At 37.0% G+C, this 144179-nt stretch overlaps 8 protein-coding genes across 9 annotated transcripts; 5 read left to right on the forward strand and 3 right to left on the reverse strand.

Moving 5' to 3' along the window:
- The first annotated feature begins 9293 nt into the window (after window positions 1–9293).
- On the forward strand, window positions 9294–11175 carry LOC111877648 (uncharacterized). The gene is made up of 2 exons (XM_023874195.2): window positions 9294–9628; window positions 10945–11175. The coding sequence occupies exons 1-2, from the start codon at window positions 9476–9478 to the stop codon at window positions 11011–11013; spliced, it is 222 nt and encodes a 73-aa protein (XP_023729963.1). The 5' UTR covers window positions 9294–9475; the 3' UTR covers window positions 11014–11175.
- A 396-nt stretch (window positions 11176–11571) lies between these two features.
- Window positions 11572–14092, reverse strand: LOC111877501 (zinc finger CCCH domain-containing protein ZFN-like). Of its 2 annotated transcripts, none has more exons than XM_023874055.3 (7): window positions 13778–14092; window positions 13439–13614; window positions 13300–13362; window positions 13021–13140; window positions 12659–12931; window positions 12301–12558; window positions 11572–12041 (listed from the first exon to the last, which is right to left on the reverse strand). In XM_023874055.3, the coding sequence occupies exons 1-7, from the start codon at window positions 13860–13862 to the stop codon at window positions 11778–11780; spliced, it is 1239 nt and encodes a 412-aa protein (XP_023729823.1). In that variant the 5' UTR covers window positions 13863–14092; the 3' UTR covers window positions 11572–11777. The 2 variants fall into 2 exon arrangements, with proteins under 2 accessions (XP_023729823.1, XP_023729881.1); XM_023874113.3 differs by having other exon boundaries at window positions 13439–13596; window positions 13778–14091.
- A 33702-nt stretch (window positions 14093–47794) lies between these two features.
- LOC111877416 (uncharacterized) lies at window positions 47795–50484 on the forward strand. The gene is made up of 2 exons (XM_023873968.3): window positions 47795–48065; window positions 49238–50484. The coding sequence occupies exons 1-2, from the start codon at window positions 47814–47816 to the stop codon at window positions 50387–50389; spliced, it is 1404 nt and encodes a 467-aa protein (XP_023729736.1). The 5' UTR covers window positions 47795–47813; the 3' UTR covers window positions 50390–50484.
- A 2353-nt stretch (window positions 50485–52837) lies between these two features.
- Window positions 52838–55221, forward strand: LOC111877326 (GDT1-like protein 4). The gene is made up of 9 exons (XM_023873884.3): window positions 52838–53128; window positions 53235–53303; window positions 53671–53802; window positions 53907–54005; window positions 54116–54188; window positions 54295–54380; window positions 54499–54582; window positions 54749–54808; window positions 54901–55221. Exons 1-9 carry the CDS (start codon window positions 53051–53053, stop codon window positions 55087–55089), a joined length of 870 nt encoding a protein of 289 aa, XP_023729652.1. The 5' UTR covers window positions 52838–53050; the 3' UTR covers window positions 55090–55221.
- Window positions 55222–58056: 2835 nt separating this feature from the next.
- LOC111877231 (flavin mononucleotide hydrolase 1, chloroplatic) lies at window positions 58057–60956 on the forward strand. The gene is made up of 7 exons (XM_023873788.3): window positions 58057–58330; window positions 58726–58801; window positions 58981–59032; window positions 59109–59223; window positions 59548–59618; window positions 59703–59790; window positions 59918–60956. The coding sequence occupies exons 1-7, from the start codon at window positions 58095–58097 to the stop codon at window positions 60066–60068; spliced, it is 789 nt and encodes a 262-aa protein (XP_023729556.1). The 5' UTR covers window positions 58057–58094; the 3' UTR covers window positions 60069–60956.
- On the reverse strand, window positions 60430–64278 carry LOC111877155 (uncharacterized). The gene is made up of 9 exons (XM_023873710.3): window positions 63654–64278; window positions 63299–63390; window positions 62204–62904; window positions 61878–61948; window positions 61689–61778; window positions 61448–61585; window positions 61266–61355; window positions 61066–61150; window positions 60430–60954 (listed from the first exon to the last, which is right to left on the reverse strand). Exons 1-9 carry the CDS (start codon window positions 64023–64025, stop codon window positions 60809–60811), a joined length of 1785 nt encoding a protein of 594 aa, XP_023729478.1. The 5' UTR covers window positions 64026–64278; the 3' UTR covers window positions 60430–60808.
- Window positions 64279–79855: 15577 nt separating this feature from the next.
- LOC111878983 (uncharacterized) lies at window positions 79856–80353 on the forward strand. Its single transcript, XM_023875483.1, has one exon. It carries the CDS (start codon window positions 79856–79858, stop codon window positions 80351–80353), a length of 498 nt encoding a protein of 165 aa, XP_023731251.1.
- Window positions 80354–95186: 14833 nt separating this feature from the next.
- Window positions 95187–95913, reverse strand: LOC111878890 (uncharacterized protein At2g29880-like). The gene is made up of 2 exons (XM_023875405.1): window positions 95791–95913; window positions 95187–95690 (listed from the first exon to the last, which is right to left on the reverse strand). Exons 1-2 carry the CDS (start codon window positions 95911–95913, stop codon window positions 95187–95189), a joined length of 627 nt encoding a protein of 208 aa, XP_023731173.1.
- Between the last annotated feature and the right edge of the window lie 48266 nt (window positions 95914–144179).

The raw sequence follows: 144179 nt of genomic DNA on the forward strand, positions 1-144179 counted from the left end.
CACATATACATACAATCATATAGCAATTCACAGTCAACAAGCAGATCAAACAGATCACATAACATATCATCATCCTAACCAGGATACCGACCTATCAGGTCACTAGCATAGCATCTCCCTATCTCTCAAGATACCGATCTCAATCAGGTCTCTAACATATACCATCCTAGCTCCCAGGATGCAAACATATCAAAGCAATAACATAACAACAACTACCCGGATCTCAATCCGATAAGGGCCGGCCTTGGTGCCTTAGACCCTGTTGATATAGTGAGGATAACTCACCTCGAAACTGCCGGCTGAAAGGATAAGATCCCGCTGCTCAAAACTCCGACACGAACTCCTCCACTGAACACCAAAACACTCAACTCAATAAATACCCTTAATTACCAAAATACCCCTGGAAACCACTGGTCAACCTTTGGTCAAAGACAAGGTCAAAGTCAACCCCTGACTGACTCTACTCGCCGAGTCAACCCGATGACTCGCTGAGTCCCCATACTCAGAACTTCCCTCAATCCGCGACCTAACTCGTCGAGTCACCCCGAGACTCGTCGAGTCCAACAACTCTGAGTCCACTCGCCCACAACTCACCGATTCATCCCTTGACTCGCCGATTCTCGACTCAACCAGAAAATATTGGGACTCTTCGACAAGACTCGCCGCGTCCAAGAACAGACTCGCCGAGTCTAAGGCTATCTTCAACCTACTCGCCGAGTTGTTCATACAACTCGCCGAGTTCCAGGCCATCTTCATCCAACTTGCCGAGTTGTTCTTCCAACTCATCGAGTTCCAGCTCATCTTCAAGCAACTCGTTGAGTTCACCCATGTGACTCGCCGAGTACCACCGGTCTGAATCCATACAGAAGCATTCCAGGCCATGCAATTGATCCAAAACATAGATCTAGCCTCCTACAACCCATCCATCACGTAAAGTGGCAAACTTTACGTGAATCCAAAGAGATCTAGGCCTTTAACACTTTAGGGCTAGGGTTTGGGACATGATAGCTTCACTACACACTCAAACACAGGGACTTTTAGGCATTCCAACCCTTCTCCATTCCAGACCTGAGGTAGCAACCTCAGATCTAACCTCTAAACTCCAAAACACCAAAAGATAAGCTCCCCACAAACCCCATAATGATGAATCCATAAGAATAACAGCCCAAGGACGAGATATTACCTCAAAAGAACGCCCCAACTGCAATGGAACTCGAATCCAAGCAAAGCCCCTTGCTCCAAGCCTCCTACCCTTCAAGATTTCCTCAACAATTGCTTCTCCAAGCTCCCAAATGCAACTTGATCCACTCACATACGAAGGTTAGGGTTTCTGGACTTGAGGATGAGTAAAGAGGCTGGGGGAATGGATGTTATGTTCTTTATATAGGGCTCAACCCCAAGAATCAGGGTTTTCTCCACTCAGCGCCTACTCGTCGAGTCCACCTTACTGACTCGTCGAGTCGGCCACTTAATACGCGACCAAGTCGCGACTCTACTCGCCGAGTCCACCCATGGACTCGCCGAGTTCCCCTTCTAATTTTACTCTTTTAGCCCTTCAACTATACTCTTTGCTATTCCGGGATGTTACAGAGTTTAACCCAGTTGTATGGTTTTCATATTACTACCAAAGGGGACATGTATGTTAGTGATAGTACACTAGTAAATTAGATGAACCTAACAGCTATAAGGAAGCCATGGCAGGCCCAGAGTCTACAAAATGGAAACAGGTGATGGACAGTAAGATTCAATCCATGTATGACAACCAAGTTTGGAATTTGGTTGACCATGTGCCCGTACGTAAGACGGTTGGGTGCAAGTGGATCTTCAAGAAAAAGACCGACATGGATGGGAATGTGCACACGTATAAGGCGCGATTGGTTGCGAAGGGCTTTACTCAAACTCCCGGAGTTAACTATGATGAGACCTTCTCACCAGTTGCTAAAATAAAGTCTATTAGGGTGATGCTAGCCATTGTTGCATTTCATGATTATGAAATATGGAAAATGGATGTCAAAACCTCTTTCCTTAATGGGAAGTTGGTTGAGGATGTTTACATGGTTCAGCCAGAGGGTTTTGTCGATACGAAGCATCCCAATAGAGTGTGCAAGCTTGAGAAGTCCATTTATGGACTTAAGCAAGCATCTCACAGATGGAATCTTTGCTTCGATAAGAAAGTCAAAGAGTTTGGATTTGTACAAAGCGAAGATGAATCATGTGTGTATGTCAAAGCCAGTGGGAGTATAATTAGCTTCCTTGTTTTGTATGTCGATGACATACTACTCATAGGAAACGACATCACGACTTTGCAAGAGGTTAAGTCCTGGCTCGGGAAGTGCTTCGCTATGAAGGACCTCGGAGAGGCTTCCTATATTTTGGGAATAAGGATAGTGAGAGAGCGAAGTAAGAGACTAATAGGACTTAGTCAAAATACTTACTTGAACAAGGTGCTAAAACGTTTTAGTATGGAAAACTCAAAGAAGGGAGAATTACTGATACAAAGTAATGCCGAGTTGAGTAAGACTCGAAGTCCGAGTACCGAAGCCGAGATAGCAGAGATAAGCGAAGTACCTTACACTTCCGCAATTGGCTCAATCATGTATGTTATGACTTGTACTCGCCCTGATGTGGCCTTTGCTTTGAGCATGGTCAGTAGATATCAAGGGAACCCTGGCAGAGCACATTGGACCGCAGTCAAGAATATCCTTAAGTGCCTTCGGAGGACCAAGGAATGGTTTCTAGTCTTGGGAGGGAGTGATGACTTAAATGTGCGAGGGTATAGTGACGCCAGCTTCCAGACCGACAGGGACAACTACCGTTCATAGTCAGGCTGGGTCTTTACCCTTAATGGAGGAGCAGTGACTTGGAAAAGTTCCAAGCAAGAAACCATAGCTAATTCAACGTGCGAATCAGAGTACATTGCAGCGAGCGAAGCGTCAAAGGAGGTGATATGGTTGAAGAACTTCATTGGAGACCTTGGAGTTGTACCTGCCATAAAGGAGACTATGGAAATTTTATGTGATGATGAAGGAGCGGTTGCATTGACCAAGGAACCGAGGGATCATGGTAGATCTCGACATATCGACAAAAAATATCACTTTATTAGACATTGGGTAAAAGAAGGACTCATCTTAGTTAAGCGGATATCGTCGGAGGATAACCCAGCAGATCCGCTTACGAAGGGACTGAGTAGGGTTAAGCACTTGCAGCACGCCAGGAGCATTGGGCTGAAGGACGATGTTAGTTTGGATTAGATAGTTTAGAAACGTGTAATAGATAAATGTAATTGACATTTGATGATTAAATAAAGGAGTATTATTTATTAGTACAGTCACTGTCTTTTGTTGATTGTTTAACAATTATTTTGATTTGCATGTTTTGACTTCCTGAATAATTGAGTTAATTAAGAATAATCGAATTATTCAAACGATCCACAGTCATTCATATGTTGGAAGTAGGTATGAATGAAGACTGTCATGAATTGGTGTGTAGATTGTATGAAAGGTATTAGACATAACAAAGGTTTGTTACAACATTCATGAGTGCTTATAAATGAGTTTTGAGCATTGGAATAAACTCGCGCTTGCTAGAATCACTTTATGGAATTTATCACGAGTGATCGCAAGACGATAATATCATATGGTCTTAAAACCAAAATATATGGTTTATTGTTTGCTAATTGATCGTACATTGATAATGCGAAACCGCATCAGTAAATTGATGTCATAAAACACATTGTTGTGTATAATTTGATTAGTGAGTAGTAAATGCATATAAGTCAAAGTTTATCTGTTTCTTTTATCCTAAGAGGGTAAAAGTGATATCAGGGCCCCTCGATGATTTGATTTGACTTATGTATCGGGCCCGGTCAAGATTGAATTAATGTGTTCAATTAAGTTCTATGTCAAATGAATCCGAGATCGAGAAACAAACTGTTGGACAATAAGTATGACTATATTCCATGAGATTGTCCGCATGATATCTAAAACAGAGGACTGTACGATCCCTTATCTAAAGGACAGGTTACTAATAACATCAGAGTTCGACAACGTCTTTGAGAGCTACGATTTCTAATCGAGTTATACTTGCATTTTTGGTTACTAGACTTATCCAAGTGGGAGACTGTTGGATTAGTTTCTAAGCCCGTAACCATATTTGGTAAGTACTTGACCCGGTTGTGCATGGTCCTTTTGGGTTGCCTTCACCAAAACAACTTAACTGGAGAAATAATAGAGAAAGAGGTTATTATGATTTATTAATATATTATAAGAATAATCTATTAGAGTATAAATCATATTTGTTTAATTAATATTGGTCAATAATTAATTAAGAATTAATTTTGTGATCAAATGTAATTAATTAAACTAGAGGGGTTGAATTGTAATTATGTGATAGTTGCAAATTAGGGCATTGGATGCCCCAAGGAAGGGGTGGACGAATTCAAGGTGATAAGGCCTTAGAATTCGTCCATGATAAGGATTCAAGGCTTATCTTATGGGTTGCTTGGTGGGCAAGCAACTAGATAAGGATAAGGATTGAAACCCTAATCTCTACCCTATATAAAGACCCCTTAGGCCTTAGGAAATCGGCCACTTGATCCCCAGAAGGCTTAGAGCCGATTTCCTGCCTCTCCCCTCTCTCTGTCTCTCTCTCTCTTGCCTCTCCATTTGCTTTGTGGTGTTTGTGAGCCATTAGAGGTACTACACTTGTGGTACTTGCTTTCAAGCTAAGAGATTGAAGATTTTTGTTGTTATTGCAATATAATAACAAGAGGTATGTAATCACTTCTACTACATAGATTTCAAAATACCTAGGTGTATTCTAGGGTTCTTCTTGTGTTCAAAAAGTTGTGTATCTAATAGAGAAAACATAGGTCCAAATCTGGGGTTGCATGCACACATAGGATTGTTTGTATAAAACCCATCAGCTACACCATTCATGAGTACTTCTGAAATAAGATTTGAGTATTGGATCAACCCGCGCTCACTTGAATCACTTCATGGAATTTATATCGAGTGATCGTGAGACGATAATATCATATAAGTCTTCAAACCAAGATATATGAGTTGTTGACTACAAGTTGGTTATGTATTGATGGCACGAAAACGCATCAGTAACTTGATGTAATATAACGTGTCGTTGTGCATGATTTGATAAGTAGTTAGTACAAGCATATAATGTCGAAGTTTATATGTTCCCTTTTATTCTAAGAGGATTGAAAGCGATATCTTGGGCCCCTCGATGATTCTGTTTTAAATATGTGTCAGGATCGGTTAGAACTAAATTGATGTGTTCAGTTATGTTCTATGTCAGACGAATCAGAATCGGGAAACAAACTGCTGGACAATAAGTATGACTTTGTTCCATGTATTTTTCCAGCTGATATCTTGAGAACATAGGATTATATGATCACTTATCTGAAGGACAAGTCACTGACTAGATCAGAGTTCGACAACGGCTTTTGAAAGCTTATGATTGCTAAGTCAGATCCTGAAGTGCATATGCACTAATAGTTATTAGACTTATCCAAGTGGGAGACTGTTGGATTTGGTGTCCAATCCCATAACTATAACTGCTATGTACTTGACCCGATTGTAGCATGGTCCTTTTGGGTTGCCTTCACCAGTGCAATTTGATAGGATGAATTTTGAGAATAAGGTTATTTATGGTTTATTAATATATTACAATTATAATATATTAATACATAATTATTTAATTAGTATTGATCAAGAATTAATTTATTAATTTTGTGATCAAAAGAGACTAATTAAATATATGGGGATTGATTATGTAAATCAATCATTCTTGTAGTGTAGGCTAATGATCCATGATAATGGGATAAACTAATCCATGGATAGTCCATTGAGGTTAAACCCATGGAGCATGAGAATGTGAAAAGTCATGGGTTATTAGGGTTTACCAAGTGTAAACCAAGCATGTCCAACACTATAAATAGAACCCTCCATAGACCAAAATTGGTTGCCTCTTCTCTTTGAGATAAATAGATTATTCTCTTAAATCATCCTCTTGCATATTGGTGTTTGTGAACCATTAGAGGCATCACACTTGAGGTGCTCAAGCTGTCAAGGGTCAAGAACTACAAGTCCTTCAAAAGGTATGTCATCTAACTAGATGTTTTATTTAATTGGCAATTTGTATGCTAGTTAGGACAATGCTTTGGAAAAATTGAAAATATGCATGTATAATAGAGAAAATATAGATCCAAAGCATTTAGGGTTGCATATGCACCATAGGAGTGTTATAGTGCTCAAAACCCAACACGACTAAGTTGGTTTAGTGGAGTAATGGACTTAATGGACTAAGTCCTTAATAGGTTAAGTAGGAACACTTAACCCTAATCGTCATTTGATGTGAAAAATCCTAATTGGGTTTGGGTTCTTATTGGACCATTAATTGGGCTAAGCTGATGTGGGCCTTCGTGGGCCAATTGGGAACATATTTATAGACTAAGGAAATTATTGGGCTTTAGGATAAGACCCATTAGATGGGTTTGGGCCCAATTTGGAAAATTGGGCCATAAGTGGGCCATAATTGGGCCTTGAGGATTATTAGCCATTGGGCAATCAGAATGCCAAGTATTTGGACTAGAATAAATGGTTGGGCCTTAAGATAAGCCCATGTAGAGGTTTGGGCCAAATTTGGAAAATTAGGCCATAAGTTGGGCCTTGGTTGATTATTAGGCTTTTGGGCCTTCAGAGTGTGAGTTTGGGCCTTGGTTTTGAACCAAGCTAGGTTAGGGGTATAATGGTCCATTTACCCCAAGTGTAGATTTATGGTTATGTATTGGAACCCAATTATTAATTGGGTGTCATTTTGATGTTGACAGTTCAGGAATCTGTCAACCAACAATGGGAGTTTTATCTGTGTGACTTCAATAGTGCCAAGTGAGTCTCTTCACCATACCAATGGGTCTAAGGCACCAAGGTCGGCCCATTTATTTAGTTGAGATGATTATTGTGAATGTACTATCAATACATTATGTATTTATGTGAAGACCATGCGGGGGTTCCCATGGCAATTAGTTATATGTGGTATGCTAGTTGATTGTGTGGTATTTGGTATGTTAGTTTTCTTTGTGATACTTGCATGGAAGTGATGGGTTTGAGCCAAAAGAACATCCTATGTGCTCATGCAAACCTTAAAGCGTGGATCTAGGTTTCTCTATTGTACATGCAATTCATCCAAGACTTATGAACCCTAGATCTAGCATACATATTTCGAAATTATTATATGAAAACAGATCTAGATGATTACCTCTTCAACAATGGCTTGAATCTTCTTGTCTTGGAGCTTAGAGTCACAAATGTCACTCCTATAATAGCTTACAAATACCACACAAGCAAGAGGATGATATTGGAGAGAGGGTAGGAATCATAATTTCGGCTATGAACTCTTCTAGGGTTTCAAGTGGCCGAAATCTGATGCCCTAGGGGTCTATTTATATTTGTGCTGCTAGGGTTTCAGTCAAAACCCCAATGGACAGCTTAGGCCTTAAGCAGTCTAAGGAACCTTCTAGAATAGGGCCCTTATGGCTGAAATTAAGATGGACACATCCTTAATTTCATGTGATTACGTGTATAAGACCTTGGAGGGTTTCCATGGCTTCCTTATATGTTTATATGCATGGCTTGTGTAGTTGATTTGATTTATGTGATTACGTGTATAAGATCTTGGAGGGTTTCCATGGCTCCCTTATATAATTAATGTGGCCTATGTGATTGATATGGTTTATGCGGTTATGTGGATTATGTGGGGTATGCTCTGGGGAACTCACTAAGCTTCGTGCTTACAGTTTTATTTATGGTTTCAGGTATCATTGTTTTGGAAAGGAATGGTTCAGCTTGATCGCAGCGCACACGCCCATGTTTTCCGCAATGAATGATTTTGGGATGAACTCTGATAAATATTTTAATTAACAATGTTTGGAATAAATGATATGTATGTTTGGGTTATATTAAAAATGAAATTTTTACCCTTGATTTTTGGGTCATTACAAAATAGAGTTTTCAACTTTTGTTTAAACATTTGATTAAAATATAATTAATTTCATTAACACCACTATTCATCATTTAAAGAATGATCTTCGTCTTCTAAAAAAAACTTAGAAACTTTATGACTACTAAGTTAAAATCTCTCAAATGATTTGAATTTAGAGAACATAGTTTTTTTCCAACTAGTAAGATAATACAAAAACTATTATCAAATCTGGATAGATCAAGGATGATCCACCATTGTTATAGCTCATAAACTTCATCAAAGCCCCATAACATCAAATTTAACCAAATTAGATAATTCAACACATGATTTGGTCTTATAATCACGCATAAATTAATTCTAAAACACAGCTCCAAACTTATTTAATACTCGGAAATCAAATTCCACTAGATCGTGGATGAGTTCACGAAACTCAAGTCTCAAATCTATCATTAGATATTCATAACTTCATTTTTAGTCGAGGACATGAACTTGCATCTTTATATTAGCGTTATAAATTTAGAATTTAACGATAAACTTGATCTAATCGCTATGTCATCATCATTTTCAGATTTTAAGAATATCCAACTTGCTACATAATTAAATGACTATAAAATGAATGAAATAAGTACGCTATGAGCTTCTCTTTATATATTTAGTTTAGAAAACACTATTAGATCTTCACTTTTGCTATCTATTTCATCATTTAAATCCAAAATTTAATCTCTATATGTCCTCGCTCTCGAATGTTTGAATGAGGAAGATACGATGGAATTGGGGTTTTATATTATAATCTTTGACATAATGGCACATTGACTCTATAGACTTTTAACTTTTACATTTGTTTTTGTTTCCCAACTAGTTGTAAGATTTATGTAACATAATACATTATGATAAATGACATGTTAATTTGATATTATTTATTATTACATTTATTACATTCAAGTATTATATGAATCTCAATATAAATAAACCACATGACATGTTAATATAATTTAATATAAAATTATTACAAAATGTCATGTAACATAATACATAATATAATACATGATGAGAAATGACATGTTAATATAATTTAATATAAAATTATTAGAAAATGTTATGAGAAAAGTGACAAGTATTAAAATTATTTTTATTCATTCTAATACATTATTATAATATTTAACCAACAAATCTTAATAATTATACGTCGAGTCTCGAACTTGAACTAAATATATACCCTACAAAAATTTTAACCCACGTGTATTTAATTTTGACAAAAACTTTATTTATTTACTATGAATGCTTAAGAATCACCCTGTCTTTGTCTCTCTTATTTATCGTCTTCGCTTTGATTGTCATGGTCAAGCTTTTCCACCCGTCGTCCGATATTTTGTGAATTATTGTGTTTCCTTTTCCTTGAAAATTGAGTTTGATTCTCCGAAGATCGGCCCTATTTGGTAAACAATCGATTACTCAGAAGATCCGAAGTAAAACAACAAATATGGCGAAGCGATCAGGTCCCGCTAGAAGAAGAGACGACGAATCGTTACTAACTCGGGCTGTTGACTCAGTGTTTACGTTCATTCGATTTGCGGAGTTTGAGATCCTATTCGTTCTCTTCTTTGTCGTCGCTTTCATCATCTTCAAAGATTTGGTTAGTCCTCTGCGTTGATTTCTTCTTTCACACCTCAATTTTATACGCTCGATGGTTATTTTAGGGTTTTATTGAAATAATATGAAATATCAATGAAACCTACCTGATCGAGTTATATTAATGAAACCTAAAGTTAAAACTCTTTATTGGGTCTATTGTGAACAGTTTGCTCTGCAAATTGGACTTTGTTTAGGTGTAGTAGGATTAGGAATAATCAAAATCAAGTTCATTTGATCTTCCGTGGACAGAAATTACAACAAAATATGGCAAATATACGAAGGAATATTAAGAAACATGATCAAAATCTAAACCTAAAACACTAGATGAACCGTTTGAATGATGAAACAAAATCGTAGTGGAGTAATGGACTATCTGCTCTTAGTGATCATGTGAAGAGAGTTTTCAACCTTGCAAATGAAGGCCAAAATGCTTTTTTTTTATGTGCATCATTGCATGTTATGGAACTGTTTCAAGTTCATAGATGACAGTTCTTCCTGAATTTAGTCCAACAGTCCCTTGGGTGCTTCTCCATTTGGTATATAAATGCAACAAGGTTGAAAGATTTGAGCTTCCAGCCCTTTGAAGAGTTTACTATTCATCCATTCTTTTTGACATTCTAAGATTGCACTTTCTAAATATCTTCTCCTTGCATGCTTTCAACATGATGAAGAGAACTTGTTTGGCTTAAAGCAAAACCCAAAATGATGTTTTTGTATACACTAGACTTTCAAGTTTCAACCTGTTCTACCCGTTTCATTTTTAGCCATTTTTTTTTTAATTTTATGCATTTCACCTCACTTGTTGAAGATAATATATAGCCTAACTTAACCCATGTTTAGATAAATAGGTATAAATTTTCAGCTCTACAAAATATGTGAGAAATCCATGTGATGACTCATGAGCCTATGATTTCATTTAATAAAGTTGAGACCAAACTCCACTATTTGAGGTTGGCTTTTCACATTAAAGTACTTGCACAGTTGCACTTTAGAACCACTAGGCTTGGACGAGAATGAGGAAATTGACCTCCATTAACATTTATGTTGTAGTTATTTGGACTTTAGGAGTCCTTTTTGCCCCATGTGTCATAACAGGTTGTACTACATTTTACTGTGTAACATGACATAACATAACAGGTTGTACTATGTTTGACTTGCGTTGGAAAGTGGACAAAGTTTGCAACTTTTTGTCCCACCCAAAAAGTTTGGAGAAAAACTTGTGTCTGTGCAAAAGACATAAATGCCCTTCTTATCTTGTATCATGGAAAGTGCACAAACATTTGTTTGAAACTTTAAGAATGAATGATTGGATTGCAGACATCAAGACCAGAATATAATCAGATCCTTGTGAAGAAGCCTGGAGGACCAGATTGGTGGTTGTCTTAGAAAATGAAGGGAAGAAAAGCCTGCTGACGTGTAGTATTTGAAGGCCATGTAAAGCATTTTCATAAGTGTTGTGATTTTCATGGATTTTGTTAAATGTTTTTGAATTTTCATTTATATTTAAAAAAAAAAAGTGAAAGAATAGTTAATGGTTAAAACAACAAAGCTGCTTTGCATTGTTACAATTTGTTGTCAAGTTTTTTTTGGAGAGAAAGTGAAAGAAATGAGATATATTTGTTTTTCTAAAAAAATTTATAAATAGTTGGATTTGAGTTGTAACTTAATGATGTCCAAACAGAAAAGAGTGAAGAAATTAGCTACAATACAGGACAAACCGTTTGAAATTCATTCAAATTATATTGTAATATTTATAACTATTAAAATACTTTATTCAAAACAACTTAATCATATTATATAAGAAATAATTTTTATAATCATATTGCAACACAACATCCAACTCGCTTACTTGCACAACAAGTGTGTTGAACAAATCTTGACTTGACCTACCATATGTTAATATGCCTTATGTATGTATTAGATAAGTGAGAGGAGAGATGTAAATTAGACAAAAACTTAAAAAAGTTTTTAATCTCACCCAAATGTGTCAAAAAACAGAGCATTATATGGATGTGAAGATAATTAAAGCCTATCGATGGAATTGAATTCCAGAAGAATAGGTTGATTTTTAACATGCATTCTGTACATGAACAACATATAAATGAAGTCAAAGACAGCTTTTTGAATAGGAGGTGTCCTTGTCCTTGTTCTTATTCTTGATGGTCAATGGAATTATCATTTGAAGGCATTTGTATTCTCTCTGATAGTGTAACGGAGACACCCTCCATATTCCCTTGTGATGTAATATTGAGTACCCCGCTTCCACCAGATGCTGATGCTAACATGTTGTGCTGCCGATCAGATGAATTTGGAGATAAATTGTATGTGAACACTCCCATCGGGTGGTCAAACTTGCAACTTGGACCAAATTTGCATATCCCATAACGAGAATAGAAAATGCACAGAGGCTCTCCCTGTTCAATATTCAAAAACAACTTTCTATTACAATCAATCCAATCCTTCACATTAACTTTATCAACAGAGGGAATGGAATCGGGGATTATGTGATTCCTTCTCCTGGTTTTTTTTTTTTTTTTTTAATGGAATGAAATATTAAAATTATATTAATACCCAATAACAATAATAGTTTTTAAAAGTTTCAATACTTCAATGTAATGACCGATTCCATTCCATCATTACCAATAATACTCTTAATATCTATCATCAACTAACCCGACGTAAAGGAAGGCCGATTGGACTGAGTACACAGTCCGGCATCGGAATCACCCTTTCCCTTGGGTGATGGAATCTGCAAACCGCACCAAACTTACAGTCTCCAGTCTTGATGTAAAATTGGCAATCAGGTTGACCAGGTCTCTCAGGGAATACATTCTCCCTTTCCAGTGCATAATAGCCTTGATTGCCTCCAGTTGCTGCTTGATGTTGATGTTGATGTTGACTGTCTATAGATGAAAGAGAACCCATAGAACCCTAAACACAACCATTACCATGTAATTGATATGAATGAAATATTAATTAATTTTCAATTTTTGTGAAATTGTAAATCAACATATGTAAAACCTCAGCTTACTCTGTAGGCATTCCATCCTGGAACTGAAACCACACCCTGTGGTAAAATCATCTGTGCATAATTTGAAGGGGGTTGCCAGCGTGGACTAGGAACAAAGGAAGCTCTGGTCAACGACCATTGTTGACCAGGACTTGTTGGAGATTGTACTGCAGGATAAACAGGTGAACCACTAAATGCAACCATCATGTTAGATGGTTGAGGGTGGTGGAATTTACAAGTGTTTCCAAATTTGCATTGTCCAGTTCTTAAATAGTAAGCACATTCAGCCTCATTCTGCATTAGAGCATTAACAACCAAAATGACTCATGACTTCTTAAAAAAGAAAAGATTTATTTATAGAAATAAGTTTAGAAAATGCAAACCGGGCGAAGGGGATAACCCAAAACATTCAGTGAAACTTGCCCTGCTATTCCAGCTTTCTCTCGGGGATGATGAAACTTGCATGTTGCTCCAAATTTGCAGGTGCCTGTCTTTAAGTAGTACTGAAGTGAAACAAGATTTTCATTAGAATAGATGTTCATCAATTATATCATTAGGAAAATGGTCTCAAAAATTGCTAACATAATAATAAGAAAAACCAGATGCTTATATTAGTATGACAATCACATAGACTAATCTCATCAATGGAGAAAAGCTTGTACCTGGCATTCAGGTTGGCCTGGTCTTTCTGGATATTCTCCTCTCATTTTTGCAGTTGCAATAGCCTGAAACAAATGGTAACATGAACAAGTATCAGTAATTAAATCATCAACAAAGCTTGAATTTATAGCACGGTTTTACCAGTTTTCTGTTAGGAGGATGATTGAAACGACAAGTTGCCCCAAACCTACAAAGGCCTGTTCTGATATAGTACGAACAATCTGGTTCTCCTTCACGAACAGGATAAGGTCCGGACTCCATTGATTCCCTTGATCTCAAGTTCAATTGCCACAATGCATCTGAAATACCATCATAAACTAAACAAACCATAAAAACCATCCATGTACAAAATTAACATCACATTGAGTACTGATGACTCCGATTACGCCAATTTGAGCAATAAAGTCAAAATCAAACTCCGTAAACCATCAATTCTACATCGTTAATCTACAAAAACAAACAGAGAAAGGAAAAAAGGACCTTCGTTTAACGGCGGAGACAAAGACGACGATACTTCGGCGGTGACAGGCGGTCGTGACATCGGAATTCCACTATCGAACTCCATACCACCACCACTGAAACGACGTCATCTCATCCATCAGCAACGGAACTGCTTCTCCGGTAATTTCATATGTACAATTCACCTTTGGTTTTCGATTGTTTCAGATTTCAGTCGCTCGTCGTCTCCGATCAAATGTGTGTGTTTGTGTGTGTGAGAGAGAGAAAGAGAGAGATAAAGAGAGGAGAATTTGGTCGCTGGTTCTCTTCTCTCCACAAACCAGAAGTAAGTAACAACCAACCAAAAACCAAAAAGATTATTGTGTGAAAATCAAAAATGTATTTTGCTTTTTTCACACGCGCGCACCAACAAACGCTCACGCGAGTTACGTGTCGCTTTCAGCATTAACGAAAGGAAAACCCACGTTTTATGGAGTTTGGGGTTTTTTTAGTTTTACAAAACCAACTGCAAAAATCGGTTTATAACTACGATCTTAAAAAAACCGAGCAGACATAAGTTCGTAACCAACTATATATTTGGTTTGGTTTGTTTTGATTTGGATTTTTTTTATTTTTAAGTTTTTAAAAGATCAGTTTTTGGTTTTTAATTTTTGTTTAAATAAGGATCTTCTGTTTTTTGTGCCATAACTAAAACTGAATGGATTTTTTTTTTAAATATGTTTGCTATAAGATAGTTTCAATAAAATGATGAAGACATTTACGTGTTTGTATAAATCAAATATTAAAGGATGAGTCTGTGTTTCAATTTATAGATTATATAAAAATATAGTTGAAGCCTAGCTAATTTAATTTCAAACTTGATACAAAGACATTTAACATTTTATATTTATATTTTTCAAATTAGAAAACCTCAAGCTTATATGTGGTCCGTGATTCTATTTGAGAATGAATAAATATAGATTAGCTTATTTTTTTGTTATATTTTATTATAATTTGTATTTTCTTTTTAACTTTTTTTATTTTTATTTATCTTTTTTTTTGTTTTAGTTCCGTGTCCATCCAATAAACATCCCTCACTAAAGTATATTTTATCCAAATAATGTGAATTAAATGCATGTTATGTAATGTAAATTTCACGTTTTATAATGCTATTTTAAGGTATAATAATAATAATAATAATAATAATAATAATAATAATAATACAATCCTTCTATGAATAGAGATTAGCACTCTAACTTTCATTCATAATGATGTAAAAATTAAATCGATTTTTACTTCCCTAATTAATATTTATTTGTTTTACTTATTAAAGTCATCGTGCATTACTATGAAGAAAATGGTGAAGACAACCATATAGTATGTTTCGCGTCAACATCAATCTTGCCTTAAAGAAAGACAAAGAATTAAGAATTCCAAAACATTTGATTCGGTAAAAAAGTTAAATGAATGTGTATGTTGTTACCGTACATTTCTTTTAAAAAACTCCCATTTATATCTTTAAAAACTTTAAATATTACTTCAATGTACTTATAAACTTTAAAATTACATTCATATCATTCTAAAACTATAAATTTCTCCTTTATATCCAAACTTAAATTTTAATTTGGATCGTATCCATTTAAAACTTAATAACAATTAAAACAGTAATAAAATAAATAAATAATAAAAAGAAATTATCTAAATTTTAAAATTTCATGAGTTTCCGAAATATCATTCTAAATTAAATCTCAGATTAGGCATCATACGTGGTGTGTAAAACAATCTAACTTTTCTCACTAATATTTTGGGGTTTATAACGTCCCAAAAATTCAATAAATTTAAAATTTTTCAAAATAACCCTTTTGTCTAATAGAAGTGTTACAAAATCATTGTTTCAAAACATTATTTAAAATCAAAGTCTCCCAAGATCTATTTAATTGTAAAACCAAAGATGTATACGGTCACGCTTTCGCCTTGTCACGGTCCACTGAAGTACCTGAAACCATAAACCAAAACTGTAAGCATGAAGCTTAGTGAGTTCCCCCAAAATACCACCACACGAACATATAACATATACTAACAAACAACAACATGCATACGAAACCTTCAGTCTAACTGGAACGCCTCGTCGACCTACCGTCTACCTAGTCCACACACACAACCTATAGCATGACTGGTACGCCACACCGGGCCTTCAGCCTATCTGGAACGTTCTCAGGGCCTTCGGCCAAACTGGTATGCCCTACTGGCCTTCAATCCATCTGGGACACCCTAGGTCTGTTGATCTTCAGCACAAAGTAGGACCACCTCAACCCAACCACACACAACATGTCAACATATACATATCCAAACACATATAAGGCCAGTAAATCATAACAACATATCAATATAAACATTATCCGGTTTGTTGACAAACAACACAAAGCAGTACAGTCTCAACCCACCCACATTACGACGACATATACACTGGTAAGCATATAACCAGCAAACAGACAAACAGACAGATCTTACAGAGCACTAAACATAGCATCATCCTATATACCAGGATACAGATCTAACAGATCACTACAGCATACCAACATGCGATAAACCATGATAGCAATCCAATGGGTCGACTGTAACATCCTCAAATTCAGGGTCAGAAAAGATCGATTTGTTTATGCTTTATTTAAAAAACAGAGTATAACTTTTCAAGAAATATGTTGTGGAATTTGTTCCCAAAAATATGATAAGTAAATTATCAAACCATTCCCGAAGGAATAGGTTTTCATTATATTAAAAACACTGGGATGTCATTGTCAATATAGTACATAAGCATAAACAGAAATAATACATGCCTTACAACATTTTATTTATTTCTACTGGCCTATAATCCATAATCTCTCATCAGATCATCATATGTGACAACCTAAAAAATCCTAGAGCAAACTAAGTCAAAACTTTACCAAGATATCAGTAGATTCACAACGCACTTGATGTAATGGAACATTAAAAACCAAGAAAGAGCATACGTATACAAGTTTATATGTATATACACTTTGAAAGCCAAGTTATAATGAACCTTTGAAAGACAAATGAAGTCAAAAAGCTTTAAGGAGTCAACACAAGTCCAAGTAATAAGTTTAAAAGTAAGTTAGTGTATATTACTTAAGGATTCTGATTTTTGAATGTTGGAACACTATCCCTTACTTTTAGAATGATAGATCCGAAATCCCTTCATGAGAAAAGCCTAAGGACTAAAAAAAACATTTTGAGGCCCATTAAAAGATCCGAAACACATACTTTGAAGAGGTTAGATCCGAAAACACCTCCTTTCTAGAAGACCATGACCGAAATCTCTTTTCCCTTTGACTATAGACCCGAAAACTCTTTTCCTTTTGACCTTAGAAACGAAACCTCATTACAAGAACATGCCTAGTCCGAAAAACCCTCTTTAACTATATATAATTCATCCGAATGCCCTTTATAATATCTAGATATTTTAGCCACTTGGCTTGAAGATTACTTTCCTAGGAAGATAAGATACACTTACCAATGCAAACCTTATCACATTCACCCTATTTAATACACGATTTAGGATCCATTTGATACACTACCAATAAACAATTTTCAACAGTCCTCTCTCAAATAAGCAAACCCATTCCTTTCATCTTAAGTGCAAATTAAGCTCCAGGAGATCTTCAAACTAGTTATAATTTGGTAAGTCCTTTTATATTATTTAGTGTTTATGGAATACTTGTGTTATTAAGATGTATTATTCACACACTATTGTGTGTTTAAAACCATTAGGATTATGACATCATTCCCGTACTCTAGCCCGAAGTCACTGTTTCTATCACATTATCTAAACCGCAATCACACACGAGGTGAGTTCATACCCCCATATTTTTCCAAGCTTTTTCAATGTTTTATGGGGGAGGGAGGGGGGAATACAAGTAAAACACAAGAAATCTTGTGTTTAAAAATATAATTTACTTATTATGTTTTCTTACCGTTAATATGTATTTAAACGTGAAATTTATTAAAACATGGAAATAAACTTATAAACTATAATAGGTATAGTTTATGGAACATATGAACTATTTTACAAAGTCCAGTTTAAAACATGGAAATAAACTTATAAACTATAATATGTATAGTTTATGGAACAAAGGGATTATTTTACGAAATTACATGTTATTTACAAAAAGTTTTTTTTTTCGCTTTATTACTAGTAAATTCGTTGAAGCAATTTGTGAGACGCCTTCATGTACTTATCTAAGTACCCATTAAAGTCATGAATTATAACCAGAGTCTCTGGTAGGGAGAGCGAGATATTTGTGTATAGATCTATACGAGACTGACAAATCCCGCACCTGATCTGCTTGCAACAACAAGGCATGTATGTGACAACCCGCAAAAAGTTTTGCTTTGAAAGCTCATTCAGTCAACTCAACTGAGTGTCAGACTCGTTGGTAATGAGTTCTAGCCTTGTTAAAGGTCATTTTAACGAGTTTTATCCTAGTACACTTAAGGAATAAGTGATAGGAAGTACATGCTAAAGCCACTGAGCAACATTCGAGCCTTAATCCTCATCAAAAGGAGTTCACGGCCACAACATGTAACGCCCCATTTCCGGTATGTAATTTAAATAAAGTAATTTTCATTTCTTAAGGGGTACTTGACGAGTCCATAGCCCGACTCGTCGAGTAGAGACGGGATGATCATGCAAATGGAGTTGGCTACTCAACGAGTCCATACACTGGGACTCGGCGAGTCCGACTGTCTGGATGAAGCCCTAATTTCAAGGTTTTGAACCCTATTTAAACGTCATTATAGCCTCCCACCCCAGCCTCCAGCACATTTAGAGCGTTTCCCCTGTAAACCTTAGCCCCCATTGTTGAGTTTGAGTGTGTTTGTGTTAGCTTGGAAGCTTTGGAAGAGAAGGAAGGAGAGAAGGTCCATAAAAGAGAAAGGAGATCCAGGAGTTAGCTTCCATCTGTTTCTCATTCAGGTAATGAAGTTATGACCTTGTGTATTCCTCCATTAAAACCCCTTTTATGCTTGTTATGTCTTCTTTGGAACCTTTTATGATTCAAAACTTGAGATATGGACTTTCCTTTGGATGGAAACCTTAGATCTAGACGTTATTGAACCCCAGGAGCTCATTATAGCCACCTTTATGCAATCTTGGCCTTGTTCCAAACCCTAAGTGCTTAGTATTTGTTGATTTTGGGTATTTTAGCTTCATACTCTTGTGCATGCACGTAAAGTTGGAAACTTTACGTGTAAAACCAGTCCTAGAAGCTCAGATCTATGTTTTGGAAGCACTGAAATCAATTAGAATCGGTCGTGTAGTAATAGCATGCTTGGGACTCGACGAGTTGTTCTTCAACTCGGCAAATTGTTCTTCAGACTCGACAAGTTCATCCGAATCGGCGAGTCTCAGTCTGGACGTGTTCATATGTTGAAGGAGGACTTGACGAGTAGTTCATACAACTCGGCGAGTCGGATGAAGTTAGACTTGATGTTAGCATAGAAGAAGAACTCGTCGAGTTGTTGCCAAACTCGACGAGTAGAAGCGGGTAGAGGACTAGAATGGATGATAGGGACTCGGCGAGTTGACGGCCAACTCGGCGAGTCCAGTCAACTGAAAGTTGACTTTGACCATGGGTAAAATAGTCATTTTACCCTGAGGGAATTTATCAGTACTTGACCTAGTGTTTTTAGGATTTGTAGCCGTACAGTTCCGGAGCAGCAGTCAGCTAGCGTTAGAGTTAGCATCTCAACAGCCAACGTTTCGAGGTGAGTTTCCTTCCAATAGGAACGGGTCTACGACCACAATGTCGACCCGTCTAGCTAGCGGTAGTTTCGGACTTCAGTCCGATGCAGTAGTTCAGTGTGCTTGATGTCTTTGTGATTCAAGCAGGTCCTTGTGTTATGTGTTCCGGACTTCGGTCCGATGCAGTATGCATTATATGTGTTTATGCCAGTTGATATGTTTTGCTATGCTATGTATGCTCAGTCAGTTTCCGGAATTCGGTCTGATGCAGGGGACAAGGTCCCAGTCAGTTCCAGATTTCGGTATGATGCAGTTAGTTTCGGACTTCGGTCCGGTGCAGGGGACAAGGTCCCAGTCAGTTTCGGACTTCGGTCCGATGTAGTTTCCGGACTTCGGTCCGATGCAGAGGGCAAGGCCCTGGGTAGTTCTGGACTTTGGTCTGATGCAGTGGGCAAGGCCCAATAGTTGTTTATGTGTTATTGTATGGTATGTGGTAGTTTGGAGGAGCTCACTAAGCTTCGTGCTTACAGTTTCAGTTTTGGTTTCAGGTACTTCCGCTAGTAAAGGGAAGAGCTCGGGATGATGGCATCGCACACACCACAACTTCAGTTTATCCTGGGAGTCTATATCGGATATTGTTATGACTAATATAGTTTGTTTTGACACAGTACTATGACATTTGAGTTACTTATTCCATGGTTTTTTTATATATGAGATTCGAGGATTTGATTTTTAGTAATATTAAAACAAAAACTTTTGGGTCGTATTTTGGGTCGTTTCACAACACTTGAGTTTACGGCCGTAAACTCAAGGTGGGCCGTATACTCCCTCCTTACAGTCTCATATCCTTCAACTTTCATTCATTAGTTCACTTTCACCTCAAGAACACTTAAGTTTTCTCTCAACTATCTTCCCGATTTTCATCCTTTATCTTCAAAGTTGTAAGTGTTCTTTCCTTGATTTGTTGTTGCACTTCATATCCTAGTTACACTCTTTGATTTCATCCATGGAAATCAAATTTTCTTAGATCTTCAAGAAACACCAAGAACACACACTAGTGTTCTTGGACCAAAATCAACCATTTCAAGCCTCTATATCGTAAGTACTCTTTTCCCTAACTTGTTATCTAGTTGAAACACCTGGTTAGAGCCTTGAAACCATCAAGAATATAAGAACAAAAAGGAGTTTACGGCCAGGCAATCTCCCTTGGCCGTAAACCCCTATAAAGGTGCCATTTTGGCCATAAACACTCCTAGATGCAAAGCTTGTGACCTAGAACCCTTCCTTGATGAAAATAGGACCTTAAACCACTCTCAATTGCATAATGTCCATGAGTTTACGGCCGTAAACTCCTTGCCTGGCCATAAACTCATCAAAAGCCACCATTATGATGGTCTTTATCATCCGTGTGTAGAGCAATGGTCCTTCAAGTTTCCCTAGCCTTCAAACACCCTCTTATGCATGTTTGACCATGAGTTTACGACTGTAAATTCCCTTGTTCGTAAACCCATGGCCGTAAACTCATGATAGTGCCATTCCACTTACCTTTGATGAATCACATGTGATTCTAACACTTGGACAAAGTGTTTCCTAGTCCTGTGAGGTGTTTCTTTGCATTTGGTTGCTTCTAAACACTATATTTATGCCAATATATGCCATTATATGTCATTTAGGACTCGTTAAGTCTCGGGACTTCATTCGTGGAACTTCTCATCCTTACGCGCATAGTCGTTTGAATCACCCACATCAGGTGAGTTCATACCCCGTAATGAATCTTTTAACTGTTTTAAGTGCTTTTAGGGGGGAATACAAGTTGAACACAATGATTATTGTGTAAATGTTTGTTATAAACATATTTCAAAAGATTGTTTATGTATTTTATAAGTGATCAAAACATTTCAAAAACTCTTTTTAAGTTATGTTACTTTATAGTTTAACAAAACTCCGTTTTTAAAGTACAAGCATAACTTAGTAGTAAAATGAGTCTTTTCAATAACAGTTCAAGTACAATACTAGTAAACTATAAGGGGTATAGTTTAGAGGTTCAGTTCATACTAGATACTAGAGCATACTATAAAGAGAAACAGGGAGGTAAATACAATACATCAGAGAGACATACTATACACTATACATGATAACAGAAGGAACATACTAAGATACTATAACATAACAAACTTACTAAGATGCTATAGCATGAGAACAATTACATGATCTAACTATACCAATGAATCACTAACTCATTGTTCTAAACAAAAGGTGATAGTTATATTGGGTATACATGATTATATAACTTTAATGTGGATTACACGGCCTAGCAACCGGTTTGCTAAAAGTCGCGTTTGGTTCCCAAAATCTCTTGACATGGAGAGCGTATAGTATGGGTACTAGCATTCACATTATGAACTTAATAAAACAGACATGTTTTAAGGTAATCAGTACGTCAGGATGTCAATTCAAAAGACAACTGGGTACTTACATTTTCCCATTACTTTCATATTGTGACAGTTCCACTTGAAAGTTAATGCAAACTATTTTCGAGTTAAGATAGTTATAAACTAGGGAAAACTTTCATTTTACAAACAACAAATAGAACAGTCGAGTCTAGTACATTCACTAGAACGGGACCATAATGCTAACCTTATGATTCCTTAATGTATACATCAAGGTATATATACTAATAGGATCCGACAGGTAATAGGATATGTGCTTCCCGCTTCATTTCATGTTTCTTGTTTGGTTGTGGGCTTAGAGCAGATTCACCCAGCCTATTATCCATTTGATCTTAGTAATATATATGTTTATTATACATTAATTCATCACAAGGGGTACCAGGTCTGGGTCAGGTCATAGGACACAAATTCAATGCACGGTTTTCTAGTACAAAACATACTTTTCAAATAGAACATTTGGTAGACAAAACTAGAAACTTACCAGTAAAGGGTTTAATCCATTTTATTAAACTAGTATAACTTAAAGGACCTTAGGTGACTAACTCTATAATACCTTAGTTTATACATCAAGGTTATATATAATTAATACCCAATAGGTAGTTGGATGTGTGCTTTCCACCTTACTTCCTGTTCCTTGTTTGGTTGTGGGCTTAGGGCAGATTCACACAATTAACTATCTATTCGATATTAGATTATATATAACGAGTATAAACTAAGTGATTATAGAAGTAACCACTGTGGTTACCATTTTTATTATAAGAAATAAGGGTTTTCTTAAAGAATCTTTTTATCAGATATAAAGGAACTATTACAATTAACTCCGTGAGTACCAAGTGAATACGCCAAGGTTATATATAACGATGATCTAACAAACAATGGGATGTGTGCCTTCCGCCTCATTTCCTGTCCTTGTTCGGTTGTGCGCTTAGGGAAGATACACGTAATTGATTATTTTTTTACTCTAAGTTATATATAACTTGTATCCATTTAGTACTCATAAAAAGGATTGTAGAGTCATTTTTACTTATCTTTTATCAAAGTAGGAAATATAGGATTTTCTGGAGGAACAGACAAACTTTTCTAAACAAAACGCACAACTTACTACATCTTACTACAACTTTCTACAAAATACTTACATCACTAAAATCGTATTAACTCACCAGCTTAATTGTTGATCAACTCTTTCAAAATAACTTGTTTTCTCAGGAGACTAGTAGACAGGTACTCACGCTGGGAATTCAGAAGATGGAGCATAATAGCTTCAAGTCTTGTTTTGTTATTTGCTTATGTATTCTATGTTTTGTGAACATACACATTGTAAACACTTTCTTTCTAATGAAATGGTTGTTCATTAATTTGATTACTATGATGCATGTCTTGTGATACTAAATATGACGTCCTCCACCCCCGAACGTTTCCGTCGTTCCAGTTTTGGGGTGTGATTTCCGCCTTACTTCCTGCTCCTTATTTGGTTGTGGGCTTAGGGCAGATCCACACATTCAACTTTCCATTCTATATTAGTTTATATACAACTAGTATAAACTAAGTAATCATAGAAGGAACTAGTATGGTCACATTCTTACTAAGAAAATATAGGATTTTCTGAATGAACACACAAACTTTTCCAAAGAACAAAGGATATACTTTCTATAACAAAAATGATTATGAACTCACCAACTTTAATGTTGACACTTTTTCAAACTACTTGTATTCTCAGGAAAGCTAGTAGACAAGTACCCTCTCAGGTGTTGCAAAGACGGACCATAGTAGTACTACGTCTTATCTTTTGCTATAGTTTTAAAGTAAATCAGGCAATGTTTTGAACACAATGTAAACTTTATATTATTAATACAATGGTTGTTTTTGCTTTGATTACTATTATACAATTTTTGTGATACTGTACATAACGCCCTCCGCCCCCGAACATTTCCACTGTTCTGTTTTGGGGGTGTGACATCATATCTATGCTCTTGTACCACTACCTGTAATACAAGAAACTGAGTGCATTAGGCTTGGGGGCCTGGTGAGCACATAGGATTTTCAACCCACGATAATTAAGTTTATTAATTTCATCAATCAATCAACCTGATTACCCATTCCCGTTATCCTCACTTTATGTCCTTAACGCATCTAATTCAAGAGACCTAGTCTAAGGATTTTCATCGGGATGACAACACTACTTAGGGGATTCCTCAGTAAGATATGTTAAATAAGGAAACCATGAGGGGCATAGAGTACACCTGGTGAACACTTAGTTCAAAAACACCTACAGGTTGCGAACCTACCAGCGTTCCACTAGACTGTCTAGAATAGTTTGTGGTCGTTATCTATACTCTGCTAGATGACTGGATCATCTTAAATATCGAGGCCTCTCATCATTTATTTCATCATCTATACCATATACCCATATTTAGCCATCATAACTATATGTACAAAATACATATACAGTTTAAATCAAATAAAACATCTATATGTTGTTCATCCAACATAGATATCAAGAACACAGATAATATGCGCACATAACATGTAATTTATATTAAATATTTCATATCTATGTGTAAGATGAAAGTAATTACGCACTCACTTTATTTAGACTCAGGAAAGTATCTCTGCATAGAAGTTGGTCGAAATATACATCAGGGAGTTTGTGGCATGGCATGGGTGCCGGTTTCTGTGGTTTCTGACAGGGACGTCCAGTTTACTTCCAGATTTTGGAAGTGGTTCCATGATGAGTTGGGTACTCATCTACATTTCAGTATGACCTTCCACCCATAGACTGATGGACAGAGCGAGCGGACTATCCAGACCTTGGAGGATATGCTTCGAGTATGTGTATTGGATTTCGGTGGGAATTGGGACACGTATCTCCTTTTGGCGGATTTTTCATAAAAACAATAGTTATCATGCCATATTGATCAATCTCCTTTTGAGATGATCTATATGAGGAAATGCAGGACCTTGATATGTTGGGGTGAGCTCGGTCAGCGAGTCATGAGGAGTACTAATGTGGTACTCATGACTACCAAGTTGATCCAACAGGTTCGGGGTAGACTCCAGACAACATAGAGTCTAAAGAAGAGCTACGCCAATAAGCACCGATCAGATCTAGAGTTTCAGGTTGGAGATATGGCTCTCCTGAAGTGTCACCTTGGAAAGGTGTCATCCGATTCAAGAAGAGGGGCAAGTTGGGCCCTAGGTACACCGATCCTTTCAGGGTTCTGGCCCGGGTGTGCCGGGTTGCTTATCGCTTGGATCTTCCCAAGGAGCTTAGTTAGATCCATAACACATTCCACGTCTCTCAGTTGTGGAAATGTTTAGTGGATGATTCTGTGGTGGTTCCATTGGAATATATTGGTGGTTGTCGAGGCCAACAAAACTAATAACCCTAAATATTACACACTAAAATAGTGTATAGTGGTAAAGGGATCGAATCCACGGGGATTGGTTCAATTTTATAACTCTATGAAAAATCTTTTTGTAAAAATACTTGTAAAATGACAATAAATTAAAAATGGGGGTTTGGTCTTTTGAAATACTTGAAATAAACTAGAATTAAACTAAGATTTAAATAAACAATTTCAACAAAAATAAGAGTTTGATGTAAAATCAATAAGGGAAGGATGGTTGACTTAAGGTTTCCTCACTTTAACTTTTTGATGAACATATCATTAGAATCCAATGGTGCAATACTTGACTTAAATCCTTAATTTGGCTATAGTAATCCAAGAAGCTTGAGATTACCTAGACTTTTCTTAGTTGTTAAAATAGTTAGAGAAGTTCATAACAATTTCCTTAGTCAAAGTCACAATTTCCATTAAGCATGTAATTAGTGAAAGTCAACTAGCATTAAGAACCAAAAAGTCACCAAATCCAAGAGGGGTCAAATGCTTTCACCACCATGTTGGAGGAAATGTTTCTAAGATCGTGTGAAGCAAAAACAACACAAAAATCATTTGTTGCTTGCTAATTTGAGGATCCTTTACTTAATCAAGAAATTAGCCAACTAATCACCACAAACACATTTAAACTCATGAATAAAAACATACAAGTAGTGATAAGATGTTAAAACACAAAACATTCCCATAAAGATTTAAGAACATGTTCATGGATTCTTCAACATTCAACAAAATTTCAAAGGATTCAACAAAAGTCAACCAAGATTAGTTTAGCCAAGCATGGCTAAACTCAAAGAAACAAAGTTAGAGAAGATTGTACCAAACATTAAACAAGAATCAAGAGGTGAAAAGATGATGTTCTTGAGGTGTTCTTGGCCTTCAAAAATCTTCAAAACTCCAGAGAGAATGCTCAAAAGTCGGATGTCTAAGAGTTTGCAAAAGTGGCACACCAACCTTCCCCATATAGCTCAAAAGAAGAATTTTCGGAATTGCCCTTGCAGGGGGTTGCGCGACCCGCGTGCTGTTGCAGGGTAGCCCGCGTGCTGAGCTGGGTTCTTGTGTAATTTGGGCTCGTTTGTGATTTGGGCCTCCAATGACTTAGCCCACTTGCCCAGAACGAATCCACTAAGCTTGTAACCCAATATTCTTCATGTTTTCTTCAATTTAAGCCCAAGATGACCTTTCCAAATCACCCATAACTCGTAAACTCGCCCGGTTAATAATCTCCACACGCTCGAATATTCTTCCGGTTATTGCAAATTCAAATTTCTTTTTCTCCAAGCCTTCAAATAATCACCAAGCCCGCTCAATGCATCAACTCCATTATCACCAAGCCTATAATTTTCGACGTCCTCTAAGCCCAATCGCTTTCCATACGTCCCGAACCTTCCCGCTCTATTAATCTCCATGAAAACTGCAATAAAGCTCACAAAACTAGAAAGTACCCGGAATAGGCCACAAAATAACAAAAAGGAAAATATGCATGGAAATTATCTAAATTATGAATGAAATATGCTAAAATAAACTATAAAAAGAAGTAAATAAAATAAACTATCAAATCACCCCAAACTTAAACCTTACTTGTCCTCAAATAAGACAAGACTAAAATGAACTTGGGATGAACTATCCTAAGGGAAATAAAAAGAACGGATAGAACCATATAACCTAATCACCGTTAGTCAACATGGTCAGAACTAATCTTGTTATTATCTCATGAATTTTTCATCTGATGACAATGGAACCATAAATCGCAGCGAGGACAACTCCTCTAGGTGAGTAAGGAGGGATGGTCAGTTGCAGCCCTAATAGAACATACATATAATGAAGAACATTTGTAGTAGGGAGAAAGCAGTTGGATGGGCTCGCGTTGAGCTCTTCTTTAAGTACACACTCTTATCACGAAAGTTGTGTGATCTCACGTCTGTTGGCCACTCTCAAATGTGATTAGGTTTCATCGCTCGGGCACCGTTGTAGGAATCAGTTCACTTAGTGTTGGCCCAAACCTCCCGTAGTATCCGACTCGACAGTCTCCATAACATCACTAATTTGTGAAAAACAACTCGATCTATATACAATAAAGTATACCTAAATAAATGAATATCAAACGTCAGGTGACCAAAATGTAGGAAAGTTTGTTCAATAATTGAACCGGTCGCCCATCTAAGATAATCGCCGATTGGAATTTTTTTTTGAAGGTATCAATATGATAACACATACTTGAAGGTAATATACTAACAATCGGAATTTTTTATTTTTTTTTATCAAGAGAACTTTTTGACTCAAAATTTTGGTTCCCAAAAGTATGTAAGTGGAACCGAATGGGTAGCAATAATAATCTGAATGGTCTAAGTGTGAAAATGACCATGTGTGGAGCGTAAATATGCAAGCTCCTTTTCAAACTTTGATTTTCCATAAATAAAGAGAATGCCCTAATGTGGGATAAAAGACTCTAAAATCTAAAAAAAATCGCGAAAAAGATATGGTGATGTAAAGAGACCGGATATGGATTCTACTCGGGGACAAGCACCAGTGCTTCATCCAAACGGTTCAAACATGATCAAGTATGATCCTCTCGGCGGTATTGACCGCAAGGCTAAAAACATCCATTGCTATAGTATATCCTACAGTTGTTAGTATCGCATGCATAATTCTTCATGAAACTACCTGGCCATGATCACTTAGCCCTTTAAGCTTCCAGCATCTAATCCCAAGTATGAAATCCCAACTGCAGCTAGTGGTCTCGGTTTGATGGGTGAGATAGCAACAAGATCCTGGACCAATAATGATACAATAACTATGAACCTATTCCATGGCATCCAAGGATGTGAGAATAAACAGACAACAAAAATGTGTGAATGCTAATGCCTTAAGCTAAATGTTATGCAAAAATAAAAAGTGGAAAAGAAGAAAATAAAATATTTTTTGAATTTTATAAAAAAAAAATTGAATGCAAAATAGCTTAAAACTAAAATGTTGTGCAACCTAATTAAAAAAATGCATGAAAAAGGTAAAAGGAAATACCCCACCACAAGCTTAAGAACAAGCATTGACCTCAATGCTTAAGGTAAGGGAAGAAATGACCTAAATCGGAGGATCGGGTGGCGAAACGTGTCCGTGGCGGTGGTTTCGTGAAATTCCGACCGGTAGAACTCCGACATTCTTGATTTTTTTTGGCGAGGTGGGTATTGGAAGGTTATGTTCTTGAGAGGAATCGAGTGGGAGGTCAAGATGGTCAACTGAAGAAGAAGGGAAGCTAAACATTTTAATCTATGGGTCAACAAGGGTCAATTTCGGTCAATTTTGGTCAAGAAAAGTCAAAACGTCAACTCATTAAAACCTTTGGTCAACACCTGGTCAAATAATAGCCAAAAATAGCCCAAATTGCCCAACACAGTGCGCGGGTCGCGCAGGTCCCCACGCGGGTCGCGCAGACCATGCAGTTAAGTCTTGGGCCAATGTTGCATGCTTGAGTCCGGCCGCGCAGACCAACCGCGCAACAGCACGCGGGTCGCGCAACCTCCTGATCCTGATCTTCATTTTTCTTCGTCTTTCACCCGTTCTTGCTTTGGAAGGCCCCGAACACATAGAAACTCTTGATTTCTTCAAAAACAACTCTTTTGAATCCCAAAAATGTAACACCCCGATTCTCAGGTATTGTTTAAATAAGATTTATTGGGTTAAGCTCTACTCAACGAGTTGGTTGCCCTACTTGTCGAGTAGTAGTGGGGTGGGATCGCGTGTTAAGTGACCTACTCGACGAGTCCATATTAGGACTCGGCGAGTAGGAGCTGGCAGATGAAACCCTAAATCCTGGGGTTTGCACCCCTATTTAAAGGAGCCTCAGCCTCCTTTGGCCTCTTTACAGTCTTTGAGAGCTCCTTAAGACCCTAATTCGTGTGGTATTCCATTTTGGTGTGTCTTAATCTTGGAAGGAAGGTTGGCTAGAAGAGAAAAGCTAGAAGTGCAAGGAATTGAAGCAAGGAAGGTGTGGGAAGCAGAATTTACCTCAGCTATCATCCCTTGGAGGTATCAAGTTGCCATCCTTACTTCCCTTTTTCCTTTTGTTGAGTTTTTTGGGGAGGGGTGTTTATGGATTTTGAGGTTGATAAGGTGGGCTATAGGCTAGATCTAAAGTTGTAACTTCAGATCTGGACCCTCCTCAAGTTTTAGAATCATAAAGTTGTTGTATTGGTCGTGAATGAGGCCCTCCTTGGGCATGAGACCCCATTAAGAGCTTAGATTTGGAATTTAGAACCTTTGTAGCTATGCATGCATGTAAAGTTTGGAACTTTACGTGAAAAGCATGCCCTAAAAGCTTGGATCTGTGATTTGGAGCCGCTGGATTCGGAATTGTCTTTCATTCCAAGGCCTAACTTGTATCCATGCGTTTCATATTCGCCCTGAGTTCGCTCCCAGAAATATAGCCATCCCTGCCCCCTCACGTCAATCCCACGAGCCTCTTATCCATTCTCATTCAATCACGGCGGGGTAGCAAATCAAAATATCAAGTAGCATACTTGGATCAAGCAGCATCTCTTCATGGCTCAAAATAGGTCTGTATGGAAAAAGGACTGAATGGACTCGGCGAGTCGCAAGGTTGACTCAGCGAGTCACATGAAGATGGCCGTGAACTCGACGAGTTGGAGGAACAACTCAGCGAGTCCGATGATGATTGCCATAGACTCGACGAGTTGAAGAACAACTCGGCGAGTCGGATGAGTTTTCTCCAAGATATGTATGTGTGTGTATCCGACGAGTTGCAGGGAGGAAACTCGACGTGTGGCCTTAAAGTTTGATCGAGAATCGAAGGAACTCGACGAGTCACCCCGATGACTCGGCGAGTTGGAATGTGCTTCAAGGAACTCAACGAGTAGCCGAGGGTACTCGACGAGTCGAGGTTAACATGGACTGTTGACCTTGACTGAGGACTTTAACTTTGATCAGGGGTTGACTAGTGGGTTATGAAGTACCTTATAAGGTTAAGGACTTACGAGTATATTGTACTATGACAATAGGTGGTGGAGCCTATGTCAAGTGATCCGAGAGTTGGAGTTTACCTTCTGAGTCGACATCTACGAGGTGAGTTATCCTCACTATATCGATAGGGTCTACGGCACCAAGGCCAGCCCTTTAGTTGTTATTGTTATGGTATGCTACATGTGGTTATGATCTGTTAGATCGAAATCAAGGTAGACAGTATGCTATGCTCTTATGATCTATAGGGATTGGTATGTTAGTGACCTGCTAGGTCGGTACTCTAGTTACGAGAGAATTCTATGATTGATGATCAGTGAGTTAGATATGTTTGATGTTTGTATATGCCAGTATATGATAGTTATGCGCACATGGTTATTTGCTTGTTGGTTGGGTTGAGGCGGTCCTGCTTTATGCTGAAGGCCAACATACCCTATGAGCGGTCCGGGGAGACTGTAGGCCCACATGGCGGACCAGTCATGCCGAAGGCTCGGGATAGATCCAGATAGACTGTAGGCCCTGTAGCGCGGTCCAGTCAGGCCGATGGCCCAATATGCTTGTTGATTGAATGATCATGATTGATATGGTATTGTCAGTGTGGTATTGGTATTTTGGGGGTAGCTCACTAACTTACAGTTTTCAGTTTATTGTTTCAGGTACTTCAGGAGATCATGACAAGGCGAAGGCGTGACCGTACCGCTCCTCATCCTTATGTTATGATTTTGGGACACTCTGATGGATATTGATTTGAAAACATTTTTGTAAACAAACGCTCTTTGATTTTATTTATGATTGAAAAAGTTTAAATTTGGCGTAAAATTTATAGATGTTACAAAAAACATCTTCAAAACTCATTTATTTAAATTAAAAACACAAAAACACATTGCTTTCCAAAAATGTCCTTCTTTAACGTCTTTGGCGAGACGCCTCCGAACTTCACTTTAACACTTTGGGGCATCCAAATGGATGACATCTCGGACATTTGAATCAAAACCTTCATTGAATGGCTTCAATCGATGTCCATTAACCTTGCAAATTTGCCCCGTGTCTACCTTTTTTAATTTCCACACCTCCATTGGGACTCTTTTCTTGTATTTGACTTTCTTTTTACGGGAGAACCATACCGGACTTAAACCTTTAATAATAGCAATCATCCAACCGTATTCTTTCTTGTACTTGTTAAATAAGGTGACCAACTCTTCCCTCTTTGACATGGTGGTTGAGTATGTGACCGGTTGGGCATCTTCTTTCTCGGGATATGTATCCTTTGAAGGGTCTGACAGATTTATCGTTTCCGGATCTTGTGGTTGTTCTACCACTAGATTTAGTTTCTCATTGTTAGTGGGTGGCTCAATCTGTGACATCCCCATTTTCACGGCCAGAAAAGACCGATTTTGTTTATGCTTTATAAAAATCAGAGTACTTCTTTTAATAAAAAATGTTGCGGAATTTGTTCCCAGAAAAACATGATAAATACGTTATTAAAACATTTTTGAAGAAACGTATTTTATTCATTTTAAAACGTTTGGGATGTCATCGTTAATACAGAAACATAAGCATAAACAGAACTTACATTTATTTACACTAGTGATCTACATCTCTTTAAATCTCTCAGTGTACTGTGACTTCATATCAACACCTATGATATAAATAAACGGAGTGGGTCAGGTTGGGAAACCTGGTGAGTACATACGGTTTTCAACACACAATAATATAATTATTATGTTTAAACAATCAAACAATCAACCCAATTACCCATCCCCATTATCTTCTTTATTCTTAGGGATCTACCCTAAGAATCAGCTATTTCTCATTCATTCATTTCTAAGGATCATCCTAAGGAAACAACATGAAGTGCATTGTTGCCAATGACACATTGGTCAAGCGCAGCTGCTAATCTTGTCACTTAGGCACAGCTGCCAGAATTGGGACATTTTCTATGAGGCGCTTCTGCCGGTATTGACCTTTAAACGCTACTGTCATGGTCATAAGGCTCCCTATTAGGCGCAACTGCCGATACTGTCCTTAGAGCGCAGCTGCTAGGATGTTTACCGTAGATCTAAAACATCTACGGGTTGTGGCGTAGCTGCCAGTGCTCATCTATAGGGTACTAGGTCCACTGCTGCCATTGTATACCTATAGGGCACTAGGTCCATGCTACTAATGTTCCTCTATTTCAGCTTTTATCCCTCATCATTCATCTACCCATGTTTTACCCAACATTTTTTGTAGATATAAAATACTTTATACAGTTTACATCATTTAAAACATGATATAAAAATCTTTCACCAGCATAGACAGCAAGTATTCAGACAATATGCACACATAGCACGTAATTTATAATAAAATACTTCATATCTATGTGTAAGATGAAAGGGACCATGCACTCACCTGAAAGGTGGTGATTCAGCACTCGGATAGCACTTCGATACTCTTAAAACAATTTTCCTTCGATAAAACCTAGTAACAATACCACTAGGGTTTAGTCTAACGATAACCGCGACAAATTAATAGTCTAACTATTATTATTATTATATAAGCGTTAATAACACTCAATATAACTCATAATAATAGCCCAAATAATTATTTTAAGGACCTAATAACTTTCCTATAATTATTTGAAAGCTATATTAAAAATTGCGTAAGCGTAGCTCACTTACAGCGAATTTTATCGAAAACCGGAACTATATTTGGAGCTGCGTTTCGAAACCGAAAGACCCTTTTTCTCGGGACTCCGGGAGCCTCGGGGCTTCTCTCGGGAGCTAAGGGGGTTTACCAAGGGTTTTGGGAGGCTTAGGGCACTTAAAGAGAGAAAGATTGTAGAGAGAGAAGTGAAAATGGGTGAGAGAGTGGCTGCCTTCGCAGCCTTTTATAGGCGCTCAGCTTCGGTTACACTGGGCGTTCGGACTCAGCTACGTTGGGCGTAATGCTCGGATACTGTCTCGCATTCGGAAGGGATAAGAACCGAAGTACGTTGGGCGTACCCGGCCTCAGACGCGAGGCGTAGATACGAGGCGACGTGTCAAGATCCGAAGCGAGGCTTTCTTCAGCGATGGACGGTTCAGAAAGCGCCACGTCATCGATCCATGCATCAGCTTCGCAAATTCACTTTCCACCTTTAAAAATTCGTAAATTTAGCGTACGAGCTCCGTTTTTGACGTTCTTTATATCCACGCGGAGGTGAGAATGTACTCTACAACTTTCGTTTAGACTCCGTCGGCTAATTTTGACTCGATTTTAAATTTTATATTATTAACAGGCCGGGACAGGATTGGTCCGTTAAACCCTCCTAACTCCTTCATTCGACGTCCGTTTTCGCCCATCTTTTTCTCGTTACGCTACTCTTAACGAGATCTTCTGTAACACCGAAATTTTCAAAACAAAATTTTCATTTAAAATCGTTTATCTCTTAAACACTTTTCACAAAAATCTCCATTTTGTTTAATTTACAATACATGACTCTTTTGTCCAATCAAATAATAAACCAGGATCCTCAAAATAAACGCTTCCTCTGGTGTGTACAATCGAGCCGGTGCCGTCCCGTGATACTGTGATAACCTGAAACACATAACACAAAACACTGTAAGCACGAAGCTTAGTGAGTTCCCCAAAATACCAGTCTAACACATATTAGCCACTCGAGGCTATAACTCTGTTGACCCTCCGGTCAGTGTGTCTCAGTGGGACCCTCCAGTCCCACCTCTCTGTGGGCCCTCTGGCCCTAACTCTATGGACCCAAGGGTCCTAACTCTGAATCATGCATATCACATATCACAATAAATCTCAACATATAAATGACATACAAATATACTGGCACATAATACGAAAAACACCACATATAGCACATATTAGCCACTCAAGGCTATAACTCTATGGGCCCTTGGACCCTAACTCTGCAGACCCTCTAGTCCTAGCTCTGTGGACCTTCTGGTCCTATCTCTGATATACACACAACATAAATCACATAGAAATGATCCAACCTTCAACTCTAGAAGGCTTAAAACACATGCATGACTCCAAAGTAACATCCAAGATGGGAACTTTATGGCTCTACATCACTAATAACACTGAAAAGGGACAGATCTCGGACCATGGAGTACTTTACAATCATAAAGTCTCCACCTTTGGGGTTTTTAGACCTAAAAAGGACACATACAACAACAACCAAAAGAAGAGGAGAGTTTTGAACTTTATACCTCCAAGAGTAGCTCTTTCCTATGTAGATCTCAGATCCAAAATGGCACCTCTAGCTTTAGCCTCCAAGATCTCCTTTCCTTCTTCTTCACCAAGCCACTAAAGCACCAACGAGCTCAAATCAAAACTCTCACACACTAAGAACGATGGGGCTCTCTTTTAGGGTTTCACTCACTGATATGGAGGCTAAGGAGCCATAAAACCCTTTAAATAGTGCACAAAGAGGATTAGGGTTTTTGAACCTGGGTCGGGTACGCCCGGCGTAACTCCAGGTACGCCCAGCGTACCTTGGCGACTCCGCGTCCAAATTAAGCGCGTGAGTACGTGCAGCGTACCCCTCTGGTACGCCCAGCGTACTCACTTGCTACACATCCTCCACTCAAGGACTAAACATGACAATCCAATGAAAAACAAGGATGAAAGATATGCACCTGAATCTCGGGGTGTTACAATTCTCCCCCACTAGAACTAGACTTCGCCCTCGAAGTCTCATTCCTCGAACAACTCTGGATGTTGCCCTCGCATCTCCGACTCTGACTCCCAAGTCATCTCGGATCCCTTCCGATGTTGCCACTGAACCAAAACCAAAGGCACCTCCTTGTTCCTCAAAACCTTGATCTTCCGATCTCTGATCACCACCGGTCTCTCAGCATAATTCAGGCTCGCATCCACCTGAATATCCCCCAATGGCACCACTGCCGACTCATCGGCTATACACTTCCGCAACTGCGACACGTGAAAGGTGTCATGAATCTGACCCAACTCTGCAGGTAGCTCCAAGCAATACGCTACCCTGCCCACCCTTGCGATCACTCTAAACGGTCCAATAAACCGGGGTCCCAGCTTGCCCCTCTTCCTGAATCGGATCACTCCTTTCCAAAGAGATACCTTCAGGAGCACCAAATCACCGACCTGAAATTCAAGCTTGGACCGACGCCTGTCCGCATAACTCTCCTGGCGACTCTGAGCGGTCAACAACCTCTGTCTGACCTGTTATATCTGCTCTGACGTCTGAAGCACGATCTTTGTACTTCCCATCACACGTTGCTCTACCTATCCCAAGCAAATGGGGTCCGATACCCCCTTCCCTACAACAGCTCAAAGGGTGGCATACTGATGCACTAATGATGGTTGTTGCTGTAGGAAACTCTGCCAAGGGGAAATACGGGCCACAATTTCCCCCCAAAATCTAATACACATGCCCGAAACATACCCTCGAGTGTCTGAATCGTTCGCTTGCTCTGAAGTGTCCACAGACATCACCATGGAAAACTCTAGCTCATTACTCATATTCATCTTCGATACCGAGCACCAGGTCAGCTTTTGGCCCCGCAGCTGAACCCCCAATGGTCACACATAACCTGATCCAAAATATCTCACTAACTTCCTCCCCATGACCACTATCACGACCCAGTGACACGCAAGTCACAAAATTCCCTTTTCCTCATAAAAATACAATCCAATCGAATATCGACTCAGCTCTAACCTCTGGCGTCTGCTGCACCTATTCTCCCGCATCATTACGACAACCTCTGACTAGTGAGTACTACGGCTCCTCGTAGTATCACAACGCTAACTAACTAGTGAGTACTACGGCTCCCCGTAGCATCACAACACCCTCTGACTGGCGAATACTACGGCTCCCCGTAGCATCACGACTCTCTCTCTCTCTGACTGGTGTGTACTACGGCTCCCCGTAGCATCACAACACCCTCTGACTGGCGAATACTACGGCTCCCCGTAGCATCACCCTATACTCTCATTCTCATTACAACACCACACTATGTTCACTAACTCATGCACCGAAGACTATCATAGATAGTTACACACACACTTGTCCCGATATGCATTACAGACTCTGGCGGCAACCGCCATAACACAGAACCTACCTCTGTGGAGATCCACTTCCTTAAATAATCCCTCTTGATGACAATATACGAAGGGCTCCCACTGGAATCGTGGATACATGATACATCACTAGTCATCTTAAACCCAAGACTCTAAATAACTTCCGAAATCGGGACGCTATACGCGGAAACCACGGAACACCCTAACAGAGCATCACAATGTCCTGCCTCTACCACTGATTCCCTTACTCCCAGCACCATACACATACAACAATACATTTCCTCTTTCACTCAATGCGCAACTTCAGTGCATCCAAACACTCAATTGGAATACAAGGAAGGCGCTAACTCTTCAGAACACACTGATGATCCTCCGAAACCCTTTCCACTACTGTTCAAAATCCAAGCAAAAATACACATCCCAGCCCGGGAGTTGGCTACTTAACAATCTTCTACCCATATTTCAACCCAAAAGTTCTCAACTTCCCATACCATCATTACGAGTCTTCCACTTGAAACGATTCTGACCACCACCAGATTCCTGACCATTGACCACTCGCCGTGGAAACACCCATTCTTCTCTCAGACATATACCACATGCATTATCTCGCCCTGCACCTTTCTTTGATCATCAATGACCCTGATCTCATGAATTCAAGCCGCAGGTTTCTGTATCCAACCCCTAACCGCTCTTGCACAAATCTATGGTTCTCTCAATAAACCACCCGGTTCTCCCCCACTTAGGGTTCGAACCATCACTATCTGACACATCAACAACCTCACAAACTATTTTCACCAGCAATAACGCACCTGCCCCTGGAAAGTGCTACACAACGCTCGATAATCCCCGTTAAGGAAATCAATCGATCTCATAACTCTGAACCTCAGACGAATTCCTCAAGAACTTCTCGTCACAACTGCCTCTAGTCATTCCAAGTCTCGTACCAATCCAATTCCAAACAACTCAACTGTCCAATAACATCACTGACTCTGGAACACGAAATCATCGTACTCCCCCACCTCGACTCATCAACTGACGTTCCAACACATGGATCATCCCAAGAACAAGGACCCACTCCTATCTTCAATACCCAACATAGATAGAAAAACCACTGCACTGATTAACTCGACTGGACTCCCCATTGATACCTCTACAATACGCCCTACTATACTCAAATAGGTGCAACGTGGTCCTCGACTATCTCAATCCCAACGGACTATCTGCTCATGGTAAATCACTGTCTCGCGGCACACATGCTACCTGATACTCTGATGGACAACCATCACCAATGACAACCTGCAGGGTTTACCCCCAACCCATAACTTAAACACCATACCCCTAATGTTCCGCACACGAACATAAATTATACCACACAGGTCATAGAAGGTGTCATCTCCTCTATCGACTGATTGCTCAACTCAGACCAAAATTCTCCCCTCCTTCTGACTCCTTACCAAAATTCTCTGAAAGGCTCTCGACCTCCCTCTCAAGGGACGCCTCTTCGAACTCAATCATGGCCCATAGGCCTAAAACCCATAACGTACAATCTCTACCTCATCAATCGCGACCGGACAACCGGAGAACCACAAGTATCATTCACTACGAACCATGGTACTCATCCCATGACATCTCTTCTCAATATGCTCCGGTGTATGGTACCCGAACCACAACGTCACTCCTTCATCTGTTCCGATGTATGGTACCCGAACCATAACATCGCTCTTCAATCCACTCTGATGTATGGCACTCGAACCATAACATCACTCCTCAATCTGCTCCGATGTATGGTACTCGAACCATAACATCACTCCTCAATCCGCTCATTAGAACCTTCAGAATACTCCCTGTATCAAGTATGGGTCCTCTGCTTTCAGTAGTACGGGCCCATACTACCTGCCACATCTACCCATACTTTCCACACAGACTATCCCTGAGCTCCTAAGTAGCTGCTCGACCTTCTAGTTCACTCATTCCGTCGCACGATCGCTCCCCAGCGAAATTCTCTACTCTGCCAACGCACTCATCTGGCTAAGGTTACTCCCTAGGCTCTTCCTAGATTCCCACACTTCTCTGCCATCAACTGCTGAAGAGCTCTTAATGATGCCAGCCATCTACCTCCTGAATATCATCATATTCGCTTGGTAGCTGACTCCCATCATCGAGAGTTCCACAAAGCACGAAGCAAGCAACATTCAGGCATCGAAGAATAAATATGACTCACTCTGGGTGATAACTCCGCTTGCTCTGCTCATCCTCGAAAGTACCACCAAACTCTGCAACTCTACCCCTCGCGGGTTCAGACTATTCTTTCGATAAGCACCACGGTACTCATCTAGGCATCTCCCTTAGATTACTCCCCTACTCAAATCCCCTAAAAGGATTCCAACTGAATATTCTCACTCATCACATACTCAAAAGCACATCACATATAACAGCAACTCCTAGGCTAAGGCATCACAAATCAGGCCACTCTAGTCCTAAGATATGGAATACCTAGCCTGTCTCTAGCATGCAATAATATCTCATAAAGTGCATCATAAATATCTCATAACACAAAAGTAAGGGTATTTTGGGAAATCACCATTCGAGCTCTGGCTGATTATACACACTGCTCTTTCTTGCTTTCTCTTTGAACTCTTATTCGCTTTAGAAAATTATTTCTCTGAAAACTTTTCTTACTTCCTCAGTTTGAGTCCAGATTTACCCGAAGGCGCATCCGAATCCCTCAAACCAAGGCTCTGATACCAACTTGTAACACCGAAATTTTCAAAACAAAATTTTCATTTAAAATCGTTTATCTCTTAAACACTTTTCACAAAAATCTCCATTTTGTTTAATTTACAATACATGACTCTTTTGTCCAATCAAATAATAAACCAGGATCCTCAAAATAAACGCTTCCTCTGGTGTATAAAATCGAGCCGGTGCCGTCCCGTGATACTGTGATAACCTGAAACACATAACACAAAACACTGTAAGCACGAAGCTTAGTGAGTTCCCCAAAATACCAGTCTAACACATATTAGCCACTCGAGACTATAACTCTGTTGACCCTCCGGTCAGTGTGTCTCAGTGGGACCCTCCAGTCCCACCTCTCTGTGGGCCCTTTGGCCCTAACTCTATGGACCCAAGGGTCCTAACTCTGAATCATGCATATCACATATCACAATAAATCTCAACATATAAATGGCATACAAATATACTGGCACATAATACGAAAAATACCACATATAGCACATATTAGCCACTCGAGGCTATAACTCTATGGGCCCTTGGGCCCTAACTCTGCGGACCCTCTGGTCCTAGCTCTGTGGACCTTCTGGTCATATCTCTGATATACACACAACATAAATCACATAGAAATAATTCGGTGCCACACGTCACATACAATAACTTTGTCACATAACTCTGTTACCACTCTAGGTAAAGTATAGTGAGAAGACTCACCTCGGGTATCTTGGTAAATCTTTGACTCGTTAAATGCTGGCCTAGCCTCCGTCTAATCATATAAAATAATACTCCATTTAGTATAACTCTCAAAGGCTAGACTATGTTCTCTTATGACACTCTCAGAAGGGTAAAAGACCATTTTACCCCTCTCATAGCTCAAAGGCCCCACATTAGACCATACCTAAAAGTCAACCAAAAGTCAACTCTCCGGGTTACGCTGCGAGTACCAGATGTGTACGCTGGGCGTACCCGGTTGCACCACAGAATCGGGGAGCGCCACCTAGTACGCGGCGCGTACTAGGGATTACGCCCGGCGTACTCCCATGCTTCAGCCCTTTTGCTCTTGAGGTCGTAAACAGTTAAGACTTACGTCTATATTTTAGATCTGACCCCTTCTAAGACCCTTAATCCATAAAGTTGATGACTTTAAGCCTTTGCATGGTTAAACAAGTCACTAACTCCCAAAATGATCCAACCTTCAACTCTAGAAGGCTTAAAACACATGCATGACTCCAAAGTAACATCCAAGATGGGAACTTTATGGCTCTACATCACTAATAACACTGAAAAGGGGCAGATCTCAGACCATGGAGTACCTTACACTCATAAAGTCTCCACCTTTGGGGTTTTTAGCCCTAAAAAGGACACATACAACAACAACCAAAAGAAGAGGAAAGTTTTGAACTTTATACCTCCAAGAGTAGCTCTTTCCTCTGTAGATCTCAGATCCAAAATGGCACCTCAAGCTTTAGCCTCCAAGATCTCATTTCCTTCTTCTTCACCAAGCCACTAAAGCACCAACGAGCTCAAATCAACACTCTCACACACTAAGAACGATGGGGCTCTCTTTTAGGGTTTCACTTACTGATATGGAGGCTAAGGAATGAGCCATAACACCCTATAAATAGTGCACAAAGAGGATTAGGGTTTTTGCACCTGGGCCGGGTATGCCCGGCGTAACTCCAGGTACGCCCGACGTACCTTGGCGACTCCGCGTCCAAATTAAGTGCGTGAGTACGCGCAACGTACCCCTCTGGTACGCCCATCGTACTCACTTGCTACACATCCTTCACTCAAGGACTAAACATGACAATCCAATAAAGAACAAGGATGAAAGATATGCACCTGAATCTCGGGGTGTTACATCTTCGATTCTTGTTTAGGTCGTGTCGGCTAAAAACCGCTCGATCTAATATTCGAATTTCGGGCTGTACACTGCTAATCCGAAACTTCGAAAAATCATAACTTCTTCATACGAAGTCAGATTTGGGTGTTCTTTTTATGGACGCTCTTAGTTTAACATATTCTGCGACTTTTGTTTAGATTGCTAAGGCTAAATCCTGCTCTATCGTAAATTCACTATTTACGCTTCCCGGTGCCGTGCCGGTTCCTTCGCGAAACTTCGACGGGTCATAGCTTCTTCGTTATAACTCGGATTTCGGCGTTATTTATATGTACGTAAACCTTGTGAAATATTCTACAACTTGGTTAAGATTATTCATTCTAAATAATCTGTTGTCGAAAAGTCATTTTCGACACTTATTGCCTCTAAATTGACTAGCCCGGATCTACGGGCGTTACAAAATCTCTCTTTCGTTAACCCCTATTACTTCCTTTACAGTTTCATTGACAACATTCTCAGTTTCTTCTTCCTCTTTGACAACTTCTTCCACAACTACTTTTTCTTCCTCTTCTTCATATAACACTCTTGGGTTATCAAAAGTTTTCTCTTCTTTCAAAGGAATGCAACATGCGTTATGACATGGGCTCTCTTCAGATGGTAATTTGTGTTGAGCTTCCATTATACTCGATGATTGAGCAATTTGTGTTATTTTTGCTCTAAGCTTTTGAGGCAAGCTTGAGTTGTTTTCTGGAAAATTTGGGTAGAAGTGGCAATGCTTTTCACAATGTCATCTAAGGACATGCTTGGCGTTTCAGTTTTTTGAGGAGGGTAAGGATAGGGTTCTTGGAACATTGGAGTTAGTTGGTATTGGTTATTTCCCCATGCTTGGTATGGGTTTTGGTAATGGTTATTTCCCCAAACTTGGTTGTTGTACCACCATTGATCATGTTGAGGCTGATCATAACTCCATTGGTTTGACTGGTAGTAGCTTCCCTTATCTTGCACTTCTTCCCATTCTCCTTGTAAAAATGGACACGTGTCGGAATGATGTCCATTTTGGGCACAAAAATCGCAAAGAAGAGGTGTGGGCTGCACACTTTGGTCACTTTCAATCATCATAACTAACTGAGCTAGCTCAGAAAGTTGGTCTTCGGTGCAAGGAGTGTTCATTTCCAAAGCATACTTTTTTCTTTAATTTCGGGGTTTTAAATTAGAGTACCTGAACAATGAGATGTAGGCATAGAGAAACAAACCGATTAAATCAAAACCAATCCCCGGCAGCGGCGCCAAAATTTGGTGGTTATTGAGGCCAACAAAATTAATAACCTATATAATGACAGGGAAACAACTCCAAAACCCAACCCTAGGGGTTGTGACTTCCTTGCCATGCGTATGGGTCCTGTGCTTTCAGTAGTACGGGCCCATACTACCTTCCACACCTATCCATATTTGTCTCAAGTATCATCACAACGCCCTAATAATATACATAAATGTAACGAGCGATCGAATCCTCACTCCTAGAGGAATGATAAACATCTCATATCTGGCCTCCCGGCCTCTCACTACCCACCCAATCCATGAAACTTCCACCGACCTGCAATATTAGTGTATACTAGCCACACATAACGTTGGACTCGATAGACTTTCGAATATTCAATTCTACCCTAAGGTCGAATCAAACATTCTCAGGCTATAAGATCTTGATTATGCACAGTCGTGATGCATACACTAAACAACTACAGTAAGGATGTCAATTTCATATAAGGAAAACCATGGGCTAATAGGCATCATGAAATCAGGCAATTCTATCATGCAATTCCTGAAGATCCCTAGCCTTAGTACTAGCATGTTGTTCTAACATATCACATAATCAAATAACTTGTGTGGTATTTTGGGGTCTACTTACTGGCTCTGGCTGATCGTACCCTCTACAACCTCCTTTAATTATTTCGAAAACCTTTTGAAAACCATTTTGTAAATCTCTCCTTGATATGAGACTGGATTCACACGAATGTTCCTCCAATTCACTCAAACCAAGGCTCTGATACCAACTTGTAACGACCAAAGATTTGAGCCAAATTAAAACATTTTAATTCATTCAAAAACCATTATGTTCATACATCTTATTTTTCAAAATAGTTTAAACATCAGAGTATCCCCCAGAACCATATCACATGAATCATAAAACATGAGGAGCGGTATGATCACGCCTTCGCCTTGCCACGTTCTCCTAAAGTACTTGAAACAAAACACTGAACTGTAAGCCCGAAAGCTTAGTGAGTTACCCCCAAAATACCAACCACACACAAACATACTCATAACATATCGCAAATAGAACAACCATGCACATCGGGTCTATAGTGTGATTGGTCCGCCCGCACTGGGCCTTCAATCCACCTGGTCCACTCTCTGAGTCTACAATATGACTGGTCCGCCCACACCGAGCCTTCAGTTGGCCTGGTCCACTCTCCGAGCCTTGGCACATCTGGTCCGCCCTCTTGGGGCCTTCAGCCTATCCGAACCGCTCGCTGGGCCTTTGGAATATCCGGTCCGCCCTGGGTATATTGGCCTACAGCACAAAGCAGGACCCGCCTCAACCCAACCCCCGTCAAACAACCATATGCACAATAAACAATTAATCGCATAATAATCCTTAACCAGACAAATAGTCTAACAGATCACATAACATATCAGTAACATAACAACCATCCTAAACCAGGATGTATCTAGCATATCAGTAACATATCAACCACCCTAAACCAGGATGTATCTAACATATCAATAACATAGCAACCATCCTAAACCAGGATGAAATCTAGCATATCAATAACATAGAAACCATCCTAAACCAGGATGTATCTAGCATATCAATAACATTGCAACCATCCTAAACCAGGATGAAATCTAGCATATCAATAACATAGCAACCATCCTAAACCAGGATGTATCTAGCATATCAATAACATTGCAACATCCTAACCAGGATTCCGACCCAACCAATCACTAGCATAACATTACCTTATATACCGGGTACCGAACTTAACCAGGTCACTAACATAACACCATCCTAAATACCAGGATGCATATCTAGCAAAGCAATAACATAACAAACAATACCCGGATTTCCATCCGATAAAGGGCTGGCCTTGGTGCCGTAGACCCTGTCGATATAGTGAGGAGAACTCACCTGCAATTGCCAACTGGAAAGATAAGACCAAGCTGCTCCGACCACCGACACGATCTTCACCACACAACACTACCAAACAACCAATTCCATAAATACCCAAAATTACCAAAATACCCTTGGAAGTCAAACTGGTAAACTCTTGGTCAAAGTCAAAGTCCTCAGTCAAAGTCAACCTTCCTGACTGATTCTACTCGTCGAGTCACCCCGACGACTCGTCGAGTTCCTATACTCAGAAACTCCCATAATACGACTCAACTCGCCGATTCGCCCCAAGACTCATCGAGTCCAACGATCTTTGAGTCCCATCCTGTTCGGCTCACTGAGTCGCCGACCGACTCACTTAATCCAAGGCTTTAACCAAAAGAGATTGGGCTCTGCGACCAGACTCGCCGAGTCCAAGAACAGACTCGCCGAGTCCAAGGCAATCTTCAACAGACTCACCGAGTTGTTCTTCCACTCGCCGAGTCCATGCTTATGTTCATACAACTCGTCGAGTACACCCATGTGACTCGCCGAGTCTCTCCAGTTCTCAATCCATTCAGAAGCTTTTCTAGCCATGCAGGGGCTCCAATCCATAGATCCACCCTTCTACAATCTAACCCTCACATAAAGTTGCAAACTTTACGTGAAACCAAGGAGATATAGGCCAAAAACATACTAGGGCTTAGGTGTTAGACAAAGGGGCTTCACCAACAACTCAAAGACTGAAGCTTTATGACATTTTAGGCCATCATGAGTCTAGATCTGGAGTAGCAACCCCAGATCTAACTCCAAATCCGAGATAGGTCTCAAAACAAGTTAAAGAACTCCCAAAACAACCACCAAGGATGAACCACAAAGGAAATAACTTAAGATAAGGGCTCCTTACCTCAGAGATGTGCCCAAATTTGATGTAGATCCCAGATCTATACAAACCCCTTGATGCTAGCTTCCAATTTCTCAAGCTCCTTCCAACAATTTCCCCTTCCAAGTCCCAATCTCCTAAACAATGAAGCCTCACACAAAAATAGGGTTTTCTGAAACTCTTAGGGGGAGTAGGAGGTTGGGGGAAGGACATAAAGTCCTTTAAATAGGGTGCAACTCTCGAGATTAGGGTTTTCTCTCTTCAGCACTAACTCGTCGAGTCCAAACTGCTGACTCGGCGAGTTGACCACTTAAACCCGCGATCAATCCCGCTCCGACTCGATGAGTAGCATACCTACTCGTCGAGTAGCTTTCTTAGTTTACACTTAGCACCCTCCAACTTCTTGCTTCTGAACTTGGGATGTTACAATTATGTTTAGGATGCTAGTTGCCTGCGTGATTCTTGCATGTGCTATGTGCTATGTGTTTATCTGTATACCGGGCAGGACCTGATATCGGGCGGGGCTTGATGCCAGACAGGGTTTGATGATTGACAGATTTGTTTCGAGCAGGGCTCGATGCCGGGCGGGGCCCATTATGTGTTTGATATGTATGATATGTGGTATTTTGGGGAACTTACTAAGCTTTGTGCTAACGATTTTCAATTTATGTTTCAGGTACTTCTGGTTCGAAGGGGAAGAGCCCGAGATGATCGTAGTGCTCACACCACATTGTTCCGTATTTTATATTACACTGATGTACTTTGATGATTATTGATACACTGTGATTTATCATGATTTCTATGATGTTGTTTTGGATAATGATTTTATTAATTTAAAAATCAAAATTTTTAGTTTTAATTTTTGGGATGTTACAGTCTCTAAAAGAATTGACTATTTTATCCCCTCTTCTTTTCAATAAATAAACTCAAGAGTAAAGATTTTACCGTTTCCTTAACTTTCTCTCATTAAATAAAACTTTAGAGAAATGTCTTTCTTTCCTTCTCATCCTAAAAAAATCTTAATAACACAACCTTCTTCTAATTTTCTTTCATTTCTTTGCTTAAAAAAAGTCGAGAATAAGACATTAATGATGACCCTTTGCAATATTATCATCCAAGAACTATAAAAATAAGAACTAAAAATGAAAATTAAATCCATCATTTTTTTATAATCACGTAAACGATCTAATATAACTCACTCTAAAGACAAAACTGCAAAATTGGTCCCTGTGGTTTTCAGAAAACTTTGGATAGGGTCCAAAAAGTTTTCAACTTGCATGGACGATCCAAAATCAAGGTTTTTCTGTGTTTTTGGTCCATAATACACTTGAAAAGTCGATTTTACCCTTTTCATTTCTTTTTTCTATTTTCTTTATTTGTTTTGGTATTTAAATAATTAAAAAAAAAACTAAATCTCAACCACCTCCTCTCCACCGTACCCCAATTTCTCTCTCTCTTTCTTTTGACTCTCTTTCCCATCTTCTTCTTCATCACACATCACCTGCAAATCAAAACTCACACAAAATATGAACAAAAAACCCAGAATCTGCAACAACCTTCTTCTTCAATGAGTTTACCATTCATCAAAACGTATAAAATTATTGTAGAAGCAAAGGCCAACAAAAAATCAAATTTATTTGCAATTATGCCTAAAACACTTAAAATTAGAACACCAAAATTCATCCTAATTAAGTGTATTGTAATCCGAAAAATTACAGTGGAGACACCAAAGTCATTAAGGGTCGATTTCTTGATACAATATTGGATTTTTCAGAACAGCCACATAAAGTATTTTTGTAATCAAAACAGGAAGAATAAAATGAAGGTGTTACAATCACAAATTGAGGCAGTTCCCGGATGGACCTCAAGTCAAAGTGCATCCCAACACAAACTCTTCAAGCTCTTGATAACCACAAATTGAGCAACAGTAGCCAAATGATAAAATTTAGCTAAATCCATGTTTAAAAACCATTGAAAAAAACCTGTGATGTCCAAAAAAAATTGACTTAGTGGTTTCTTCCATGAGTAGGCAGAAAACACAAAATCAGTGTGAACACGAATCGTAGAAAATGATCAACACAATGATGAACAAGAATTGCAGAAAATCAAAATACAAATTCTAAACCAACCTAGAAATTTGCAGAAGACACAAAATCAAAATCTGGATTGAAACCCTAAAATATTCTGGCGGCTAAGGGAAAGAGATGAGTATGTCGCCACAAGTTAGAACGTTTCAAGATTTCGGATTTGTTACTAGATTCAACGTTGTCGACTTCATTAAGGTTAAGGCAGGTTTCAAGCTCCAAGATGTAAATCCACTGGCTCAGGAAGGATGAGGAATGGAGGAGATGAGAGGTAAAATACTCACCGACCAGAAGGGGTGGCGACCATTAGGGCTTCTCGACGGGGTGAGAGACATGGAGATGATCTGAAAGTCAATGTCTTTTTGATGAAGAGGGAAAGAACACGAGAAAGAAATATAGGGTGGGGTGGGGTGGGGTTTGTAGGCCCATTTTTTTGCTTTTGCTTTTTTTTTTTTTTTAATTATAAAACAATTAATACAAATAAAGAAAATGTAAAAAAGAAATAATAAGGGCAAAATAGTCTTTTCAAATTTTCAAGGACCAAAACCAAAGAAAATTCTTGATTTTGGACCTTCAATGCAAGTCGAAAACTTTTTGGACCTCATCCAAAGTTTTTTGCAAACCACAAGGACTAATTTTACAGTTTTGTCCACTCTAAATACGTTTAAAATACTCCATAAATAAATGTTTACCCGACCCGTGGATCGTCAACGCTACCCAACAGGCTAGAAATGGATCATGTCATTTCCCTTTCTCTTCGCTTCACAGATGCGCACATTCAACGCACCTGGACGGTTGGATCTTTCCACTGAAATGCTTCTTCTTCCAGCGTGCTTCAGACCTTCACTTCGAATAACCCTTTTCAAACCCTTTCTGTGGACCAACATTGCTGCGAAGAATAAGAGTAGCAGCAGCCTCTCTTTCCCAATTGTTAGGGCATCTTCCGTTTCAACCTTTTCCACTGCAAGCGAGGCCACTGTTATGGCGCAAGATGGACCGATCAATCAGCATCCCTTGCAGGTTCGTTCAAAATACCCACTGATTCTGCGTCTTCGATCCAGCTTTTCGATGTTTTTGATGTCAATTTGTATTTGCTCATCGCTTGTTCTGCATGTGCTTGGTTTAAGGTTTTGCAGAAAATATGAACTTGGAAACGAACAATTCTGTTTAAAATATCAAATAATAAGGTTTTTCGATTGTGTTGTTCCCAAATTGGAAAAGCTAATAATCTTGGAAATAATAAGGTTTTTCGATGTTTTTGATGTCAATTTGTATTTGCTCATCGCTTGTTCTGCATGTGCCTGGTTTAAGGTTTTGCAGAAAAGATGAACCTGGAAAAGAACAATTCTGTTTAAAATATCAAATAATAAGGTTTTGCGATTGTGTTGTTCCCATATTGGAAAAGCTACTAATCTTGGAAATGAAATTGAGGTGTGAAATAACTCATGAAAGTTGATTTGGGGGATTAATGAATTTAGGAGCATTCTTGGTCGTAAATAGATGTTTCTACTTATATATTTTTTAATAATCAGAGTTAGCTAGTTATCTAGACGATGCTTTAAGACATCTATCTTGAATCTTAAATATATTTCTTGAAGAATCATTTAGATACTTGCTGCACAAATTTTATGCAATGACCATAAAATATTCTTTTTTCGCTAATGATAATTTAACTATGCTCATAGATAACTGGTATTTCATGCAGTTTCCTCTGTTATGAGCTATCCTAGATTTTGTGTTTTAATACTTTTGTAAGGAGGTAACCATTGTTGACACCCTGAAAATTGAAAACAGAAGCTTATAAATATAGCTTTAGGACATAATATTAGGTATGGTGTTCTAGGATTATTGTCATGAAAGTAAATATGTATACTGTTTTTCTCTTTTAAGTTTTAACCTAGGCTTCTTCCTCACTAGGTGTAGAAATCACCCTTCATCTCACCATATTTTCTTTTCTCTCTCCCACACACAAATCCAAAGCTAATCCCATGACCCATGCTATGCCATTGATTCCAATTAACCACACATTCTAACCTAGATAGCGTTTGGTTCGAAGGAATGGGAATGGTGGAAATTCGTTCTAGAGGGATTGGAATGGAACTGAAAATGGTCAACAAACACCACCTACAACAACTATACCACATAAGACCTTCCACAAGAAGAAGTAATCATTTATTGTTTTATTTTTACAGGTGGCAAAGCGGTTGGAAAAGTTCAAAACCACAATCTTCACACAAATGAGTTCACTCGCCATCAAACACAACGCGATCAACCTCGGCCAAGGCTTCCCGAATTTCGACGGTCCAGATTTCGTGAAAGACGCGGCAATCCAAGCCATCAAAGACGGTAAAAACCAATACGCACGCGGCTACGGAATCCCCGATCTCAATTCCGCCATCGCTTCTCGATTCCAAAAAGACACCGGAATCACAATCGACCCGGAAACCGAAATCACAGTCACTTCGGGGTGCACCGAAGCAATCGCCGCAACCATCCTCGGCCTAATAAACCCCGGAGACGAAGTCATACTCTTCGCCCCTTTCTACGACTCATACGAAGCTACACTCTCAATGGCTGGAGCTAAAATCACCTGCATCACGCTCCAACCTCCTGATTTCGCCCTCCCTCTCGAGAAACTCAAATCCAAAATCTCGAAAAACACACGTGCGATTCTTCTCAACACCCCGCATAACCCAACCGGAAAAATGTTTACAAAAGAAGAACTCGAACAAATCTCGTTGTTATGCATCGAAAACGATGTTTTGGTTTTTAGTGATGAGGTTTATGATAAGCTTGCGTTTGAAATGGACCACATTTCGATCGCGAGCTTACCCGGGATGTATGAAAGGACCGTGACTATGAATTCCTTGGGGAAGACTTTTTCGTTGACGGGGTGGAAAATCGGGTGGGCGATCGCCCCACCGCACTTACTATGGGGAGTCAAACAAGCACATTCGTATCTTACGTTTGCGACGTCCACCCCGATGCAGTATGCCGCAGCGGTAGCGTTAAATGCCCCGGATTCGTACTATGAGGAGTTGCGAAAGGATTACAAGGGTAAAAAGGAGATTTTGGTGGATGGGTTGAAGGCGGTTGGGTTTAAGGTGTTTCCGTCAAGTGGGACTTATTTTGTGGTGGTGGATCATACTCCTTTTGGGCTTCCGGATGACGTGGCGTTTTGTGAGTATTTGATTAAGGAAGTTGGTGTTGTGGCGATTCCTACGAGTGTTTTTTATTTGGATAAAGAGGAAGGGAAGAATCTTGTGAGGTTTACGTTTTGTAAGGATGAGGGGACGCTTAGGAGTGCGGTTGAGAGAATGAAGGAGCGGTTGGTCAAGAAGTGAGGATGTTATGTTATGTTATGTTATGTACTTTGGGTGACCGATAATTTATGACCTACATTGAAGTTTTATGAATAAAATGTGGTGATTTGAAAATACATCTACTTTTGTTAACTATGGCAGTTATATGATAATACACTTATGACATAAGTTTTTAGATGTTGATTTGAAAATACATCTTAAACAATCTTCTTCATTAATCTTTTTACTTATTTGACTTGTTAGAAATAAACTATAATCAAAACCGACTCATTTATGTAAGCTTGGGAGATCAACGAAACAAGTAAGAGGAGCAAAAGGATTTTGAACTATTTTCGAAAAGTAAGAGGCTCAATTGTAAGAGGGTATTTCTATTAGTGCTAAAAGGGAAAGAAGAGTAGAAGGATAGATGTGAAATTGAAGGTAAAACTTGAGGAAAAATAATCATTACTGCAAATGTGGATTTGGGTTGAGTAGAAGTTGATTAGAAGTATTAAGCAGACTTGATTAAGAAAGATCAAGCTGGTTTAGAATATTTCTTTAAATTTGAGATAAAATCATCTTTTGGGTTTTGTTGTAAAGTTCTGATTTTGATAAACTGTAAATTTACTAGTGTTTTGTTAGCATGATGTTAGATAAGGGTTGCATATCATATCGTGAGTTTGTGCTTAGATTGATAATCTAATTATTGCATTTTGAAATCTTAGTAATCAATTGTTATGTTTGATTAAGGGATAATGTCACCATGACTTATATGAACTTTTAGTTTTGGTTTAAAAAATACATATGTTATTTTTTGGTCTTCTAAAGTAATGAATTTCATTATATTAGAAAGGTCATCCGGTAAATATTTGCATAGTCAGTACAGTAAGGTTGCCTACAATGTCATTTAAAATTGGTTCACAAGATGTTGAGTTAGTGTCCATGTGAATTTTGACTATGCGTTTAGTTGCAGAAAAATGGATAGTTTTCTGAAAAAAATTTCCAAGAAAAATGAGAATTTTGAAAACACGTTTAGTTCGTTTATTTTTCTAAATTTTTCATGGAAAATAAAAATTTACCGTTTTTCTAAAATTACAAAGAAGTTGAATTTTTTTGGAAAACGGATAATCATTATTTTCCATATTTTTCTAATTCCATTTTTTTAAAATATAAACACCCACTCCCATCCCATCTACCTCTACTACCCTCACCTTAACACCCCTAACCCACCACACCCCTACCTACCTACACTCACTCCCAAGCCCACCCCCATAAACACAAACACCAACACCCACCCATACCCCTACAAACACACACACACACACACACACACACACCAACCCCTACAAACACACCCACACCCACCCCCACCCACACCCCCACAAACACACACACTCATACACCCACAAACTCACCCCTTACCCACACCCACACCCACCCACCCAACACCAATACCACAATCACCGACCTACCATCACCATCACCATCACCACCACCACCACAACCACTGTCGTCATCATCAACACCACCACTGCCGCCACCATTGCCAACACTACCACCACCACCGTTGCCATCATTGACACCACCATTGCCCCACGTCGCTAAACTCAACCTAAATGTCTCAACTTTTAGCATTTTCAAAAAATGCCCACCATTTCCGAAATGGCAATCTCGGACTTCAATGATATATAATTTGATTTTTTTCCTCGTATGCATCAATACTTTTTAAAAACATTATTTATCTATTTCGAAAATGTTTAAAATCATTTTTTTTTTCAACAAAAAGTCACATTTTATGCCTTGTACTGTATCTATTTCCAATTCTTTATGTTTCCTTTTTTTGTTAGATTTAAATACAAACGAAATATTTTCTTGAAATTTTGGATTTGTTAATTAGATTTTAGACATTTTCTTGAAAATTTAGAATAGTTTTTCACATGGAATCCGAAATTCGAAATTTTAATCTAAAATGTCCTTTTCATGTCAGAATTATATACTTTTAGTTTGACATATAGTTAGTACAAAATAAGCCTGAAATGCTCTATATTTTCTGACAAAATAATCATCTTGGTAAAACCGAAAACAGTTGGGTTATTTCTTCATATTTGAAAATTTCGATGATCACTTATGTGTAAATAAAAAGCTTTTAAATATAAAGAGTAACATCATCCAACTACCAACTATTAAGGGGGTGTTTGAGAGTGCTTTTGAAAAACATATTTCACTTTTGAAAAAGCCAATAATTTTTGGTTTTTTGGTTAAAAAATGGGGTTGGTTAAAAAGTTAATAACTTAATAAGTTAATAATTTATTTTGAAAAACATACCCAACAACCCCTAAAGAATAACATAAATACGAGTAACATAAGAAGTTGATAGGGGCAACCAAGTCTAATATTTTGGTAGAAGTACAAAACAAAGCAAGTCTTTTCACTTTTCAGCAATCTTTAATTCTTTATCGACAATACGGAGAGTAAAATCCTCAAAGGATCAAAATTCATCAAAGGGGTCAACTTTCCTTCGCATTTCCGTTATGTGGTAATCAACCATACGCGCACACCGACCCAGCTTATATACCTCGCCAACAACTTAACAAATCTCCTCCTCATTCACAGAAATGCAGCACTAGTTGCATTTCTTTCTACTCCGATCTCATCTCTATTTCTTCCTAGATCCCCCTCCGGTCATCCTGTAGTAGACAAATCATGAATCCGCGTGCAAATCATGGTTTTGTCATTCTATTCCTCTTCGTTTTCCTCGTCGCATCTCGCGTTTTCGCTCAGGTATATTCTTTATGTGTTTTCTTGATTCGCAATTGAATAGGATATGAGCCAAAGCTATCCATTGCGGAGAATTGATTTGAATTCTGTTTATTTTTGTTGTTTTCAGGATGTTGCCGGTGATAATGAGAAGGACGACTCAACCGGATCCATTATAGATCTAGGTCGGCGTAGCAAAGTGAGTATACAAAACCCTATTTTTTTTAATATGGTTGTAATTACATTCTACTCATATCACATGCGTCTATCAAAAGACATGATTAAAGTTGAAAAAATTAAGTCACTTCAACATACAGGGAATTTGGGATCTAGAGGTATAACAGTAAATTCAAGGTCATATAGCTATAATATTGTGATTTGTGAACTGACTTTAAACTGTTAAAACCCCTATACACTGGAAACCCTTCTGTTGCGGATGAGCATTTAGACACATATGAACTCTTTCAATACTAATTTATAAGTTTCCTCTTTCCTACGTTGAGGTTTGAATAAGATTCTAATTATTATTCATCATACATCTTAATGCGTGTATTTACTTTAAACAGGTTGTTGTGGAAAGAATTAAAAACAATGTTATAGGTGACAAGATTGATCCAAAAGCTGTACTAAATTTGGATCCTGGTCTTGGTGTTTTGGATGCATTTTTTGCCAGTTTGTCAATGATTCTTGTCAGTGAGGTATGTTCTTTCCCTATCCTTTTTTATAGGCACAAATAAGTTTCCACAAATGTTTATTTCTCAAAATTACATAACCCAATATTCAATTTATTGCTTCCATGTAGATTGGAGATGAAACTTTTATTATAGCAGCTCTTATGGCAATGCGTCATCCAAAGTCAATTGTTCTATCAGGTGCACTCAGTGCTCTGTTTGTAATGACTGTAAGTTTGCTACTTTTCTTGATACCCTTTTCAGAAGATAACATATTTTATCCACAACACTAATTGCAACAATGAAAAATCATATTAGTTTGGTTTTACTTGGTATGTAGATACTTTCTACAGGGCTTGGTAGGATTGTTCCAAATCTGATATCAAGAAAACACACAAACAGTGCTGCTACAGGCATGTATTGACTATTGAGTATTGACCTTTTTTATATATAAAGTTAAAATTTCATATAAAATATAAAGATTGTAAGACATCTAAATTGTTTTTTTCTACAATGCAGTTCTTTATGCCTTCTTTGGGCTGCGTTTGCTCTATATTGCTTGGAGATCAGATTCAAAAGCATCTCAAAAAAAGGAGATGGAGGAAGTATGTTTTCTTTTTCCCCATTAAGGGTTATAGTTTTTATATAAATTTAGGCTTTACCTCATTATTAAATACCCAAAAAACATTCCAGAAATCTGATTCTATTACAAAATATATGCAGGTGGAAGAGAAATTAGAGTCTGGACAAGGCAAAACAGCTGCCCGCAGATTCTTTTCTAGATTCTGTACTCCTATTTTTTTGGAGGTATAATATTGTTTTTTATTTCATCTTTTCATTTAATATAGGAGCTGTTTCTTTTTGACTTAATCTGGATAAAATGACTTAGTGTATTAAGACACTAACCTTTTTACCTATTTATCTTTCTTCTTTTAACTGATGATATTATTTTGACTCTCTTCTGTGGTTGCAGTCATTTATACTGACATTTTTAGCAGAGTGGGGGGACCGAAGCCAGATAGCAACTATTGCTGTAAGATTTTTGTTTTTACCATTAAGTGTTGTCTGGATAAATGATGTTTAAAAAGTATGTGAGAACATGAGTTTTGTGGTTGGAATTTGCAGTTAGCGACACATAAAAATGCAGTTGGTGTTGCATTAGGGGCAACAATAGGTCACACGATCTGTACATCAATAGCAGTAATTGGGGGAAGCATGTTGGCATCAAAAATTTCACAAGGCACGGTTGCGACAGTTGGGGGTTTGTTATTTCTTGGGTTTTCTCTCTCATCTTACTTCTACCCTCCTCTATAACCTCGTGTAATTCACTTTGTTTTATTCTTTTTGTATTAATATTAGTTTATGTAAAACGTTATGTTGATTGATATTTTGACCCATCAATATTCAATATTCAATAGTCAAAACAATACACTTGTGTTGTGTGCATTATATATTGTTGGCACGGGTCTCAGCATACATATGTTCATAACAAAAATCTTGTAACTTATCCTTGCATTGGATCAGTCCCACTAATTGACTTGCAATAAGGCAGACACGGTTTAACTTTAGTATGAATCCGTTTTGCAATTCAAGACCTCAAATCAAACAAAAAGTTGTTAATGAGCTACACAAAGTGTATGGAGAAATGGATATTTGGGATGAAGATGTTCGACTTGAAACATCATGAAACAACAAGCTGAATATTAGAAAATGATATTTTTGATGATGTTTGAAATTGGAAAAATGATAATTTAGTGACTTTTGAAGATAAAATAACGGAATGTCAAAATTGAAAAAAATAATAATGTGGCGACTTTCATGTCAAATTAGCATACCATATCAACACCATTTTCCAACTCAACATGGCAACTGAGTAACTAGAGTCGAAATTGTCAATATTGAACAAAATTATCATTTTCCAACTCAACATAGCAAGAGTTGAAATTGTCAATATTGAATAAAATTAGAAAATGCAATGTTCGATTTAGAACAAAAAAATACAATATCAAACAGAAAGATAAAAAAATACAGTTCATTTTGTTATTTACCTTGCATCAAGTGACAAAATACAAGAAATATTTCTTTTCTTCTCTTTATTATTATTATTATTATTATTATTATTATTATTATTATTATTATTATTATTCTTCTCACCATCTTATGTGTTATTTACAATAAAACCATAAAACTTCTTCCCAACTAATTTGTAGGGCTTTTAAATAACATTAGTCTTTTGGGCTAAATTTCGTAAAGCCAAACATCACCCTTCTTTAATTTAATTCGGCAAAATTACAAACCTTAACTTTTGTCTCTTTTGCTATTCAATATGAACAATAAAGTTTAACTAGCTTTTTTATGTCTTCCAAATCTTATTTTAAGGTCTTACGGTTCTATGCTCCATTTTTATTCTCCTTGTCGGAGTTTAGTTTTCCAATGTAAGTCTTTCTCCGATCACACTGTGTTGATGATTTTCCAGAATAAATTTCATAATTCAAGTTTCTATGGATTTATTTTGGTTTTTCATGTTTGTTGTAATCTGGAAGCAAATGAGTTGGTGGTGGTGGGGAGGAGAATCAAACAGCGGAAGAGAGGATGATGGTGTCGTGGATAGAGCTGGGGAATGCAAAGATTATATAGTTGGTGTTGAATGACAATCAATGAAAATTGGGCGGAGTGTTCACTTTTTGCCGCAATGGTGGTGGTGGTGGTAAACCAGCTAAAATAATTCATGGGTGGTGAAGTGGGTTTTTCCTTAAAATATTACGTAAAATAAATAGAAATCTCCAGAAAAGTTTCATTATTTTAAGAAAATTAACTATTAAATACCAAAAAAAGTTGAATAGAAAGACCTTAGAAACCGACAATTTTCTTCACTTTAACTTATTTTGATCTATAGGTTATGAGACAAAATCGTTAATTTTTCCAAAATAATGAGACTTTTCTGCAGATTTCCTCAAAATTTTTATGTAATGTATTATGTATAAACGTATATATATATATATATATATATATTACGTATTTATGTATTTTTTTAAAGTTTTTTAATGTTTTTATGCATTTTAAGTGTATAAACATATATTTTACGTATTTATATGAATTTTTAAGTATTTTTATGTACTTTTACGAATTTGGTATATTTTTCATGTATTTATATATTTTTTAAGTTTTTATATAGTTTTTTTTTACATATTTTATGTATTTTAAATGTGTAAACGTATTTTTTTTGCGTATTTTTATGTATTTTGATATTTTTTTTACATATTTGTATTTTTTTTTTACTTCAAATTTTATTGTAAGCTAACTATCATACCTTATAAATGAAGATAAAAAGTACTAAAGTACTTAAAAACAAACATTTTTCAAAGACGGTCCTTAGCAATCAATGCCATTTCTACAGATAAATTCTTTCATTTTTCTTGAATTCTTTTTTGTAGATGAATAAAGTTTACGTATATCTTTGTCGTTAATAAAGTTATTCGTAAACTTTGTTCATTTACAAACTGAATTCAAGAAAAATTGAAGACTTTACTTGCAAAATGACGTTGATTAATAATGATGGCTTCTGAAAAATGTTTGTTTTGAAATACTCTAGTGTATTCTTTTTTTTACAAGGTCTTATAGTTAGCTTATAATTAAACTTGAATTATAAAAATACATCAATACGTAAAAAAATTTGCCAATATACTTAAAAATACATATAAATACGTAAAAAAATATAAAAATATTTAGAAAGTACATAAATACATGAAAAAATATACCAAAATACATAAAAATACGTTAAAAATTATACAAATACGTAAAAAAATATATGTTTATACATTTAAAATATATAAACAATGTAAAAAACCATATGAAAAATTAAAAAAATATACATAGTAAAAATATATATAAGAATACTTAAAAATATTTAAAAAATACATAAAAATATGTTTATACATTATAATTTTGAAAAAATCTGTAGAAAAATCTTCTTATATTAGGAAAATTAATGGTTTGTTCCAATAATCTATTAAACAGGTCAAAAGAGATTAAAGTGAAGAAATTTACAGATTTCTTGAGCTTTTTTATTCAATTTTTTTACTTATTGTTAACTTTCTTAAAATAATAAGATTTTTTTAAAGATTTTATTTTTTTAAAATAAAAAAATTTAGATTTATTCATAAAATATAAATCAGTCCAATCCACAACATTTGTCAAATCTGATGGTGCGAAGAGGGCCTTTCTGTAAATTAATTTATAATATTTTCTCCATTTTACTTTTATAAATGTAACAGTAATACCACACGATTTTGCTATGTTCAGAAGTTGCGATATTTTCAATGGCAGCTTTGATACCACCACTGTCATTCAGACCCACTCAAACAATCACCCTGAGCTTTCCTCTCATCTACAGATCCTCCCCCAAATCATTTGCAACAAAAATGGCTTTCCATGTCACGGCCGCTGCCGCCTCTGCTTCCACCATCACTACAAGAAAGCTTCCCGTTTTGCTATTCGACATAATGGACACGATTGTTCGCGACCCTTTTTACCACGACATCCCTGCATTCTTCGGGTACTTTTTTTTTGTTTCACTTTCAGAATTCCCATCATATTTCTAATGAAGATCGATTTAGTCAAGTAATCTTACTGTCTCTATTGCTGGACCTGATCCAACGGAGTATCCCCCTTTGTTATAGTTTGGACTAAGTATCACATGCAATTACATAGATATTTATATTGAATACTAATCTGGAGGAAATTTTCACCTCTTAGGTCAAATATAGTGTGTTTAAATCCACAAATTCTTTATGGGTTCTCGTTACAGTCTGTTAGGGATTACTTATTAGGAATTCTGATTTGGTTAGTAAGATTATATCAATTGACTGTGAAAACTAATTCATATGGTTGATTTTGTTAATTAGGGGTTACTTATTATGCATTTCTTCTGAGATATTTTATGCTCTACAGAATGTCCATGAAGGAACTATTAGACTGCAAACATCCTACAGCGTGGATTGAGTTTGAAAAAGGTCTCATTGATGAGGTATTGTTGGACATTCATCATTCATATTACTAGTTTTTGCAGAATGTCCCATGTAACATTTGATTGATCTTTCCTATTTAAAAGTGGTGTTTATGATTTATTCATAACATATAAGAATCTTGTGGTTCACTTGAAATTTGGCTTCTTTGGCTTACATTATTAAAGAATATCTTCTTCAGATGGAACTAGAAAGAATATTTTTCAAAGATGGAAGACAATTTGACTTGGAAGGTAGGTTACAAAAGATTTAGTAATCAACAGAAATCAGCTTTCAATCAGCATGACTTAATTTGATTTCCTTTTTTAGGTCTCAAAAGCTGTGTAAGACAAGGATACTCATATATTGAAGGTGTTGAAGAACTTCTTAGTACACTGAAAGATAATGGCTATGAGATGCATGCTTTTACAAATTACCCAATATGGTATGACTGAACTGCAAGGTTTGTCACATACTTATTTGTCAAATGAATAAATCCATATTTATTCTTACATATAAAAAAAGACAATTTGCTCAATGATCCTAAATTTCACAACGATAGTGACATTTTATGTTTCAACATTGGAGAAAAACTAAAACATGGTTAACTGAACATGCAACAATGGAACAAAAAAAAAAGTTGAGTGATTAAGCCTTTTGAAGAAAACCCATGGAAAAAAATGCGACACTTGATTACTATTTAGTGACATTGTCCCCTTTTCCATCTCTCACTTTTCATGATGTTTCACTTTTCTTTATTGTTTTATAGGTACAAAATGATAGAGGACAAATTGAAGATTTCCTCCTACTTATCTTGGACATTTTGTTCATGTATAATGGGTACATATAAACATTATTTCCCCTTTGAGAATATAATCCTTTTGAGATAATGCATTATTTTAGTATATACTTCCCTAATTTCAGGAAAAAGAAAGCCTGATCCCCTTTTCTATTCAGAAGTTATAAAGTACCTTGACACTGAGCCACATAATTGTGTCTTTATTGATGACAGGTATTCTAGTTATAAAGGGTCTGAGTGCAATTAAATCTATGTTATATTAAAGTTATATGTTTATCAAATTGAAATATCATTTACGTTGAGAAATAACAGTCCCAACTTTTTTACAAATATGCAACAGGATGAAGAATGTAGAGGCTGCAAAAGAAGCTGGCATCATTGGATTACAGTTCAAGAATGCAGATTTGTTGAAGCAGGATTTATCTCTTTTGGGCATCAAATTTGATAACAAGAACATGAAAAACAAGTTTCAGCAAACACATGGGCTGTGAAACTATGAAACCATCCCCAATAATGGTTCATACATTTTTTAGCATTTCTTTTGTTGTAAGAAATATGAAAAAAAAAGTATGATTCTTTTGATTGAAGTATGTACAGTGTTCCTTGATGAACACATGGTTCGTTTTTTTTTATACATGCTTGATGACAAAAAATAAAAAAGCTATTATAGAATGGCCCCTAGTATGACATACATTCATTTCTTGTCTGATAAAGTTATAAACTTTGTGCTTTATGCCTATAAGATAACTAATTCTTATAGAATGATCCCAAACATGGCATATACATGCTACATTTTTCAAAGTATAATGTTGTAATAATAAGAAATAAAAGCAGGATGCTATAATACACAAATAAATGAAAGTATGTTGTAGCATTTATCCCTTAATCTTTGTTCAAACTTCAAACTATGAGAAAGAATTGCTCATATCCTACAACTAATGCAGCTTACTTGGGATGAGACTATTTCCACAGCCTTATCTACAACAACACTAAACCAAACTTACATTTCAAAGGCAAACAATAAAAAAGTATAAAGCACAAGCCATATACAACTAAAACACCATCATACACTATTCTTTTATGCCCATATCAACTAACAAAACAATTTCATGTGAAATTTCTTCTTTCCTTGTGACCGAGGTGCTATGCTCCTTGCACAACCCCTACAGGTTCCAAGGGTAAAATGGGCTTTTCACTTCTCATACGTAAGCTCATTTGTATGTTATTGATGCTATGATGCAGAAGCTTTCGATGTTAAAGTATGGAGCATCGATTGAGCAACAATCAACTCCTCTCGAAGCATCACATTGTATTCGTATAAGTTTTGAAGGTTTTTCTGGATTTCTGAAGCACTTAATTCTGAACCAGGTTTGATTTCTGCCAACAAGAAGACAAATAAAATCAATGCAACGAACGGATTGATGGGCATAATGGTAATTTTATCATTTCCGACATCATTTTGATTGGAGAGCATTATGGTAATTTTACCTAAAGAAGGTGGCAAAGGTATGTCATTATTGGTAACCTTTTCTTTCTCATATTTCACATCACCTGACCCCTCATTTTGTGCCACCTGTTGAATAAATTAATATAAGTACACAAAATCTTCCAAAAATGCAAGTTTTTTTACTAATGTGACAAAAGGTGATTGGAATATAACAAAAAAATAAATAAATAATGCAACTTACTTGGGATGAGATTCTTTCCACAGGGATTGATCCAGAATTACCAAAACAGCATGCCACTCCTCGGGCTTCACCTTTCTCTTGACTAAACTTCTGTGAAAAAAAACAACATAAATTCAAGAAAACAAAAAAGTTACAAAAACAAACAATTAACCACAAGAAAAAATATATAAAAAAGTCATTACCTTTTCATCGGGTATGCTAACTTTGGTGTTAAAACTGATTGTATCTTTTCTTATATGATGCTTTCGTTTCTTTGATGATCCTTCATTTTCAGGAGGCAATGAACCACGACCCCATGTAAATATTACATATTTCCTCAACTATTTTCAAACATTAAGCAACCAAAAACACATTTGGCATAAAAAAATCAACGAACTTAAAGTAGACATGAGTTGAATTCTTTATAAAAAAATAGAACTTTACCTTGTCCCATCGTTCTTGTGCTTTCCTTTGACTTCTAATCCTTCTCATTATGCTATCTTCATGGCGAAACTTCTTGAATCTGTATTCAAACTACACAGGAATTAACTTAGAAAAACTAAAACATGGTTAAAAACTTAAAATAGATAAAAATTTATGTAACGTAATCTTGGGAAAATAAGAAAAACATACTTGCACCAAAAGGTAGAAAAAAAGGCCGATACTAATACAATACAAGCCACCCAAATCAGCAAGGAAGCCCACTGCATCCTCGGAAAAAAGAAAAAGAATCAAATGACCATTGTACCCTTGTATTCCAGCAAACAATTTTTCACAATATTCATCAATTTTAACGTGAGAGGAAAAAGGACAAATAGGTAACAAGTTGGTGTCCTAATTAAGTCAAAAAGAAACAACCATATAAAGTTTTCAAGAGTAACTGAATAAGTGCTTAACCGATTAAGCACATTAAGTCAAAAACGAAATAGCATAGTCTTGAATCTTGATAAGATACTAACCTGGACCCGAAACATTCTGATTGTCAACTTCAACAATATACGATGAAAGGAAATTCAAATGAAAAGTGATGTTAACAAATCCATCATTAGAACTTTGTAAAGAACCCCTCAACTGATTAATCTCATCAAACGAAGATCCAGGAAGAAACTCATGAAGAAGCGGTTGTATAAGTTTAAGATCACGTTTATTCCGGTAAATCCGTGGAAATAAATTAAATTGCAAAATATTCGGATCCCTACCTCTAAACGTAACAAATTTCCCATTATTTCCGCTTCCATTCTTCAAAATCCCACTCACAAAACTCATATGATGTTCGCGTTCATGGTCTTTTGCAGTTAAATTGAACTCAAATCCAACAGCACTCGCGGGCGTATTTGGAAGATCAAGGAAATGCCACGAAGTGTAAAAATTGTCACGAAGAAGTTGACAATTGTTGCATTTGAGGGTGACTTTTGGGCCCTTTGTAGTGTTTTGACATGAAAAATTTGCAAAAGTGGATAATGGGTTTGTTCTAAAATCCAAAAAACCGGGATTTCCTGTGTATAAAGTGCCAAGACCTCGAATATTTGAACAACTCATGGTGGAAATTGTTGTGATGTTGAATTCCATATCGTTGTGGAATGAAGTTAAATCGGGTGCATTTGCTGCTACAACACTATGCACTTCTATTGTTCTTTTTGATATAATTTGGTAAAGTAACCTGTAATTGTAGCCAAATTAAGTTGTTAGTAGTTATAATCCAAAATGGGCCATTTTTTTACATATGTGGATTGAAATTGTCATAGGAGGAAGACATGAACCATAAAAACAAAGTATTCCATTCATCCCATGAAATTTTGCATTAATTTGGTTTTCACATTTTTTGAAAAGTTTTCAATTAAAGTCGCCAAATTGTCAATTGTCGTTGTTTCAGATAAATTGATTTTGAATTAAATGATTTGGATTCACAAGATTCTTATATGTTTGTCTTTATTAAGTAGTATTTTTAAATAACTGAAAAATATCCCTATATTTTGCTTCAAACTATATATTTTCATAGGATCAAGAATTGATGAAACTGCAGAATGTAGATATAAATAATTTCAATCACTCACGCAGCAAACAAACCAATAAAAAGAATGCAACTTGCAATTGAGAAAGCTCCCCCAAGTTCTGTTTTCCGTTTCTTGAGAACCTTCTGATCATCCTACATAAACAATAAAGTATAAATAAAGATGGTTAAATTTCAAAATTTCAAAGCTCGAATGTCTCTCAAGAACATCAATTCAATTCAATAATTCATTCAAATTAGCTAAATTTAGTAGTCAGGTTTCAAACTAAATACGAACCCTAGATTTTAGACCTTATACGAAAGGGGCATAACCTAAAATCACATCGATTTTGAATTTGAAAAGCTCAACAGCAGCTCAAATCAAAATTTCAAGAACAAAAACGAGCTGGAAAGATTACCAGCCAGTGGCGAGTAGCAAAACAGATATCCAATCTGCTAATCGCCCATCTGATCTTATACCACGGTGTTCTTCCATCACCAAGATCTCCAAACCTCACAAAAAAACAGAACAAGAGCCAAGTCACGATCATCACAAGGGTAGCACCAAGAAACACGCCCTGCGACTGCGTGTACTTCTTGATTGAATCAAATGACAAGATGGTCTCTGGGAAATTGATCGAATAATCAACTCCGGTACCGACTAAGAACTCGTCGGCGCCGGAGACGGTGAAAGGGGAGCATATGTTGGCGGTGGCGTTGTACAAGAACCCTGGATTGCAAGCGCATAAAGAAGAATTGAAACGGAAGGAGTTAGTGCTTGGGCACTGCATTTTTGCAAGATTTGGTTCTGGGTTTAGCGATTACGTATGGACAGAATTGGGGTTTGGGTTTTTGTATTTTGCTGGAGATCTTGGAGAACTTGGGATTTGTTTGTGTAGGTGAAGAAGAAAAGAATTTTTAGAAGTTTGGAAAAACCAACAGACAAAGATTCATTGGTTCGTTTACTTTTTCATTCTTTCTGACAGTTTGTTTCCGGTTGCGTTCGTTTACTCTGTAAACCATATTTTTAAAGAGTTATCTACTAAAAAGACAGGAGGGCCGCAGGTATTGCCACCACGATTTCGTCTAGAGGTGGGCAAAATGGGTCCAAGGCCGGTCTGTCTTTGTTGAGATCGGTTCTTTTTTGAGTCGGGTCTAAAAGTTTTTCGGTCTTTTTTGCCTACTTAAACATGCATACTTAAAGATTCAACGTCGGAAACAAGATGTTTATTGAAATTATTCACAAATCACAATGCTTCAAGTAGTTGAATTGAGGGATCATATTAGCCAAAGGATCATAATTTTAGGATTGAATCTTCAGTCATTCAAACGAATTCAGCAAAATGGAAGCTCCTTCTCCTTCCATGGAAAATTTCTTTTCTCCATGCTGTTCTGAAGCATAGATGATGACCTAGTGAAGATTCATACATTTCCTCATCAATTTCTTTCTATAAGAGCTACTTTTCTTTTCTAATTTCTCTATTCCATTATATAGGGTTTGTGTTATGATGTGGAATCCGAATTCCAATTTTAATTATATGCTCGAATGAAGTTTCTAAACTTTATCCTTCTATTTGATTCAATCCCTAAATAACATTTCCCTTACAGATGTTTGAACGGACTTTTGCATATGGTTTTGGGGGTTTCCTAACCCTCGTTTCTTCATCAAACAATGATTCAGATGAATTTTGAAAGTTAAGAATGTTCTCTAAATCAACATGTGGATTCCATATAATAAATATGTAATACATTGTTTTCCCTTTACATTAGAAATTAATATAAACGTTTTTATAAAATTCAAAGTAGAGATATATTACTTTTTAGCCAAAGTAATCATCATAAACATGTAGAAGACGTCAATACGAATTTTGTAGATATAAAGAACGCTTAAATATGACTTTGTATGAAATAGTTATAATTCTTTGAAGTTTCATGTTCTATCATATACGACAAAGTGTATAGTAAAAAGTGAATATGAGATATGTTGCTTATTAGCCTAAGTAATCTAAAATAAAGTCGTAGTAATCGTAAAAATGAAAGTGTACATGTAAAAAACGTCAAAATTTGACTTCATATGATGAAGTTATGATTTTTTGAATTTTAGCCAAAATAATCATCATAAACAAGTAGAAGACATTAATACGGATTACCGTAGATATAAAACAACGCTTAAATCTGAATTCATATGAAGAAGTTATGATTCTTCGAAGTTTCATGTTCTGCCCTATAAGGCAAAGTGTATAGTAAAAAGTAAATATGAGATATGTTGCTATGTTGCTTATTAGCCTAAGTAATCTAAAAGAAAGTCGTAGTAATCGTAAAAGCGAAAGCTTTCTTGTAGTGCCTTCCATTCCACTATTCTGATCGAGAAAGAATCTCTTCTGAACGACCAAGTCATAATGAGATTAAAAACTGATGCTTCCTTGGCCGTGTGGAACATGGATTAGCATTATGTCATTCCTACAAGTGATCCCCCATCCAGGATTGGAAGAAGTGCTATATGAGGACTTCGAGATCAAATAGAAGATGTTCCTTTCCATTCCTCGTGAGCCACTGATTTCTCCGAAACAAGAGATCAAAGTGATCTTCCTCCTTTTTCCCAATAAGTCGACGGCCTTACACCATTGGGAGACTGGTTCCATCTTCATATAGTCCTGGATTGTTAGAATGTTCTCTACCTCATACAATACTGGCCGTTCACTAGCTGAGGCAACCCAGCCTATACTACGGATCAAACGGATAAAACATTCCATGTTATGAAACCTATCTTTCCAGAACTCAAAGCACAGTTTTGCAATCTGAAAGCACTCCTTCGGTGTCAGGAATCTAGAGAGACTCTCCAGGCTGCAATTTCTTAACTGCCGCAGTTTCTACTCCTGCGAATAGTTTAGCACATTCTTTGTTATTACTATGGGGTCCTGAAGCACAAGGAGATTTTACTCGTTGGTGTCAATTAGGCGGTCTGTGGACTTTTGTTGCTCTCCACGGCGCTTTCGGACTAATAGGTTTCATGTTGCGTCAATTCGAACTTGCGCGATCTGTTCAATTGTGACCTTATAATGCAATCGCATTCTCTGGTCCAATTGCCGTTTTTGTTTCTGTATTCCTGATTTATCCACTAGGTCGCCCTTAGTCCGCCCCTTATGTAGTACATAGAGGCGTCGCGAAGGAGTGAAGAATGCCCCTTTCCTCCCGGAAGAACTGGACGACGATCCGGAATGGATCAGTTAAACATTCCATTAGGGAGCCTGGTCTTGACTTTTCTGTGTGGTATTCATTCTCGTTCGGCTCTTGGAATCACATCCAACGCTCGGTTAAGAGGATTAGGGAATAAACGAAGGAAAGAAAGCTTAACTCGCTCGAACTTCCGAGGGCCAGTGAACTCAATCTTGAACCCCTGTTTAGCTTTCTCTTTAGCCTATGAGGTTTGATGACAGACCGTGGTAACTTCAGAAGCTGAAGAGGAGATGACCTTAGAAGATTCTATTAGAACTAGGTGTGCATGTAAAGAACGTCTAAATCTGACTTCATATGAGGAAGTTATGATTTTTTGAAATTTCGGCGCAGCAGTGTGCGATACATAAATCGAAATTATGATCGGTTGAGTATTAGCCAAAACAATATAAACAAAAATTAAAGATCTCGTAAATACCAATCCGTCGTTATAATGAACATAGAGAACATAGTTCGTATGAAAGAGTTATGAATTTTACATTGTCTTTTGCAGTATAATCTTCTTAGACTGTTAAACTTAAAATGAGATGAGAATTAGCCAACAAAGTCTAAATGAAAGTTGTAGTACTCGTTGATAGCTATGCATAGATATAAATAACGTCGAAAACGAAGCTCGTATGCGAAAGATATGGATTTTTAAAGATTCATGATTTTACCTGGCATGGGAGGCGTAGGATCGAACACGTGGAACTAGTGGTAGCCAACCCTCGCACCTACCAAAAGTCGCGGCAAGCTTGGTAGGTAGGCGTGACACGCCTTGCCCAAATCCTGTCTATAATTAGCAGTCATCCCTTATTCATTCTTCACACCAAAACTCACTTATCGCTCCCTTTCTAATTCAGACTTCTGGAGTTTTTTGGGGTTCTGAGGGATCTCATTTTAGCAAGGCTCCGAGGAAGCAGGGAGTCGGGCAGAAAGAAGTGCTCGGTATCAAGGTTCCATCTGCAACTTTTCAGTTTTTTTTGCTAGAAATCTCTGTAAGTTAAGCAGGAACACCCTGTTTTGGGATGTTTCTTAATCTAGGGTTTGTAGGTTGTAAATCGATCAAGAAAAGGATGTGGGCTTTGTGGAGTTTAAGTTGAGGCCTTATTGAAGGATGATAATATTGGTTATGAGATCTAAGCTCTTGATTCATGTGCTGGAACCAAAGGGTAAATTGAGAAAAGTTAGATGTCGGGCTTCTTGCATGGATTATGGTTTTAGTTTGACATGTGTTAAGCTAAAAGTATCTCGATAGAATTGTGGGGCTCTTCAATACCTTTCTGTGCATATAAAGAATGTCGAAAATAGAGTTGAAACGAAGAAGTTATGGCTGTCTGAAGTTGAATTGGATGTTGGGGGTTTTGCCCTACTCAGGGCGTAGATGTTGAATAAGGAACATGTTTTTATTGATCTACGCATGGCGTAGGTTTTGCTATGTAGGGCGTAGCCACTGCTGACCAAAACCCTAACCCTAAGGGTGTAGAGCTGTTACACATGGCGTAATATGGCAGGATGTTGACTTTTGACTTTTTGACCGTTGACTGTTGGCTTTGACCAAGTTTGACTTTTGGTCAAATGAAGTAATTTGAGTCGTATATTGAGGATTGGTCCTTGTTTAATGTATAAGTGACCTGTAGAGCCGGTATTTAGAGCAGTGGTCAGTTCATTTATCTTTTAGAATTTAAGGTAAATTTTCCTCACTGTACTCGTGGGTCGAGGGCACCAATGTCGGCCCACTAGGTTTTTTTATGAATATTGGTATATAGGATGATATTATGCTGTAGTGCTCTGTTAGATGGGTAGATCTATATGATTACTTGTATTGTTGGTTATATATGTTTATCTATTGCATATGTTGACATATTGTGGTTGTGTTGAGGTGACATTGCTTTTTGCAGAAGCCAACAAACTCGAGAGCAATCCAGACATAAGCTGAGGGCTGGGAGGGAAATCTAGACTTATGTTGTAGGCTCGACAACAATCTAGACATAAGATGAGGGCTCAGAGGGCAATCTAGACTTATGATGTGGGCTCAGGGGTAATCCAGTCTAATGAATGTGGACCCAACATGCATGTTTGTATATATTTTGTTGTGTGGGGTATTTTGGGGGAACTCACTACGCTTCGTGCTTACCTAGTTGTATGTAATTGTTTTCGGTTACCAATGGTGATTGAGAGAAGGTGAAGGCATGATCGTACACATCATACAGTTGATTTATACTTGAGAGATCATTTGATACTCTTATTTTCTGACTATGTCTTGGAAACAATGTTTCGTATGACTTATAGTTTATGAAAAATGTAAATTTTTATGATAATTGTGGGACGTTACACCAGCTGAGTTTATCTCACTATATTGTATACTCTAGTATGTATCCTCTGTATGTTAGGATATAGTTGCAATGTAGTATGCAAATAGGCAATTAGACTAGCTTAGTTAGTGTAACGCCCGTAGATTTGGGCTAATCAATTTAGAGACAATGAACATTAAAAATGAATTTTTGATAGAAGTTTATTTATAGTAAATAATCTTAACCAAGTTATAGTATATATCACAAGGGTTCCGTACATATAAAGAACGCCGAAATCCAAGTTATGACATGTTAAAGTTTCGCGACAAAACCGACACGACGCTGTGTGACATAAAAAGTGAGTTTACGATAAAATAATTTTTAGCCTTAGAGATCTAAAAAAAAGTCGTAGTATACGTTAAACCGAGAGTGTGCATAAAAATAACGTCCAAATCTGACTTCATATAAGGAAGTTATGAATTTTCTAAGATTTTGAATAGCAGTATGCAGCCCGGAGTTCGAATATTAGATCGACCGATTTTTAGCCGACACAACCTAAACAAGAATCGAAGATCTCGTTAATAGAAGCTCAAAAATAAAAAGACAGACGAAAACGGACGTCGGATGACAAAGTTATGAATTTTTAATGGACTTTACTTGGCCTGTTAAAAATATAACTTTAAAAATAAAGTCAAAATTAGTCGACAGAGTCTAAACGAAACCTGTAAAGTACGTCTCTACCTACGTGTAGATATAAATAACGTTGAAAATAGAGCTCATATGCGAAAATTATGAATTTTAGAAGTCGGGAGTGGAAATTGTGAGACTGCCCAAGGAACGAACCACGCAGAGAGAAGGAACGCCCTGTGTTCGCATGCTTGGTCTCGAAGAAGCCACGTCGCCCCAGACAGCTTCGGACACCTGCCCCGCTCCTACGCCCTACGTTTGCATGAACGCGCTGCATCCATCCGAGGAGCGCCATGCGCAACCGAGGCCAGCTCCCCTATAAATATCATGCGAGGCATCCTCATTCTTCACACCTCAAACCCTTTTCTTTCTCTCTCTTCTCTCTCTCTCTCTCTCTCTCTATATATATATATATATATATATATATATATATATATATATATATATATATATATATATATATATATATATATATATATATATATATATATATATATATAGGCCTCCCAAACACCCCCAAGCCCTAGGAAACTTCCCTAGTGCTAGAAGAAAGCCTCGGAGCGCCTGAAGGCTCCAAGAAGAAGAGCTTTTCGGCTCGGAAAGTTCCACCCCCGCAGAGCCCGATTTCTAGCAAACCTCCCGGTAAGTGAGTTATGCTTACCCTGCTTTAAGTATAGCTTAGGTTTAAATTTATTATCGTTATTATAAACTTATATATTATAAAATATGATATAAAATGGTGTTATTATAATATTTTTTTTAACTACTCGCGGTACGGGGAATTTGGTTTAAAGGGCCGCATAAGTTGTTGGATTTTAGAAGTGCTATATGCCAAAATGGTCATGCCCTCCGATATGTTATGTCTGGCTCCTGTTTATACATAGTGGTTGAAAAGTATTGTTTAACACTTATAAACTAATAACGCTCGTAATTAGTGGCAATAAATATTAGACTAAAATCTAGTGGTAATAGTACTAGGTTTCGTCGAAGGAAATCATATTGTGAAGAAGCGAAGCGTTGTCCAAGTTGGAATCATCACTTTAACAAGTGAATGCATAGTTACTTTCATCTTACACATAGATATGAAGTATTTAATATAAATTAAGTGCTATGTGTGCATATTATCTGTGTTCTTGATATCTATGATGAATGAACAAAATATACATGTTTTATTCAATTTAACCTGTACATGTATTTTATACCTATAACTATAATGGGTAAAGATGGGTAGATGATAAATGAGATGAATGATGAAAGATGAAAGATGTTATAAATGAGGAGAAATGAAGAATGATAATGAGAAGTGAGAGACGATGAGAATCCTTGACCCTAGCGTTAACCCAGTCATCTAGCAGAGTATAAATGACAACCACTGACTATTCTAGACAGTCCGATGGAACACTAGCAAGCTCATAACCTGCAGGTATTGTGAATGATGTGTTCACCCGGTGTACTCTAAAAACCCTAGCAGCTATGGACTTAGTGCCTCATACACGAACACTTGGCAGCTATGGACTTAGTGCCTTATAAATGAACCGTTGGTGGTTATGGATTTAGTACCCTACAAATAAACATTGGTAGCTATGGATTTAGTACCCTACAGATGAACATTGGTAGCTATGGATTTAGTACCCTACAGATGAACCTTGGAAGCTATGAACTTAGTGTCTGTTAAATAAACCCTGGAAGCGATGGACTTCGTGCCTATTCCTTAGGACAATCCTTAGGAATGAATGAGTGGATGATATATGATTCTTAGGGTAGATCCTTAAGAACTAAAGAAGATAATGGGGATGGGTAATTGTGTTAATTGTTTGTTGATAAAACATAATAACTTTATTACTGTAGGTTGAAAACCCTATATACTCACCAGGTCTCCCAACACGACCCACTCAATTATTTGTATCACAGGTGTCGATATGAAGCTACATTACACTGAGAGATTAAAGGAGAGATAAATCACTAGTGTAAATGAATGTAAGGTCTGTTTATGCTTATGTTTCTGTATTGACGATAACATCCCAAAGTTTTATATAAAAAATACATTTCTTCGAAAATGCTTTGATAATATATTTATCATGTTTTATGGGAACAAATTCCACAATATTATTCTTTAAAATGAATATTCTGATTTTCAAATAAGCATAAATAAAATTTTTAAAATGACCGTGAATTTGGGGATGTCATAGTTAATTGCCTATTATGTTGGACTGTCTATCTTCTATATATGTGCTGATATATTATGTAGGAGTTGAGGGCGAACCGGCCTCATGCTAAAGGCCAATAGACTCGGGCGGACCAGCATTATGCTAAAGGCCAAGGGGTGGACCAACTTTATGCCAAGGCAAAAGGGATGGACCAACTTTGTGCTGAAGGCCAAGGGGTGGACAACTTTATGCTGAAGGTCATTATATGTATGCATTATATGTGTATTGTGGTGTATGATATTTTGGAGAACTTAATAATCTTCATGCTTACCTAGTTGATTATAAACATTTTTAGGTATTTCTCTGGATTGTGAGAAGGGAATGGATTGGGTGTACTCACACACATTCACATCATGTTTTCTGCATGATGTAATTATACTATGATGTATTTGAATAAATAAATGAAAAATTTTATTGTAAAAATCAGGACGTTACAAGTTGGTATCAGAGCCCTGGTTTGAGAGAATTGGATGAATACTCATGTGATTACAGACTCAAACTAAGGATCTGAATAAATAAAAAATATTTTTAGAAAAAAGAATAACAATAAAAGAAAAGAATGTGATGCGTACGGTCAGTCGAAGGTCAGAAAGGAAAGTGATTCCTAAAATGCCCATATTGTTATGTGTGCTTATATATGAACTGTTAGAAATGCATGCTAGTATGTAGGCTATGGATCTTTTCAGGAATTGCAAGATAGAATTGCCTGATACTTAAGATGCCTTATAGCCAAGATATTTGTTTGTTATTTGCTTCTTAGACCCTATATTGATATTAATTAGTTATTTGAAAAATACATTAGGTTGCATGCTCCCAAAATCAAATAGTTTTAGATTGCTTGATTTGACACTATTGTGCAACTCTTGTGGGAGTCCAACCGTTGTAATGTCAGATCTTTCAGTCAACAAACTATTTTAATTTTAATGGCATGTAATCTTATTCGTCAGATAATTAGTTAATATTGGCAGAAGTTCTTCCTCAGCTCATAGCAAGGTAAAGTAGATGGAATCCTAGAAGGAGAGTCTAGGATATAGATGCAAAGTCCTCGGCTCGGATAATTAGTTAATATTGATAAGGCATATATTTATAAGGTAGGGCGTCGGTAAAGATGCAAAGTCCTAGTGAAGTCTAGTAAAATCTGTTGTATGTACTCGTTGGGACACACACACATACACACACACACACACACATATATATATATATATATATATATATATATATATATATATATATATATATATATATGTGTGTGTGTGTGTGTGTGTGTGTTTAACGATCAACGTGTGTCGTATTGGAAGTGACTTGCCAACTACAATGCATTTCTTGGGACAAGTATGAGTAGGTGTGAAAGGTAGTAGAGACCACTATTACCCGAAGCACATAACTCGCACCTGGATCAAGAAGAGCGACAAAGTTACTAAGCTGCTAGTAGTTGGGTAGATAGTGTGGCTAATACTACATAAATTCATTTTGCATTATTTCCATCATTACCTGTTGTGACAACGAAAATACGTCACCAACCCCCGTTAGAATCTAACGTTGTCAACAATTTGAAATAAGACAACCTTGTATTCATTCGACATATAAATAAATATATCTGATTTTTGTCCTTAATTACGTCAAAAATTAGGCTCAGAAATAAGCGCGTGAAAAATCGTGTCACCTTAAGAGCAGGTTATCATTTTTCGAAAATACCTGTTGCCACGATTACAAAAATATAAACTTCGTAAAAATCCGACTTAGTATGGAAGAGATATGATTTTTATGGTAAATAAAAATCTACCACATACTAAAAGTTACAACGCCAAAAACTACGAGAAGAACGATTGACTTTTGGTAAATGTCGCCAAAAGGATAAACATAATACTACTTAAAATAGGAATTTCTAGATAAAGAGCGCCTAAAAGATACCCATATGAGAGAGTTATGATTTTTATAATATCATAACAGTTATAAAATATAGGCTAGAAACGAAAGTTAGAATTAGCCAAAACGATCAAAAGGAAAGTTGTAGTGTACTTCGAGGCCTACATAGATATATAAGAGTGGTTGGAAACGGAGCTCGTATGCGAGATATACAAACTTTTAAAGTTTAATTTTTACCCACTCGTGCACCTACGCGCAATGCGCAACGCACATCCGACGAACGTATTTGTCAGGATACGGATGACATGACACGAGGAGAGGGGGACGCGTGGTAGCTCCCTATAGTTCACGCGTACTTGCACGACACCTGGTTGATATGGACATATTTAGTCATATACTTCATGCATATCTCTTAATACTTTTAGCTATAATTTTGCTTAATTTTGGACAAAAGGTGCTTATTTTGTTTGAAATTTGTTTTGTAGTAGCAAAGACATGCTTGGGACAAAAAAGAAAGAAACAAGGAGCTGGAAGCAGGAAAAACGGGAGCTAGGACAAAAAGAAGTAAAATAAGACTTGAAGTCAGAAGACCACATTGTGGTGATCCTCCAACAAGGCGTGGTGAACGAAAGATTCTCGACCAATGAGTCGACTTGGAGAATACGGTTTTTCGAAAAGACCATGACGTGGTGGCGGTTGACCACATCGCGGTGACCAGTTTAATGGAAATTATAAATATTTGATTATTAGTTCGAATGGAAAGACTTCCAACCAGTTTTATGAGGAGAATTACGATTAAAAAACATCTGGAAACTTAAGATTGAAAATCAAGTAGAGCTCAAGAGTCGAAGAAGATTTAGAAGATTTCTACATAGATCCATCCGGTTTGCTAAATAAACTCATGTGTAGTTTTAATTGCTTGGATTTTGTGTGTTTTCCTGCTATCATGAGAGGCTAAAAACCTTATACTTCTATTTGGTGATGATGAATATGATCCTATTGTGTTGATTATTGGATGCTTTATATTGATTTTACTTGTGTTTGATATTTTAACCCTAGCATGTTTTAGTTCTAGTTTATATTGCATATTAATCAGGGTTCAGTGTGATAGTTGATCATTCTAATTGCATGAATTTGTCACCTAATTGTTTATCATTATTAAATAATTAGAGTTAGGATTAATCACATGTTAGATAAAGTAATTAAATCTAGTAACTTTAACTGTGTTAGAGAGCATAATTAATATTAATTAGTGCTTGGTTGCTTAACATCAACATAGGAAAATAACTACTATCATTTATAGTCCAATTTGTATTCATTATCGATTTTGTCAGGACTAAATTGATGTGTTCAATTAAGTTCTATGTCAGACGAATCAAAGATCGAGAAACAAACTGCTGGACAATAAGTATGACTATGTTCCATGTAATTTTCCGCACGATATCTTGAGAACGAAGGACTATACAATCCCTTATCTAAACGACATGTCAGAGTTCGACAACGCCTTTTGAGAGCCACGATTGCTAATCAGATTTTGAAGCCGTACTTGCATTTATAGTTATTAGACTTATCCAAGTGGGAGACTATTGAATTAGGTGTCTAAGCCATAACTATATGTGGTATGTACTTGACCCGGTTGTAGTATGGTCCTTTTGGGTTGCCTTCACCAAAGCAACTTGACTAGATGAATAATTGAGAAAGAGGTTATTATGGTTTATTAATATATTATATGAATAATATATTAAAAGAGAAATCATATTATTTAATTAATATTGGTCAAGAATTAATTTAGAATTAATTTTGTGGTCAAAAGAGATTAAATAAATATAAGGGGACTGATATTGTAATTATGTGATAATTGCAATATGGGCTGAGGAACCCTAAAGAAGGGATAGACGAATTCTATGGGGAATCCCACATAGAAATCTTCCATAGGAGGCCTTCTGGAAGGATCGTGTGGACTGTTTAAGGCCTAAGCAATCTGATTAGGGTTTTGACTGAAACCCTAACAGAGCACCTATATAAGGAACCCCCTAGCTTCACAATTTCGGCTACCACAACCCTAGAAGGATTCATTGAGCTGAAAATTACCTGTCCCCTCTCTCTCTAAGATTCTCCAATTGTTTTGCTATTTGTGATCCATTAGAGGCATCACGTTTGAGGTGCTAGATTATCATAAGCTCAAGATCATCAAGCTACAATCAAAGGTAACATTCTTATTAGTTTATTTATGTGGATTTCGATTTTGATATGCTAGATCTAGGGTTTATAAGCTTTGGAAGATTTTTGCATGTACAAATAGAAAAACCTAGATCCAAAGCTTTAGGGTTTGCATGTGCACCATAAGATTGATGTTTTGCTTATAACCTAACATGAGCATCATTTCTAGCCATTTCTGCGTTTGATAAGTCATAATAATTGGATCTTGAGGGTTGTAGTCCATCCATGCATGAGTTGTTGGCCTTTTTATGAATTTATGGACCTAGGTTTAGTTTTGGGTCCTATTAATCCATACCAAAGCTTAAAGTTACCAAATTTATCAGTTAAGACCTTCCCAAGACTTAGATATGTCAAATGGATGTTTGGACTTTAAGCATTAAGAGCTTAATGCTAAGTTTTGGTCAGCAGTGGATTACGCTGGGCATACTCTCTAGGTACGCACGGTGTAACAGGTTTATCCCAATTTCTTTTTCTATTGAAGCTCAGTACGCAGGGCATAATGGGGTGGTACGCATGGCTTACTCACCTAAAGTCCATTTAAGCTATTTTTTTGACCTTGGGTACCACTCCATTATGTTGAAGCTCGAATGCTGTTTGCTTTGTGCTTTTAGGAACCACTATTAATACTAGCTAACTATCAAGCAAATATGCTAAGTTACATGTTACAAAAAATTAGATAATTTTAGAAGGTTACATTTAACTCTATTGCACAACTTTTGTTTGAGTCGTAGGAGGAGGTAGGCCATGCCTTAGGAGGCGAGGCTGTTGAGGCGATGACTTGAGATGATTTTTACGAGGTTCAGAGCTGATTTTGCACCGGTGATCGAGGCCCATCAGCTAGCGAAGGAGTTCCTGAACCTTTGTCAGATTACTAAGTCAGTGGCAGAGATTACCATCATGTTTCGAGAGAGTGTTTTGTTGGTTCCGCAGTATGTGGCGGACAATGAGACGAAGAAGGTCAAGTATCATGATATGTTGAAGGATGAGATACGGGATTTTGTGAACATTTCTAGCTGCAAGACATTGGAGGACATGATAGCTCGGCCTCACGAGTGGGAGATTGATCTGGAGACTATAAGGAAGAGGAAACCAGTTTAGACACAGGTATTATAGGGCTCGGGTAAGAAGCCTAAGGTTATTAATTCATGATGGAGAGGCCAACAGGGTCGGGCCACTGTTGCAAGTGCGGCAAGGCGCACGATGGAGTTTGTAGAACGGGTGGGTCCGACTTCTACAAGTGCAGAAAGACCAGTCACTTTAGTAAGGATTGCCCCACCACCCAAACGTCGAATCTGATTTTCTTTCATTTCAATCAGAGGGGCTACAAGAAGTCCTATTGTCCAAGTTTAGTTGGGAGGAGCAATTGTTGCACCCGCTCTATCTACATTGAGATCACTGATAGTCGCCATGGCAAGGCAGATGTGCCAGTTATGAGGAGCCGAGCTTTCCAACCGTCAGCTGAAAAGGCTCGTGCAACACCTGATGTGGTTAATGATATGTATTTTCTCCCTATTTCATTTATTTCTTTGATGCTTAAGCTTATTATAGTTATGATGATATTTAGGGACGTTCTTAGTGAAAGGTGTTCCAGCTTTGGATCTATTTGATTCAGTCATCACCCGATCGTTTATATATCTTGTGCTCAACAAGAGGTTCGGTGACACTCCAGGGGAGCTTGATTATCCATTAGAGGTAGATATTGTCGAAGATCGTCCAGTGCGGGTATCGAGGGTTCATTGGGGTTATGTTCTATAGCTATTTAGCGAGCAATATTTGATTGATTTGGTTCCTATTCCTTTCTACGAGAGCAAGGTGATAGTGGGAATGGATTGGTTGAGCCCTAATCGGGCGATGATTGATTTTGGGCACCATTTAGTTTGGGTTTGAAACCTAAGTGGGGGAGAACTAGTTATTCATGGCTAGGGTGCTCAGCATGGACCAATTCTCTGTTCAGTTGTGAGAGCTAGGAGATATCTACAACATGGTTTTGTGGCTAATGTATTAGACACCAGGGAGGAGAGAAAGATGACGATTAAGGATGTGCCAGTTGTTCGAGAGTATACAGATGTTGTTCTGGTTTTGTGGCTAATGTATTAGACACCAGGGATGAGAGAAAGATGACGATTAAGGATGTGCCAGTTGTTCGAGAGTATACAGATGTGTTCCCTAAGGACTTGCCCGGAGTGCCTCCTGAGAGGCAGGTGGAGTTATGTATTGATCTGATTCCAGGTGTGACTCCGATAGCCAAGGTACCTTATCGGTTAGCATCGTCGTAGATGCAAGAATTGTCTACACACCTGTAGGAGCTGTTAGACATGGGGTTTATCAGACTGAGTAGCTCACCCTAGGGAGCTTCAACTCTATTTGTGAAAAAAAGATCGCTCCCACAGGATGTGCATTGATTATCGGGAGCTGAACAAGCTAACGGTGAAGAACCATTATCCACTTCTGAGGATTGATGATTTGTTTGACCAGTTGCATGGTGCGTCTTGGTTCTCCAAGATTGATCTACATTCGGGCTAACATCATATGAGGGTTAGGGATGAGGATGTATGGAAGATGGTTTTTAGGACTTGTTATGGTCATTACAAGTTCGTGGTGATGCCTTTTGGGATCACTAATCCCCCAACGACGTTCATGGATCTCATGAATAGAGTTTACAAACCGATGCTAGATCGGTCTATCATTATGTTTATTGATGATATCTTGGACTAGTCTATGACCCAGGAGCAGCATAAGGATCATCTGCAGGAGGTTTTGGAGACTCTAAGGAGGGAGAGGCTATATGCCAAATTCTCAAAGTGTAAGTTCTGGTTACACGAGGTGCAGTTTCTAGGGCATCTTGTCAATCAGAAGGGTATAATGGTTTATCATGTCAAGATCGAGGCCATGATGCAGTGGAAGGTTTTGAGGACTCCATCTGAGATTCACAGTTTTCTTGGTTTTGTTGGGTATTATCGGATATTTATTGATAAGTTCTCTAGGATCACAGTTCTGTTGACCAGGTTAACGAAGAAGTATGTTACTTTCTGTTGGGGGCCTGAGTAGCAGGTGGCATTTGAGACTTTGGGACAGAAGTTATGTGAGACTCCGATATTGACCGTGCCAAAGGGTGTGGATAATTTTGTGGTGTTCTGCGATGCGTTGATTATGGGATTGGGTGCAATGTTGATGCAAAGAGGTCATGTGATTGCTTATGATTCAAGGGAGCTGAAGCCTCATGAGGCGAACTATCCCACCCATGATTTGGAGTTAGGGGTGGTGGTTTTTGCCTTGAAGATTTGGCTTCATTACTTGTATGGGGTTCATTGTGTCATCTACACAGACCACAAGACTTTGAGGTATTTAATGGATCAACACAATTTGAATATGAGGCAGTGCAAGTGGATCGATGTGGTGAAGGATTATTATTGTGAGATCTTTTATCACCCTAGAAAGGCCAACGTGGTGCCAATGCTCTTAGCCACAAGGTGGCTGGTACTCCGATCATGGGTGTATGTCTGAGGATGATGGTGATTACCCCACTTTTGGAGCAGATTCGTGAGGCTCATGTTGAGGCTATCAAAGAGGAGCACCGAAAGAGTGAGCGTATAGTGTACCATGTTTCCTCTTTTGATTATGATAGACGAAGATTATTGACCCTTCATAGGAGAGTTTGGGTTCCATATTTCAGGGGTACGCGACAGATTTTGATGGAGGAGGCACATAAGTCGAAGTTTTCTATTCATCCGGGTGCAACAAAGATGTAGAGAGACCTCCATCTTGATTATTGGTGGCCCTGTGTGAAGTAGGACGTGGCCTGGTATGTGGAGAGGTGCTTGACTTGTAGGAAATTCAAGGCCGAACATCATCATTCTCACGGAAATATGGAGTCGTTGGATGTTCCCATTTGGAAATGGGAAGATATTACAATGGATTATTGGGAAAAGTGAGCAGAATATTCAGACATCGGAGGATATGCTTCGGGCATGCATGTTGGATTTTTGTAGTAGTTGGGATACATACCTCCCATTGGTTGAGTTTTCTTACAACAACAACTACTACCATGGAAATATTGATCGACCTCCTTTTGAGATGATCTACGGAAGAAAGTGTTGGACACAAATTTTCTAGGGCGAGGTTGGCCAACAAGTCATGGGCAGCACAGAGGTGGTGTTCCAGACTACCGAATTGATCCAACAGGTGTGTGGGAGGTTGCAGATTGTGCAGAGCCGACGGAAGAGTTATGCTGATAGGCACCGATCGTATTTGGAGGTTCAAGTCGGGGACATGGTACTCCTGAAGGTATCTCCTTGGAAAGTTGTCATCTGGTTAAGGAAGCGAGGAAAGCAGGGGCCCATATATATTGGCCCTTTCAAGGTTATCGCCTGGGTGGACAGGGTTGCTTATCGTTTGAAGTTACCCGAGGAGCTCAATCAGATTCACATCACTTTTCATGTCTCTCAGCTGTGGAAGTGCTTGGTCGATGATTCCATAATGGTTTCGTTAGAGGAAATTCATGTGGATGAGTGCATGAACTACATAGAAATACCGATTGCGATCCTCGATAGGAAGACGAAGACTTTGCAAAACAAGGAAGTGGGTTTATTAAAGGTGCAACGGCAGCACCAGAAAGGCTCAAAGTGGACATGAGAGCCTAAGGAGGAGATGAGAGAGCACTATCCAAAGTTGTTTGCAGAGGCAGACTTTGAGGACAAAGTCTGATTCAAGTGGGGGGAGAATTGTAACGCTCGTGTTCCAGGTATTTCTCATAAAGATTCATATTATAAAATTTGTTTTCAAACTTGGTCCCTATGCAGGGCGTACATGATAGGTATGTCGGGCATAGGTTATGAGTAAAGTTACTATCTTGTGTCAATCGTTTACTATTGTTTCATTTTGCATGTTTTGACTTCCAGAATAATAAGATTATTCAAAATTTCCACATTCGGTCATATTTTGGAAGTAGGTTATGAAGTTAGACTATCATGAATAGGTTTGTAGATCGTCTAAAGTGTTTAGACATAGCAAAAGTTTGCTGAAACATTCATGCATGCTCCTGAAATAAGATTTGATTACTAGATTAAACCCATGCTCACATGAATCCCTTCATGGAATTTATCACGAGTGATTGTAAGACGATAATATCATATGATCTTCAAAACAAGATATATGAGTTGTTGGTTATGAGTTGGTTGTGCATTGATTGTACGAAAATGCATCAGTAACTTGATGTTATAAAACGTGTTGTTGTGTATAATTTAACAAGTAATTAGTACAAGCATATAAGTCAAAGTTTATTTGTTCCCTTTATCCTAGGAGGATTAAAAGAGATATCTTGGGCCCCTCGATGATTTTGTTTTGACTTATGTGTCGGGCCCGGTCAAGACAAAATTGATGTGTTCAATTAAGTTCTATGTCAAACAAATCAGAAATCGGGAAACAAACTGCTGGAAAATAAGTATGACTATGTTCCATATATTTGTCCACATGATATCTTGAAGAATAGAGGATTGTATGATCCTTTATCTAAAGGACGCGTCAGATTTCAATGGCGGATTTTGAGATCTGCGATTGCTAATCAGATTTTGAAGTTGCATTGGCTGTTATAGTTATTAGACTTATCCAAGTGGGAGACTGTTGGATTAGGTGTCTAAGCCCATAACTATAATTAGTATGTACTTGACCTGATAGTAGCATGGTCTATTTAATTAGTATTGATCAAGAATTAATCTAGGGTTTACCCTAATTGTAACACTATATAAAGATCATACTCTTGGAAAAATCGGCCACTATGGAAGTAAGAGAAGGGCTAGCCGATTTTCAAGTGTTCTACATTTCTCTCAAGGTTATTCCAAAAGCAATTGATGTTGTGTGAGCCATTTGAGGTGTCACACTTGGGGCACTAGGCACTCAAGCTTCTTGAGAACATTCTACACCAAAGAGGTATGTATTCTATCTTGTTATATTCATTGTTTTGTATGCTAGATTAGGATAATACCTTGGATGTTCATATTTGCATGTATAATAGAGAAAACATAGATCCAAGGTATTTAGGGTTGCATGTACACTTAGGAGTGTTAGAATGCTCAAAACCCAACAATAGTTTGGGTTAATGATCCATTATTGATTAGCAATGGACTAAGCTTATATGAGAGTTCATGAAGTGTTAGTCCAAATGAGTTATTGGATTAAAAGCCTAAGTGAATGAATTAGGGTTTACAAGTGACCCTTGTAATTCTACACTAAAAATGTAACCCCTAAGCCCTAAAATCGGATACAAGAGTATTCTAAGAAGAAGCTAGCCGATTTTGGGGCCTCCAAGTTCTCTCTCATTGTCCTCCATTGTTCTTGGTGTTTGTGACACATTTTAGGCATCGTATTTGAGGTTCTAAGCTCCTGTAAGGCCAAGTTCTACAAGATACAACAAAGAGGTAATCATCTTACTTGTTTTTATGTTTCAATCATCAAAGTTGTATGCTAGTTAGGCTTCATGCTTTGGAAAAATGAAATTGCATGTATAACTAGAGAAAACTTAGATCCAAAGCATCTAGGGTTGTATGTGCACCATAGGAATGTTATAGTGCTCAAAACCCTTCAGTATTCACCCTCAAGATTTGGAGACATTATCTATATGGGGTTCGTTATACCATCTATACAGACCACAAGAGCTTGAGTCATATCATGGATCAGCCAAACCTGAACATGAGATAACACATGTGGCTAGACGTAGTCAAGGATTATGACTGCGAGATCCTTTACCATCCGAGTAAAGCGATTGTTGTGGCGGACGCCCTGAGCCGCAAGTTGCCTGGATCTGCTGTTCTGGCATTGTATATGAGGATATCTGTGGATTCTCCACTTGTGGGAGTACAGGAGGAAAATTGGAAGGTTGAGAGGATCAAGGGCGAGATTACCAGATTTGTTATGGAAAGTAGTGGTTTGTTGACCCGTTGTGGTCGGGTTTGGGTTCTTGTGTTTGATGGGGTCAGACAGATTGTATTGGAGGAGGCTCATAAGTCTCGTTTTTCTATTCACCTGGGGGCCACCATGATGTAACGGGATCTGAGACTGAGCTACTAGTGGCCATGCATGAAGAGAGATATCTCTTGGTACGTCGAGAGGTGCTTGACCTGCAGGATGGTCAAGGTCGAGCATCAGAGGCCGCATGGAAAGTTGCATCCTCTGGAGGTTCCCATGTGGAAATGGGAGCAGATCACGATGGATTTCATCACCAAGTTGCCGAGGACGGAAAAGGGTTTTGATGCTATATGGGTCATCGTGGATCGATTTACCAAGAGCGCCCATTTTATGGCCATTCGGGAGAGTTCAACGGCCGAGAAGTTGGCCGATATGTATATCCGCGAGATCATTGTTCGTCATGGGGTACCGGTCTCTATTGTGTTAGACTGTGACGTTCAATTCACCTCCCGTTTTGGCAGAAGTTCCATGAGGAATTGGACACGAGGCTGCATTTCAACACAACTTATCATCCGCAGACAGACGGCTAGAGAGAGCAGAACATTCAGACCCTCGAGGATATGTTGAGGGCCCGCGTTATTGATTTTGGTGGGAGTTGGGACTCCTACCTACCCCTTACAGAGTTCTCCTACAACAACGACTTTCACTCTAGCATTGGTGCTCCACCTTTTGAGTTGTTGTATGGGCGGAGATGTCGTACCCTAGTCTGTTGAGGCAAGGTTGGTTATAGGGCGATGGGTCGGACGGAGGTGGTTTTGCAGACTACCGAGATGATTCAGCAGATCAGGCAGCGGTTGCAGACTGCTTAGAGTTACGCTAACCGGCACCGATCTGAGTTGGAGTTTCAGGTCGGTGACATGGTGTTGCTGAAGGTCTCACCCTGGAAGGGTGTGATCCGATTTAGGAAGAGGGGAAAATTGGGTCCCCGATACATTAGCCATTTCGGATTATAGCCAGGGTTGGCAAGGTGGCGTATAGACTGGATCTCCCGGAGGAGCTCAGTAAGATACACAATACATTTCACATTTCGCAGTTGTGAAAGTGCATATTGGATGAGGACGCGGTTGTGTCATTGGATAATATTCAGATTGACGAGTGCCTGAACTACGTTGAGAGGTCGGTGGTTGTTTTGGAAAGAAAGGTAAAGGTCCTACACAACAAGGAGATACCTTTGGTAAAGGTATAATGGCAGCATTAGAAGGGATCCGAGTAGACTTGGGAGCCAGAGGCTGAGATGCGGGAGCATTATCCAGATTTGTACAATGCAGCTGGCTTCGAGGACGAAGCCTAGTTCTAGTGGGGGAGAGTTATAACACTCCGATTCCCAGGTATGAATTTAAAGCTTAATATATATTCATTTTCAGGGCAACTCGACAAGTTGGAAGGCTCCAGCTCGTCGTGTAGAGTTTTAAATGGACACATATCTTTAAGGTCTAATCAACGAGTTGGAAGGCCCCAACTTGAGGAGTTGAGGGTTGAACATGAAATCCTAATTTTCATGGTTTTTCACCCTATTAAAAGACCTTATGAACCATTTTTAGCCTCCCTCACCATCCCCTCAGTCCAGAGAAAACCCTAATCATGCATCTTTCCCCATTTTGAGTGTGTGTGAGCTTAAAGAGTGTTCTTTGGTGCTTTTCTTGAAGGAGTGTGAAGTTGGTGGTGCAAAGTTGAAGGAAGAAGCTTTAGATCCGGGATTTTCGGTGTTGTTGCAACCATTTGAAGGTATAAAGTCATTATCTTGATCATCCCTTTGGTATATCTCTTATTTTGAAAGTTTATGACCATTATTAGCTTATTTTGGGACCATTCTTGGATTTGAGCATGTTATGAAGCCATGGTTTCAGATCTGGACATCTCATGGCCTCCATGGACTTAAAGTTGCCAACTTTATCAAGTCTTGGCCCTCCTTCATGCTCTAAGTCCCTTGATAAGCCTTGTTTGAGTGATTTAGCCCTCTTGATGCCATGCATGGACGTAAAGCTAGCAACTTTACGTGGTATTTCAGTCCTAAGGGACCAGATCTATAGTTTGGGACTTTGGTTTCACTTAGAAGTGTCTGAATGCCTTAAGACTAGGAAAACTCGACGAGTTGCCTAGCCAACTTGGTGAGTTGAGTCGGGTTTTCCCGCTTTCTGGATGTTGAAGAACTCGACGAGTTGTCTTGAGTTTTTTCATGATTTTCTGAGATGTGAAGGAACTCGGCGAGTCAGTAGATGCACTCGACGAGTTGAGTCAACATGGACTGTTGACCTTGACTATTGATTTAGACTTTGACCATGGTCGACCAAGTTTGACCTTGAGGGTATTTCAGGATTTTGATGAGGTTAGTCACTTGGTGATTGTAGGCAGTTGAGTTGGAGCTGTGAGTTTGGATTGATATTACCGGTTCAAAACTGATGGGTTTTATGCATAAGAACAATCCTATGTGCTTATACAAACCCTAATGCTTGGATCTAGGTTTCTCTATTGTACATGCTTTAAATCCAAGACTAATAAACTTAGATCTAACATATTATAAACTGAATTAGGGTTTATAGATTTACCTTTGATTGTTATATAGCAATAACAATCAATTCCTTGCTTAGATTGGCTTCAAAAGCTTAGTGCCTCAAGTGTTGCACCTCTAATGGAGTCACAAACACCACTAAGCAACTTGGATGAAGAGGGAAGAGAGGAGAGGCACCAAAAACGGCTGGAAACCCTAGAGACTCAGTTGTCCATGTTTTTGGGGCCTAAGGGGTCCTTTATATACTTGTGTAGGCTGCTAGGGTTTCAGTCAAAACCCTAATGGACAGCTTAAACTCTAAGCAGCCCATGGAACCTTCTGGATAAGGCTATGGACGAAAATATGATGGGCTTCCATCATAATTTCGTTCACCCCTTATTCCTTTAGCATTCCTTAGCCCAATAACTCAATTATCCAATAATTGCAGTCCAGTCCCCTAAATTTAATTAATCTCTTTTAGCCACAAAATTAATTCTTAATTAATTCTTGACTAATATTAATTAAACAATATGATTTGTCCTTTAATATATTATTCTCATAATATATTAATAAATCATATTTAAACCTTTCTCTTCTTAAATCATCCTACATATTGCTATGGTGAAGGCAACCCAAAAGGACCATGCTCATAATCGGGTCAAGTACATACCAAAATAGTTATGGACTTAGACACTAATCCAAAAGTCTCCCACTTGGATAAATCTAATAACTATTTTCCGTATGACTTCAGAACCTGATCAACAATCGTAGCTTTCAAAAGCCGCTGTCAACTATGATCTTATCAGATAGCGTGTCCTCTAGATAAGGGATTATATATTCCTCCATTCTCAAGATATCGTATAGACAAAAAAACATGAATTTCAATCATTCTCTCTATACTGTTTCCCGACTTCCGATTTATGACGACAGCCAACAGACTACAATTGAATACATCAACTTAGTCCTGGCTTGGCCAAGCGCTTAGGTGTCATCACTAAATCATTGAGAGGCCCATAGATATCACTTTTATCCCACTTTAGGTAAGAGGAATGGATAAACTTCGACTCAAATGCTCGCTTGCATTTACTGATCGAATCATACACAACAATAAGTTTTATAACACCAAGTTACTGGTGCGTTTACCTATTATCAATGTGCAACCGACCAAAAAATAACAACTCACATGTCTCGGTTTCAAGAATATACAATATTATCGTCTCACTAATCACTCGTGATAAAACCATGAAGTGATCCAAGTGAGCGTGGGTTTAATCCAATACTCTAATCTTATCAAAGCTTTCATGAATTCTGCAACAAACTTGTGCCATGTCTAAACACTTCAGACAATCTACACACAGATTCATGTCAGTCTTTATTCATACCTACTCCTAACGTATGACCGACTGTGGATGTTTGAATAACTTAGTTATTCTGGAAGTCAAAACATGCAAACTGAAACACAACAATAATACTTAATCCTATATGGCCCCAAACTTGTGAGAGTAAATAAAACACTTCTATTTATCCACCATATTGATTACTCATTATTTATCATTTAATGTTTCAGATAATCAACTTATTACTTGAATTACAACAACAATTGTCCCATGCTCTAAACATGCACACTTTGTTTCCTATGGTACATGCTTTGTGAAATAGATCACGTGAAAACTTTTCCAATGATGCTCATTTCACAATTCCTTAATCCTAATTATTAGTGTAAGAACACAAGGTTCTTGCCACTACTTGAATATGCTAGATTCTAACATTTTATGCAACGATCCCTTTGCAAAATCATAGCACAAAAGTCACCAAGACTTAGCCAATGAAATTACAAAGTACTCTATAGGAAATTGTTACAAGACAATTCTATAGACGTGAAGTCTCACATTCAAAGTGCATTCCTTTGAACATCCTTCTTGCATAAAAGTTTCTAATCTAGACATAGATTCTCAATATCCAACTCCCAATATGGAAACATTTCCACATTTGCCATATAACAACTCATTCTTAATAGAATCTTATCTATTCATAATAATGTCGATATGGTCCATCCAATACCATACTCCCAACTACTCACAAGCAACCAATCCTCAGTGAACTTTGGATCGTCCTTTGATAGTTGTTTAATTATTTTAGTCAAAACCAATTCTAGTCCTTTTTCCCTCTTAATGCGCTAGACATTTGGAAAAATTTTAGAATGGTAAATATTATAGCATTTGCAATCGATCCTATACCCGAAGCGTATGGGACACGATGCATAATGTCATACATAAAGATATGATACTTTACCAATCTTTTGCCATAATATTTTATGTGTCATGTTCTCACAATTCGAACTATGAAGAGGGATGCCGTAATCATAATCGAATTTTAAGAACACACAATGTATCCTTTGACTGAAAATATTAAAATTTCTCAATCTAAGCTTTAGATTTTGAAACGAAGTATAATATTCTCTCCCTTAATTATAGCAAAAACAATTTTTTTTAACCCATGCAACTTTGCAAATTGAATCTTTGTTTTTCTATAATTAATATTGCTAACTTGCAATGCTCGCCATAATAATCATACAATCATAACACTTATGCTCCCACTATCATGATGATTATTATCGTATAAGCATAACACTTATGCTCCCACTAGCTTTGACATGTATTCAAAAAACAAATGAGCTTCCAGAAAAACAATGCCTATTGAATTTCTGAAATTCATTTTTTTAATACCAGATGCTTCGATAAGCCTTTATCTAAGCTTCTTAAACTTATACACCTTTGGCTTAGATAGCTCATATGTGTGCTTAAATAATTTAGAACTTATGTTACTAAGTTCCAAATGTTCAAACTAATTGCCAAATCTCACAATTCGAACTATGGAATGGGATGCCGTAACCATAATCGAATTTGAGAATACAATTTTCACAATTGCTATCTTCTTAAGATCTCTCTTAGTGAAAGCATTTCCTCACAGTCATTTTCATGAAGGAGGGAATCTTATGACACTTAGATTTTATGGTGTATGAGTTCCTATCCATGTGAATTTGCCAAAACCAAGGTTTGCGACAAATCCAAACTCATATGGACTGAACTTTCTTAATCTTGATTTCTTGCCCTATGGTAACACGAGTGCCCACCATGTCTTCCAAGTAGTTTAGTAACTTGTCCTTATATATCAATGTACTTTCCATCGACTAAGGCTTTAGTATGCATTCAAATGAGAACTCATAGAACTCACATACACAATTAATTCAATTGGAATGGCACAAAAACAAAATAATGTCAGCACGATAGGTTGTAAACCTCAAGTCGTGTGCTAGTGATGATCGATAAGGTTTATTCTTGATTTGTTCTTGAAACCTTTCAAGGCCATTTAGACTCCCACTGACTCCTTGACATATAAGATTCTCTTGTCAAGAAACATTTCTTGACAAAGCAAATACTCAAGAGTTAGTGTAGTTCTTATCAAGACAAAACACTTCACATAATTGGTCCTAGTTGGTCTTTGTCTTACCCAAGACAGCACAACTTACCAATTTCAAATGTGTAAGAATAAGAAAAATTTTCCAAGTTCCACATTTGATGAGTGTTATAAGCCTACTTAAGACCTTTCACTCAATGTCATAATCTTGACTCTAAGACTTGATATTGGAACGAAGTATGATTGACTTATTGATTTAACCATTTCTACAATACTTGATTCCTCTTCTTAGACATGCAATTGCACTAAGACTCACTTAGAGGATCTATTGAGACATAGTTCTTAATCTTTAAGACTTATCATAAAACACAATAAAAGGTACTCTTCCTTCTTCCTAGAAAGGAGAAACTTTTATCTTTCTGCCTACTTGATTCTTCTTTATTCGTTCTACTATTCATTGAAACTCTTTCAATCAACTCAAAATTACACTTAATCTTATAAGTATAATCATATTTACTAAACTTTAGTAAATCATGACGAATATCTTTGTCACTCTTGTGGGTGACTTGATCAACGCACAACCTAGTGTACTTAATCTCCTTGTCCTTCAATTGACACTTTGTCAAAGAATTAGCCTAAGTTTCCCAAATGTGAAAGTTTTTCATTCATCATACAATACACATTGCATGATTCCAAGTTTCTGTCCAATTGAAACTTGGGCGATGAGAAACTCTCCCTATTTGGTAAACTTTTGACATTTCCACAAATAACATAATTAAGAATCAAATCCATTTTGCTAATAATAGAAGTACACAAACATCAATTTTTCATATATTTCATTGCAAGGATAAACAAATAAGATAAAACCAAAATTTATTTTATTCATAAAAACAGCGGAAAACATTTCCTTACAATGCAAAATTCAAATGAAAAACTATTAACTTCCTAAGCTCAAAATCTGATCTTCGAATTCATGCGATCGAAATCCATTTCTTCGTGATTAGACTCATCTTGCTCTTCCATCAAACTTCCTCTCTTTTCTCTAATCCTGCAAAAAAACATGCAAATGTAATCTTATCACACTATGAATAAAGAATAGGAATTCAAATGGAGTTAGATAGTGGATTTTATACCTGAAGTAGAGCCATACTTATTGACTCTCCCATCTCTTAGACTCTTCAGGTCCTTCGGGTAGCTTCGTATCCATTGCCCCTTCTCTTGGCAGCAGGAACAGGTGGGTTCTCCTAGAGTGTCCACGAAAGCATGGTTGGTTGAATTATCAGACAAATATGCTCCATTACCTCGCCAAATCATTTCTGATTCAGCAGCAATAAGCATGTAAGTCAAGTCAATGAGGGTTGCGTCAAGTTTCATCATATAATACTCTCTTATGAACTCATCATATGATTCAGGGAGTGACTGAAGAACCCAGTCCACAACCAACTTATTGGAGATAGACGCACCCAACATACTCAACCTATCAATTTGTGATTTCATCCCTAGGATGTGAGCACACACGGGTTTACCATCTTCATGTTCCATTGCCAATAGGGATTCGGTGATCTTGAACCTTTCAAATCTTCGATCTTGAGGGTTAGGGAGAACAACGGGAGGAAGAGGAGGAAGTGAAATCAAGCTAGTCCACAGTGATCCTTCACTTTGAATCAAGCTTCCACTTTCATTAGGAACACCTTTCCTTGGGATTCGGGAATACCACAGTTAGAGTCAGACATCTACAAAACAGGAGAAAATTCAAGTTAAGTTGATCGAGTCCTTAATAAAACACCCAAATGAGTTATTAAGGCTAGGATCCAACACAGTATTCTACAAGCTAGAAAAGGGATGCCGTAATCTAGTTGCGAAATATTTGAAGGTAGGTAAATGACGATTTACCAATTTCCACCATGAAAAACGAAAAGGAAGATTAAGTTTTAAATGAATTGAAACTCCTAGATCTTTTGAGATTCATTGAAATTTTCAATGGCATGTTTAATCTCGATTATGCCCTACTATTTGTGACTGGGATGCCGAGGATCACAAACAAGGTGTGAATAACCATACGAATCACGTGGTGCACCCAATGCTACTATCACCTAATCAATGTGCCGGTTAGCCACACGCGCTCCATTGATCTATGATAAGCATCGAGCCACACTTCGCCACCAATGTCATCCCCAAATTAGTGTGCTGGTTAACCACACACGCTCCACTAACGTTTGACAAGGGTACGAAATGTAATTCCATGGGTTAGCATACAATTTCACATTTTGCCTAAAGTAACTATGATTTGGAAATTTGTATAAGCATTTAGTTACTTTGTACTTCATTATACTTATAATGGAAGGTTTCTGTCCTATCCTACTCGTTCGGCTAACGACCCTCCACTAGTCAAGAGTGCGGTGGGTAAGAGTGGATACCCATTCAATCGCCATTTTATAGGCAATTTCCTTAAACACCCCTTATAGACCAGCTTCGTGAATGAGACCTACTAACAGTAAGACTGACTTTTTACTCATACATATATAATATTAGACTTTTAATGTTATATATAGTATAGGGTGTATTTTACACTTTTAAAATACTAGGTGGTTTAATTTAGTAAATTATACTTTTAATTTAATTAAATATAAACCAAAACTTTATGGGTTTATTAAATCACTTTTAATTATACACTTTAATTAATTAACAAAACAATAAGGGTGTGATTTGAACTTTTTCAAATTACTAGGGTTTTAGAAGTTAACATTTCAAAATTAAACTTTTAATCAACTTTTAAATTCCAAAACTTGAGGGCAAGTTTTGAAACATTTCAAAACATTAGGGATCAAATAACAAATAATTCAAATTAAACAATTAATTTCATAATTATCTATATTTGACCTAATCTTATTTTAGTCATTAGATAATTACCAAATAACTTTAAATAATCCATATTTATCACATAAACAACCAATATTTAAAAGATTTGAAATTATCTATTATTTTGGCAAGGATAAACATATAATTAAGATAAAATTTGGATTTTAACTTCATAAAACAATTTAAGCATCAAGTATAAGTCAAAACAACAGCTAAATCCCGAAATACCCTCTGCCTGACGCACTGACTCGCCGAGTCAGACCTGGACTCGCCGAGTAGGGCCAACTCGCCGAGTCCAGATACTGACTCGCCGAGTTGAGTCGGGCAGAGGCCAAAAACTCGATTTTTAGCAAACAAAGCAGTTAAGCATCACATACAACTGAAACCAATCAAGGCTTTGATACCACTGATGGGTTTTATGCATAAGAACAATCCTATGTGCTCATACAAACCCTAATGCTTGGATCTAGGTTTCTCTATTGTACATGCTTTGAATCCAAGACTAATAAACTTAGATCTAACATATTATAAACTGAATTAGGGTTTATAGATTTACCTTTGATTGTTATATAGCAATAGCAATCAATTCCTTGCTTGGATTGGCTTCAAAAGCTTAGTGCCTCAAGTGCTGCACCTCTAATGGAGTCACAAACACCTTATGCAACTTGGATGAAGAGGAGAAGAAAGGAGGCTGCCCAAAAACGGCTAGAAACCCTAGAGAATCAGTTGTCCACGTTTTTGGGGCCTAAGGGGTCCTTTATATACTTGTGTAGGCTGCTAGGGTTTCAGTCAAAACCCTAATGGACAGCTTAAACTCTAAGCAGCCCATGGAACCTTTTGGATAAGACTATGGACGAAAATATGATGGGCTTCCATCATAATTTCGTTCACCCCTTATTCCTTTAGCATTCCTTAGCCCAATAACTCAATTATCCAATAATTGCAGTCCAGTCCCCTAAATTTAATTAATCTCTTTTAGCCACAAAATTAATTCTTAATTAATTATTGACTAATATTAATTAAACAATATGATTTGTCCTTTAATATATTATTCTCATAATATATTAATAAATCATATTTAAACCTTTCTCTTCTTAAATCATCCTACATATTGCTATGGTGAAGGCAACCCAAAAGGACCATGCTCATAATCGGGTCAAGTACATACCAAAATAGTTATGGACTTAGACACTAATCCAACAAAAACTACTTGTGAGGTTGAGTTTTCCTCACTATACTTAGGGGTCAAAGGCACCAAGGTCGGCCCATTAGATTAATATCCTAGTAGTTATTAATATGCTGAGTATGAGTTAGATATGCTTGCTAGTTTGATATGCTAGTCTGGTAGATCTGTAGGACTACCTGTGATACTGTCTGATTATCTATATGTGTAATTATCTGTTACATGTCGACATGTTGTGTGGGTTGGGTTGAGGTTGTACTGCTCCATGTTGTAGCCAACAAACCTTGGAGTATACCAAATATGAGCCGAGGGCCAGGGAGGGCATGCTAGAATCATACTGAGGACTCCTAAGCATTCTAGATACGAGCTGAGGGCCGGACCGAGCATACCAAACTCGTACTGAGGGCTAATCATTGTATTCCAGTCTGACGATTGAAGGAGCAAGCCAGAAAAAAGTTGTAAGCTGATAGAAAACCAGACTTATGTTGTGGGCTCGAGAGCAAGCCAAATATGGCCTGAGGGCCAGGGAGGGCATGCCAGACTCGTATTGTGGGCTCAGGGGTAATCCATTCTGTAGAGATGTGGACCCATTACATGTTGTTATTGTTATTATGTGTACTATTTGTTATGTATCGGTATTTTGGAGGAACTCACTAAGCTTCTGACTTACAATTGTGGATTTTGTTTCAGGTACATCAGATGATCGCGGAAAGACGAAGGCTTGATCATGTACCTCCTCATTTTTCATGTTGTGATTTCTGGGAAAACTCTGATATTGAATTATTTTGAAAACAATTTGTAAACAACGGGTGGTTTTGGAATGTTTGAAAAGTTTAAATTTCTCATGAATTTTATGGATGTTACAATAAAAACATATGATAAATATTATAAAGTTTTTTGATGTGTGTGTATTCATCTAAAACTATATTTTGTTTCGATATTATACTTTATTTTCTTTTTAACGTATATGGATTGATGTAAAACGCTAAAACTTATGGTTATGTGTTATTTTAATGTATTTGGATTCATCTACAACTTATATTTATGTGTATTTTTAATTTTTGAACTTGTAAACATCAAATTATTGATTTATATATGCATGTATGTTTTGGAAAATAGGAAAAAGCATGAAAAATATAAAAACCGGTTGACCCGACGGACGAACCGGAAACCGGTCACCATACCGGTTCAATTAAAAAATCGGTTTTTAAAACAATGCATTACATTTTTTTGATATTTTTTTGTTTACAATTTTATTTTGAATAAAAATATTATCTATGGTTTTATTATTTGACAAGGTTTAAAAGTTTGAATGTTTAATTGATTATATTTCCTTTACTTTTTGGAGTATCCAAATCTATGGATTAATATAAGCATTCAATTTTATGAATTTTAAATCATAGAGTTTTTTTTTGGTGCTTTGAAGTTTGTCTTGATTTCAGTTATGTAAATGTGTAGGTTGTAAGTTTTCTCTAATACCAACGAGTTCTAAGTTCAACATATTGTAATTTGTTTATCAAATTAATATTCAATGACCTATGAGTTTAATCTATTTACAACTTTTTTTATCCCTTATCATTACACTAAGTTAGTGGATTCTTTCAGACGAGTAATTATTATTTTTCTTCTTACATCTTAATGTTCTTACTAAATTGGTAGAATTGATATAATATGCTTCAAATTGATTATGGGTATTTCTTAACTTTGATCATAGTCCTTACTGATTTAATATCAAAATGATATTTGATAAGTTTATGGAAGATTTTTCTTGCAGATTTGATCACAAGTTAAGGAGCTAGAGTTACTTTTTATAGTTCTTTCGATTTGGTACTTTTTCCTAAATAGGCCTTATATTCCACTCATACTTATTTTATAACTAGTGTGGTACAGGCGTCACGTCGTGGTTCGCCTCAAAGTGTGATCTAATCTTGTTATACTACAAACAAGTGTAGATGGATGAATAGTAACATCACATATCACATTTGTTTATTATCAATCTCCTCACCTCATGTTATTTTCTTAAGGTGCTGTTTGGTTCGCAAAATGTTGCTAAAGGAATTTGAATTGGAATTGGAAAATGAATCTATCAGAAATTTGAATCCAATTCCATATGCTGTTTGGTTGGCAGGAAATGAAATTGGAATTAATTTTAGATTCTGTTTGGTTCGTAGGAAATGAAATTGGAATTCATGTAAAATGACAGAATTGCCTTTTTGTCTATTTTGCTTAATTTTACTTTGTTTTTTAAGCTATATTTAAACATGTATTATATAAATTATTGAAATAGTAAAATTTTAATTTATTGATTAAACATTCATGCAAACATATTATGAAAATCATGTTAATAGACATCATAAGTTAAAGTCATTCCACTTTGCATCATAATAACGTTACCAAAAAGCATATCAATATTTCGATACATCCCTATCGAAGATACCAAAACTTACAAATCCAAAATACCAAGCAACATCCTAATAAACTTCCCAAAAGAGTTTAAAAACCCAAAATACGAATTAACATCCTAATTAATAATACTACCCTTCCAAAATGTATTTGACCTAAACTTCTCTATCGCCTTCTTCAATTTGCCAAAAAATTTGTACGTTTATTGCATCACTTTTTATCTTGGTCAAAGTTTTGAACTTCTCGACTTGACTTAATGAACTCATCTTTAAAATCTCCAGAGGGATCTTCTCACTCAATTCGTTAATCTTCATGTCAAATTTAATACCTTGACTCAAATCTTTTGATATTTCTTTAAGACTTTCAGTAATCAAGCCAACCGCATTATTGAACACATCATCGGCATGCCGTTTCCTCTTATTAGAGCGAACACTTGGTGAAGTTTCCTCATTTTGCACTGTTGTATTATGGCTAATTTCCTCGGATTCAAGTATGTCATCATCCGACTCTTGCAGTTCTTCTTCTAAGTTCACATCTTGCTCCATCTCAATGAAATCTCTAGCTCTATTTCCTTGAGCTCGGTCTTTTCCAAAAACAATGCAAAGATCTTCATAGTAAGGAAATGATTTGTGTTTCCGTCTAGTCGCTTCTTTATGAACCTATTTACCAACATGATAATTTATATAAAAAAAACAAAATATTTCCATATAGTCACTTCATTATAAACTATAAAAATAAAAATATTATAACATCATGTACTTGTAGGTACGCCTCCCAAACCGAATCCTCAGCAGTAACACAATGTTTTTCATAATCATAACCAAACCCGCTTGTGTTTGAACCGTTTACCATATCGTAGACACATTGCCAATCTCTCTTCATGGTTTTATCTTTGACTCAATATGTGGCTTACTTAAAATACCCGAGTCCGGAAGTGATTGTTTTAATGCTTGCTCAAGATGTTGCAAATAACCCGACTTAAAACCATTATCGGCTTTAAATCCTCCAACATTTGTCATATTCACTAATGCCTCAACTAGCTTTGCTTCTTCATTGTTTGTCCATGTCTTATAATTTTTAATTTGACTTGTCATACCTATATAAACATAACAAAAACCAATAGATAAGTATCACAACTAATTTTAGATACATTATAAATAGATAAGCAAAATGCCAATTGTCCAACATAACATTAAGCAAGCAACAATTTGTCCAACATAACGTTAAAAAAGCAACAATTGTTCAATGTAACGATAAGAAAACAATACAGCAATTTGTCTAACATAGAGATACATCATAAATAGATAAGCAAAATGCCAATTTGATTTGCCGCGCCCCTAGATGCAAACATGGACTCCGCTAAATTATCTCTAAATTTGGTCCATTCATTTGAAGTCCTTACAGAAGTAATATTATCAACATCTTCTGGTCCAACATCTCCGGTTCCCTCGTCCCGATCACATTCATTGTCAAAAGGATCTACTTCCATTTCTTGTCTTATGAAGTTATGTAGTAGACAACATGCCATTATGATCTTATTTTTCATTTCAATTGGATAATACGAATTGTCCTTTAATATTTCCCATCTTCCCTTCAAAATGCCAAAACATCGTTCAATGGCATTTCTTGCTGATGAATGTTTCATGTTAAAGAATTCATTTGTGTAGTTGGTTGGTGCCCATGACGCCATTCATTTAAGTGATACCTTTGCCCTCTATACGGGGCTAGAAAACCCTCTCCATTTGTATATCCAGCATCAACTAAATAATTACCTGCAAATAAGATTTATAGTTAATAACGTTTTATAAATAAGGTTTATATGTGTGTGTGTGTGTGTGTGTGTATATATATATATATATATATATATATATATATAAGATTTACATACCCGATCTTGAAACTTTCAATCCATGTGGTCTAAGAAGAGCATCCTGAAGAACTCTACCATTCGCAGCCGACCCCTCCCATCCCGGTAACACGTAGATAAACTGCATATCTTGGGAACAAACCCCTAGAACGTTTGTTGCAATGTCATTCTTTCTTGTTCTATATCTAGGCTTTTCTTCGGTTGGAACTAGGCACTTTATATATGTTCCATCTAAAGCTCCTAAACAATTCTTAAACCATTTCCATCTTTGATAGGTGGAGTTATTGGGAACAGGTTCGGGTCTCTTAAGCAAACGAGTATGCAATCGTATGACAACATTACAAACTCGACTAAAGTGCCTACTAATCGTTTCTCCCGAACGATGAAAGCGACTTATGATGACCTGATTCTTAACATTATGAGCAAGAATATGTAGAAACATGGCAACTTGTTCATCAATATCCATATTCCTACTTCGTCTTAGTTCTCCGAATGTTTCAAGCATATGACATAACTTTTTAAAGCACATTCGAGACATCCTAATTTGTGATATAGACATTGTGTCACTCTCATAAACTATTTCATGTAGTATTGGGTATCGATCTATATTTGAAGAAATCCGCTTAATACGTCGTTTATCTATATGGGTTTTGAACATCATTAACAAGAGGAGTACAACAATGTGCAAAACCACGTTCCACCATTTCAAGATCAATGAATTTTGTCTTTGTCTACGATTATATGCTGTTAAACTAGGGCGGGACATTTTCCTATGCATACAAATTCAGATCATATTCAGAGTGTACACAACACCATTTAATTTTAACAGTTGCTGAAGTTAAAAGAAAAAAAAAATGAACAATTTGATTCTCACATTTAATTTGATTTTTACATTTGAATCAACAAAAAACATTTGAATCAACAGAAAGACAGATCATGTTCTGTTGTCTACGATATTAGTGATAAAAACTAAAAAGGAACAAACTTGATTTTCACTGGAATCGATTTTTTGGAAATCGAAAAGAGAAGTTCAGTGTGAATAAACAAAAAACAAGAAACAACTGGATACATGTTTCAAAAAATCCCTCTTCACTGAATAAAAATAGATAATCGATTTTCCTATAATCGACTTTTTAATACAAGAAACGGTGGGTAGAATCAAGATTACGAGGGAGAGAGAGAGCGCGCTAGAGAGTGACAGCGAGAGAAATCATGATTAGGAGTTGTATCGATACACATACCTGATGAAGAGATGGAGAACGAGTTACGTTTGATGAAGCCTGTAATTCGATTTTGATGAAAAAATGGAGAAGACGAGCACACTGTGATGAGGCTGAGTCCGATTTTGAGGAAGACGTTGTGATAGGGTTTTTGTTTTTAGAAGGGTTTTGTTAAAATAAAAGGGGTATAATGGTAAATTTTCACTTTCCTAGATGGTATGAATTTATTTCCATTAGTTTGTTGAAGGAATGTAGTTTCCAATGTATGAATGAATGTTTTGCTCATTTACGATTCCCTTTCCTTCTTTAAGTTGAACCAAACGTAGGAATTTGAGGGAATTGGAATCCTTTTCCCTCGAGTTCCAATCCTTTCCTGCCAACCAAACGCACTCTTAGTTTGTTGAAGGAATGTAGTTTCCAATGTATGAATGAATGTTTTCCTCATTTACGATTCCCTTTCCTTCTTTAAGTTGAACCAAACACAGGAATTCGAGGGAATCTGAATCATTTTCCCTCGAATTCCAATCTTTTCCTGTCAACCAAACGCACTCTAAAACTACCCCAACCAAGGGATTTGCGCGAACCGCCTGTTCATTAAAAAAAACAAACAAAACTAGAAGATTAATTATGAACTTGGCCACGATCACAACTAAACTCACACAATTTTTGTTTCTATTTTTTATATACCAGATTAACATAACATATTTAATTTGATTCGTAATTTTATCGTCGAACATTATCACAATAAAAAGAGATTAAATTTTGTATTTCTTTCCTTTTAAATAAAATATAATATTGACATACATCATATTCCTTAACTCTTCATTACCAAACCTTTTTCATTTCATATTTGTTAGCACGGATTCAAATTTGGATCCAACATTATTTTAAATCTTCATAATTTTCAAGATTATCAAAATTTTATAACTTGGTAGGTCTATTTTTATTAAATATGTTTGATGAATGTAAAGTGATGTTTTATATATTTTTATCAATCTAACAGAACATATTGTGGTTTCATCTTTTTCCTTTATATTGTTATAAATTATTTTTTTTAAATTGTTTTATTCGGTCTATCCTATTGCTAAAATATAAAGTTATATGGTTATGCAACTGTTTTACTTACCTTTTCTATTTCTCATTTTTAAGAAATTTTTATTATTTAGGGGGTGTTTGGGATTGTGATTGAAAAATGCTTATTTGCTTATTGACTTCTTGAAAAGGTAATAAACAAAAAAAGTGTTTGGCAAACTCAAAAGCACTTTTAATAATAGCTTTTTCATAAGCTTCAATAAATACTTTTTAATAAGCATGTAAAACATGACTTTTTGAAACTGCTTATGGTTTTTCAACCATTATAACTACAAAAAGTACTTTTTAAGCCAAACACTTTTTAACTTATTGACTTATTGATTTTTTCACTATAAAAGCTTATCCAAACATTTTTTAGAAAACTTCTTTTACCATCATTATAAGCAAATAAACACTTTTATCTAAAAACACTTTTCTAGTTTAAAAAACCATCCCAAATTTGACCTTCTTCTATGTATTATTATCAAACATTTAAATTTAATACGAAAGTAGTCACAATAATTATATTATAAATACTAACAATTTGCCTTGTATGAAAAAACTTTAATTTCCCTTTTTATCTTTTTTCTTTATAAATAATTAAAATTGTTTATTTTGATTTCATTTCATAACTTCTATCACATAAAACTCTGTATAAATCCAAATATATTATTGAAATTGTCTTATTTTTATATAAAACATAATATAAATTTATCTCAAGACAACATATTGTGGTTTCATCTTTTTTCTGTATATTGTTATAAAGTATTTTTTTAATTGTTTTATTCCGTCTATCTATCCTACTGCTAAAATATAAACTTATAATGTTTATGCAGAAATCCAAAAGCACAATAGTATTTTTCCTTAAATATTTTTAGAATTCCAGATACATCACGATGCAAAGCGTAACCGCCCTAGTTAAAAACAAAATCACTCCCTAACAAACATCACCCCAGTCCCCACCACATCCTGTCTACGTGATGCCATTTCCCCTTTCATTTTTGTGTTTATGAGGCTTTGAAATGCCTTTTGACCATCTAAGCTTATATATTTTTTACGATGTATCCAGGAAATAAATTTTTAGCCATAATTATATTTGTTCTATTGAACATTTTGGAGAAAATTACAAACATCTGAAGATCCGGTGAAATGTCACATGTTTAAGACTTTTGGAAAACTTCAAGAGACTCTTTATATATCAATTGTTTTTGGTAACTATATAAGTTGTATCATGTTCATGTGATTAAGATGCGACCCAATAAATGTAAGTATTTCTAAATTTTAATTCATAAGAGATGTTTTGTCAAATATGAAGTTATGAACTAACAAAACGATGTCGATCATATATATAACTTATGTTTTCTTTAAAGTAAAAAATTTGGAAAACTTATTTGTTATTATAAATATCTTTGACACGTTGTAAATATTTTATTCATACTACTCAGGTAAAAGCATAGTTTTAAAAGTTAGTTGTGTTTACAAACAAATAAACATGCAAAACAATTTTCATATGAAACTCTGTAAGAACTAGACCTCACATTGGCATTGGCATGCACAACGAACATTGTTTGTTCTTTTTAGACAGAAAGGAACATTGTTGGGAACATTGTTTGTCTTTTATATATATATATATATATATATATATATATATATATATATATATATATATATATATATATATATATATATATATATATATATATATATATATATATATATATATATATATATATATATATATAGGTGAGATCGATTGAGAACTCAAAGTTTTCCGAGAACCCGAGAACTAAAAGTGGAGCTTTGGATCAAAATTAATTCATTAAGGACATGATCGCCATCTTACCAATCTCATTTAATGTTTAATCTTTTGTGTTATTGAATATAGTAATATATATGTCTAAAAATTTACATAATAAATCAAATTTTCAGATTTTTTTAAAAGTAGTATTTTTTTTTTTAAAAAGTGCCGATTTTTTAATTTTTTATAAAAAACATGAATTTTGAAAAAAAGTTTTAAACTGCAAATTTAAAAAAAAAACTGTAATTTAAAAAAAAACTGCATTTTAAAAAAAACTACAATTTTTTATTAAAGAAAACTACATTTTTTTCAAAAAAAAAAAAAAAAAAACTGGATTATTTTTTTTTAAATAAAAAAAAACTGCAATTTTCTTAAAAAAAACTGTATTATTTTTCAAAAAAACTGCATTTTTTTCAAAAAGACTACAATTTTTTCCAAAAAAACTATAATTTTTTAAAAGAAAATTGCAATTTTTTCAAAAAAAAAAACTGCAATTTTTTTCAAAAAAAAAAAAACTGCGTTTTTGAATAAAAAAACAACAATTTTTTTCAAAAAAAAAAAAAACTGCAAGTTTTTTAAAGAAAGCTGCATTTTTTTTAAAAAAAAAACTGCAATTTAAAAAAAAAACTGTAATTTAAAAAAAAACTGCATTTTTTTAAAAGTAAAATTTTAAAAATCAATATATTAAAAAAAAGAACTAGAATATTTAAAAAAAACACTCTTTTTTTTAAACAGTAAAAATCAATGTTTTAGGTGCATATATACATATTTTTTCAAATGCATATATGTATATTTCTTATACTATAATATTCGTAAGTAAATTAAAAAAAATCTTACTTTTATTAATTAATCTATAAACATAATAGTATAATTATTTCATTTGATACAAAATAAAATATAAAAAATAAAAAATGCTACAAATTTCAAAGTGTTTTCATGTATTCGAGTCAATATTTTCTTATTTTCTTCAATTTATCATTTTTCACATCTTCAATATTCACCAAAATTTCTTCCAAATCTACAAGAAAATTAAAAAAAATGATTGATGCAAAAACACTCACAAAAATACATATGTGATTTTCATGTGATTAACATATGAATCACATACGATACACATATGAATCACATTTACATATGACATCATATATAAATCACATATGAATCACATGTGAATCATATGTGATTCAAATGTGAATAATATGTGCTTCATATGTGAATTACATGTGATTTACATGTGAAGCATGTGTAATTGTGATTGACATGTGAATCATATGTAATTCATATGTGATCAACTTGTGATTTTCATGTGAATTACATCTTTATTCATATGTGAATTACATGTGATTTACATGCGAATCGCGTATAATTGCGATTTACATGTGAATCACATGTGATTTTAGTGTGAATTACATGTGAATCACATGTGATACATATGTGAATTACATGTGAATCACGTGTAATTGTGATTTACATGTGAATCACATGTGATTCATATGTGATTTACATGTGAATCACATGTAATTCATATGTGATTTACATGTGAATCACTACACACTTATAGCTATATTCAAGTTGTTGTTAAGAAAATGCATATGTAGATTGTGAATTATTGCTTAATGGTAAAAATATTACCATCAACAAGAAGAATAACAAGTGACACCAATCTACAATACAGAAGGCCCATAGATGTGCCCTCAACACGAACAACCTGATAAAAAAGAATAAACCATTTAAACCAACAAAACTTCCAAAATGAAAAAAAAAGATAAAGAGTAAAATTCACCTCAAGCTCAGAACAATTTGCTTTCAAAGTCCCATTTGATTCATTGTTATATGAAGATGGGACAATTTGCTGAATTGTTTTTCCCTCTGAGATCGATCTGTAAATGAAAAACCATCAAGAATCAATAGAGAAAAAAATGTAACAAGATGCAATTTTTTGAGGAAAATGTTTTGGGTTATACTTGATATAATTACTCCCAGTGGAAAATATTTTGAGTAAGTCATCTTTTGTCTCAACAAGATTATCTGCAAAAATGTTCTGCAAGAAAAAAAAAATTATAAAGATCAGTATTGTGTTATCATAAAAATAAAACAAAGGGTAAAAAGTGAGTACTCAATGATCACTTGAAGAGAAGAATTAAGATTTGTGTTTCCTTTCCCAACCTTTATAAGAAAAAAAACAAAATCAACGATTAAAAGGAGACAAAGTCAGACTACATGTAAGCATGTACTTTAACATTTCAAAAAAAGGTTAAATGCATGAAGTAGCAATGTACTTCCATTTAGTTATTTATTCTAGAATTGTAATTTCATTTTTTCTATTAAGACCCACTTTAATAAAAACTTAAATTATTGTGAAGTCAATTTTTTTCTTCTTAGAACATTGAACGTTGAAAAACATATACATTTTCTTATTGGATTGGAAAGGCTTTTATATGTCCCTGAAAAGTTTTACGAGCTTAGTAATAGGCTAAAAAGTATCAAGAATCAAAGAGGCCAAAGTCACCTTACTACAATGGAAAATGAAAATTAATTGGTATGAAATGTAGTAACTGTACATTAGGATATCATCATATCTTTATAATACCACCAAAACTTTGGTTGCTTTGGTTTTAAACGTGTAGCTAGTTAAAATAATGTAACCAGTATGCTTTTCTATATGTGATATTTTTCAACTTCTCTCTAAATCCATCATTCTTGTATGATTCTAGATCAAAGAGAACCATTTCCCTCAAATTTTAGTTTGTATTGTACAGCACAAACTAAAAATAATTTCTTATTGGAATATGTGTAGTGTTGGTATTAGCGATTATAAGGTGACTAATGGTTGTTACAGGTGTTATATGACTAGTTTTAACCTCAGGAGTAATTATAGCAGGAAGATGGACGGTTTTACCCCTGGTGTTCATATTCCTAGCTCTTAACAGATTGTGGTTCTTCCATGATATTAAGTGATTTGTGATCGAAACTCTGCACTAGCAAGATCAAAACTTTGTTTCAAGGAATATAACACCTAAAACAACTCTGCAAGAACAGAGATGTCTTACAAACTAGCGTCAACAAGTCAGCAAATTATGCACAAGGGGATCATCACCACACAATTTAAAATTGTCACAATTGAAGATTCAAGTTTGTTCATAGCTTATCCTTTAGGAATCAGGAGCAGATAGCATCATGAAATAAAAATTACGTTTATAATTTGGATAACATAGAGGAACTAAGGAAGTAATCTTTGAGGATTCAAGAATTTCCCAATGTGCATAAAGTTTTCTTCATCATTCTGGATATGATACAAGAACGTGTGGGACTATGTACTAGCCTAATTGAAATATAAAACTGAACATGAACAACTGAAATAGCTAAAATTTCAATCACCTATTAATGAACAAAGAACATATTATGATGCGATTAATTGAGATTGTAAGAAAGTTCTTTCATAGTCACCTGCTACAGAACGACAACGAGACTTGAAGCTGCTATAGTTTATTTCAAGTCTCCAAGGGCAATTGCAACAAAATCAAGTGAATAAACTTACTGATTTTAATTCGTTTAGTGATGATAGAGAGGAAGAAATGGTTGTGGAAGGCGATGAGATCGTCGATCTGACTCCAGACATTTCCGATTCTCTAAAATTTGAGAGAGTTGATAGCGGTGGAGCTGGAGAGGAAGATGACTCCGCTTTGCGAGCCGATGAATCTTCCACAAAGTCATTGAAAAGGATTCGTTAGGTTTGGATGCCTCAAATGCACAGTGATAACAACGCCACCACATGTACTAGGTTTAGGACCTAAAGTGAGGCCAAAAGGCTTGTCGACTTCAACCTCGGTATCCTTTCAAGCACCTGTGGTTTTTCTAGATTTGATATCTAAACCTCTTCTTCCTTTTACAGATATGATGGTCTTCTCCCTAAAATTCATCCATACAATCCTCTGAAATACGCCGCTCGTTTCCATTGATGAGATTAAATGAGGTGGAGATGTAAATCGGTGAACGGATATGAGTCAAAGATCAAAAATTGGTGATTCACAGGGTGTGGAGGAGAAATGAATAAATTTTTTTAGGGAAAATCAACGGCAATAAGACAATTGGTGATTCACAGGAGTGTAGAGGAGCAAAGGTGGAGGTGATGCACTCCAACGACTGAAGATGACAATAAGAATGCTATGAGATTCAGCGATTTCATCTCAAAATTCGTGATGAAGAAGTGAGAATCTCAAAATTTGGGATGAAGATGGACATGAGAGAGAGAGAGAGAAAGACGATGAGAGAGAGTTGTATTTTCAAAATTAATTTTGATTAATTATTATGTTTGTAAATTTTTATCCCTTAACTATCCTTGTAATTTATTGTAAAAAGTCAATGTTACCATTGAAATTGTTAATAATTACAAATATGCCATGTTTGATCTAGGTCATTAAAAGTTTTGATCTAACGTTCCACTTTTAGTTGTAGGGTTCTCGGGAAACTTTAGGTACTCAAATGATCTTTCTTCTCTCTCTCTCTCTCTCTCTCTATATATATATATATATATATATATATATATATATATATATATATATTGAAACATTAATCTTTTTTTTTTTATCAAAGTAAGGTGTTGGGAATAAGAATATTTCAAAGTAGAAATGAATTGAGTTGTTAACCTCACCAACCCAGAAAACTTTTAGTTTGATACGTGTATTGAAAATTAGAGTATGGTTGTTCACAAGTTTTCATTGATTTTGAATGCCCTATACGAAAAATAAAAATAAGCCCTTATAGTTTTGGATTAGCAATGAATATGGACATATACCAACATATAGTACCAAATTAGCGACATATTAGTGGCGGAGCCACAACGTAAAATTTCACACAGGCCTTGTGCAGTCGCACACCCTGCATGTGCTTAAAACCGACAATGTTTGTTCACTATTATGATAAAATCGAAATGTCAAGTTTAACTGTATGGCTGGATATTTGGATCTGAGTTGATTTGGATAAAAATTGAATTATTATTTTGGATATTTGAATTGATTTTTATTATTAAATGGAACAAAAACCCAAACATATCATTTATCTAATTATACTTAATTTTTAATATGAAAAAAACGACACAGTATCCCTACAATGTTTTGCTCATTCAGTTCTTTAAGTTATTTTAGTGTTTTTTTAAGGGAACAAAGTTGGTTGTTAGGTCAAATATGTTTGTAACATCTCAAAAGTACAAATAAAAATTTTATTTTTAGATTCATTTAAAACATATGATACTCATATCAAATCAGTCAAAAGTGTATCATAACAACATGTCACTAGAGTACAAATTCCCAAAGTCTCAAAATGCGGAAATCATAGGGTGATGAGGTGTGATCAGGTCGGGCCCTTCACCTTCGAACTGGAAGTACCTGAAACATAAACTGAAAACTATAAACATAAAGTTTAGTGAGTTCCTCCAAAATACCACACACCATACAAACATACAACCAACCATATATGGGTGCTTGTAATCCTCTTCGGTTTATTTCAATCGGATACTGTCTAGCATATATGGGTGCTTGCAATCCCTTTCGGTCTATTTCAACCGGATATTGTCAAGCATATATGGGTGCTTGTCATCTTGATACCAACTTGTAACATTCCAAAAGTATAGATAAAAATTTTGTTTTCAAATTCATTCAAAACATACGACACTCATATCAAATCAGTCAAAAGTGTATCCTAGCAAAATGTCATCAGAGTACAAATTCCAAAAATCTCAAAATGCGGAAATCAAAGGGTGATGTGGTGCGATCCAGCCGGGCCCTTCCCCTTCGAACTGGAAGTACTTGAAACATAAACTGAAAACTGTAAGCACAAAGCTTAGCGAGTTACCCAAAATACCGCACACAATACAAACATACAACTAAACATATTTGGGTGCTTACAATCCCTTTCGGTCTATTTCAACCGGATACCATCAAGCATATATGGGTGCTTGCAATCCCATTCGTTCAATTTCAACCGGGTACTGTCAAGCATATTTGGGTGCTTGCCATCCCCTTCGGTCTATTTCAATAGGATATCGGGTCTATTTCACCCCTACCACTACCATATAATGTCATAAAAAAGAATCACAGAGTCATCAAGCAAACACATGCATAACTGACAGTTGTCACGAAGTCAACCATCATACTACTATATATATATATAAACTAGTGGGTCGACATTGGTGCCTTCTTCCATAGATACAGTGAAGGAAACTCACCTCAAACTAAAGGTATCAAATCACACTTAGCGGATGACTTGCAGACTCCTCTCCCTAAGTCACAAGTATAAAACCCTAATTAGAAATTAGATCAATATTCTAACCCGAGGGTCCAAACCCTAATTCTTGTCTTAAAAAAGAAAGGGTTACTTAACACTTGCCTCATTGGGCCTTCCCCACTAAGGCCTAAATTCAACTAGTCCAAAAAGGCATTTCAAGCCCAACTACAAGGCTCGTAAGGCCCAATATAGCCCAAGAGCACCCAAAGTGGACTAAAGCCCAAATTGTCCTGCTACTACGGGTAGGCCTGAGGCCCAAACCAAAACAAGTCAAAAAGCCCAACAAAACTCGAGCCCAAGAATCTCATAAGCCCACAAACTGCGTACGTGCGGCGTACATGGCTTGTACGCCTTGCGTACGCTGATGATCCGGAATCGAGGCACTAGCCCAATATGCACAATGTAATAAAGAGTGCGCCTGGCGTACTGGTTAGTTGGCCAAAATTGCTCTAATGTCTTAATCCATTAAGGTTTAATGTCCAAAACTTAGATCCAAGCTAATAAAAGTGTCTTAAGCCATAAAGTTGCAAACTTTATGCTTTTGCATGCCTTATTGAGACTCAAACCATGAATTAAGCCCTCTAAATCTCTTAGGTGGTCACCAACTCATGCATGGTTGAGTCTTAGCCTTAAAGATACGATTTTTATGACTTCATGCACTCCCAAGAGTCCAAAAGGACAATCCAAACGGTCTGAAGTAGCCCATACTCCAAAAGACCAAGTTATGGGACCACAAGATGCTAAAATCTTCCCTAAACCTAGATCCAAACTTAGAATGAACAAGTTCCATACTTTAAACCTCCAATGGGCTAGAAATGATGCACAAAATCTGGATCTACAATCTTATTCCTCTCCTTTGCTTCTCCTCAAGCTTCCTTCTTTTTCAAAACCACAAAAGAACTCCCAAAAACTCTATGTAAGCTTAAAGATACACTCAATATGGATAGGGTTTCGAGATTAGCACTAAAAGGCAATGGGGGCTAAAAGGGTGATGTAGTTGAAGGACTTAAGGATCTTAAATAAGGTGCAAACCCTAAAAATTAGGGTATGCCCCTGGCTTGAGTACGCTCAGCGTACGTTGGGATCACCCCGATAACGCGCAAGCAAGGAGTACGTTGTGCGTACCTAGTATATACCCAACGTACTCACGAACCCTTCACCACTTTTAAATTTAATAACAGATTAATTTCATACCTGGCGAATCGGGCACTACAATGTCCTTTTGTAAGAACTAAAGGGGTCAGTCGATGACTTCTTCATCTAAAACGCTGACCACTTGAACAGTCCATGTCTTATTCTTTGCAACAAATTCCTTCTTTTTCTTAGTTTCTTCTTCTTCTTCAATTTCTTCATTTCCTTCATTCTTCTTCTTCTTCTTCTTCTTCTTCTTCTTCTTCTTCTTCTTCTTCTTCTTCTTCTTTTGCTCTGCTACATCCAAACAAGAAACGATGGTGGGATGAGATTATGAAAGTATTGCTATCATACGGACTTCATCCACTAAAAAGAATCCCGGTAGGGAATATTATGCTTTCCCGAATATGGTACTCCATTCTCAAGAAAAATTTGGGTTTTTTTTTTCAATTCTAACCTAATTTTCCTAATTGATGGTAGTGAAACTGCAAGGACCTAGGAGTGGATTTCTTTTTTAGGTTGCTGAGGCTGAACAGCTTAATATATACATTTATTTATTTATTAATTTATTAGACATTTTTTAGTTATGTAGAAAGCTTGACCTAAATAATAAACCCTAGGAAAGCTTGATTCAAATAAAAACCCTTACTACATATCGATAAAATCAAAATATCAATGACACATTGCCAAATTTTAGATGAATTATTAATAATATGTAGTACATATTTAAACTTTCATGTCCATGATTGAGAAAGAATAGAAACGCTTGACAAAAGACTAGTTATTTACATCGCAACTGACGATGACTATTTATACGACATCAAGTAAATCAGTTAACTTAAAGAGAGATTGGTTATTTACATTACAACTGATGATGGCTAGAGGGAATGGACTCGACAGCACCTCGACACATCCAATCCGTACACGAAAAACATCGCGCCACCAACTTGGCATGCCGAGTTTGGTGGCCTAACTCAGCAAATGTATACCGATGAGAGAAAAAGAGAATTTTTCAAAATTTGAAATATATGCCTGTTTTTTTTTACAAAATGTTAAAAAAAATTAATTCAAAATTTTAACATTTTTACAACCTTTATAATTACCAACAACTACCCTTTTAAAGCAAAAAATTTTCATTCAAACACTCCATATTTTGTGAAAAAATGGTTTCCCCATCCAACACAAAAACTCCGAGAAGAATCAAGATTAATACCCAAAAAATAACCACTTTAAACCCATCGTCATCTACCTTCTTCCAAAATCTAAGTGATCATCCAATTTATTCACCTCCTAGTTATCGTTATCCTGATGCATTGTCCACTCCATATCCTACACATACACAACCCCAATTCCATTCTCAATCTCAATCCCAACCCCAACTCTAATTCCAATCCTAAGTGTTGGTAATTTTAGTAATGTCAACATATTTTACTGTAATTATTATTGTCGTCGAGACAGGTCAAGTTCAGTTAGCCAACCGAGATTGGAGGTACGACGTGCACACTTGGAGTGTTAAATGTAAACTCGAGTATACAGGGGTCTGGGGGCAGCACCCCTAGGTGCGGGGTTCCAAGGGGCAGCACCCCTAGAAGGGTCCAAGGGGCGGAGCCCCTGGTGGTGGTTCCACCTATACATTTTCCCGCCTAAAAGTAAAGAGTCCACTTATGCATTTTCCAACCAAAAAACCTACTCATGACATCGTAATGATGTAGGCTTTGGTTATGTGCACTAACTAATCGTTTTGGCGCCATTATGAAGGCAACTGATTTTAACCACTTTTCTTTTATGTATAAATAAGATGTGAATGATCCAGGAAAAGGGTTGAACTTTGATACATACGAAATTGATCATTATCAAATTTATGTCTCTAAAGAACACATAACATCACAAGGTATTCTGTGTGTAACACCCTATTTTATTGTTCTTGTAAATATTCATGATTTATAGAAATTCGAAATTCAGTTAGATAACGCATTAGCCATAGTAGTCTTAACAAAATTCATAGTACACAAAATCGAACTCGTGCGTATTTAGAACGTCCAAATCTAACTTCAATAGAGAAAGTTATGATTTTTCTAAGATTTCAGCGTAGAAGTCTGCGCACAGAGATCGAATTTTAGATCGGTTAATTGTTAGCCAAAACAATATAAACGATAATTAAAGGTCTCGTTATTAGGATTCCAACAATATAAAAACCATCAAAAACGGACGTAGGATGTGAGAGATATGAATTTTATATGGACTTTAGTAGTTTAAGCCTGTGTAAATAGAATGCATTCAAAATTAGCCGATGGAGTCTAAATGAAAGTTGTGGATCTCTTCGAGAGCTTTCCGTGGATATAAAGAACATAAAAAACAGAGCTTGTATGAAGGAGATACACAATTTCTAAGTTCTAAAAATCGCCACGCGCACCACGGTGCACATGGCTTGCACGTGAAGCTAGCCACATAGCCCCAACCAGATTGTGCCACGTTTCAGCAAGTCGGTCGAGCCACGCCACCTGTGCACGATGTGCCCCCATGATGCACAGAGCACACTTATCCTATAAATAGTCCCTCCAAATTTCCTTCATTCCTCACTCATTTTCACTCCATTCTCTCTACAATCACTCTAGTCCTTTAAGGTCTGACATTCCCCTGGTTTTAGGAAGTTTAGCGAGGCTCTAGAATATTTGAAAGGCTGACCAGAAGGAGTTTACGGGTCGGGATTCTGTCCACTTAATCTTCCGATTTTCACTTAAAATCTATGTAAGTTAAGCTACACTCTCCCGTTTTAAGTGTAACTTATATTTATAGTCATACGTTCTTGTTATGGACCTATAAATATGTAATGTCCTAACAATTATGAGGTAAAAATTTCATTTTTAATTCAATCATAAACATCATTTAGTATTAAAAAACATTCAAAAGAGTATTAATGTGATAACAGTTATCAGAGTACAATCCTAAGATCACAAGCTTGTGGAAAAACATAGGCGGATGCGTTGCAATCAAGTCGGGCCCTCCCCTTTTGAACTGGAAGTACTCGAAACCATAACCATAAAAACGTAAGCACAAATCTTAGTGAGTTCCCCCAAAATACCACATACTGCCCGTCATTAGGGCCCGCCCGGCATCGAGCCCCGCTAGGTATATAAATATGTCAGTTACATGCGATGGGCCACACCGAACACACTTATCAGTCCCCGCCTAGAATCGGGCCTTTCCCAGTATACATACAAACACAAACAATACGTGCAAAAGTCACAAAGACAATTATCATACTATAACATAATCTATTGGGCCGACATTGGTGTCTTCAATCTGCAAGTACAGTTAAAGCTATCATACCATAACATACTCATCAGGCCTCGCTTGGCATCGGACCCCGTCCGATATACATATCACATACTACACATGCGAAAGTCACAAGATAATAACATACAGAACAGTCATTGGGACCCACCCGGTATCGGGCCTTACCCGGTAGCGTACCAGTACATAACACATGCAAGAGTCATGCAAACATCTAGCACCCTAAACATAATAAATCATGGGACGAAATTGGTTCCTTCGACCCGCTAAACATAGTAAGGAAACTCACCTCAAGTTGTTGATTATCACCGATAAAAGCAAGGACTGTCGATCCAGAAAAATCCACGCGCTAACATCATCAATAATACCAAGTTAATAATTGGTCCACAACCCATAACTGGAATCCTAGTCCGATTTTCCAATGCTCAGGGTAAAAGTCCATTTTACCCTTTCCTCATTTGGCCTAAAACCGAGGCCCAAATTGATAGCACCAAAAAGCCCATTATTGCCCAACTTTCTCATTGGGCCCACAACCCCTCATGGGTCTAAACCGATAAAGCCCAAATTTCTAAATGAGACCCAAAGGTCCAAATGGACCCAAGAACAAGAAGGCCCAAAGACAGAAAACTAGGCCCAAAATCTCATCTCACGTCATGGCCAGACCTTGGTCATGTCGTGAGAACTCACTCGATTAGATACCAACTCTTCACGACTCACCCTAGCCAACTCAGTCAATGGAAAGTCAATGGGGTTGCCCTCATGTCGTGAGAAGCCTTCTCTCATGTTGTGAGATCTAAGAAATAACCAGAAACGGGACCAAATGCTCCTCACGTCGTGAGACCTTGTGTCTCATGTTGTGAGAATAGTCTGAGGCTAAAAATCCAACTTCTAAGTCCTTAATCCATTAAGCCATCGACCCCAACTCTATCAGAAGCTAAAAAGGAATCTAAAGGTCAATAAAATGATTACTTGATGGACATGCATGCCCCGTGCATGTCCTAAACCCATCCTAGGTCAAAATGACAAGAAATGACCCCAAACGCATGCAAGATTCATAAATCATCACCAAACTTCAGATCTATAAGATATGATGCTCAAGGGAATCTTAAAGGAGATAAAGTTGCCAAATTTATGGATTTCCTCCATGCTAACTTCCACAATCATGAAGGAAAATGGACAAGAACTTAGATCTAGCAACTTAAACACATAAAGGTTGAATCTTGGATACTTAAAATGGTTCAAGGTATGATCTTTAAGGTAGTGAAGGAACTTGCTTGCTGGATCTAAGCACCAAGAACATCTTCTTCTTCTTTATAGCACCAAAATCTTAATAAATGGATGAAATAGGAGAGAGGAGGCTCAAACTACCACTTTACCGATATACCCTAAATCCTTTCCAACTTCGAACAACCATAACTTCTTCGTTTCAAATCCGATTTCGATGATCTTTATGTCCACGAAAAGGTAAAGAGAAGCTCTACACTTCTATTAACTCCCTCTTGCCATAAAACGTTCCCAACTAAAATCCAAAATTCATAAAAGGACCGAACTGCCACTTTACCGATATACCCCTGGGCTTCGAAGCACAAACCGAGCTCCCAGATCATCTAAATTACATTACCCACACCCAAATGGGTCTAAATCTCTTTTCCTCAAAGGCCTTAAGCCTGATAATACCCGTTTCTCGGGTCACCACTGCACATTAGGAAACTATTCGGAATAGGATGTTACAAAATAAGATTTATCAGTAAGTCCAAGTCAAAATACTGGTTAAACTACTTATGGGCAAGGTGTCTAGAGTGTTCATGTTGGCTTGGTTGTTGGATTTCAGAAAATCTATATGTTGAAATGGTCCTGCCTCCAACTCTCTTACCTGGATGATCGTATCTGATAGATCTATCAGTACTCATTGGGATTATAATAAATCTAACATTCTTTACCAGATTTCCGTTAGAATCTAATAAGGTATATTATTATAGGTTAATACTTAACAGACTCAGTGTCGTTAGTAGGATCATCCGGTTAACTGTTAATCCCCAAAGTGAGTGTCCAGGCGAGTTCTTCTCACTATATTGTATACTCCAGTATGTATACACTGTATGTTCGGATATAGTTAGTTTGTAGTATACCTATAGGCAATTAGACCAGGATAGTTAGTTGCATGTTATATGGAATATTCCAATATGTATATTGATATATATGTGGAGTTGAGGGTGGACCATCCCTTGGCTGAAGCCCAATAGACTCGGGTATACTAGCTTTATGCTAAAGGCCAAACGAGAGCGGACCAACCACGTGCTGAAGGCTATATAAGGTAGACCGACTTTACGTTGAAGGCCAAGGGGCATACTATCTGTAAGTTGAAGGCTATTATGTGTATGCATTGTATATGTGTTGTGGTGTGGAATATTTTGAGGGAATTCACTAAGCTTCGGCTTACAGTTGTTGAAAAACTGCTTTGCAGGTTGTTCATCTGACTGTGGAAAGGCTCATGCATGACTGTATCCGCATCCAGGCATCAATAAAGTTTTATAGACTTCTGCTATGATAGTCTTCATAATTAAAATGAAATAATGTTTCGTAAGACTCATATTTTGAATAAATAAAAATGAAAAAAATTTGCCTTGAAATTGGGGACGTTACAAGTTGGTATCAGAGCCTTTGTTTGATCGAATTGTATGAACACTCATGTGATTCCAGACTCAAAATAAGGATCTAAATATTTTAAACAAAAATTTTTATAAAAGAAATGATATAAAGAGGAAGGCTAAGGATCTTTCAGGAATTATTAGTTAGAATTTATTAATAATTAGGATGCCTTGTAGCCTTAGGAATTGCCTTTTTATGCTACTTTGAATAAAGTACTGATATCCTATAGCTACTTAGTGTATGCTTTAGAGTTGTACCTAATTAGGATTTCATAGCCTTAGAATGATTAGTTCAACCTTAGTTCTTGTTCCTTGTTTGGTTGTGGGCTTAGGGTAGAATTAACTATTCGACTGACTATCTAATCCCGGATTACGTACGACTTGAATACACGAGGCATTTATTCATATTAGGAATGTCTTCCTAATAGTACAAGAATTCGGATAGGAGGAACCCTAGGAGTAAATCTAGGAAAAGTTAGTAGTCTGGTCTTGGTAACAGTACATGTGAAAAGACCCACCGATAAAAGAGAGTAGCGACTTAGGAACCTTGAGACAATACTTAGAACTAGTATGGATAAGTGTGGAAGGTAGTATGGGCCCGTATTACTGGAAGCACAGGATCCATACCGGAGTCAAGAAGGGTCATAAATTTACTAAGGAATTGGAAAGGGTTGAGTGGTATCCTTAGATAACTCGAATTAGTATTAAGCCAATTCTATTTCCATCCTCAACATGGTGATGATGACAAGGCCAAGCGGCTCGGGTTCTAGATCTGAATGGTCGAGACCAAGTGAGGCAGATATACGTGATTGGATCATGATTGCGGTAGAAGCAGCTGTGAGAGAGATGATCCCATAATTGTTTGAGACTATCAAAACCGAACTTATCTCTTTGTTTGATGAGCGGTATACTGCCGTTGCCAGTATGCCCGTTGCCTCCGCCACTGCTCTTGTTGCTGCTACAGCCTCATCTGGAGATAAGGACATGCCTTATCAAGAATTTAACAAGATCAAGCCCCTAGATTTTGACGGATTAAGAGATCCAATTGCAGCGATGAGGTGGATATCTGATGTAGAAGGATGCTTTTACACTTGCGCTATCCCGACTAACCTGAGGTTCAGGTATGCGCAAAATCTCTTCCGTCATGGGGCAAAGGACTGGTGGAATTTTGTCACAAAGGACTTCACACCGGCAGAGAAGCATGCAGTGACCTGGTAGTAGTTTCTGGAAAAGTTCAGAGAGGAATACGTTCCACTAGTGGATAAGGTGCGACTAGCTCAGGAGTTTTTGTCGCTTAAGCAGATAACAGAGATGGTGATGGAAATCACCAAGATGTTCATGGAGAGAGCTTTGTTCTGCCCCGAGTATGCATCCTCAGAGCAAGTAAATATGTCTAGGTACCTAAGTATGCTCAGGGCTGTTATTAGATAATTTATAGCAAGGAATCGCTACAAGACCTTAGCAGAGATGCAAGATCATGCTAGGAGGAGAGATATTGATTTAGAAACTCGGTCGAGAGAGAAAAGGTAGACTATAACATCCCGACTCCCAGGTATGAAATTTTAAGGATTTTTTCACATCACATAAGGCCCACTTGACGAGTTCGAGGCCTCAAATCGTTGTGTAGAAACTAGTAAAGCTGCATGGATTATGGAACCTACTCGACGAGTTGGAGGACCCCAACTTGACGAGTTGAGGCTGTACATGAAAACCCTAATTTTTAGGGTTTGCACCCTATTTAAAGGACCTTAAGTCCCCTCACCATCCTCCCTCACCACATTATTGTCCATAGAAACCTAAAATCGTGCTAACCTTCGATTTTGAGAGTGTGCAAGCCTAAAAAGTGTTTGTTGGCGCATTTCTTGAAGAAGCTTGAAGAGATTAGTACATAGCCAAAGGAGGAGGCTATAGATCCAACATCTACATAGTAGTAGCAACCATTAGGAGGTTAAAAGTATTCACCTTGACCTCTTTTTTCTTAGATCTTCTCCCATGGAAGTTTAGGGCATTTTAAACCCATTTTGGAACCATTTACGGAGTTGAGCATGATTTGAAGTTATGACTTTAGATTTGGACACCCTTAGGCCTCCTTGGGCCTAAAGATTCAAGCTTTATCAAGCTTTGGCCATCCTCTGTGACAACCGACAAGCTTCTAGGCAAGTCAAAGTCAAGTCAAGGTCAACAAGTCAACCTGGTCAACTCAACTAGTGTTTATATGTTAAGGATTTCCTTATGTTACTAATAAACAACTATAAATCTTAATGCAAAGTAACACTTGAAAGTTCCAAATCTTAAAAATTATAAAACCCTAATATGATTTATGGAAGTAATAGCTCTATAAAAGTACTAATAAGTACCCTTCGGAGGTGTATAACACTCAAAATGAGATGTAACTAAGTCTAAAGTCCTTGCTCTATGAAGAAAAACATTAATAAGGGCTCCCGATAAAGTCTCTCTCAATCTCTCCCACTGTATCTCTCTCTCCCAAATCTCTCCAAGTATGTGAAATCTCTCCCAAATCTCTCCAAGTATGTGAAATCTCTCCTAAATCTCTCTAAGTATTTGAAATCTCTCCCAAATGTCTCTAAGTATGTGAAATCTCTCCCAAATCTCTCTAAGTATGTGAAATCTCTCCCAAATCTCTCTATGTACCTTCCTCAGTCGAAAACAGCTCAAAACCGAAGGAGAAAACCCAAAAGGACCCTCTTGGTCCGGAACCCTCTTGGGTCGAAACCCATTCCTACTTTGGACCCTCTGATGGACTAAGGAATAAGCCTCTCATCCAGACACTTAGTTTGCTTCGGAACCTCCTGGTCATCCTCGCGCCTCCGGTCCGGACTGATGGCTGCACTCTGGATCTCGCATATGCCTCCGGATCCGAGGATGCACTCCGAATCAGAAGAAGCACTTCGGAACTCGCCTTACTAACTCGAGAAATTGTTGTATGGCTTCGAAAATTACCTCATTGCTCCGGAACTTGGACAATGACTCCGGAATCCTTCCTAAACACCTCGGACCCGCGCAGGAGCAAGGATACACTCCAAAATTTTGTCATTTTCGGACTTTTCCATCATTTTAAGGCATTTTGACATCAGGAATACCTCCAAACTCATATTTTTCATGTCTTAGACCCCTTAAACCCCCATTTTATGCCAAAATTAATTATTTTAAACATATCTATATAAAATAATACCCAAGATTTTTAAGGAGATTCTAAGGCAAATAAAGGGGTTTGACTTTATGATGTGATGTAAATTTCTCATTTCCCATGCAAATCTCAGTAAAACACACATTATCCATGGGTAATAAGCTTTACCCACCAGCCCTCCATGCAACTGTCAAGTCACTTCCCTTATTCTCCCTTTTAGAGACGTGAACTCCTTTTCCTCCCTTATTAAACTCCTCACATTTACATTCAGAAAACTCCCAAGAATACTCTCAACTCCTTCAAGCTCCAAGTTTCATCTCTTCAAAGAAAGTTTCCAGATTTCTTTTTGTAAGTATTTTCTCTTCTTTGAATAATAATTCTCCTCATTATTTCTAAGATTCCATTATATTTATACATAAAATTATTCTTAGAATATCCTAAAGTTCAAAGAACCCTTCAAGTGTTGGAGCTTGGAAACTTCTTATCATCTCTTCAAAATCACCTAGCAGGCTAACCAAGGTGAGCTTCGCACCCTACTTTTTTTTCAATGTTTTAGTGTTTTGGGGGAGAGTACAAGTCAAATATTGTCTAAATACTTGAATAGTTGCATATATACGTATGTTTGGATGTGTGTGTGAAATATTATTAAATTATTACTTTAGTAATATTCTCATGAACGTAAGATTTCACAATTTCATAAAGATCAGAGGATACTTTATGTACAAGAGAGCCTCCCAACTATTGGGTGTGTCCAACTTAACCCCTTTATCTATGCTTTCATGTCTAGAGATAAAAGTTATAAAAAGGAACCTTGAATTAGTTGACACTATTTCTAGTAATTTTCGAAAATGGGAACTTTAGGACTGTTTACAAACTATTAGGGATTATTTTATAACTATTTGATACAAGTAATTTCGTAAAGGAAAATGTACAATTAGAGCCTTTATGACAGAAAAATTTGCATGTCATAAAGTTGATGTCATAACTTCACCCAAGTCATAGTTTTATACAAATCATAACTTGGCATTTTTCCGACAAATTGAGCCGCACTTAGTATTTTATAAAGAAAAAGGGATGTTTGCCGGCTTCGATAATATTCGGTCATCTTGATAAATATTCAAAGTGGATTTATTCCAACAAACGAAACGAACGAAACGAAATATCTAGTTATGACTACAATTATTATTATTTATTTAGTAAATAATGATTTTCACGATTTGCTCAAAAGATCGGTTAGTATTCTAGTCAGACAAATCTTCACAATACATATATTAATACAATATTGTACGCCTTAAGTCCTGTAAGAGTTATAACTAGAGTCTCCTGGAGGGAGAGTGGGAACTTGTGTATAGATCTATACGGGGTTGACACCCCGCACCTTCGTTGTTTGCTACAGTTAGACTGGCCAGTCTAGGGTGACAAATGATTTGAACAAAACCGACACCTGAAGAACGTCATAACAAGAACTCTGTCACATCAGTATGGTTATAACGACTCACTAGAATATATCAGAAATGTGTTTATACATAATTCACTTTCGGCTTACAGTCAACTACGTTTTGATTACCTCAACGAAACCCTTTCCAGACGAGTGTTATGTTTTCATAAAAGCCACTATTTTTATGCTTCAGAAAATATAGGATTTTCTGGGAGAAACGATTCATTACAATTTCAAAAACAACGAATTAAGACACACATGCAACTATACTCGATTTGAAACAAGACTCACAACTATTTTGATAAGAAAATATTGGATTTTATGGATTTCTAAATGATCATCGAAGTTTTATACAAAAATTCTTATGAACTCACCAACATATTTTATGTTGATGCTTTTTCAAATGACTTGTATTCTTAGGAAATCAATAAGCAGGTTATGGATTGCAGACTCAGGATTATTTTGCTGTGTTTTGGAAATTTGCTTACTGATGTCTCTTTTGTGTAAATTTTGAGAACATTAAACATGATGTAAAACAATGTAAGCTTGTTATATTCATGTATGCTGTTTGGATTTGCTATGTTTCATTTATATGCAATTGTTATGATACTACACAATGAAGTCACCCGCCTCCGGACGTTTCCGTCATTCTGGTCCGGGGGTGTGACATCCTCCGTGCCCTTAACCCCTTATTAAGCTTCATATGAGTGTTTTAACCCCTCTGAAGCCATGCATGGACATAAAGTTAGCAACTTTATGTGGTATCTTAACCCTAGGGGACTAGATCTATAGTTTGGGACCTTGGATTCAACTGGAAAGGACTTAATATGAAAAGGATGAAGGAAATCGACGAGTTGCTTAGCCAACTCGACGAGTTGAGTCGAGTTTTCTCTCTTTCTGGATTTTGAATAAACTCGGCGAGTTGATGAGATGACTCGACGAGTCAGTTGGGGTTTTTCCCGGTTTTCTGAGTTCTGAAGGAACTTGACGAGATACTAGTTGCACTCGACGAGTTGGGTCAACATGGACTATTGACCTTGACTTTTGACTTTGACTTTGACCAGGGTTGAAAAAGTTTGACTTCTGAGGGTATTTTGGTAATTTGGGTCTTGATGGAATGAGCCCTTTGGTGGTTGTAGGTTTTTGAGTTTAGAGCTATGATTCGAAAGCTTGATCTTTTCATTTCAGTTCGACATTGTGAGGTAAGTTCTTCTCATTATACTAACAGGGTCGAAGGCACCAAGGCCGGCCCTTTTTGGATTGTATCCTGGTTATAGAATGATGCTATGTTAGTGATCTTTTAGATCTGTATCCTGGTTATAGGATGATGCTATGTTTAGTGATTTCTTAGATTGGTATCTTGGTATATAGGATGATGCTATGATTAGGGATCTGTAGAAATGTATGATTGTCTGTACATGCTAGCTAGCGTATGCTATTTATGTATTGATTGTGGGATTGCGGGTGAGCTGAGGCGGTACTGCTTTGTGCTCTAGGCCAACAGACCCATGGCGGTCCAGATAGATTGAAGGCCCATCAGGGCGTACCAGTCAGGTCAAAGGCCCGGAGAACGGTCCAGACAGGTTGAAGGCCCGGTAGGGCGGGCCAGACATGCTGAAGGTTCTAAGAGTGGGCCAGATAGATTGAAGGCTCGGCGAGGGAGGTCAAGTCATACTGAAGACTCTATATGCATGATGTTTGTTATGTTATTGTTCGGGTTTATATGGCGTTGGTATTTTGGGGGAACTCACTAAGCTTCAGGCTTATAGTTGTTGATTTTGTTTCAGGTACTTTGGATGATCGCGGGAAGGCGCACGCTTGATCGTGCACCTCCTCTCAGTTTATGACTTTGATTTCTGGGATTCTCTGATATGAAACTATTTTGAAAAAATTTTGTAATAACTAATGGTTTTTGAATGTTTGAAAAAGTTTAAAATTTGCATGAATTTTATGGATGTTACACAGACTCCAACTCCATCACAACCGACAACCAAGAAGTTCAAATCTACTAGTTCCAGGGGACGCACTTGCAATAAGTATGGGAAGTTTCATGACGGTCCTTGTATAGCAGGACCATGATGCCACAAGTTTGGGAAAGAGGGGCACTATGCTAAGGATTGCAAACAGAACATGTGTGTCTGTTTCAACTGTAATCAACTCGGAAAATTCAAGGCTGAATGTACTCTCCTAAAGCATATGAGAGCAATGCAGGCTCCAACACCTGCAACTCTAAGGATTACTGATGGACGCTAGGGTAAAGCTGAAGCCCCAAGAGTTAAAGGACGAGCCTTTCAGCTCGCGGCCGAAGAAGCAAAGGAGGCACCCAACTTAGTAGTTGGTACATTTTTAGTAAACTCTATTCGGCCTTAGTATTATTTGATCTGGGAGAAAGTCATTCCTTTGTATAACTTAAGTTTAGAAAAGGCTTTAGAATTACCATAGGAAATTTAGATAATCCTTTAAAAGTAGAAATAGTTGACGATCAAGCAATTAGTGCATCAAAAGTATATCGTAGTTGTACTTTAGAAATCTAAAACATTAGTTTCCTAATAAGTCTTATTGCCATCCATATACGAGAGATGAGCGTAATAGTAGGAATAGTCTAGTTGGAACAATTCGAAGTCTTGATCGACTATAGGAGGAAAATGGTAAGGGTTCGGACCCCAAATGAGGTAGAACTAACCATCCGCGGCAAGGGATTGAGGAGCAGTTCGACATTTTGTTCTGCCGCAAGGTCCAAGAGATGCCTACAACATGGTTTTGAAGGCTACTTGGCCTATGTGATATACACTCAGGAGGAGAAGAAGGAAGCTATTTCAAAGGTACCCATAGTTTGCGATTTCCCAGACATATTTCCAGAAGACTTACCTGGAGTGCCACCGGACAGTCAAGTAGAATTTAGGATCTACTTAGTTCCAGGTGCGACACCTGTAGCCAAGGCACCTTATTGTCTTGCACCCCCAGATATGCAAGAGTTGTCTAATCAGCTACAAGAGATGATGGACAATGAGTTCATTTGGCCAAGTAGTTCTCCATGGGGAGCAGTGATTCTGTTTGTTAAGAAGAAGGATGGATCGTACAGGATGTGCAAAGACTATATAGATTTTAAAAAAATCATGTTGAAGAACTGTTATCCCTTACCTAGGATAGACGACTTTCTCGATCAACTCCAAGGAGCATCGTGGTTTTCTAAGATTGACCTACGGTCAGGATACCACTAAATGCGTGTAAGGGAGGAAGATATACCGAAAACTATTGTCAGAACTCGGTTTGATCATTATGAGTTCATAGTGATGCCTTTCGGGCTCACGAATGTACCCGCCACATTCATGGACTTAATGAACCGAGTATCTAGACTTATGTTGGCTCGATCGATAATCGTGTTTATCGACGATATCTTGGTCTATTCAAAGACTCAAGAATAGTATAAAGAGCATCTAAGAGTGGTACTTGAGGTTCGAAGGAAGGAGAAGCTGTATGAAAAAATCTCCAAATGCCAGTTTTGGTTACGATAGGTCCAGTTCCTTGGGCATCTTGTCAACCAGGATGGTCTTTTAGTAGACCCAACCAAGATAGAGGCAGTAATACAATGGCGAGTCCCGACTACTCCTTTAGAAATTCTAAGTTTTCTGGGATTAGCTGGGTATTACAGAAGATTCATTCAAGACTTCTCCAAGAAAGGAGTTGCTTTCGTTGAGGTCTTGAGCAGCAGATAACGTTTGAAACGCTAAGGAAAAAGTTATGTGAAGCTTCATTGCTAGCCCTTCCAGAAGATGTTGACGACATGGTAGTTTACTACGATGCTTTAATCATGGGTTTTGGAGCGGTCCTCATGCAATGGGGTCGAGTAATCGCATATGCCTCGAGACAATTAAAGCCTCACGAGGCTAATTACCCGACACATGATTTAGAATTAGGAGTCGTGGTTTTCTCCCATAAGATTTGGAGGAATTACCTGTAAGGAGTTCAGTGTACCATCTACACTGACCATAAGAGCCTGAGATATCTAATGGATCAGCCCAACCTAAACATGATACAACGTAGATGGTTGGATCTAGTGAAGGACCACGACTACGAAATCCTTTACCACCCAGGTAAGGCCAACGTAGTAGCTGATGCATTAAGTCGAAAGGCAAGCAGTACACCAACGAAGGGTGTATATTTAATGATGAAAGTGATCAGTCCAGTGCTTGATATGATCAATAAATCTCATAGCAAACCCGTCAAGGAAGAGAATCGGAAGAGCGAGAGGATTGTAGGGAAGATCTCAGATTTCGACATAGATAGTTGTGGGTTAATGAATCTACATGGAAGAATTTGGGTTCCATACTCAGGAGGGACTCAACAGATCTTGATGGATGAGGCGCACAAGTCTAGGTTCTCAATCCATCTGGGAGCTACAAAGATGTACAGGGACCTCAGGCACAGTTATTGGTGGCCATGTATGAAGAGAGATGTAGCTTGGTACATCGAAAGGTGTTTAACTTGTCGGAAGGTCAAGGATGAACACCAAATGCCTCATAGGAAGATGCAACCTCTGGATATCCCTGTGTAGAAGTGGGACCAGATAACGATGGACTTCATCACTAAGTTGCCAAAGAATCCTCGTGGACTAGACACTATCTGGGTGATAGTGGACAGATTAACCAAGAGTATCCACTTCGTGCTCTTCCAAGAAAGCTCCTCGGAAGAGAAGATTGTAGAGGTGTAAGTTAAGGAAGTAGTCTCTAGGCACGGAGTACCAATCTTAATAGTTTCTGATAGAGATGTTTGTTTCACTTCTCAGTTTTGGAAGAGGTTTCATGATGAGTTAAACACCCGATTGCATATCAGCACATCTTATCACCCTCAGATCGATGGGAAGAGTGAAAGGACTATTCAGAATCTTGAGGACATGTTGAGGGAATGTGTTCTTGATTTTGGTGGGAGTTGAGATACGTATCTGTCGCTAGCAGAATTCTCGTACAACAACATCTACCATTCCGGTATTGGTAGACCTCCCTTTGAATTGTTTTACGGAAGGAAGTTGTAACACCCAAAAATTTGAGGAGCAACTTTGGGTATAATCACCTTCTGATGATTTGATGTGGCGTGTTGGAGGCACCAACACAACATGTCTAGATAAGAAAAATGCGACTTCCATTAAGGTCAACACGTCATGTTTATGCCATAACACGACATGTTGGTGGCTGGTGGAGAAAACCCTAATTTTAGGGTGTTGCACCCTATTTAATCTCCTTAAGCGCCAAGGGCTTGTCTCCTTACCAGCCTCTATTGCCACTAAAACCCTAAAATCTATCTTAATGGTCTTGGTGTTGTTCTTGAGCTAGTAAGAAGTTCTTGGTGCTCATTTATGGTCTTGGTGAAGGAAGAGGCGATCTTGAAGTTGCTTTGTTTGGGGAAAAGGCTATGGATCTAGAATCATCATCTTGTGGGGAAGCTTTCTGAGGTATCAAGTTTGCATCTTGTCTTGTATATGTTTAGATCTCTTTATAGTTAGATTATTGTGCTTTTGGTCCCTTGTTGCAGCTAATGGTCCATTTTAGGGGTGCTAATGAATAGATAAGGAGCCACTGGGATTACTTAGGGTGAAAGTGGTGACGGAAGGAAATTGTAACGCCCGTAGATCTGGGTTAGTCAATTTAGAGATAATAGAGGTCGAAAAAGAATTTTTGAAAAAAGATTATTTAGAATAAATAATCTTAACCAAGTTGTAGAATATGTCACAAGGTTTCCGTACATATAAAGAACGCCGAAATCCGAGTTATAACGAAGAAGTTATGACCCGTCGAAGTTTTGCGATGGAACCGACACGATACCAGGGAAGCATGAATAGTGAATTTATGATAGAGCAAGATTTAGCCTTAGCGATCTAAATGAAAGTCATAGAATACGTTAAACCGAGAGCGTCCATAAAAAGAACGCCCAAATCTGACTTCGTATGAAGAAGTTATGATTTTTCTATGTTTCGGCTTAGTAGTGTACAGCCCGAAGTTCGAATATTTGATCGAGCGTTTTTTAGCCGACACAGCCTAAACGAGAATCGAAGATCTCGTTAATAGTAGCACAACGATAAAAAGACAGACGAAAACAAACGTCGGATGAAGAAGTTATGAATTTTTAACGAACCAATCTTGTCCCGGCCTGTTAATAATATTACTTTTAAAATAAGGTCAAAATTAGCCGACATAGTCTAAACGAAAGTTGTAGAGTACATTCTCGCCTTCGCGTGGATATAAGGAACGTCGAAAACGGAGCTCGTACGCAAAAGTTACGATTTTTTAAAGTTTAGACTTGAATTTGCGAAACTTGTCGCTCGATTGATGACGTGGCATGATCTGGACCATCGCTTGCTGATCACGCCTCGCTTCAGATGGATGACACATCGCCCTCGCATACGCCCCGCGTCCGAAGTCAGTACTCCCCGCGTACCCTCTCCCTTATCCATCCGATGTACGAAGACAACTGGATCCGAGCTGGTGGCCTTATCCGAGGCGTACGCCCAACATACCCTCGGTACACCCAACGTAATCCGAAGTCCTCCGGCTATAAATAGCATGCGAGCCATTTAGAAAATCTCACACCTTTCTTCATTTCTTCTCTCTAAACTTTCTCTCTCTAGGGTTTTGAACCCTCCCCTAAGCCTAGGTGATCCCCTAGCACCCGAAGGAAGCCCCGAGGCTCCCGGAGTCCCGAGAAAAAGGGTCTTTCGTTTTCGAAACACTGCTCCAAGCAAAGCCCGATTTTCTTTAAAATCCGTTGTAAGTGAGCTACGTTTACGCATTTTTTAATATAGCTTGCAAATAATTATAGTAATGTTATTAGGTCCTTAAAATAATTATTTGGGCTATTATTATGAGTTATATTGTGTGTTATTTAACGCTTATATAATAGTAATAATAGTCAGACTATTAAATTAGTCTCGGTAAATACTGAACTAAACCCTAGTGGTAATGATACTAGGTTTTGTCGAGGGAAATTGTTTTAAGAGTAACAAAGTGTTGTCCGAGTACCGAGTCACCACCGTATCAAGTGAGTGCATAGTTACTTTCATCTTACACATAGATATGAAGTATTTTATATAAATTACGTGCTATGTGTGCATATTATCTAAATACTTGCTATCTATGCTAGATGAACGATTTTATACACGTTTTAAACTGTATATGTATTTTATATCTATGAAAATGTTGGGATAAAATATGGGTAGATATAATAGATGGAATATGAGTTGGACGATGAGTTGAGAGGTGGTATAGACCATGAGGTAAGGGTGAGAGGTGAACGATGTGAGAAGCCTTTTTCCCAAACGATGGCCCCGTCATTCAGCAGAGTATGGATGACAACCACGGACTATTCTAGACAGTCCAGTGGAACACTAGCAGGCTCGCAACCTGTAGGTGTTGTGAATGATGTGTTCACCGGTGTACTCTAAAAACCCATTGACATGTATTGCGAGTGGATACTGTCGATAAATGAATTAGCCCTAACAGCTATGGATTTAGTTCCCGTTGAGCAAACCCTGGTAGCTATGGATTTAGTGCCCGTTGAGTAAACCCTGGCAACGATGGATTTCGTGTCGATTCCTTAGGATGATCCTTAGGAATGAATGAACGAGGAGTAGCTGATTCTTAGGGTAGACCATTAAGAGTAAAGAAGATAATGGGGATGGGTAATTGGGTTAACTGTTTGACGATTAAACATAATAATTATATTATTGTGGGTTGAAAACCCTATGTACTCACCAGGTTTCCCAACCTGACCACTCAGTTTATTTATACCACAGGTGTCGATATGAAGTTACATTACACTGAGAAATTAAGGAGATATAAATCACTAGTGATAATGAATGTAAGTTCTGTTTATGCTTATGTTTCTGTATTGACGATGACATCCTAGATGTTTTAAAATGAATAAAAATACATTTCTTCAGAAATGCTTTGATAACGTATTTATCATGTTTTATTGGGAACAAATTCCGTAACATTTTTATTAAAAAAAAGAACTCTGATTTTTATAAAGCATAAACAAAATCGGTCTTTTCTGACCGTGAAAATGGGGATGTCACAGAAATCATCATATGGTGGTATGGATTTCCGATTATAATCTAGCTTGGGCGGAGATCGATTAAGGAATCAGTTTCGGAAATTGGTATGTTCACGATTATTGGTTGCATTGTTTGTCTTTCAACGGAGGTTCTGTGAAGGATTAGAGTAGTGGAAGTTGAAGTTCTATGGATGTGTCCACCTATCATCAAATTTAGTATAATCTATGCTTCTTTGGTCTCTGGGTACGCTTACCCTTAATGGTAGTGTGGAATTTTGATTCATAGCAGGATTGGGTTGGGTGGCATTCAGGATCACTTTAGAACTCTTCTCGAGTTGTTTACGTATTGGTGGAACCTGTTTAGTCTCAACCAAGTATGGAATTTTGTTTCGATCGATCATTAGGATGTATTCTGTTAATGTTTGAGGCTCGTCGTTCGATAGAACTTTGGTATTTCTGCTCTTTTAGATGAGGTCATAGGTTCCCTAAGGGTGTGCATCGTGGTAATTCAGTGTGTGTGTATGTAGGCTGGACAGGACATATTTAGGACTTGGTTCGAATTATGCGCATGGTTCATTTAGGTGGTAGCCTTTGAATTGGATCAAGGGTGTAACCATTATCTTGTTCTCGGGTCATGGGCAACCATGATTTCTTCGGGCTTTGCATTGGTTGCAGCTAGTTTTGTGAAAGGGATTGGACGTGACCTTGTTGTGTGGTTAGTGTTGAGAGGGACATTTTTAGGTCCCTACAAGGCAATGGAAAGAGTTGAGAGCCCTTTTGGCTATGGTGTGAGTCGTGAGTTCCAGATATAGGTTGTGGGCTTAGTTATTGATTGATTGAATGATGGATTTCTTCTGATTACGGTGCTTTTGGTATTGGTGCATTGATGGAATCTGGGAGGCTCACAATCAACTATTTTGGATAAAAGGAACAAGTAAGGGTTGTTGGGAGTATCGATTATGTATCAGAAAGTTTCTCAGAATGTTTTCATTATAATCCTGTTTGCTAGCAAGCTGTTATGAGGGGTTGATTATCAAGGTTGGGAATCGGCTATGAAGTCTCAAATCAAAGTTCTTCGTTATTGTATCGGGTGTTCTGCTTGATGGGGGTACATCTGAATTGTTAAGGATTTGAGGTAAATGTGGGATTCCTGAAATTCTCATCTTTGCTCGTAGGAGCAGTGGTTGGAGTGGCGTGTTAGGGAGTCACGGGTTAATTAAAGGATTTTTGTGCATCTTATGGACTTAGGATTAGTGGGAAATCCGTGATTTATGTGTTTTGGTTTTTTCAGATAAAGTATTGAATTCCTATTTTGAGATGGGTAGTAATGGTGTCTTTTTATCAGGGATTTGGTAGGTGGTCGGGGTTATGTGTTCTTGGGTATCTGTAAATTCGTTCAGGATGGATAGGTTGTTCTGTTCAGGTAGTGAAGTTGAGTCCTTGTAGGGGCAGTTTTGATTGGTGTTGTGTATCATGGAGTCCGACATTGTTTAGGGTTTCCAGTTTCAGGTATAGCGGTTGGGTATCTTATATTTTGGATTTGACATCAGTAAAGGCGAGCAGTCATCAGAGAGGGGTGATTTCCTTAGTCATTTTTTTGAAATTCAGGGTGTTCAGTCAGGATCGTCAGTTCGGTAGAGGAGATTGTAAGGAATGATTTCGAGGACATAATCTAATTTAAGTGGACAAGAGTTGTAATACCCAGAAATTTGAGGAGCAACTTTGGGTATAATCACCTTATGAGGATTCGGCACGGCTTGTTGGAGGCACCAACACGATGTGTCTAGATAAGAAAAACACGACTTTCATTAAGGTCAACATGGCGTGTTTGTGCCATACCACGACGTGTTGGCGGCTGGTGGAGAAAACTCTATTTTTTAGGGTGTTGCACCTTATTTAATCTCCTTAAGCCCTAAGTTCCGGTCTCCTTACCAGCCTCCATTGCCACTAAAACCCTAAAATCAATCTTCAAGTCTCTTGGTGTTGTTCTTAATCTAGTAAGAAGTTCTTGGTGCTCATTTATGGTCTTGGTGAAGGAAGAGGAGATCTTGAAGTTGCTTTGCATGGGGAAAAGGCTTTGGATCCAGAATCATCATCTTGTGGGGAAGATTTTTGAGGTATCAAGTTTTCATGTGGTCTTGTATATGTTTAGATCTCTTCATAGTTAGATTGTTGTGCTTTTGGTCCCTTTTGTGTTAATGGATAAGTTAGGTCGTTTTAGGGCTTGTTCTTTTAGATCTAAGTTTGTTTTCGTATCCTTGAGCATAATGGTGGAAACTTTATGAGATTTTTGGTGTCATGCATGCATTAAGTCAATTATTAAGTCCTTTTAAGCTTAAGAGCTTCATTTAGACGTGCATGAACGTAAAGCTAGCAACTTTATGTGGTTTTCCAACTCAAGGAAGTCGGATCTATGTTATAGGGTTATGTCTTTATGGATTAAGTGTTTATTGGTTAAGCCCTCGAAGTATTAAGCTTATGGATTGAGTTTTGAACCTTTTTAGGTAGTCCCAATAGATAAAGTTGGAAACTTTATCCTTCTGGACCACATGAGAGACTAGATCTGAGCTTTGGAGCTCTTGGTATCGGAGAAAACAACTTATTGTATTAAGCTGTTGAATCTCGGGCAAACACAGTGTATTGGCTGTGGTTTTCCCGATTATCAGAATGATGGAAGAACACAGTGTGTCCAAGGGGAAATACGGCGTGTTTTGTCAACATTGGGGTGTTAACTTTGACTTTGACCAAGTTGGACCTTGAGGGTATTTTGGGATTTTGATGAATTTGTCACTTGATGGAATAGGTATCGGTTAAAGAGCTGAGACTCGGAGTCGGTCCTCATCAGCTATGGATCAGATCGAGAGGTGAGTTTTCCTCACCGTACTTGCGGGTCGAAGGCACCAATTTTGGCCCATTAGATTGATATCCTGTTATGTATGCTATTGTGATGTTGTGATGTGTTAGATTGGTATCCTGATAGATAGGAGGTTGTTATGTTGTAGTGATATGTTAGATTGGTATCGTGGTAGATAGGATGTTGTTATGCTTAGTGATCTATATGATGGGTTTGATGGGTTTTGGTCATAAGACATCCTATGTGCTCATACAAACCCTAATGCTTGGATCTAGGTTTCTCTATTGTACATGCTTTGAATCCAAGACTATAAACCCTAATTCTAGCATATGGAAATCGATATTAACATATAAATGGGTTTAAGATCATACCTTTGATTGTTATGTAGCAATAACAATCCCAAATCTCCTTGTATTGACTTTGGAAGGCTTAGAGTCACAAGTGTCAGTCCTCTAATGGTTCACAAACACCATAAGCAAGAGGATGAAGATGAGAGAGGTTGGAATCTACCCAAAAACGTGTGAAACCCTAGAAAGATCATTACCCCCGTTTTTGGGTCATAAGGTTCTTATCTATAGTAAGGCTATTAGGGTTATCTAACAAGGAAACCCTAATTTGGATGCTTAAGCCCTAAGCAACCCATGGAGCCCTTTCCTTAAGCCTTGGACGATTTCATATGGGCTTCCCCCATAAAATTCGTCCACCCCTTAATATAAGGCAATCCATGGCCCAAATTGCAATTATCTTATAATTACAATTCCAGTCCCTTAAGTTTAATTAATCTCTTTTAGTCACAAAACTAATTACCAATTAATTATTGACTAATATTAATTAAACAATATGATTTCTCCTTTAATATATTATTCTCATAATATATTAATAAATCATATTTAATCCTTTCTCTCCATAATTCATCCTATCAAGTTGCTTTGGTGAAGGCAACCCAAAAGGACCATGCACCATCGGGTCAAGTACATACCAAAATAGTTATGGACTTAGACACTAATCCAACAGTCTCCCACTTGGATAAGTCTAATAACTATTCTGCGTATGACTTCAGATCATGATCTGCAGTCGTAGCTTTCCAAAGCCGCTGTCAACTCTGATCCTATCAGATATGCGTGTCCTTAGATAAGGGATCATATATTCCTCCATTCTAGATATCGTATGAGATATGATTTCTAATCATTCTCTTTGTACTATATCTCGATTCCCGATTTATGACGACTGACTAATTGAACTAATCAAATCAGCCCTAGCCCGGCCGAGCATTTACGTTTGTCATCACGAAATCATCGAGGGGCCTAAAGATATCGCTTTTATCCTACTTTGGATAAAAGGAACGGATAAACTTTGATACAATGCTTGCCTGCACTCACTCACCAAATCACACGCAACAATATGTTTTATAACACCAAGTTACTGGTGCGTTTACATATTATCAATGTGCAACCGATTTGCAAGATACAACTCACACATCTCGGTTTCAAGAATATAAGATATTATCGTCTCACCAATCACTCGTAATACAATTCATGGAGTGATCCAAGTGAGCGTGGGTTTAATCCAATGCTCAAATCATATTCATAACCACTCATGAACGTTGCATCAAACATTTGCTTATGTCTAATACTCTTTTAGACAATCCACACACCAATTCACGACAATCTTTATTCATATCTACTTCCAACATATGAACGACTGTGGCCCGTTTGAATAATTCGATTATTCTTAATAAATTCAATTATTCTGGAAGTCAAAACATGCAAATTTGAAACACAAGAATAATACTAATCCCATATGGCTTCAAACCTTTGAGTATAAATAAAACCCCTTTTATTTATCACCATATCGATTACTCATTATTTGTCGTTTCGGGTAATCAACTTCTTACTTGAATTATTACACTTGTCCCATGCTCTTAGCATGCACACAATGTTTACCTATGGTTCTCACTTTGTGAAATAGATCAAATTGAACACATTTCCAATCATTCTCATTTCACAACTCCAAATCCATTTTTCATAAGTTAAAGAATATCAAATTCTTGCTACTTATAGAATATGCTAGATTGTAACATTCTATGCAACTATCCTTTCGTAATGTCACTGCACCAAAGTCACAAAGACTATTGCCAATGATATTACAAAGTCTTCTATCGGAGATTGTTACAAGACAATTCCTTAGATATGATGTCTCTCACTCAAAGTACATTCCTTTGAACATCCTTTTTGCATAAAAGTTTCTAATCTAGTCATAGATTTTCAATATTCAATTTCTATTATGGATACATTTCCATATTTTCCATATGACAATTTATTCTTAATAGAATCTTATCTATTCATAATAATGTCGATATGGTCCATCCAATTATGGAAACATTTCCATATTTTCCATATGACAACTCATTCTTAATAGAATCTTTTCTATTCATAATAATGTCGATATGGTCCATTCAATACCATGCTTCCAACTACTCACAAGCAACCAATCCTCGTCGAACTTTGGATTGTCCTTTGATAGTTGTTTAATTATTTTAGTCAAAACCGATTCTAGTCCCTTTCCCTCTAAATGCACTAGAAATTTGGAAAATTTTAGAATGATCAAATATTAAAGCATTTGCAATCGATCTTATACCCGAAGCGTATGGGACACGACACATAATGTTTTATTTGCTATGTTCTCAAAATTCGAATTGTGAAGAGGAATGCCGTAATCATAATCGAAATTTTAAGAACACACTATGTACCTTTGACTAAATTTTATTAACATTCCACAACCTAAGCCTTTAGATTTGAAATGAAGCATAGTATTCTCTCCCTTAATTATAGCAAAACAACTTTATAACCCTTACTACTTTGCAAGGTATAACTCTTGTTTTCTATAATTAACATTGCCAACTTGCAATACGTGCCTTAATAATCATACATTCATAACATTTATGCTCCCACTATCATGATGATTATTATAAAACATAACACTTATGCTCCTACTAGCTTCGACATGTATTCATAAACATCTTAACTTTCAAAAAAACAATACCTATTGAATTTCTTAAGTCCATGTTTCTAATACTTAGTGCTTTGATAATCCTTTTATCAAGGCTTCTTAGTCTCATACACCTTTATTCAAGATAGCTCATATGTGTCTTAAACAATTAAGACTAATTGCCAAATCTCACAATTCGAATCATGGAGAGGGATACCGTAACCATAATCAAATTTTAAGAATGCAATTTTACAACTACTATCTTCTTAAAATCCTTCTTAGTGAAAGCATTTCCTCACAATCATTTTCATGAAGGAGGAAATCTTATGACACTTAGATTTAAACGGTGTATGTGTTCCTATCCATGTGAATTTGTCAAAACCAAGGTTTACGACAAATTCAAACTCATATGGATCGAACTTTCTTAATCTTGATTTCTTGCCTTATGGTAGCACAGCTGCCCACCATGTCTTCCAAGTAGTTAAGCAACTCACCTTTTCCTATCAATGTACTTTCCATTGATCAAGTTCCTTGCCTCTTATGCATTCAAATGAGAACTCATAGGACTCATATGCACAATTAACTCAATTGGAATGGCATAGAAAACAAAATAGTGTCAACACGATAGGTTGTAAATCTCAACTCGTGTGCTAGTGATGATCGATAAGGTTTATTTGATTTGTTCTTGAAACCTTTCAAGACCATTAAGACTCCCACTGACTCCTTGACATGTAAGATTCTCTTGTCAATAAACATTTCTTGACAACCAAATATTCAAGAGTTAGTGTAATTTTTATCAAAACGTAACACTTCATAAAATGGTCCTAGTTGGTCTTTGTCTTATCCAAGACATCACAACTTTCCACATTTAATGAATGTTAAAAAAAACCTTCTTAATACTTGTCACTCATTGTCACAATCTTAACTTTAAGACTTGTTATTGGAACGAAGTATGATTGACTTCTTGATTTAACCATTTCTTCAATTCTTGAGTCCTCTTCTTAGACATACAATTGTACTAAGACTGACTTAGAGGATCAATTGAGATATGGTTTTTAATCATTAAGACCTATCATAAAGCATAAAAGGTACTCTCCCTTCTTCTTAGAATGGAGAAACTTTTATCTTTCTGCCTTCCTGATTCTTCTTATTCGTTCTGCTATTGATTTAAACTTTTTCAATCAACTAAGAATTACACTTAATCTTATAAGTATAATCATATTTACTAATCCTTTAGTAAATCATGACGAATATCTTTGTTATCCTAGTGGTGGACTTGATCAACACACAACTTTGTGTACTCGATCTGTTAGTCCTTCACTTGACACTTTGTCAACGAATTAGTCAAATTTCCAAATATGAAATTTCTCATTCGTCGTGCAACCAAGTTGCATGATTCCAAGTTTCTATCCAATTGAAACTTGGGTGATGAGAAATTCTCCCTATTTGGTAAACTCTTGACATTTACACTATTAACATAATTAAGAATCTTATCCATTCGTTGTAGAAATATGTAAACATCAATTTTCATAATGATTTCATTGCAAGGAAATAAACAAATAAATAAGTAAGTCAAACAAAAAATTTATTTTATTTTATAAAAGCAGCGGAAAACATTTGTCCTTACAATGCAAAATCCATTGAAAACTATGTATTTCAAAAGAAAATTTCTAACAACTCTATCATAACTATCTAAGCTCAAAATCTAATCTTCAAGTCCATGCGATCAAGATCCATTCCTTGTGATTAGATTCATCTTGCTCTTTCACCAAGCTTCCTTTCTTTTCACCAATCCTGTAAAACATTCAAATGCAATCTTATCACATTATGTATTAAGAATTAATGAATAGGAACTTAATGGAGTTAGATAGTGGATTTTACCTGAAGTGTAGCCATACTTTTTGACTCTCCCATCTTGTGGACTCTTCAGGCTCTTTGGGCAGACTTGTATCCAACGCCCTTTCTTTTGGCAGCAAACGCAGGTCGGTTCTCCTAGAACATCCTCGGAAGCATGGTTGGTTGACTTTCCTAACAGATATGCTCCATTGCTTCGCCAAATCATTTCTGATTCAGCAACAATGAGCATGTATGTTAGGTCAATGAGGTTGTCGTCATGATCCATCATATAATACTTTCTTTTGAACTCATTATATGATTCAGGAAGTGACTGCAAAACCCAATTCACAGCCAACTCATTCGGGAATGACACACCTAACATTATCAACCTATCAATGTGTGATTTCATTCCTGGAACGTGGGCACACACGGGTTTACCATCTTCATGTTTCATTTCCAATAGGGCTTTAGTGATATTGAACCTTTCAATTCTTCGATCTTGTGGGTTAGGGAAAACAATTGGAGGAGGAGGAGGAAGTGAAGCATGATTTCTTGTTCCTCGATTGAATCGTGGAATACCATCTTCATGTGGAATGCTTGTTCCACGGGATTTGGGAAGACCATAGTTGTCGAACTTTGACATCTAGAAAACGGGAGAAAAACAAATTCAAGTTAGTTGATAGATAGAGTCCTTAGTAAATCACCCAAATGAAATACTAAGGCTAGGACCCAACACAATATTCTACAACTCGGGAGAGGGATGCCGTAACCCTAATTGAAGAATATTTGAAGGTAAGTGAATGACGATTCACTAATTTCCACCACGATAAACGAAAAAGAAATTTAAGTTTTAAATCTATGAAAACTCCTAGATCCTTTGAGATTCATTGAACTTTCAATGGCATGTTTAAATCTCGATATGCCCCTCTTGTTTGTGACTGGGATGCCGAGGATCACAAAGCGGGTGTGAATAACCATGCAAACTTACATGGTGCCCTCACATGTTACAGTCACCTATTTGATGTGCCGGTAAACCACACACGCTCCATCGAACTATGACAAACATTGAGTCACCCTTTGCTACCTTTTCTTAGAACCAATTAGTGTGCCGGTAAACCACACACGCTCCACTAACGTCTTCGCAAGGGCACAAAGTGTAATTTCATGGAATTGCATCAATTCACTTTTTCCTAAGTAACTAAGATTGGGAATTTTATGAAAACATTTAGTTACTTTTATACTTTATTATACTTATAATGGAAGGTTTCGTCCTATCCTACCCGTTCGGCTAACGACCCTCCACTAGTCAAGAGTGCGGTGGGTAAGAGTGGATACCTATTCAATCGCCAATTTATAGGCAATTTCCTTAAACACCCCTTATAGACTAGCTTCGTGAATGAGGCCTACTAACGGTAAGACTGACTTTTACTCATACATATATATAATGTTAGACTTTTAATGTTATATATAGTATAGGGTGTATTTTATAGTTTCAAAATACTAGGTGGTCTAATTTAACAATTATACTTTTAATTCAATTAAATTGTAAACCTAAACTTTTATGGATTTAAACTTCTTTTAATTATACACCTTAATTAATTAACAAAACCATAAGGGTGTGATTTGAACTTTTTCAAAACTATACTAGAGTTTTAGAATTTAACATTCCTAATTAAACTTTTAATCAACTTTTAAATTCCAAAACTTGAGGGCAAGTTTTGAAACATTTCAACACATTAGGGTTTAGAATTTAAATATACATCAAAATTAAACCATTTAATCAAAATTTAAATTCCAAAACTTGAGGGCAAGTTTTGAAACCTTTTTCAAAACATTAGGGTTTCAACTATTTAAATTTTAAAACAACAAAACTTTTGGGTTCAAATTTAAACTATAAAACCTAAAGGGAAAAAATATGAAACATTTCATAACATAGGGGTCAAATAACAAATAATCTAAATTAACAATTAATCACATAATTATCCATATTTGATTTATTTAATGATTTCTTGCAAAACAATTTACCAATTTAATCAAAATAATTAATCAATTATCACATAAGGAAACAAATATTTTATTAATTGATAAATATCTTCAATTAGATCAAGAATATAGTCATATGTATCAAACAATCGGATTTATATTGATCTAATGTGATAAGGTAACTATCCATAAGCAAAAACAGCAAGAAATCCTGGATATACCTCTGTCTGACGCACCGACTCGCCGAGTCACCCTCTGGAACTCGCCGAGTAGGGCTGACTCGCCGAGTCCAAGAGTGACTCGCTGAGTCAGGTGGAACAATGAGGCCAAAACACGTTTTTCAGTTACATCAAGCAACAATACAATAGAAACCAATCATGGCTCTGATACCACTGATGGGTTTTGGTCATAAGACATCCTATGTGCTCATACAAACCCTAATGCTTGGATCTAGGTTTCTCTATTGTACATGCAAGTTATCCAAGACTATAAACCCTAATTCTAGCATTCAAATAATCATATTAACATGAGAAGAGGTTTATAATGTTACCTTGATTGTTATGTAGCAATAACAATCCCAAATCTCCATGTATTGACTTTGGAAGGCTTAGTGTCACAAGTGTCACTCCTCTAATGGTTCACAAACACCATAAGCAAGAGAATGAAGAGGAGAGAGGATGGAGGCTGCCAAAACCGTGTGAAAACCCTATCAAGAAGCTTAGCCACGTTTTTGGTCCTTAAGGGATCTATATATTGTGAGGCAATTAGGGTTATCTAACAAGGAAACCCTAATTTGGATGCTTAATCCCTAAGCAACCCATGGAGCCCTTTCCTTAAGGCCTTGGACGATTTCATATGGGCTTCCCCCATAGAATTCGTCCACCTTATAATATAAGGCAATCCATGGCCCAAATTGCAATTATCTTATAATTACAATTTCAGTCCCTTTAGTTTAATTAATCTCTTTTAGTCACAAAACTGATTACTAATTAATGACTAATATTAATTAAACAATATGATTTCTCCTTTAATATATTATTCCCATAATATATTAATAAATCATATTTAATCTTTTTTCTCCATAATTCATCCTATCAAGTTGCTTTGGTGAAGGCAACCCAAAAGGACCATGCACCATCGGGTCAAGTACATACCAAAATAGTTATGGACTTAGACACTAATCCAACACTATAGATCTTCTTGACTGATTGTAGACTGTTATATAATTATTGGTTATATGTGTACATATTTGGTCGGTGGTTGAGGCTTCATTGCTTTGTGTATAAGCCAACAGGCCCGAGCATACCAACCCGATGGTTGAGGACCCATGGTATTCCAACCCGATGGTTGATTGGGCCTGAGGGTATTCCATCCTGAGGATGACTAGACCCGTTGTATATTGGTATTCCAACCCGATGGTTGATTGGACCTGATATGATAGTATAGTATGTGGTGAGACTGGACTGCTTTGCGTGTCAGTCAACATGCCTAGGTTATTCCAACCCGATGGTTGATTAGACCTGACATGTTTGGTATTCCAACCTGATGGTTGATTGGACCAAGCCGCTTATGATACGAGGATATTCCATCCTATGGATGACTGGGCCCATCGTAGACATGCTGGTATTCCAGCCCAAGGCTGATTGGGCCAGGCATGAGTATTTGAGCATGTGTTGTTTGTTACCTATTTGTGTGGTGGTATTTTGTGGGAAACTCACCAAGCTTTGTGCTTACAGTTTTGGTTTCTGGTTTCAAGTACTTTAGTGGATCGTGGCAAGGCGAATTTGTGACCGTACACATCATCGGTTTTAAAATTAATTGGATCTTGGAAGACTCTGATTTCAAATAATATTTTGAAATAATGGTTTTGTAATACTTCCATTAAACAAAAGGGTTTTTTTTTAAGTTTTAAATTGTTGAATTTTTGGGATGTTACAGAAGTGTCGAATGCCCATATGCTGGGGATAAATCGGCTAACGAGTCATGTGGAGCACTTACGTTGTGATCAAGACCACCGAACTCATCCAACAAGTACGCTAACGGTTTAAGATTGCCTAGAGTCAGCAGAAGATTATGCAGATCAACGACGATCGGATCTTGAGTTCCTAACAGGAGACCTAGTGTTACTTAAGGTTTCACCTTGGAAATTAAGGTGTTATTAGGTTCCGGAAGAGGGGAAAGTTAGGCTTTAGGTATATCGGACCCTTTCGAGTCATTGCTCGAGTGGGAAAGATTGCCTATCGTTTGGATCTGCCAAAAGAGCTCAATCAGATCCATAACACCTTCCATGTATCCCAATAAAAAGGTGCATTCCGGATGAATTCTCAATTGTAGCTTTGGAAGACATTGACGTAGATGAGCGGTTGAACTACGTGGAGAAGCCGATGGTGATCTTGAATAGGAAAACCAAGACCCTCCGTAAAAAAAAGGATCAACTTAGTGAAGGTCCAGTGGAAACATAGAAAAGGATTGGAATGGACTTGGGAACCAGAAGAGGAGATGAGAAGCAACTACCCAGAGTTATTTAGTTAGATTTTGGGGACGAAATCCATATAACTAGGGAAAGTTATAACACCCCGTTTTATTGTTCCTGTAAATATTCACGATTTATAGAAATTTGAAATTCATTTAGAAAACGCATTAGCCATAGTAGTCTTAACGAAAGTCGTAATACTCGTAAAATTGAACTTGTGCGTGTTTAGAACGTCCAAATCTGATTTCAATAGAGGAAGTTATGATTTTTCTAAGATTTTAGCATAACAGTGTTCTCACAGAGATCGGATTTTAGATCGGTTGATTGTTGGCCAAAAAAATCTAAACGATAATTGAAGGTCTCGTTATTAGGATTCCAACAATATAAAAACCATCAAAAACGGACGCCGGATGTGACAGATATGCATTTTATACGGACTTTAGTAGGCTAAGCCTATGCAAATAAAATGAAGTTAAAATTAGCCGACAGAGTCTAAATGAAAGTTTTAGATCCTGTCGAGAGATTTTCGTGGATATAAAGAACGTGAAAAATGGAGCTCGTGTGAAGTACATACGCAAGTTCTAAGTTCTGAAAATCATCATGCGCAGCGCAACGTGCATGGCTTGCGCGCGAACCCAGCCATGCAGCCCCAACCAGATTGTGCCACGTTTCAGCAAGCCAGTGGAGCTATGTCACCTGTGCACGATGCACCCCCATGCAGCCATGCTGCACGGAGCGCATTTATCCTATAAATAGTACCTCCAAATTTCCTTCATTCCTCACTCATTTTCACTCCATTCTCTCTACAGTCACTCTAGTCCTTTAAGATCCGACATTCCCCTACTTTTAGGAAGTTTAGCGAGGCTCTGGAATTCTAAGTCAAAATCTTGGTCAATCTACTTAAGGGAGAGGTGTCTAGAATAGTCACATTGGCTTGGTTATTGGATTTTAGAAAAGCTATATGCCAAAATGGTCCTGTGTCACACCCCCAAACCAAGGATAGCCGAAACGTCTGGGGGTGGAGGACTTCATGTATAGTATCACAACAAGAGTATAATAGTGCTCAAAGTAAACACAACCAACATAAATATAATTGAAAAGGTTACACCATAGTATAAGTTTACATGTTTCTAAATCAATTACATTATATTGACAAAAATGAAATGTTTAACGCCTTAGCGTCCTATCCTCAAAAGCAGTTGTTTACCTGTTTTACTGATTTCCTGAGAATACAAGTAGTTTTGAAAAAGTGTCAACAATTAAGTTTGTGAGTTCTTAAGCTTTTGAATGAAATGTTGAAATCCTTTCTTTGTTAGGAGTATTCATTTGGATGGATCGGTTTAATCCAATCCGATCAACTGAATCCAAATTAATTTTGGTTTTCATAACTTAGATCCAAATAGTCCAAACTAAATTCAAATCCGATCCGATCCAACCAAATTATAATTCGGTTGGATCGTTTTTTTTACAATTCGGTTTTCAAGAATCAAGACATTTCAAAAAATATATAACTTTAGTATTAACTTACTCTATAATATAAACTAAAAAATATTGTTTAATTAGTTGTGAACTAAAACTTATAAATAAGTATCAAGAAAAATATATTATAGTTTATTACTTTATAGACAATTTTTTTTGATAAGAAGTATTTAATAATATTAAAGTATTATAATAGATGAAAAATTTTAATATATTAAAAGAATAATTTAGTAAATTTATAATTTATTAAAGATATATATTAAAAAGAACAAAATAATAAATTGTAATTCGGTTTTTTTGGACTATCCGGTTTTTATTTTATAAACCAAAACCAATCTGAAATCCAAAATAATAATTCGGCTTTGCTAAAAACCAATCCAAAAATCCGAATATCCGAACCAAATAGTCCAATCCAAATTGTCCAATTGGACAATTCGGTTTTATCCAAATAGTGAACAGTCTTATTCTTTGTAAAAGTAATGTTTGTTCTAGAAAAATCCAATATTTTCCTTTTAAATTGTATTGTAGTCTTAAATGCCAAGACTAATAATGTACTAGTATTTTCCATATGAGTTGACAATTATGCAAGCTTAAAATCGACATAAACTCGTTTAATTGAAGGAAAATCCCGTAAATCTTATGTTTTGTGAATACCCCATGTGAGTTATTATAACCATGCTATGACCCAGTCAGCCTTGTATACGACGTTCTTCAGGCGTCGCAAAGTTAAATGACATTTGTCACCCCAGACCTGCCGGTCTAGCTGTTGCATGCAGCTCAAGTGTGGGTTTGTCAGACCCAATATAGATCTATATACAAATATCACTCTCTTCCTACAAGAGACTCTGGTTACAATTACAAGACTTTCGATTTCGTTACTTTACAAGTTACGTGAAGCGAATGTCTCACAAATTTATTCATTAACAGATTTACGTAAACTGAACTGAAAACCCCTTTTTGTCGAGATGTACTCTCTCGTGGTGTGATGTAATTGAAACATAAACTATCACTTGTTATAGTTTATCCTAATTGTTTGTAATGTATATGAAACATAAACTATACCTATTATAGTTTATCAAAATGTTTGTAATGTATAGTAACCTTTTCTATGTAAGTAGATTGTATAGCAAAAACATAACTATGTTTATTATGCCTCATCTTGTAATACTTGTAATAATAAAGGATTCTTAATATTTAATGTCCATTTTTATGTTATAAAATTATATCACAACAGAAAACACATGCAAAATATGAAGTCATCAAGGCTTAACACTTTGCTCAACATGTTACAAAGTGTTATGAAAGTTGTAAACTGTAAATTCGTTTTTACCATTTTTGCACTGATTTAGAAAAATCATAGAAAATTCATACGAAATCTAAAACTAGATCTGTAAACTCTGAGAGTTTATAAAATGTGTCTAGATTGTTCTTAAATTTTATTATGATTTTTAGATGTCTCTAACTGGTGTGAAAATGTTCATATTCACAGACTGGTCCGAATTCGTAGCAACAGTGATAGACAGTTTTATAAAAATCACCATAAATTGTAGAAAAATCGTGTGAGAATGTGCAAGTAGTCATTTTAAAGGTATAAACCTGAACTATTTTCTTGTTAAACAGTTTTTAAAATATTAAGTTTAAGTTGGTCAAAACAGTTTGTGAATAGGACTCAACTTTTCTGATGAAAGCTGTTGTTTGAATTTAGTTAAGTTTTTGGTGTATTAACTTTTATTCCCCCCCCCCCCCCCCTAAAACTTGAAGAAAGCGTGAAAATGTAGGGGTATGAACTCATTTTGAGTTATTCTCAGAGATGAAGGTGGAAGAAGAAAGGTTACCAAGTCAAGAACACTTGGGAGATACTTGAAGATTCGAAGATCCTAAGCACAATATGACGATATTTGTATAAGAGATTCATGATTTGAGTGAAGGAGTGTAGAGTATTCAAATGTAGGATGAATATACTTACCAAGACTGAAGTGAAAAGCTCAAGAACAACCTTGAAATCTTGAGTTCTAGAGAGGGAAAGTGAGAGAGAGAGAGAGGTGTTTGCTTTTTGGTGAGAGAGTGAGTAAAGTGGAAGGAGATATGAGAGTTTCCAACTTTTGATGAAGCTATGAAGCTGGAGGAGGGGTGTCAAAGGACAAATAGTTGACTAGATAGGGAGGAATAGTGACTGAGGGTTGTCTTATGAGGGTATGGGTGTTAACTTGTGTTATACTCTAGATAAAGTCAACACTCCAACACCATATCTTACCCAAAAGATATTGTACTTAGTTTAGGACCCCATCCTCAAAATGTGATTAACATATGATAATATAGGGTGAAAATCTCACGTTAAAATCACAAAAAATGAGCTTGAAACGAAGTCGGGGTCGAAAACCAGGAAAAAGGGCGAAATCTACGAAATTCCGAGCTTAGGGCCAAAGGTTCGGTCCTTAGGTGCTTAGAGCCGAGAGGATGGTTCGGTTGATGCATGAGAACCGAGAGAAGGGTTCGGTCCGAGCCTCGCAGGCGAAGCCATCAGAAGGAACCGAAGGCGAAGTAGGCTAGAAGCGAAGGGTAGTTCGGTCCGATGGGACCTTCGGGTTCGGTTCTTGTGGAGGTCTCGGTCCATGGCAGTTTCGGTCCTCATGAGTTCGGTTCCTTAAGAGGGTTTGGCTTTTTAAAGCTGTTTTTAGCATAAACTTCCGTTTTCGAGTTGTTTTTGACTAAATTAAGGGCCGGGATTTCCCCGAGTGATTATAAAAAGTTGAGAGAGATTTTGAGAGAGATTTGGGAGAGATTTCATATTCTTAGAGAGATTTCACATACTTAGAGAGATTTGGGAGAGATTTCTCATACTTGGGGAGATTTGGGAGAGATTTCACATACTTGGAGAGATTTCTCATACTTGGAGAGATTTGGTAGAGATTTCACATACTTGGAGAGATTTCTCATACTTGGAGAGATTTGGTAGAGATTTCACATACTTGGAGAGATTTTGGAGACATTTCTCATACTTGGAGAGATTTGGGGGGGGGGGGGGGGATTTGAGATAGAGAGAGATAGAGCGAGAGAGGTTTGAGAGAGACTTGTTTGTGACCTTTTTGGATGTTTAGCTTTGCTACGCAAGGTTTGTAAACCCCATTTTTTCCTTGTTATGAATGTTATACGCCCCCGAGGGGTATAGAATAATGTTTTACCAAGTAGTTTCATCACTTACCCTGACTAGGGTTTAAGAATTTGGAACATACGGACTTTCCAAGTGATAACTTCTTATTAAAATAGCAAGTTGTATAATAGTAATGTAATGTAAACCCTAATATACTAAGGTTAGCTAGGTTGACCGGTTTGACTTGTTGACTTTATTTGACTTTGACTAGACTGAAAATTGACGGTTGTCACATCCCGCCTCCCAACTGTCCTGTCTGGATGATACTATCTGATAGATCTATCAATACTCATTGGTATTAGTTATAAATCTAACATTCTTTACTAGATTTCCATTATAATCTAATAAGTTATAGTATTATAGGTTAATACTTAATAGACTCAGTGTCGTTAGTAGGATCGTCCGGTTAGCTGTTCATCCCCGAATTGACTGTCTTGGTGA

The sequence above is a fragment of the Lactuca sativa genome, chromosome 9 (genome assembly GCF_002870075.4).
Source record: "Lactuca sativa cultivar Salinas chromosome 9, Lsat_Salinas_v11, whole genome shotgun sequence".
NCBI lineage: Eukaryota > Viridiplantae > Streptophyta > Magnoliopsida > Asterales > Asteraceae > Lactuca > Lactuca sativa.

Coding starts and splice junctions, on each gene's coding strand:
- LOC111878890 (XM_023875405.1), bottom strand. CDS start 95,913: ATGAAGAGAGATTGGCAATGTGTCTACGATATGGTAAACGGTTCAAAC. Junction 95,691..95,790: donor TTTGGGAGGCGTACCTACAA/GTACATGATGTT, acceptor GTTGGTAAATAG/GTTCATAAAGAAGCGACTAG.
- LOC111877231 (XM_023873788.3), top strand. CDS start 58,095: ATGGCAGCTTTGATACCACCACTGTCATTCAGACCCACTCAAACAATC. Junction 58,802..58,980: donor AAAAAGGTCTCATTGATGAG/GTATTGTTGGAC, acceptor TATCTTCTTCAG/ATGGAACTAGAAAGAATATT. Junction 59,033..59,108: donor AAGACAATTTGACTTGGAAG/GTAGGTTACAAA, acceptor TTCCTTTTTTAG/GTCTCAAAAGCTGTGTAAGA.
- LOC111877416 (XM_023873968.3), top strand. CDS start 47,814: ATGCGCACATTCAACGCACCTGGACGGTTGGATCTTTCCACTGAAATG. Junction 48,066..49,237: donor TCAATCAGCATCCCTTGCAG/GTTCGTTCAAAA, acceptor TTATTTTTACAG/GTGGCAAAGCGGTTGGAAAA.
- LOC111878983 (XM_023875483.1), top strand. CDS start 79,856: ATGGGCAGCACAGAGGTGGTGTTCCAGACTACCGAATTGATCCAACAG.
- LOC111877501 (XM_023874055.3), bottom strand. CDS start 13,862: ATGGAGTTCGATAGTGGAATTCCGATGTCACGACCGCCTGTCACCGCC. Junction 13,141..13,299: donor CAGGCCAACCTGAATGCCAG/GTACAAGCTTTT, acceptor GTTTCACTTCAG/TACTACTTAAAGACAGGCAC. Junction 12,932..13,020: donor TGGGTTATCCCCTTCGCCCG/GTTTGCATTTTC, acceptor GCTCTAATGCAG/AATGAGGCTGAATGTGCTTA.
- LOC111877648 (XM_023874195.2), top strand. CDS start 9,476: ATGGCGAAGCGATCAGGTCCCGCTAGAAGAAGAGACGACGAATCGTTA. Junction 9,629..10,944: donor TCATCATCTTCAAAGATTTG/GTTAGTCCTCTG, acceptor ATTGGATTGCAG/ACATCAAGACCAGAATATAA.
- LOC111877326 (XM_023873884.3), top strand. CDS start 53,051: ATGAATCCGCGTGCAAATCATGGTTTTGTCATTCTATTCCTCTTCGTT. Junction 53,129..53,234: donor CATCTCGCGTTTTCGCTCAG/GTATATTCTTTA, acceptor TGTTGTTTTCAG/GATGTTGCCGGTGATAATGA. Junction 54,809..54,900: donor GCCAGATAGCAACTATTGCT/GTAAGATTTTTG, acceptor TGGAATTTGCAG/TTAGCGACACATAAAAATGC.
- LOC111877155 (XM_023873710.3), bottom strand. CDS start 64,025: ATGCAGTGCCCAAGCACTAACTCCTTCCGTTTCAATTCTTCTTTATGC. Junction 61,949..62,203: donor TCAGAATGTTTCGGGTCCAG/GTTAGTATCTTA, acceptor CCGAGGATGCAG/TGGGCTTCCTTGCTGATTTG. Junction 61,586..61,688: donor CACAAGAACGATGGGACAAG/GTAAAGTTCTAT, acceptor GTTTGAAAATAG/TTGAGGAAATATGTAATATT.